A 144,179-nucleotide genomic window follows, 5' to 3' on the forward strand; every position below is an offset into this window, starting at 1 on the left:
CCTACAAAAAAGGTAATGATTACAATTATAGTTCCATATATTCCACAACGTGTAATGGACAACGCCTGAAAAAAAATCATAGCTCTGCGATTTATAGGTTTTGAGAAAAGGCTTCAAATTCTACAAAAAATGTATGTTAGAGAAAAATACATCTGCATCATTTGTTCCCATATTAAAATATGAAAAATGGAAATATGCTTTTTAATGAATTTCCATGCCTCCGATAACTAAAATTTACACACAATGTAAATTACACTATGTAGAATACAAATAACACGTTTCAAAAAATTGATTTCTGACACAAAATTCATTACATCCCCACATTTAAGTGTAATGGAGGGCCGTGAGCCCTAACTTCGCCACAAATGTAATTCAGGAATAAATAAAAAATATTCGTGTTTCGACCTCTCCATGCCACCTTCAGCATTCTTCTGTAAAATCACACTTTGAAAGCTTATATTCTATTTCTTTCTGAGCTAGATATTGCCCATATTTCATTTATATACAATGCCACACTCCAGACAGAAGTCTTCAAACACATCTAATTTCTATATAAGTGTTCGAAGAGAGCAAAGTTCTTTTTTTAACACAGGCCTTCCTTGCTTGAACTGGACTGCATTTAATGCCATCCTTACTTCTGTCATTGCTAGTTATTCCACTGCCCTAATAACAATCCACCTACTTCCTTTATGACTCCATTTCCTAATCTAACATTTTCTGCATCATATGACTTCATTCGACTGCGCGCCATTACTCTTTTTACTGGATTAATTTATTTCAATCTTGCATTCCTTCACCACATCGTATCATACAACAACTTATCCAGACCCTCTGACGACTGAGATAGTTATATCATTAGCAAATCTCAGAGTATTTATTTCCCCTCCTAGGATTGTGATTCCCTTTCCAAATTCCTCTTGTGTTCCCTTTACTACCTGCTCTGTATCAACAATGATTTACCTGGTGTGAAAATGGGAAACAACGGAAAACCATCTGCAGGGCTGCTGACAGTGGGGTTCGAACCTACTATATTCCCAGATGCAAGCTCACGGCTGCGCAGCCCTAACCACACAGCAAACTCGCGCGGTACACATTAATGCAACATGCAGTTCGTACTAGTAGTAGTAGTAGTAGTAGTAGTAGTAGTAGTAGTAGTAGTAGTAGTAATATATTGTCATTGGTCAGGAAAGAAAATAATCCTTCAATTTCATGGAAAGAGAGTTTGTCATTTACATTTAAAAACCAGAAGGCAGAAAGGAAATATGAAAAGACATAATTAATTAAATTCCTACTGTACATTCAGGACAGCTGAATTAATAAAACTGTACATGTCCTTTAACATTAATACGTACACACCCGAATACATGGTATTGATTATAAAATGCATCCTCAGTTTCTGACCTAAAATAGAAACATATCGGGAAAAAACATCATTTTAAAGATCTTTTCTTGCTTCTCTCCCATTCTGCTATTTGAAATATTCGTATAATGCAGTCATTTCAAATGGACTTACCTAACGAAGTCACGATCCTCCATTATTGTTCTACCGAGCTCGATAGCTGCAGTCGCTTAAGTGCGGCCAGTATTCAGTATTCGGGAGATAGTAGGTTCGAACCCCACTTTCGGAAGCCCTGAAAATGGTTTTCCGTGGTTTCCCATTTTCACACAAGGCAAATGCTGGGGGCTGTACCTTAATTAAGTCCACGGCCGCTTCCTTCCCACTCCTAGCCCTTTCCTGTCCTATCGTTGCCATAAGACTTATCTGTATCGTTGCTACGTAAAGCAACTAGCAAAAATGAAATAGCATTGTTGGTCTCATTTTCAACGGGTAATCCTCAGCGTTATTTCCTGGAATGTTTTGTATTTAGCGCGAAGGCTGCTTTAATCTTCAACATCTATGCCTTCAGTTGTCATAGAAAACCTAGGCATCACTGAAGAGGCATGCTAGGAAAATGAGGTGTGTGGTATGGTAGTTTCCTCACTGAGCCAGACGTTGACTTTGCTATTACATATCCGACTTGGAAGCCCACTGAAATGCACGCACCAACCGACCCATACTTAACAGGGACTGGCTGCATTTGGAACTGCATTACAAGCATCACTCACACCTCAGTCACTTTCATACCGTCAAATCCAAAAGTAAGACTAATACAGGCTAATCAAAATAATACATTTGATCTAGTCCATACGAGAAGACATAGTGCGTTATAAACAGTACGTCTTACCAGCAAAGGCAAATGTCCAACGCATATCATCAAATACAAGAATAATGCATCAGCTATACTAATGAATTTATTTCCATGATATTAATTCGTTTCATTTAATATTCCAATGACTGCTAAAATTATCGGGGGAAAATATATTTGTAAATATTCTTAGAGGGTTTCTCATACTTCAACACGCTAAATGCCGATCGACTAACCAGATTCGAATTCTGTTAGCAAGGTCACGGAGCACCAAAACATGCACGTCACTCAGCCAGCTACGTGGTGTTTTTTTAATACTTGCATTTTATCTAATTCACGATACTAGTCTTAAAGTGTAATGACATAAAAAATATCCCCGTACAGTTAATGTAGATCTCGTGCAGAAACGATGTAGAGGAAGCGAAATAAGTTCACAACCATAAGCATATGTTTGCAAACATGTAGGAAACCTCGCGATAAAGTATCCTATATGAAAAATCAAACAACCGGTCCAAACCGCTTTCTCCTGTGTCAACAATTATATTTCGCTGTAATTCACTTTATGTTCATCACAATATTAAAGTACACTTTTCTAATTCTCGGCATTTATTTCAATATCCCACAACAATCGTGTCAAAAGCGTTGAGATGATAGTGAAAAATGGATTAGGTTCCAGATATTTGATCCAGACCCGTTATTTTATAGTTTTCCGTTTGTCCTCAATTTTTCTCCATTTATTCACCCATTTCGACCCAAATAATGTAAAAGTTTTGAAATTCTCAGACGTATTATAAGGCAAAAAACTGTTGAAGTATAAACATGCCGGTGATTAGCAATATCATAGCCTACCATTCATTTTAAAGGGGTTTCTATTCCTTTTTGCCATTGATTTAAAGTCGAACTAATGCATTGAAGGTTTTCGGAGACGCAAGGGCGGAAAAGACCTGAGATTGGGAAGGAAGCAGCCATGGCCTTACTTTTTTTTTTTTTTTTTTTAAAGTTGCTTTACGTCGCACCGACACAAAAAGGTCTTATGGCGACGATGGGACAGGAAATGGTTAGGAGTTGGAAGGAAGCGGCCGTGGCCTTAATTAAGGTACAGCCCCAGTATTTGCCTGGTATGAAAATGGGAAACCACGGAACACCATTTGCAGGGCTGCCAACGGTGGGGTTCGAACCCATCGAACCCACTATATCCCGAATACCGGAAACCGGCCGCACTTAAGCGACTGCAGATATCGAGCTCGGTTGGCCTTAATCAAGGAACAACACGAACATTTGCCTGGTGTAAACATGCGAAACCACGAAAAATCTTCATCATGGCGGCAGACAGTGGGATACGAACCCACCATCTCCCGATTGCAAGCTCATAGCTATGCAATCCCAAATGGCCTATCAAAGCACCGTGTGAGAGAACGGTTGGTTCGACGTAATATACACTGTTTTAAGTTGCTTTCGTCTATTTAGGAGATAATTTCCATAAATGTGTGAAAGGAGTAGATATTCCTTGCGGACCGGTTGAAGGAGCTGTTTGCTTCTTTCCATCCCATATGGCCACTCAGTGAAGGGAGTATTATGGACGAGAAGTGACGTAATAGCATGTATGCGCCGCAGAATGCTCCAACGGGCTATAAACTTAATGGAATCTCTCGAGCCAAGATCGAAACACTTGCGAACCAGCTTTCTGTTCTGGGTATGATGAGAGAGTCACTAGGAAATATTAACTTCTCGCCACGTATAAAAAATTTTATGCCCTGAAGTTATAGTCTTCTGGATGTTCTTCGTCTAATCTCCTCTTTATCCTTGAACGCTTTTGAACAACGCCTTTTACTGGGCGTAGAATTAAAAGCTTCACCTTCAGACGAAGTGAAACTATTTACGGATTTTCTAGACATTCTGATATAATTTTTAACATTACTGGCACGAAGTATAATGGTGCTTGAGATGGATAATCCGTATTTTATGGCAATATTCTCTTCCCTTGAGTAGTTGTTACGTCAGAGCAATCCAGGGTAGTCTCCTCTGACGCACTATACCGTGACAAAAGCAGCAAGAGAACTAAAAGCATTCCTCGCCCACGTGAAGTCTCATAGTCGGGAACATCACAATAACGTCTCAGTATTCTCTCTGTAGCGTTATTTAAATACAAATAAATGAGTATTATTTTGAGTAGACTTAGTATGTCATGGGTATGAAATGTCATTACAAAGTATATAAATATATATAAGTTATGAGCATAAATTGTAGTCATCATCATTCCTTTGAAGGCACACGTATTACGCTAGATCTTCTCACATCGAAATGAAATCAAATGTTAAAGTAGAATCCAATTCACAAGTTTTTCTGGCCTATTTACTGCATCCAGTAACAATGATAATAATACTTACCGTCCGTTAAACAACCGAATTTCTTTAACAGGTAATTCTTTAGGTAATGTGTACAATTTCGTTCGGTCAACGATTTCTGAATTACATAATTTTAAAGTCAGTAAATGGTGTAGTCGGACCAGAAATCAAGTACAGTGGGTCACTTTAATATTCGGACTACACAGATAATGGAATGTTTCCTGACATAATTTGTTCGCAAACAAATGTGTATACAACAAACATACGTCCAACACATCGTGAGTATTTAGCGCACGTATCACAACAAGAATTGGTGAAGTGTTCTGATGGTGATAGAAAAGGAAATAATGAGATACTACACATCATTTCAATATTCGGACACGTCATCGTTACTCCATTTGCACGTGACTACCTGACCCAATTGCGGCAAGGAAGAAACGTAAGGAGTTGGATACGTATCCCTGAACTTCACTGCAGTGAGCAGCGCTGTACAGAACGACGGGGATTAGTTTGTACGTACTGTGGGTTGCAAAGGCAGAAACACAACGTTTGAACAGCGCCAACTGGTTATTTTCCACAATGCAAAGGTACGCAGTTGCAGAGATATTGTGCGAATGTTGTGTATGAGTAAGAGTACTGTCAATGACATTGTACGGCAACTTGAAGAAGAGGACAGGATTGAGTCTATACCGCAAACGGGTCAACCGAAAAAGCTAACTGGTCGTGAAGGAAGACTTCTCTTAAGACAAATAGGAAACGATCCTAAACTGAGTGCGCCACAACTAGCACAGGAGTTAGAAAAGGAAGCTGGCAAATCAGTGCACCCTGAAACTGTGCGCAGGACTCTTCGAAAGGCCGGATTTAACTGGAGGGTGTCAAGGGAAAAGCCAATTATCAGTGAAGTGAACCGAAGGAAAAGATTGAAGTTTGCCTTGCAATATGTACACAAGGACACAGAATGGTGGAAACACGTGTTAATTTGTGATGAGAGCAAATTTAATATTTATGGATCGGATGGGAGGAGAATGGTTTGGCGCAAACCAAATGACGAATTAAAACCGAAACATTTGCAACCAACTGTCAAACATGGAGGTGGGAATGCAATGGTATGGGCGTGCTTTTCGTCTGCTGGAGTGGGTGAAATGTCGTTTATTGAACATACAATGGACCATAAACCGTATCTAGCCATCCTGAAGCAGAATTTACACCAATGTGCTACAAAGCTTGGGATCAGGGACACATTTCATTTCTATCAAGATAATGATCCTAAGCATAAAGCGTGGAATGTCCGAATGTGGCTATTGTTCAACTGCCCAAAGGTGCTTGAAACTACACGCCAGAGCCCAGATCTTAATCCCATTGAGAATTTATGGAGTGTACTTGACAAGAAAGTGAGAAAGTTCAAAATAACGTCAAAGAAGGAACTGCAACGAAGACTGATACGAGAATGGGCTAATATTAGCCCTAAGGACACGGAAAAGTTAGTTTGTTCTATGCCACAACGACTGAAAGCCGCCATAAAACAACGTGGCAATGCCACCAAGTACTAGATTGGTTTGAGTTCCATGTTACGCTTAAAACAGTAATCACAACCACCACCACCTATACTCTGACGTGATAAGGCCATTATAATATTTGATAGGAAGTGGACGTTTTGTTCCCCATCATTCTTAAAATTATTACTCCACCAGACCATCCCCCTTGAGCATCATTTCGAGTTACAGTCTTAGTACATCTGAACTTGTATCTCTGAATGTTTATCCATCAATTTCAGGTCTATACACTTATAACTATAGAACAAAGTTAAAAATGAATACGTCATGATATAGGATATGCACTTAGACGAAAACCAATAGAACAAAACCTCTAATGTCCAGTATGACGTACCTTTGGTGTATACGGTGGTTTAACGTCACACTAATATATACAAGGTTTTCGGCGAAAAATGGGGAAGGCATGGCTTAGGAGGTAGCAGCCGTGGCTTTAATTAAGTTACAGCCATAGAAATTCCCTGGTGAGAAAACGGGCAACTATAGAAAATCATCTTTTGGGCTGCTTTGCTGGGATGCGAACCCACAATTTCCCAGGTACGCGACCTGGAATGCGCAATCATCTCGCTCGGTCTCTACATAATAAAATATAATTCGTTCCAGAAACAGACCAAAATGTACTTTCCAAAATCATTCGTTGTAATATTTATCCAAGACAAACATCTCTTCGGGATACGAACAGTGAATGATATACACACATATACGAGGTATTCATTTGCATTATGAGAAAGGCAAGAGATAAAATTTCTAGTCGTTCTATAACCTTCTTACCATTTCTTGACGTAGAATTGTTTACGGAACCCTGTTCTTCCACGGGTTATATACACTGATATTAATTCAATCTGAGATCTCTTAATTTAACACTGTGTATCTCACAGGAACACTTTTAATACAATTATTTAAATTTTAATTTTTTCAGTTCGTTCGTTGGTAATTGGTTTTCCCTCCAGCGTCGGTTTTTCCCTCCGACTCAGCGAGGGATCCCACCTCTACCACCTCAAGGGCAGTGTCCTCGAGCTTCAGACTCTGGGTATAGGGATACAACTGGGGAGGATGACCAGTACCTAGCCCAGACGGCCTCATCTGCTATGCTGAACAGAGGCCTTGTGGGGGGGATGGGAAGTTTGGAAAGGATAGACAAGGAAGAGGGAAGGAAGCGGCCGTGGCCTTAAGTTAGGTACCATCCCGGCATTTGCCTGGAGGAGAAGTGGGAAACCACTGAAAACCACTTCCAGGATGGCTGAGGAGGGAATCGAACCCCCCTCTACTCAGTTGACCTCCCGAGGCTGAGTGGACCCCGTTCCAGCCCACGTACCACTTTTCAAATTTGGTGGCAGAGCCGGGAATCGAACCCGGGGCTCTGGGGGTGGCAGCTAATCACACTAACCACTACACCACAGAGGCGGACTTTTCAGTGCATTCAAATTTAAATGGTACATCATTTCGATGACGAAATCAGGCAATTTCTCATTCTCTTATTGTATTTTTACATGTGTTAATACATCAATACCTTACGAAGGTAGGTGCACATTACGGTAATAATAAGAAGGGGATAACTCGCCAAATGCTTCCAACTTCAAAGAAAAGTAGAGTAAATCTGAGTTTCCATGTAAAATGTATCAAAGTTCTGTTGAAAGCATGTCATGGTAAATGAATTGATGATGTAGCGAATCTTGCAACATTCATTAGATGCACCCCACTCAAACAAGCAACCTTATTAAAACTTCTGCAAATAAAACGCCGTGAGATTCCTTTTTATTATGGCATTTGATTTAATTCCCGTCCGGCCCTGCGGTGTAGGGGCAAAGCGACCGCCTGTCACCCGGCGGCCCCGGATTCGATTCGCGGCCTGATCTGGGGTTTTTAATTGTACATGATTAATCTTCCTAGCCTGGGGATTGGGTGTTTGTGTCGTCCTTAATGTTCCTTTCCTTACATTCAACACTTTACAGTACATTTCCACAATTTCCAAATACACGCAGGTTCATAACGGCAAAGATCTTCTTAGCTCGACGCCTCGAATAAATAGCATTTATTGTTAATTCACATTAGCAAAACAAGAGTATTTCTTTTATTAAGTCATCGTCAAACGTGAATCGTTCTAAGATGGATATTCTCATTTGCTGAAATTATCTATGAGTACTTAATGCGTTGTAAATACGTAAGATTTATCTTATTTTTATATTGGGCATGTTTTGTATTCTCTTGTCGTAAAAATAATTCCTTGCATTCAATATCGCATTTTAGAAATGCAGAATATTTTAATTTGTAACTTATATTTGCCCCGTAACAAAGGCCAAACGATACGGCTGAGTACTTCACCACGCTGACCACTCAACACCAGTTTTTACAATTTGCTTTACGTCGCACCGACACAGACAGGTCTTATGGCAACGACGGCCGTGGGAAGGGCTAAAAGTAGGAAGGAAGTGACAGTGGCCTTAATTAAGGTACATTCACAGCATTTGCCTGGTGTGGAAATGGGAAACCACGGAAAACCATCTTCAGGGCCGCCGATAGTGGCGTTCCAAACCCTGCTATCTCCTGAATGCAAGTTTATAACTACATGACCCAAATCGCGCAGTCACTTGCGTTTTTGACTCTAATATTTGCATGGCATCTTGCTGTAATGCAGTCGTATTGGAAGGCTGGGTTGTGTGGGCTGTATGTGCCATGGAGTAAATAGTTCACTGTGCGAAAATCCTATTATGACTTTTAAACATTTATTATTACAAACTTAGAATAATATCAAAATGGTGATGATAAAACATTCAACATAAGTTTCCTTTCGTATATTATTTTATATTAAATAATCGCCTATTACAGTTCACGCACTCAGATTGCCAACAAACATTTATGAGATTTCCACGTATTCCTTCGAGAGATATGTAATATAATTATGTTCACCGAGTGAGTTAGTCGTGCGGTTACGGTCACGCAGCTGTGAGCTTGCAATCGGGAGATAGTGAGATCGAACCCCACTGTCAGCAGGTTTGAAGATGGTTGTCTTTGGTTTCCCATTTTCACACAAAGCACATGCTGGGACAGTATATTATTTAAGACCACGGCCGTTTCCTTCCCACTCCTAGCCCTTTCATATCCCATCGTCGTCATAAAACGTATCGCTGTCGGTGTGACATAAAATCAAACTTTAAAAAATTCACTGAAACTGATATTAATTTGGGTTAGAAATTCCAAAGTGTTAGTAAAATTAATTGAGGGGATGATTATATCACTGTCCAGATCCATGAATAATTTCAGAGAATTTGTAAATTTATCGAACATTTCCCTCGCCAAATTATTCCAATCCCTAACACCTTTTTCAATAAACTAATATTTGCCTCAATTTGTCGTGTTGAATACACGGTTCGCGTGCTGACCTTCGGTGTAGGAAGTCCCAGGGTTGACTCCTGGCCAGGGCGGGTATTTTAACCTTCACTGGTTAATTCTAACGGCTCGGGATATGGGTAGGATCATAGTTAGAATTCATCCTTGGTAGTGCCCCATTCTCACAGATGCGCAGGTCGTCTATAATGGAAAGCACTGCACTAGACTTTTTCGAAGTCCTTACGCTATTATATTATATTATATTATATTATATTATATTATATTATATTATATTATATATTATATTATATTATATTATATTATATTATATTATATTATATTATATTATATTATATTATATTATATTGCTGTTTCCTCTTAAAAGAATAATCACCACCACCACTAAAGCGATTATCATTATCATTACCTCCCCCCCGGCCGCGATATTCCTAATTCTCGTACGTATCTCTCCGTGTGACAGTACTGCATACAGCAACAAGTGGCCCATCTTATAGTTTCTACTATCAAAGGAAGCGACATAAGTAAAACAGGAGATGAAAAGAACTCTTTTGTCACAACAAATTAAATTTTAAATTAATATTTATCCATATCAAAAGGTGTGCGAATATCCCTCTCTGTGACTTAGCTATCGTTGCCTAAGGTGGCAGTTACCTGTTTAATATTGGTTAACAGCCTGCTTTTCTTTAACACTATTGAAAAATGCCATTTAGTTTGACTGTAAATAATTTGTTTATTTTTTCTATAACTAATATATCTTAATGAATATGTTATTCCATTTATTAGAAAAAGTCGGATGTAACCAGTAACAATGACATTTCTTTTAGAAAGGTGATCGTAAACATCCGTATAAATCAGGGCCTCTCAAACGCCCAAAATCTCACGCGTGCAAATCGAAGCGCAAGAGCTCCGTGCACTGTGCATCGGTCGCGCTCGGCTTGTCTCGGACCAACGCTTCGTCCTTGGGCTGCTCGGCTAAGCTCGCCTCTGCTCGGCTCTACTCGGCGCAACTTAGCTCGGATTTAGAGCGCTACGGGGCAAGTGTGGAAGAGGGAGACAGGGGGAGCGAGCAAGACAGGCGTGGGGAAAGAGAGAGAGACAGCGCTATTGCTCCAAATCGAGGAGTGGGGGTCTGCACTCTGGTCAACCAAGCGAAGTCGTCTTTTGCACCGTGCACAGTGCATGCACCAAGCGCATGCACCCTGAGAGGCCCTGGTAGAAATTATCTCTGTGGATATACAAGGAGCACAATCAAAGAGAATATTTCCTGGAAAGATCGGTACAAATATTTTGATAATATTGTCAAAGAGCACATGTGAGTATCTTCAAGTATATGTTTTTCAGTTATTACGTTTTTTAGCTATATTAACTTGCCTTATGTCCGTAGGTAACTCTGAAACTTGGCATTGTCATATACTGTTAGCCCTGTTGGAATGTTACGTTTATGCGGCATTTTCTGCACTTCTTCATTACCAACACGTTTGGTTCTTGTAGAGATGGTTTTTACAGATTAACTTGGATCAGGTAGTTTAATAGAAACTATAGAAAGTCGATAATTACCTCTCCAAAATATATTTTGAAAGGAACGATATTTTGTTCTAAAAATGGCTTTCACGGCCGAAGATTTTGCGATCACAGGAATAGAACCAGATTGAGGGTGGTTAGGCCGTGTGCGTTTGCAGAGTTTCGCCCAGACGTGCTATTCGGGCTCATCAGTTGGATTGGCACGCCCCTCCAAGACTCTGCTTAGCAGTGGCAGACCAACCGCGTGGTCCCGCCATGTTAGCAAATAGGGATTGCCAACCTGCTAGAGGAGAAGTGAGTTCTCCGTTTTCAAAGTTCTACTTCAGTCCTGTGTGCAAAGGCTCAAGCCGTGGATACCTTTCTAGTAACACTACTGGCACGTACCGTTAGATATGCAGAAGCGCTTTTTGCTCCTATTGAGGATATCTTAACAATGGCACTACAATATGTCATTGCCGTGCAACGTACGTATCAGTTATGGGCAAACGTCTTCACCAGTGCCTTAGGGTCGTACGGTTACGTGCCAGAAGCCACCGTGCCGTTACCGACCGTGTGGATTAAGCAGTCAGTTAGTAATAATAATAATAATAATAATAATAATAATAATAATAATAATAATAATAATAATAATAATAATAATGTTATTTGCTTTACGTCCCACTAACTACTTTTACGGTCTTCGGAGACGCCGAGGTGCCGGAATTTAGTCCCGCGGGAGTTCTTTTACGTGCCAGTAATTCTACCGACACAAGACTGTCGTATTTGAGCACCTTCAAATACCACCGGACTGAGCCAGGATCGAACCTGCCAAGTTGGGGTTAAAAGGCCAGCGCCTTAACCGTCTGAGCCACTCAGCCCGGCAGTCAGTCAGTCATCACTGGTCTGCGTTTAGGGAAACGCTGAAGTGGCAGTTTGCCTATCGGTTATTCATCTACCCTTTTCTTAAATAATTTCAGAAAATGTGTAAATTTATAGAACATTTCCCTCGGTAAATTATTCCAGTGCCTAACTGTTTTCCTATGAACGAATATTTGTCTCAGTTTGGAACTCCAACTTCACATTGTGATCATTCCTACTTTTAAAAGCACCACTCGAATGTATTCGTCTACTAATGTCATTCCACGCCATCTATCCACTGACAGCTGGGAACATACCACTTAGTCGAGCAGCTCGTCCCCTTACCTCCAAGTCTTAGCGTACCGGTGCAAGCTACAGGCCTGAAAATTACGGCATTATGGTCTTCTCTCCAAAATCTACTGTTAGTGCTAGGAATGTCCAAGGATATGTCCAGGTACACCCCATGGGAGTGAACTACATGTACTAGTGTGTGATGGTGTTCAGTGAGAGTGTTGTCTGTGGGTGTAAGTATAACTGTACGGGCTAGGAAGTGGCCATTGCGATGCGAAAGGCACTATCCTGGCATTTGACTGGAAATGAAAATGGTAAACCTTGAAAAATCATTTTCGAAGATGGCCGACGAGGGATTCGAACCCAGCCATCTCCCGAAATAACCGCAACAGGCAGTGCCGTAACGCACTGAGATAACCTATTTTCCCAGACATGGAAACGCAGCACCATATGGGCATGTTGTAGGATAAAACGTACACTCATCACCATATTTCGTGTTATAAAAAAGTACCATTTTCCCGCAGTAAATTTTTCAAAAACAACTTACGTGGATGCTGCTTTGTCATTTTGGTTTCCCAAAAATCCAGGGCCTAAACCCCATGATCCCTCAAATATGTCAACCTCGTGTCAGTAGATTTACCGACACGTAAAATAACTCCTGCGGGACTAAATGACAGTGTCTCAGCGTCTCCAAAAACGGTTAAAGTAGTTAATGGGACGTAAAGTCAATATCTTTATTATTATTATTATTATTATTATTATTATTATTATTATTATTATTATTTACAAACATAATCTTAATTAAAATATAACTGAACTTATGTTATTCTTATATCATCATCATCATCATCATCTGTTTACCCTCCAGGTTCGGCTTTTCCCTCGGACTCAGCGAGGGATCCCACCTCTACCGCCTCAAGGGCAGTGTCCTGGAGCTTCAGACTCTTGGTCGGGGGATACAACTGGGGAGTATGACCAGTACTTCGCCCAGGCGGCCTCACCTGGTGAACAGGGGCCTTGTAGGGGGATGGGAAGATTGGAAGGGATAGGCAAGGATGAGGGAAGGAAGCGGCCGTGGCCTTAAGTTAGGTACCATCCCGGCATTCGCCTGGAGGTGAAGTGGGAAACCACGGAAAACCACTTCGAGGATGGCTGAGGTGGGAATTGAACCCAGCTCTACTCAGTTGACCTCCCGAGGCTGAGTGGACCCCGTTCCAGCCCTCGTACCACTTTTCAAATTTCGTGGCAGAGCCGGGAATCGAACCCGGACCTCCGGGGGTGGCAGCTAATCACGCTAACCACTACACCACAGAGGCGGCATTCTTATATTCAGCATATAATTACCTGATTGTAGATTCCCCCCCCCCCACATTTTTTGAGTTTTGAGCTTAAAATATCCCTTGCATTATTTATGACCCATCTTACCTTTGTGTGCGATGTAATGTATGCAATTTTATTTGAACTTCCGTCATAGAACTGTAAATAATTATTTATAAACCTTTCACACAATCGTTGGGGGTGTTCTCCGTCAAGATTTATATTGGTTTTATTTACTGACGACTGCGGCTCCGTGGCTAAATGGTTAACGTTGCTGGCCTTTGTTTACGGGGTTTCGGGTTCGATTCCCGGCAGGGTCAGGAATTTTAACCATCCTTGTATTAAATCCACTGGCATGGGGGCTAGATGTATCTGTCGTCTTCATTATCATTTCATCCTCATTTGGCCCCAGGGGCTCTGAACTTTGGAGCGTGGGTTGGCGACCACGGGGCCCTCAGCTGAGTCCTGGCATTGCTTCCACTTACTTGTGCCAGGCTCCTCACTGTCATCTATCCTATCCGACCTCTCTTGGTCAACTCTTGTTCTTTTCCGACCCCGATGCTATTAGGTTTGCGAGGGCTAGGGAGTCTTTCATTTTCACGCCCTTCGTGGCCCTTGTCTTTCTTTGGCCGACATCTTCATTTTTCGAAGTGTCGGACCCCTTCCATATTTTCCCTCTGATTAGTGTTATATAGAGGATGGTTGCCTAGTTGTACTTCCTCTTAAAACAATAATCACCACCACCACCTTTCATCCTCATCACAACGCTCAGGTCGCCTACGGGAATCAAATCAAAAGTCCTGCACGTGGCGATGAAAATGTCCTCGGACATTCGGGCACTAAAAGCCATACTTCATTTCATTTATTTTATTACCGGCGGCTAATTCGGTGTACATAATTAAAAGTTTTGCACGGTTTGTGGTTATAGTAGTTCACTATTTGAACTGAATAGAACAGAATAATTTCATTCCAAACCCCGTAAGCAGTGCTATGAATGTTTGGCCTATGTTTTAACCTTTCCTTGTTCTTATTTAGCTTACCTTATCTTGATAAATGAAATGGCGTATGGCTTTTAGTGCCGGGAGTGGTCGAGGACAAGTTCGGCTCGCCAGAGGCAGGTCTTTTGATTTGACTCCCGTAGGCGACCTGCGCGTCGTGATGAGGATGAAATGATGATGAAGACGACACATACACCCAGCCCCCGTGCCAGCGAAATTAACCAATTAAGGTTAAAATTCCCGACCCTGCCGGGAATCGAACCCGGAACCCCTGTGGCCAAAAGCCAGCACGCTAACCATTTAGCTATGGAGCCGGACCTTATCTTGATGATGACAGCTTTTAAAAATAAAATTGGTTTGTCAACACTGGTCGCATGCGGCACTGTCGCATCTGGCACGACATCAGCTGTACATACTTCCGACATGATCAAGACAATACTATTTTTCCTTTTTTCTTATACAGTGGAGAGTATTTGAACGGTGTCCGGGCATTTCGTACCACGGAATTTTTGAGGACATTTCGTACCACCTAAGTCGTTATGTACCTGCGAGCGGTTTTCGTGTATTCCTCAAATATTTACACCAGGACAATCCGTACCACTTGATGTGAAATTGGAATTTCATTTTCACGCCAGCGGGCGTATTCAGTCTGGCAGGCACACTTTAGAAATTAGGAACAGAAATAATTTACAACATTTGCTGAAGAAAACTTCTACTGTATGCTATTTTAATAAATGACCTTTAAACTACACCTATCACTTATGTTTATGTTAATATTATCATAATAAAGTCGACTTTTTGAAGTATGAGTCCTGAAACAAAAATATACAATAGAAATGCACATCGCGTTCCGGAGCAATGTGCCTGACGAGCACATGGTTGGATAATATTACCGTTATTGTGAATATTAACTATAAAATAAAATATTCTGATGAACTGGACGATATGAGCTTGAAGGTCACGTGGAAACAGGAAGCTACTTAATGGTGGACGTCGCTAGGTCCCGTCGAATGACGAATACGAGATAGGAATTAACACGTGTGCCAATCAGATCAGATACGCCCGACGGAAAGTTAACACCAGTAGTGGTTACGCCGTGCGGAAGCTTCTGCGGCAGTAGTGGACAATGGATATACAAATGAATACATGCAGTAGGATATCGTTTTTACTTCGCAATATTCCCCAATCTTTCAAGTGGTACGGAATGTCCTCTCCTAAATATTTTATTCATTAACTGGCGCTTAGCAGGTAATCAGCCGGACAAGTGGTACGAAATGTCCGGTGGTATGAAATGTCCCAGAACCATATGAGCTGTAGCCAGTGCCGTGTATCGGCAGATCTCAGTGGCAGTGATGGAATAATTGAACAGTATCATGAAATATTTATGTTGCTATTAATCAACGTTATGCACAGCAGGGCTAAAACTTCATTGTCCACTCATTTTAGCACCTTATTGAGAAACTCACGTTGAGTAATGGCAATTACCTGGAAAACATTTTTTTAGTTCTTCTACACTACCGGTTGGGTTCCGTATGCCGAAGAATTCGAGAAGATGAAAGTTATTTAAACAAGCATGGGTTTTTGTAAGGCGAGAAACATTTACACCCAGGAATCTTTCTTAAAGTCATATTTGGACTTGACAGGCTAATCCCCCTGTGGGTGGGGGCGGTAGAATAACACCCACAGTATCCCCTGCCTGTCGTAGGAGGTGACTAAAAGGGGTCCCACGGGTCTTAACTTAGGAGTGTGGGTTGGCGACCATGGGGCCCTTAGCTCAATCTTCGCATTGCTTCCACTTACTAGTGCCAGGCTCCTCACTTTCATCTATCCTATCCAACCTCTATTAGTAAACTATTGTCCTCTTCCGACCCCGACGGTATTACAGCATTCGAGGCCTACGGAGTCTTCATTTTCAAGCTCTTCGTGGCCTTGTCTCTCTTTGGCCGATACCTTCAATTCTTGGAATTGTCGATTTTTTTCATTTTTTTTTCTCTCTAATTAATGTTATTTAGAGGAAGGTTGCCTAGTTGTACTTTCTCTTAAAAATGATCACTACGACCACCTTGACAGGCTAAATAATATAACAGACATAAATCACTAATAAACACAGGTTGTACAGTAGGAAACGTATTCTCAGTCATAATACACTTCGGGATGTCGTTCTCAAATAGCACAATACACGAATCATAAAAACCCCTTTCGTTAGGCACTCCCTCACTAACAACCTTGCCTTATATTCCGACGTTATTAGTTAGCGAGGCCTGGGGAGTATTTAATGTTCATGCCCTTCGTGGCCCTTGTCTTTCTTTGGCCGATATCTTCATTTTTCGAAGTATCCGATTCCTTTCGGTTTTTTCTGTGTTTTATAGAGGACGGTTGCCTAGTTGTGTTTCCTCTTAAAAATAATCACCACATTAACCACCACCAACAAAGTCAGGCAAGATGCACGTGCTCCTCCCGCGCATTGAATTCTGCAACAACTGTTGCCCTCCCCGGCGTGAAAAACGTCATGCAGGTAGTTTTTAGTTCAGCGATAATTTCGTCTCGTAAGGATACAGAATAGGATTCAATTTTCTAGGGACGCTATGCTTGGCGTGATGTACTGTGGTGCAATCATTCCGATTGAAGATCACTGGACCGATTTCTTCCAGACTCGCTCCAGAGATTCCATCTAATTTTCCAGTCATGATGACGTTGCTTAATTATTTTTCCGTTACATTAATGGGCGTAACTTAATTAATTAATTAATTAATTAATTTCGTGCACTAGGTTAGCCGCGCGTTTTTACTGCATGCCCTTGACACTTGTCACTACTCTACCAGTATGGATGCCAACTTCTCTCCAAAAAGCAAAGCAAAGTCACCTCCGTACAGGCCATGAAGGCCCTTGGAGGAGTGGAAGGTAAAGGCTTCCACCATTGTTTACCTCGGCACGTGATGGGGTAGAGTGGTTAGCTCTACGCCCGGCCACCTTTTCCCCCAGGAATTAACTTGGTGCTCATTTTTGGTGTAGGTTGAGTGAACCTCAGGGTCATATGCACCTCCGGAAGTGGAAATCTCGTTTCTTAAATTTTACGACTTCCTGACGGGGATTCGAACCCACGTCCTTCCGGGCGAACCGAGCACGCCTTTACTGCTTCGGCCAGGCAGCCCCTAACTTCTCTCCAGGCCTAATTAAATACATTTACACCGTGTGGACTTTAGCTTCTTCAAATATTTTGTAAAATTCTTAATTACTTATTTCTTTGTTAATGATAGTGCCGAAATCTCTCGCAATGTGGTTTATTATCCAGAATTTCTCTATTAATTTTCCGAGATCTGCCGTAATGTTCCGACCACGTTCGAATGTTTGATGACACGCCTCCCGCTGTGAGTTGCCATCTCACGGAGCGCGAGATTAGCTTGCAATAAAAAAATATAGTTGCAGTCCATCTTGGAGTTGCAATATTTTTAGAAAGGTAGAATTATGGGGTGAATGTAACGGATGATTGCCAAAGCATTTCCTCCTAGGTTATCTTTGCTCTGGTCTTCGGACAATGATGGGTTTAAAAGAAAAGATGGAGACGTTTGTCTACGAGATTACTTTCATCTCGTTCAAATGGTTCTATAAAAAGATTCAAACTTTATCTTGTATGGCTCTCTTAATTTAGAGTCAATGAATATGACTACTTAGTGCCAATGAATATGACTTCTCCAATCTCAAGGTATTTATCCTACTTATCCTTTTTTGGCTTGCCATAGTTATGCTAGTTTGTTTTCTGAGTGAGTCTTGTTTTGTGTATTATTCTTTTATAATTTTACTGCAGACTTATTTCACTGTCGTTTTCTTTTCATGTCTGATTGTTATGTATTCGTTCCTACATAGAGCGTAAAGTAGCACCGATCGGATCATACGTGTGTGTGATGAGTTTGTTCGTAGTTCTTGATTGGAGACCTTTTATATCTCTACGTCTCCAACGTTTGGCTCGAGCTTATGTTCTGCATTATGGTTTAACGCTGATATTGTACGGTTCATGTTCGCCTTGTTGTGCGATATGAATACGTGGCATGCGGCGTGTATGTTATTTACATCATGCGTTTTGACTGAGTTATCCAGGCATGTTTGCAGTGATCCCAGGTATCTGACCTGTGCACTCAGGTCAAGCTCATGAGCCGTTGACTGATTCATGTCATGCTGTCACTATTCTTGTCGTAACGTGTCTTGATATATTTTTTATTCACTCTGCTTCACACGTTTGGTCTCTGAGTGTGTGTGGGTGTGGAATGGTTATCGAACCTGTGTTTCTTTTCAGTATCTCGTGGATATTTGCTTTAGTCATTACTCTTACTTTATCTGGTTATTGTTTCCGGCTTCCTCAGCCGATTAATATGTATATTTCGGGATTTTGCTCCCATTTTACTTGCATTATGACTCATGTTTTTATGTTTCCGTAACTGTGGCAACTCCTTTTCTTACCTCCTTGTGTTCCGTATTTGTTCACTTCTCTGCCAGCCTTTGTTCACTGGCGTCTTTGATTTCTGACGATGTCTGGTAATAAATACAAATAATTGTATCACAGTTATTGATACCTCTGTTGCGACGGTGTAAGATTATGTAAGTTTCAGATTGATAAGTCAAGCGATTCCATTGTGATTGGAGTATATTTACAAAACATGTATGTGAGTTTTTGTCTACCTGTATTCCCCATATATTTGATTTATGCCTATATTCACACCTTTTCTCTCTAGATTATGTTAATAAACCTAATTCATTTAAATTGACCTCTGCTCTAAGTTATTGTCTCTCTAATTTTGGGACATGCATTTTATACTTTGGTTTTCTAGTCTAAGAGGCCCGGAATCAGCTCCTGGCAGTTTTTAGCCAGTTTCGACCTGTCCAGAATAGCTAGGTGGTGTATTCGTAAGATACCAGTGGCCAATACCATTACCATTTTCACATATTTGCACGGTACAAGGCAGTGTTCTGGTTCATTCTGTCAACGCCACTCATATATAGATTGTAATGACCTACAAAGTGTGGTTGATTAACTTGAATAATTATTTTCTCGGAAATGCTCCAGCGCGTCACCTTTCCTACGCGCTTAACTCCACAGCATGTTGAGGCAATCGTGACAACATTGTTGTAATTGAACCGTACGAGGGTGATGATCGATTTCTTATCTGTTACTTGATGGTGAGAACCCCGTGGTAGCTTTTCCAGTAGGGTCGAGTCCTTCAACGGTGCTTTGTCAACTCTGTTGGCACGAATAGTGCATGTCGCACCGTGACCTTTATTTTGTAGATATTTCAGCAGCTGGATCGAAGTGCAAAAATGGTCGAAATATAAATTATATGTCCAGGGTAGGACGATAACTAGATTCATAACAACCGATCCACCCACACCAGGCTCTGGTATAGAGTTCCCTGACGTTGCTCCTCGGTAAGGCTCACCCTGAATTGGATATCACAAAAGAGTGCATAGACACTAAATCCTGTACTCGAAACTGATTGGTTTTCCCTGGTTATTCTGCTCGCACCCATGACGTCCAAAGTATGGGCATATGGATTCGCCAATGCTCAGGTTAGGATCACCATCTCTGGTTTAGCTGAGTTCAGAGTAGCCGAATTTTGGCATACCTGTCATTGCGATCTAAGGCGGTGTTGTCACATACATGAAAATACCGCATTATCTCTTCAAATCGGTACCTTTGTGGTAACCATCCTCTGCATTCATCCAGTACACGCGTGTACGTGCCACGATAAAACATCCAATTAGAAAAAAAATCCCAACAAAAGTTTTCATTTCATCTGCAGTCATCCTGAAATCAGCGTTTCCACTTTGCAAAGCGTATTTTACCGTACTATCAACGAGAAGTGTGATGACTTCGTTATCAGGGAATAGTTCAAACATATCAATCGGCTCCTTGTCCTCCTCAGTCCACTGAGGTAGTTCTGCGTTTCCATATTCCTTCGTTGTATAAATTACTTTGTTTTATTTTATTTTAAAATCCTCCTCCACTAATTTTCTCGAGAGGATGATTACCTAGTTGTACTTCCTCTTAAAACAAAAATCACTACCACCACCTCTGATGATGATGATGATGATGATGATGCTTGTCGTTTTAAGGGGCCTAACATCAAAGGTCATCGGCCCCTAATGGTACAAAATGAAAGAACAACAATTGCAAAGGCATCCACTGACCAAAATAAAAATAAAATATGGCATGAAGAATGAATGGATGGACAGGAACTCAACAAAACACAAAACAAACAAACAAACAAAAACCAGTGGATCGGATTCAATACAGATCGAAAATAACATTATTACCGACCAAGGAACCACTTATAAAGCACAATGATGCTTGGTGTCTAAAGGGGGTGCAAAATCCACGTCTAAGGCCCCACAGAATGGTACATGTCGCGAGTAAAATAGAACCATGGTATGTGTCATGTTGGGGTATTAATCAGAAGTAGCGAAGACGCACGGTGTTCCACAAAAGATGGTACTACTCACAAGTATTGCAATACGTACAAGTAACGCAGACCTATGGTGTGTCTCACACAATGGCCCAACTCAGAGTCAACGCAAACCGAGAAGGTTCCCCACCGAGGTGTACTAAACACGGGCGCCGGTATTCCCGTGGTGTTCCTCACATAGTGGGTACTAATCACAGGCAACGCAGACCCACGGTGCTGCTCATATAGTGGTACAACTCACAGGCTACGCCCAGACCAGCGGTGTTGCACACATGGGTACAACGCACGGGTACTGGAATCCACCAGGCCAGGCTTTTACTGCTACTAATCACAAACCTATTTCGTACCGAATTTAGTGGTACTACTCGCAAGTACAGGCAACCTATGGTGTTCCCCGCGTGATGGTACGATTCAAAATTAGTTTCATGGTTCTAATTCAGTCAGCCCTCGGTCGCCCCTTTTAGTCGCCTCTTACGACAGGCAGGGGATACCGCGGGTGTATTCTACATGTGCGTCCCCCACCCGCAGGGGGTAGTGTGTTTGGTCCGCGAGAGGTATTTTATTTCCCTCAAGTCCGCCGGCAAGCCGGTTAGGACCCCCCTATCCGCCACCTGGGACGCGCCACGTGGGAGTATCACCTCTCCCCCTGCTACGCCTGCGTAGCAGGTTCGTGGACCACCACCTCTACCACCACCCATGTACTCACTCATTTATTTACTATGTCACATTATTCCCACCTCCTCGCACACGCATTTAAAAAAATCTTCTTCGTTCGTTTCTTCGAAATTGGAAACACACCTACTCCATGTGACGTCCCCGTAGGATTACCTGAAACCTCCAGGTTGAGTGCTCCAAGAGCTTCACACGAACATCCGGCTACTGCGGGAATGCTGCTACTATCCAGGTGGTATGTGCTCTTGTCACTTGGCTCCTTGAAACTTCCAGCGCAGGTTCTACGATGTGGAGTTGAGCTGTAATCTGCACAACACGGCTTCGTAGCTTGTTGTGGTGGAACGGGTGAAATATCGGCTGCAAGTGCAGAAGCACCAAGATTATTCGATGACATTATATTGACTGTAAACAGGAGATTTGACATATAAACTGAGATAAGATTTTTCAATCAGTCATCGGGTGCCAAATGCGTTGACTAAATTGGCAACACTAACTATTTATTAACAACTTGTACATGAAAGCATTGAGGAATGGCATTGGTCATATGACTTTCTATAATAATTATGAGATATAAAGTGAAATTTCCCCAAAATGCAAATAAAATGCGGACAGCCCCCATTCATTCAAATTTGGGAATTTTACATGGAATGGCAAAATTCTTTGGTGATTCTTTAGTTATTTATTTAACATCGCACTAATGATGCCAGTGCATTCCTTTTTCAAGTGTCGCCCGATTTTGGGTTGTTGAGGAATGCTGGTATTATAGAAGGCAATGTGTACTTCTTAATAAAAAACCCACAAGGGTTTCATGACATTCAAACTGAAGATATGCTGTCACTATTTTCATCCTCTTATTTAGAGTGTTCTACATTCGGTTTTTGTCTTACATCCGGCTGAAAAATAAATACTACATGCACAACTATGTTGTGTGTTTGTAATACATCATTTATTGTACAAGTCTAACACAACTTTTTACAACATTTACAAACATCCTGCAAAACGAATTTTTGCGTGCTTGTTTTAGTTTATTTTATTTTGATTTGGTTTGATTTAGACCTCATTTTCCATAACAACCTATGCCCTAGTAAATCACAAAGTATCAGCAAAAATAATAACCTGCGTAAACTCTCTTTACCGGATGGGAGACACAAATTAACACGCTTAAAAAAAAACGGCACTGGCCCTCTGCTACTCCACTGAAGAATATGCATGCTCTGTCTGGTATACTTCTAGTGATTCAAAGCAAGTAAATCGCTCTGAATGAGACCTGCCAATGTATCACTTGTTGCCTAAGACCTACGCCTGTTGAAGAAATGTACTGCTAAGCCAGAATTTCTCCACCAGATATGACGTGAAGTGGAGGCCAGAATTTAGAGAATATTGGCAGACAACTCAGGAAATCGTCCTCAATATCGGTACTGACCATTAATTGAAGGGTCAACTGAAGGAAATGTTTTCCTCAATCTACTAGTACAAAGAGCCTTTCGGAACCGCCAGGGAAAAGCATCGTGGAAAACGAGAGGTAAAGATCTTGAAGATGGATTATTCGTTGGGGATGTTTACGTTTAGAACAGACAAAGGAATTGCTTGGTGCAAAACGCCGAACAGATTGCCACGGGGAGTAGGTAGATCAAGGTGAACTTGAAGAAATAAGGATATTCTTCTTGCACCACCATGGACAACTGCGGAGAAGAGTAAACCATGTATCACCTTCTTGTTTGAAGATTATGCCCAAGTAAGTGTGCAAGATGATGGGCACACCTGAAGCATATGACGTGGCATAAATAATAGTCACAGAATAGTACTAATTCAAGTTCTATGTGTAGTGTGTTCATAAACTATCATTGACGGTTATGATGTGTCTGTTTATAGTACCAGTTAAATATTTACCTTTTATATTGTATTAATTTTAAGACAGATGTGGTTTCTCACACTTTATATAAGTCGGGTAATGATTATTGTAAATTCACGAAATGCCTTTTCGATTTCTAGTAATGATAGTGAGAAAGGATGAGCTGAAAATTTAATGTCTCTGTTTGTCAACAATTGTTTGGAAATATTTATCTGTATAAATAAAACCGTAACGACCGTGTGTCTGTACATTGAATACATTGGCGAAGTTTCCGTACAGTTATCCGTTTCAGGTGAATTAATGACCATCTGTATACTTTTTAGATTTGCTGTTTGTTTGTTTGTCTGTTTGCTTGTTTGTTGGTTTATTCATCTGTTTGTCTATAACTTGAGAACTACGTGATATATTTATACCAAACTTTATATTTACCGTAGAATCCACCTCTCCTTGGGTAGGATTTAGGGCCAATATTTTTTCTAAATCCTTGAACTGACTGGGGGTACATTCGAAACCGAAACCGTGATTTTGCCCTCCCACAAAATATACACAACCAAATTTAATGGAAACATACCTGCCTTAATGGAAATTAATTTATAATCCATTTTTCTCATATGCATCATTTCTATACGAGGATTAATAAGGGAGGAATCCTTAACGGACCGTTTTTCGGCACAAGTCCCACCGGACTTCAGAACGAATGCGTGTAAAGCGTATTTGTTATAAATTAAAACATACTGTAAATATTTCAACCAAACTTCGTATTATCATCCACCTTTCCAGAGGTAGGTTTTAAGGTCCATACCATGTCTTTTTTTTTTTTTTTTTGCTATTTGCTTTCCGTCGCACCGACAAAGATAGGTCTTATGGCGACGATGGGCAGGGAAGGCCTAGGAATGGGAAGGAAGCGGCCGTAGCCTTAATTAAGGTACAACCCCAGCATTTGCCTTGTGTGAAAATGGGAAACCACGGAAAACCATCTTCAGGGCTGCCGACAGTGGGATTCGAACCCACTATCTCCCGGATGCGAACTCACAGCTGCGCGCCCCTAACCGCACGGCCAACTCGCCCGGTCCATACCATGTCAAACTACCGGGATGGACAAGGGGTTCATAGTGAACGGAAACAGTGATTTTACTCTCCCACAATGTACTGTATATAAGAACAAACTGACTGGAAATCGACCAACCTTAATGGAAATCCACTTCTAAAACTTTTTTCTCATGTGAAGTTTTCGATAGGAGGATTAATAGGGAGATATAATTAACGGACTGTTTTTCAGTACATGTCCCACCGACCTTAACTCAAAAGCCGGTGCGTGTAAAACGTATTGCTTAAAACTTGAAAACAACTGGAAATATGTCAACCAAACTTCATATCTAGTATCCTCCGGTCGAATGGTAGGTTTTTAGGTCAATACCATTTCAAATTTCCGGAATGGATGGGAGTTTATAGGTTACCTAAATTGTGATTTTACTCTCCCACAATAAATACTGGACTAACCTGACTGGAAAATGACCAACCTTGAGACAAATTCATTTCTAACACTTTTTTCTCATGTGCATTTTTTCGATACGTCGATTAAAAGGGAGATATCATGAACGGTCGGTTTTGCAGGCTACATCCAGCGGACATAACCCAAAAGTTGTTGTACATAGAGCAGATTCCTTATCTATTTAAATAAAATCGTAACGACCGTGTGTCTGTTCATTGACTATTTTGGCGAAATTTTCATACAGTTATCCATTTCAGGTGTAATAATGACCACCTGCATATTTGTTAGTTTTAGTTTCCTGAAATTCCTCATTTTGAGCCCCACCCCCTCCTCCCCAAAAACAAAATTGAGGCACAATCTGACGAGCTAGAAAATTGAATTTGGCAAAATTATATATCTTAGCCTGTAAAGGGCATCCGGCCGTAAAAACAGGGCCAAATCCACATGTGCGACGCAGTTCGCACCCGCGACCCCACAGGTGTGGGAAAAGCGGCAGGAAGAGAAGAAGGTAATATCTTAGCCTGTAATGGATGGAGAGCTTCCAAGATCTTTAAATGTTACTTTTTTATCCCCTAAAAATACCAGAATATTGAGGCAATTTTTATTTCCATTCAGACCTTCGTTTTGAGGTATTTCGTGGCTATACGGTAAGTTGTATCACAAAACGGATGACTCAATTTTAGTTCAATTTGGAGTGATCTACAACTTTGGTCCTATGACGTTTCGTCGTACCATTAATCTTTATATGTTAGATTTGTCTGTATTTCTCGATTATACCCAAATTTTGCTCTTTGTACACGTATAATTCGTAGTTAGAATCACTTATATGAAATGTAGAATCATCTAATTCTACACGAATATTGGCTCACCCAGTATCCATGCGTGAGCCAAATTCTATTTTTGTAGCTGTCACATTAGTACCCAAAAGTAATGCATTGTGAGTTAACCTTGCCCAAGTTTCACCCTCTTTAACGTTTCTAATTCAATTTTTTCCATAAGTAAATGAACCAGGAGATAATATCTTATGAACAGCTATTAGGCCGCTAAATGAGGCATCTTATGGTACAATCCGTTTGTCGATGTGATGTATCCTTTAGCAGTTAATCTGTAAATGATTGTTTGCAATGTTGTAAACATGCATATACTTCGTATGTCGATCTATATGTCTGCTATTGTAATCATTACTCCCCACATCGATTTTGACTGGCAGTAGGAATGGGATACTTCACCAACTCCCTTGTAGGTAGCATTAGTAAGGAGGGTCTAGAATGTAATTAATAATTCCATTCTCGATTTGACTGGCAGAAGTCAAGGGAGCATACAATTTTGTTGAAAACTCCCCTTATCAATTGTGTTTGGGAGTAGGCAAGTGTGCTCGCCATTATAAACAAATCTACCCATCTAAAATGTGACTGGCATTAGGCATAGTGGCCTTGCTGTTATAATGGAAACTCACCAGCTCAGTGTAACTGCCATTAAGAAAAGAGGCCTGCCATTGTAATGATAACAGCGCAAATCAATTTTGACTGGCAGTAGGTAAGGTGCCTGCTATTATAAAATCTTCTCAACTGTAGTCTGTCTGGAAATAGGAAAGGACTCCTGCCTTTGTAACGAAAACTCCTGAAATCGAATTTGACCGTGTTGTAGGTAATGGGTCCTTCCGTGGTAATGAAAATTTACCTACTCGTTTGTGAATGGCAGTAGCCAATTAAGCGTGCCGTTATCATCATAACTACGCAACTCGCACTTTACACTGGAAACAACTTATGGGAACCCCAGACCCCATCTTCCTTTTCTGGATAACGCTAAAGTTCATCCAATCTAAAACAAAATATTCACTGCATGTACAGTAATTTACTTCGATGTACGTATACAATGTACAATACCGTAGCGATGCACGGGTACATTTGCTAGTCTACAATATAGTTAGGTAAATTCCTCCGTGCCTCTGGTGGCAGAGCGCGGATCTCTCATCGCTCGGATCCGTGGTTCAAATCCCGGTCAATCCATGTGAGATTTGTGCTGGACCAAGCGGTGGCTGGACAGGTTTCTCTCTGGATACTCCGGTTTTCTATCATCCTTCATTCCAGGAACACTCCAATATCATTCCATTTCAAATATCATTCATTAATAATTTCCGCAGAGGAGTGCGACAGGCTTCGGCAGCCGGCAAATTTTCTATCCGTACCGAGCTCGAAAGCTGCAGTCGCTTACAAGCGGCCAGTATCCACTATTTGGGAGATAGTTGCTTAGAACCCCACTGTCGGCAGCCCTGATGATGGTTTTCCATGGATTCCTATTCTCACACCACGAAAATGCTGGGGCTTACCTTAATTTAGGCTATGGCCGCTTCCTTCCCTGTCCTAGCCCTTTCCTGTCCCATCGTCGCCGTAAGACCTATCTGTGTCGGTGTGACATACAGCAACATAAAAAAAAACAATCCTATCTCTAACGTCTAGAAAATGACTTTTTTCTTTGTTATTCTAACATTTTTTTCCTTTTATTACAGGCTTCCTTCAACACCTTAAAACTTTTTTTCAAGAATTAACTTCAATTTCGGTCCTTCTTAATGAGTTTCCCCTGGTCATCGTATTTTAAATTGAATTATATCGTCATCCACAAGTTATTTAGAATACATACTAAACGACTATAGCTACTTCTCCAGTATTTCGAAGAAAGAAAATCACGTTCTAGGAAACCTTATGCACACAGATGTTATTACAAATTTGAACATTGGCTTGTTGAGTGTTTTAAATGAATATGAAGGAATATCTTATTTCATCATCATGATAAGTTTTTAATTTCATATATGCCAATTGTTGTATTTTAATACACGTTTTTTAGCTGAAGATGTTTCAAACCAGAGAAATGAAACATGTAAGTTTTAGTCATTTAACTAGACATTAAGCTGGAATATGTTTTTAATTTCATAAACAGTCTATAAAGAAACAGATAAGAACTGGAAGTTGGGATTTTTCCTTCAACCGTAACCTTTGTTGAATTGATGCCAATATGGGATAAAAATGAGATTTATAATTCGCTTCTATTGCATGGCAGTATTATCACATTTCGAAAGAGAAATTGTGAAGTTATCTAAAAGGAATTTAAGGTTTATTTTAATTTCAGTAGAACTCACTTCGATCATTGATTTGGACCCACGACCACATGCTCATTTCCTAAACAGTTTTGTTAAGATACATTCACTTTGTTAAAAAATCAGAAGTGATTTATGAAACCTTCACACAAGAGGAAACCTTACTCCCTAAATATGTAGGCTAAAATCTGCAATAGCGCATGCCGTTTGCTTCTTGCAAATTCCATATTAGTTGTGTATGTATAAAGTTGTGATCTCTCAACTCCAGAGCGCTGTCAGCACTGCTGCTACCACCCGTCAGCAGCTGTTCTGTCTCATTAAGTCAAACTTCACCTCCGCCACTTGCCAAATGCTGCCTCTATGTCTGCTTGCCTGCCAATATTTTGACGCGGAAACAAAATCTTAAGTACTTAAAACACAAACAGAAGTTTGTTACATGCTTGACATTGGAATCTCTTCACAGCTCATTGCATACTTTGAAAAGACAGTTACGTACAGCAGACTTTCAGCGCCTTAGCTACAATAGGAAATACTACGATTTTTTAATATCTATATTCCATTGTTTCTAGTACAGTGGTTAGTTCATTAGCACGGTTGCCAAGGTAGTCGTAAAATATCATAAACATTAAAGTATCAAATCTGGACATAGTAGATAATAATTTAAGATTTATTATTATTATTATTATTATTATTATTTTGCAAGTTGCTTTACGTCGCAGCGACACAGATAGGTCTTATTGCGACGATGGGACAGGGAAGAAGGGCCAGGAGTGGGAAGGAAGCGGCCGTAGCCTTATTTAAGGTACAGCCCCAACATTTGCCTGGTGTGAAAATGGGAAACCACCGAAAACCGTCTTCAGGGCTGCCGACAGTGGGGTTAGAACCCACTATTTCCCGAGTACTGGCTACTGGCAAGGTTATTTTTATGATTCCCTCCATTACATATACTGGCCAGTATAAAAAGCGTATTTATACTAATAATTCTGGCGTCTGATGTGATTTATATTAGTTTAAACGCTAGTAAGTGATTATAATATTTGGTGTGACCGTTACGTAATGAGATGCGGGGCTTGATGACTTACATGGAATCGGAATCATTGGGACATTTCAGAATCTCACTCTACGGACGGAAATCTAACCTAGCTGCTTTGATCGGAAGTTAACGATATTTTTACTCAGTTATTATGCCCATTGATAGTAATTGAAATAACTAATCAATCAGCAATAAAATAACAATTGTATCAATCATCATCATCATCATCATCATCATCATCATCATCATCATCATCATCATCATCATCATCATATTTTAACAAACATTATTATATCTTTACAGACTCTCCTTAACTTCTATCGCCTGAAGAAAGATACGAGTGATGGAATTGCGATCTGAATAGGCATGATCTATCGTACCAGACACGGGACCTTCGCCCTAAAGCCCATTCAAATACTGATCGATTGTGTACGGAATCGATTATTACAACTATATCACAGGGAGTGAATGGCTAGTCAAGTACTTTACTCGTCCTATTAGCTGACTATACTACTAAGGCAGAAAGTTTTATATTTCTTTATGATACTGATCATTTTCGTTTTTGAGATAAGGGTACACTTTATCACGTTTGCATGCTAACGCCGGCCAAGTAGACCGACCGAGTTAGCCGTGTGGTTAGGGTCGCATAACTGTGAGCTTGCATTCTGGCAATGGTGGGTTCAAAAATCACCAACGGCAGCCCTGAAGTTGACTTTCCGTGATTCCCCATATTCACACCAAGGGCTGTACCTTAATGAAGGATACGGCCACTACCTTCCCAGACCCAGCCATTTCTTTTCTTTGCGTCGCCGAAATCTTTCAATGTGTTAGTGCGACGTTAAACCACAGAACATTCTTCCAGGTAGTGCACTATAAATGAAAATCGTAAGAGGAATTAAGACGTGACGCTTTGTTTACCAACATTTTCACTACCCAAACGCTGATGAACTGCATGAAATAAGTGTGACACTATTAAAAATATCCAAGTGATAGTTATCATTGATGATTCCACGGTCCGTACTTATAGACATGACAGAGATTATTTTCCTTTACATACCCTACAATAAGACTATCTTTGACAGAACGTTGCTCTGCTCAGAGCGTACAAGATCTGCATTGAGAAAGAAGGAGTTTCATCGATGTATCTCTTGCGGTGTTAAGTAACATATACTGTATTTCTATTAATGTGCGAAAGTTGTTCATTTGATACTGAATATTTCTAATCATTGATAGGGTTTCACTTATGTTAAATGATTTATCAATAACATCCAATATAAAATTGTAGCGCGTAAGAATTGCCTTCTAAATTACAATTTAAACGTGGGACGTGATGTACACCTTAAACTGAATTATGTGCAATTTCAGTATCTAAAATGTTGAAAACGTAAGCTCTCATAATTATTATTATTATTATTATAGATAAAACACTGTACAATAGGAAACAATCTTTAACTTAATCATAAAGTGAAGAATCCATTGCAGAAATATAATATGTACTTTTGATTACCAACAATCGTACTGTTATACACTGACTGACAGAGCAAATGCAACACCAAGAAGGAGTGGTCAGAACTTTATGCCAATTGCAGGGTAGACTGACGTCACTGAGGTATGCTCATGATGTGAAATGCGCCGCTGTGCTGCGCACGTAGCGAACGATAAATGGGACACGGCGTTGGCGAATGGCCCACTTCGTACCGTGATTTCTCAGCCGACAGTCATTGTAGAACGTGTTGTCGTGTGCCACAGGACACGTGTATCGCTAAGAATGCCAGGCCGCCGTCAACGGAGGCATTTCCAGCAGACAGACGACTTTACGAGGCGTATGGTGATCGGGCTGAGAAGGGCAGGTTGGTCGCTTCGTCAAATCGCAGCCGATACCCATAGGGATGTGTCCACGGTGCAGCGCCTGTGGCGAAGATGGTTGGCGCAGGGACATGTGGCACGTGCGAGGGGACCAGGCGCAGCCCGAGTGACGTCAGCACGCGAGGATCGGCGCATCCGCCGCCAAGCGGTGGCAGCCCCGCACGCCACGTCAACCGCCATTCTTCAGCATGTGCAGGACACCCTGGCTGTTCCAATATCGACCAGAACAATTTCCCGTCGATTGGTTGAAGGAGGCCTGCACTCCCGGCGTCCGCTCAGAAGACTACCATTGACTCCACAGCATAGACGTGCACGCCTGGCATGGTGCCGGGCTAGAGCGACTTGGATGAGGGAATGGCGGAACGTCGTGTTCTCCGATGAGTCACGCTTCTGTTCTGTCAGTGATAGTCACCGCAGACGAGTGTGGCGTCGGCGTGGAGAAAGGTCAAATCCGGCAGTAACTGTGGAGCGCCCTACCGCTAGACAACGCGGCATCATGGTTTGGGGCGCTATTGCGTATGATTCCACGTCACCTCTAGTGCGTATTCAAGGCACGTTAAATGCCCACCGCTACGTGTAGCATGTGCTGCGGCCAGTGGCACTCCCGTACCTTCAGGGGCTGCCCAATGCTCTGTTTCAGCAGGATAATGCCCGCCCACACACTGCTCGCATCTCCCAACAGGCTCTACGAGGTGTACAGATGCTTCCGTGGCCAGCGTACTCTCCGGATCTCTCACCAATCGAACACGTGTGGGATCTCATTGGACGCCGTTTGCAAACTCTGCCCCAGCCTCGTACGGACGACCAACTGTGGCAAATGGTTGACAGAGAATGGAGAACCATCCCTCAGGACACCATCCGCACTCTTATTGACTCTGTACCTCGACGTGTTTCTGCGTGCATCGCCGCTCGCGGTGGTCCTACATCTTACTGAGTCGATGCCGTGCGCATTGTGTAACCTGCATATCGGTTTGAAATAAACATCAATTATTCGTCCGTGCCGTCTCTGTTTTTTCCCCAACTTTCATCCCTTTCGAAGCACTCCTTCTTGGTGTTGCATTTGCTCTGTCAGTCAGTGTAATTTAAACCAATCGTTCCTCCACACAGCTTCTTCCTACTTTTAAGTCTTTATAGTGTCGTGATTCTTTATGAGCTTCTTCCATTCCTCTCTGTCCAGTGCCCACAGGTCACGTAGATTCCTTGCCTTCATGCCGGCAGAGATTTGTTCACTCCACCTTCTACCGCGTCTCCCTTCCGTTTAACACTGATCTCCATCTTCATCACCCCCTTCCCCACATGATTCTACCCTGTTCTAGTGATATGGCTAAACCATCTCAATCATGCCTCTTTGGTTTTTCCTGTTATTTCTGCAGCCTTCACTGCCCCTTTGATGGGTTCGTGCACATCCAAGAACCGTATTAATTTCTGAAACTCTCATTCTATTCACTTGTACTTTATTAAAAAAGGAAAGGCTTCGATTTTATTAATCATTTCTGGCTTCACTGCTCTATTTTACACTTTCTCTTTAAGTCTGTCTTGTACCTTTCTGCCACAGAGTACCGCTATCGTCCCCTTCCAATTCTTTCAGCCTGCCTGAGTTATGCCAGTGAGTTCCAATTGCACATTTCCAGTTTCTTCCAAGACTGACCCCAAGTTCTTGAAGTGGCTCACTCTCTTGATGCCTACCCCACGCAGTTTCAGGTTTTATCCGTCATCTCCGAGATGAAGATGCAAAAATTCTGTTTTCATCTTGCTGATCTTTAACCCTATCCTTTCCCGTGCTGATGTCTACTGCTACAGTATCGTACGTATTCCTTCGTTATTCTCTGAGCACAGCACCACGTCATCATCATATACCATGGTGCTGCTTCCCTCACCGTCTCAGTCATCACATCCAACCATCCATGGATTCAAAAAAGCAAACTCCTGGCGTATCTCGACTTCGAAGTCCCCTGTTTCTCCTCTGTACACCATTACGTCATTATTATACTCTCGATATCCATAGATTTACGAATTCCATTAACACCACGTCTTTCGAAAGACGTTTAATAACCTACTTCCTGAACACATATAGCATCTCGTAGTACACACATCCATTAACTGAGATTTAAGTGTTTTTCAATCTATAACATTAATTCTCGAAGCATTTCTCTCTGCATTGCATTCGGTACAAAGTCGCGCTGTCTATAAGCAAGAAAATATTTTAAAATGCTTTATAGTTTCATTCCTTGAATAAAGATTCCTTTGTCTTGAAAATAGATTCCTTATGTTTGCCGTAGTCAAGAAATCCAGATTTCCTCCTCGGCCATGTTCAACATAGTTTTTTATTTGAAACGAGTTATCCCATTTGAATTTCGGAGATCGTTTTGATTATTATACTTTTATAAATCTATGAATTCAAAATAATCTTCAAACGGAATAGTGTGAAAATTGGATGTACGGTTGCTACATTCCATACCTTGTTGTTTTGGTCTTTTGCAGTAGCTACTATGCGTTACTGGGAGCAAGACATGGATATGAATAATTTCAAGCATGCACTTCGTATTTCATTTATATTTTATCTTGACTAGCCAAGGCTTGTTGCAGTGATTTAACAGAACCGTGGTAAAATGCTTCAGCAGTCTTTGTTGGACTAGAACACCGCACTTTTAACTGCCATGAGCCATTTTCGTTCCTTCTGGTGTTTGTCTTGTTTAGTCCTACAGGGCGTATCCGTGTTGATGATGCAAAGTTACAGGGATGATGGAGGACAGAAAATGGATCAATTTGAGATCAGAAACCGTAGTCCGCAAACGTTTGAGTAAAAAGTTATTAATAATCCAAGTTGTTAAAGCTCCGTCCATTCTTAATAGACGCCGGGGTGTCGGAAATTTGCTCCGCAGTAGTTCTTTAACGTGTGGGAAGCCAAAAAATGGGGTTGTCAACTTTAAACACCCTTAAAAGCCACCGACCTCAGTCGGGTTTGTACCCGCTAACTTGGGATTGATAGACCAACGCCGTCTCCACTACACCACTGCGGCCGCCACTCAAAAGTTAAAGCAAAAATCGATCTGATACCTCCGATTGTAGTGTACACTCCGTGTGCTAAGAGTACAATAGGGGAGACAATCCCGATGAGCGGAAAAGGCTGGGATAATAATTCAACGACTCCAATGCAGATGGCATACTTTGTACTGACGTGATCGGTGTGCGATGTCTGTGTTTAGGGTTACAGTGATACGTTGATCATCCTTATCCAAATGGAGTTGTATCCGATTATGGAACTTGAAGATATGGTGTTCGTGTATCGACAAGCAAACGGAAGCAGCAGAGAAGCCAAACAGTTGTACAGGACCAAATATCCACGTAGAAGACATCCGGCACACACCATGTTTCCGCGACTGCTGCAACGATTAAGTAAAAAAGGGCAATTGTTACCACAATACAATGGCCGAAGAGGACGACGAAATACACGGACTCTCGACTTAGAAGCTGCAGTGTTTGCTCGCGTGGATGAGGCGCGTGTAATCAGCACTCGAGCAGTTGCACGTGAAATTAATGTTTCGCATATGACTGTGTGGCGAGTATTACGTGAAATGCAGCTAAACCTACAAACATTCAGTCAACGTGTGGGCAGGCATATTCAGTGATTACGTAGTAGGTCCGTTCCTTCTTCCTCCCCACCTAAATGCAGCAGTGCACACAGTGGTGCTGAGAGATGCACTACCCAAGTTCCTAGAACACATCCAAGTTACCCTTCGTCTACGGATGTGGTTCCAACATGAATGGAATGAGGGTTTGTGAATACGTGGATCAGATATTCCATGCAGAGTGAATAGGAAGAGGAGGTCCTGATTCGTGGCCCGCTCGTTCACCTGATCTCACGCCACTTGATTTATTCTTGTGGGGCCATGTGGAAATCCCTGTGTATGAGACACCTGTCGAGACTGAAGATGATGTCTTCGCAAGAATTCTCGCTGCCTGCAAACGCTGTTCAGCGACACCGAGGATATTCTAATGGGTACGACAGAACTTTGTGCGACGATGCCATGCCTGCGTTGATGCAGAGGGACGCCATTTCGAAAATTTCTTGTAAACGGAGCAGCTTGTGAAACTTTTTCAGGTAAACGGACATACGTAAATGAGGAGAATTTAGCTTAACGTTTGACTCGGTTGTTTCCGGAACATGGTTCCTTGCCTCAAATTGATCCATTTGCCACTCTCCTTCATCTCTGAAAGCTTGTAACATCAACACGGATACACCATGTATATGGCATTTTACATGAATTTGTTTTCTTCTCACTTTGTTTGTTAAGAAATTTGTTTCTTCTATTCTAAAACGTTTTTATCACTTTACTTCAGATATCTCCGCATTGCCTTGTTTAACGAGATTGAGCACGCGGTTATGAGGTATATTTGTGTGTGGCATGAAGTTGTGAAGTTGTGGTGTTATCGTTAATGCCTGACTATGCATCGCTTTAATTCTGGCTTACCAAATTCCCCAGCATTTTGAGAGCTTTATTGAGGGGGCTTATGAATCTAGGGCAAAGTAGAAGGTACCTGCTATATTCAATAGACAGCAGAAACGTTTGAGAAGCATTGAACAATAAAATGTTTTGATTATAATGAAAGAAATTATTCTGAAATACATGTTCTAAGTATATTTGTCCACAAGTGAGCACATTATCGTATTTAACTTAGAAAACAGTAAAACACGTTTCCAGCCTTGAAGAAGTCGACAAACGTATTTCATATACAAATACTTTACTTGTATTAGGTGAAAGATTTTTAACGAAAGGATGCAACAGCTGAGAGTTCGAATTTAAAGATTCTAAGGCTCAATTTTCGTCTTTTGAGACCTCGAATGGACTATACAAGTAAACTACGACATTACTGCGATAAAGTCGTTCGTTCATATTTCGATCCAGTTGATAGGCATTTAAAATGGCTTACATATGAGGAAGTCTAACCAATATATATTCTAGCACGTTAAAGGACGAATCTTGGAGAGAAACGTCTGCATTCTGGTTACATTTAATGATGATAGTAGTTGAAAGGACGTTAACTACATATTAGTAGTAGTACTTAATATCCGTGAGTTTTCATTTAGAACCACTATATGTAATAGTTTATATTAAAAGTACACATGAGATCATAAGTAGTTGTCTACATATTCATTCTTCATTAGATAACTTGAATATTCGAGTACATTATCAAGAACAACTAAAAGGATATTTTCTACCAAAGGCGATTAGGATCGTTCTGTATTTGGTACTTGGGTTGATCTTGTTAAACTGTATATTTACTTAATTCTTCACTAGAGTCAAACAGTATTCAGTTTGGCTAAATGTAGTAAGATACTGTTGAAATTATTTTAGAAACAGATCATGAAATGTCCTGAGGTAAAAGTGGAGTTTCTTCGACAAAAATTTTGGATCTAATGTTCGACACTAACTCAACATGAAAATAAAATATCAACGAAATATGCCAGAAATCAACAATAGTTCATTTTGCATATTTTTAACTTTAATTATCAAATAGTTATGCGTTATCGTATTTATACTGTAAAGTTGTAGAAAACACATTTTGTAGGAGTACACCAAAAAAGTACACCAACCGTTTGTAAACAAAAAAAAAAAAAAGAATCAGCTGCGCCGTACGCCAAAACGGTATCGAAGCCCACTGTCGGCAGCCCTGAAGATGGTTTTCAGTCGTTTACCAGTTTCATGTAAATACTGGGCCTCTGTCTTAATTAAGATCATGACCACTTCCTTGCCAGTCGTGGCTCGTCCTGAGCCAGTGTAACGTAAACTCGCTAGCAAAATATTTTATAACAAGATCATGTTTTAATTTTTATTTTACAATGCGCTTTACGTCGCACCGACACAGAGAGTCTTATGGCGACGATGGGATAGGAAAAGGGTAGGGGTGGTGACGAAGTTAACGAAGTGGCCGTGTCCTTAATTAAGGTACAGCCCCAGCATTTGCCTAGTGTGAAAATGTGAAACCACGGAAAACCATCTTCAGGGGTGTTGACAGTAGGGTTTTAACCCACTATCTTCCGGATGAATGATCTCAGCTGTGTGCCCCTAACTGCACGGCCAACTCGCTTGGTGAGGATAATTGTATGAAAGACGATATTTCCTACAGCAAATTGCTAACTGAAACATATGCAGAAAATCCAAAGAAATATATATCGGAAGAAGTTCATTTCCTTTTATGAAATTTCAATGGAAAAAGGTGCATTTTCGACATATCCTATTCTATATATCACGAAGGTTTGGCAAATATACTGTATGGAAATGTGTGCATTAAGTTGAAATTTTTAAAATAACATTGTTCAAAATCTAGGTCATATGTATTTAAAACTTAAACAAATCCACTGGAGTAGTTTCAAAATTTGCTCGGTAACAGAAGGCTCTGGTTACAACAGTGGTGTAGTTCCATGTCTCATCTTATCCTACTACTTATGCTCGGGGCTTGGAATCCACTTGACGCGCAGTGGCAACCAGTACTGTGAAGACGCTCGGCGTCTTGCTAGCCTCTAATTAGCTACGGCCCGCGTGCTCAAGTGTCGTTGTAAGCTTGGATAGTCACGAACCCTTTTACCAGACCGCAGATGATACGTATGACTTTCATTCATAACCAGAAAAATGTATCACGGCCGTTGGTGTATGGGTAGAGTAAAGGGGTCATTACAAGATTTGTAGAAAAATCGGATTTAGACATTATTAGTATCATTATATCAGATTCCATGCTCTCGTCTTGTGTCCCAGCGAATGATTAATTCATAGTGACTACCAGAGTTGAGTTTCTATTTCGTCCGACTGCTGGTGGAGTTCTTTCCGTAATCATAGGTTGCGATCAAGGTGATATTTTAACAATACTTTAATACAAGGGACCAAGACTCTGTTCAGATACTACAGTGACTATCAACACCAAAATATTTATTTTTGTTATTATGATTTTTATTTTCTTTTTCCTCAAGGTACACCACGCGATGAACCTTGGTGAACACCGACGGTGATGGCAAAGTCACTGGTTGCACGGGGTCCGCTGTATGGATTCGTTGTTCCCAGTTAGTTCTGTCCAGGGTCATGTCAGAGTTGGAGACTGACGATCTTCAGATCTTTGTGAAGAGTATCTGCCAATCACTATTTTATCGTCCTGTTGGTGTCCTTCCGGCGATTTCTAACATGTAACCCGTCTTCGTGATAGTGGCGGCCCTTATCCTTAGTGACCAAAACATCGCAGACTACTGTCAGGAATTATTTCTTAAATCGCTGCAACGTCAAATTCTCTCCCTGCTGGATTCATTAGAGATTCGATCCAGTTTAGTGGCGCTAGCTATTAGCCTCAACATCTTAGTCTCCATGATGCCAAGAGTCGTAGTTGGCCAACATTCGCAACCATACATTGCAACCGGATGGATGACGGTACGATAGATTTTTGATTTGAGATTGTTCTTCATCCTCCGATCGAACATGACGCCGGTCGTTGTTCACCATTCCATCAAGATTGCGGAAGTCCTTGCATTGACTTCTTCGACAAGTTGGCCATCATCAGAGATCGTGGAGCCACGCTACTTGAATCTTGTCGCTTGAAACAGGTCCTCACCGTTTACCTGAATAATTCCGACTGTTTGTGGATCTGACACCTTACATATTCAGTCTTCTTTTTATTGAGGCGTAGGCCGTATTGCGCCAAATGATAGCTCCATTCTTGGGTTTGTCGTCGCAGATCAACCTGGATCTCAGAGGCCAAAGTGACATCGTCTGCGCGGAAAGTAGTCCGTGGCAAAGTACGGTGCAGGTCTGCTTTTACAGAGTCCATCCCTGGAATGAACAAGAGTGGTGACAGCACTGAACCTTGGTGAACACCGACGGTGATGGCTAAGTCACTAGATGCTACTGCGGCGGCCTGAACGTAACTCCGTGATTTTACTTAAAGCAGCTGAACCCAGTTGGCAAGGTATTCTGGTACGTCACACGCTCGCAGTACTAGTCAATGAGGCCATTGTTACTGGTATTATTATTATTATTATTATTATTATAATTATTCCAAGAATCCCTGAAATTAATAATTAGTAGTTACTAATGCGTGACAAGGCTGATGAATTTCGTCAAACCATGACAGATATTAGAGTTGACGTGAAGCCACTTGAGGAAGACATTTGGAACCATCCGCACAAGTCAATCACTATAGCTTCGAATAAAGTACTACGCCGCACAAGAGTGGCAAAATGGTACCTAGAGAGACGTGGTGGTGGAGCAAAACAGTGCAAAAATCATTGGCTGAAAAGAAAAGTGCCTTTAAATCTCATAATTTACAAAACAGGTGGAAGTAGAAAAGCGTATGTGAGATTATTGCGTGGCAACCTTCTAAATACCTACCAGGGTTAATTTAGAAAAAACATGGCAATTATTCTTTTTTTTTTCAAAAATACCCCAACACAGGAAAAGTACTAAGTAAATTTTAAAGTGTAGGACAAGGTCGTTTTATTTAAAATTGGCATTCCATGGGGTAGGATGCAGGAATCGCTGCTAAAGTAAAAGGACAAACGTGGAATTTTGGAATCATTGTTTCATTTATTTTATAGTCGTGCAACCTGTATAAAATCATTTTTCGGCATCGTAAAAATTGTTTGACATCGTTCAAAGTACTCTTCCAGGTTGTTCATGGTTCGACGCCCTCGATCAGAAAGGCGGAATATACCATCGGCTACATGAGACTGAACAATATGCCGTACCTCATGTCGAAATGCTTATACAATGACTTGTTTGTCTGAAAAGCGTTTCCCACGAATCGCCTACTTCACTTTGGGAATAAGATCGAAGTCGCACGGACTATGATACACGAACGCTACTCGACTTTGTTTACTGCCATTACGCACCGCTGTCACCAGACAACTGACATAGGGAGCGTGATTACGGCCAAAATTTTGCGTCCCTACCCTATCTGCGGGAAATATAACGAAGTTCATGAAACCTACTTTGAAATGCATATATTACATGTTTGGCATAGGCACAATTTCAGGAAATGAAAAGACTCATTGTTTTGACTTTTGAATCAACCCTCGTATTTGAGCAAATTATAACTCCCTGATATATGCAGAAATTTAAGCTTTATATTATTTATGGTTCAAGGAGAAGAGATGGTAGATTTGAAAATAATTTACGATGAAAATGTTGCCGACGATGGCATACCGATCGAATTCGGAAAGTTCAAAGGAGAGCAAACGATGCCTACACTCAGACCTACCGACATTTTCAATCGCATAAAGCCAAAATACTGGAGGTTGAGTACGATAGTCTCTCCTTACAAAGGGAAAGGCAGTGCGTATGAATATAACAAATAGCGTGGAATAAAACTAATGAGCCATACGATGAAGCTGTATGGTTAGTGGTTGACACTTGGATTAGGAATGAATGCTCGCTGTCCAACAACAACAACTGCATCATACCCGGGATTTCAACAATTGATCATGATAGAACACGATTGCTGAAGAACAAATCGATGAAGATGGCCCTCTGTTACACCGCATTTATGGACATGGAAGACGCATTTGATCATATTCCAAGAGCCGTGAACTGATAGATCATTCGAGAAACATCATAGCTGATATGCTTAGGCAATTAATGGCAACCATTAGAAACCCGGTGGGAGTCACACAAACTATTGCCTTAACGGAAGTACTACACCAAGCTTCGGTCTTGAGACCGTTTCAGTTATGTCTGGTTGTAGAAGTACTTGCTGAAGACACTCAGATTAAAGCAAAATAGACTTTTCTCTGTGCAGAGAGTAGTGTATCGCTTGAACAGGCTCCTCTGGAATGGACGCTACTGTATATGTAATGTATATGGCATGTAATATACCGGATGCCCAATGAGGTCCTATTTCCATCCATGGGAAACAAGTCACCAATTGTGACCAGTATAGGTACCTCGGCAACATAGTTCATTGCTTAGGAAAGACTGAGTACAACATATAACACCGCATCGCTGCCACCTGGCTCAAATGGTGAGAAGTAACTGGTGTCAAGTGTGACAATGTGATAAGATTCAAGAATATTGTTTGTGCTGGTTTGGGCATGTTCGAAGATAACCGTGTAATTACATCGAGAATATGGCACTGAACTTATCTGTGCCTGCACTGAGATTCAGAGATTGACCCAGAATGAGGTGGATGAATGTAGACTAGTTGCATGCGGCAGTGCAAACTCTCAGAGGATACTGATATCGATAGGGTGAAGTGGAAGTGAAAGAGGAGAATAAGGAAAGCTGACCCCTCCACCATATGAGAAAGGCAGAGAAAGATTATTATTGTTAAAACACTACAATTGCGCCTTGATATTGTGGTATCATTGATACTGTATAGGTAATGGATTGTCAAGCAGTGAAGTGGGCAGTGCAAGGGAAATAAAAATTTCTGTGCACATAATGCAGGCAACCTGTATTCATTTACTACCAGGAAGACCCTCTGTTTGTAGTAATTGGGCTGTTCGTCCAGTATGAGGTGACGCCGGCGGGTACAGAGTCGGCTTCGGCCGTAAAAGTGGCCACGGCTGTTTCTCGACTCTATAGCTTAGCTTTTCAACCAACCAATCCACCGTGGATCTACAATTTTTCATTCGGGAGACGGAGAGGAGCGGTCCCCACCGTTGGCTGCCCGCAGATTGGTTATCTTTGATTTTCCATTCTCATATACTAAGGTGAATGCCGGCACGGTTCCTACGACGACCACGGCTGCCCCCTCCCCACTTTCTCCGATTAAATTAAATCATGAGTTAGTGAAACACCTTTCAAAGTAAAATACAGGCTCTTTTATATCTCGTAAGACATATGATTGTTAACGGAACGGTAACGCATATGCACACGAAACTCACCAATCTAAACAATAGAATGGCTGCATGCACCTGTTTCTTTGGTAACTTTTAGCACTCTAACAACGTTACTCTTGAAGACAACTTTTGTTCGAATACCACTGTCGCGCATACTATGTTACGGTAATTAATGATTTTAATATTATTGGTTTTGTGTTTCAGTAACTACTGTTACGATTCACATACCAGTAAATCCAATGATACGAGTCTGGTGTATAAGAGCAACTTTTAATATCACCGAACTGACGGTGTTTGAACCCACCAACTAGGATTCTTTCATGTGATCCACATTAGTCCAGTTCTTTACGTTAAATATTTGTCGTGTTGTTATCTAACACAGGGATTCTCACAGAGGGCGCGGGATAAATTAAGGAGGTGCTATGAGCCAAGGAGTTGCAGGTGGCCTTTAGATAGAGCCAATATTTTTTGCTAGTGGCTTTACGTCGCACCAACATTGACAGGTCTCATGGCGATGATGGAATAGGAAAGGCCTAGGAATGGGAAGGAAGCGGCCGTGGCCTTAATTAAGGTACAGCCCCAGCATTTGCCTGGTGTGAAAATGGGAAACCACGGAAAATCATCTTCAGGGCTGCCGACAGTGGGATTCGAACCCACTATATCCCGGATGCGTATAACGAGTTTTGGTTTCATATCGTGATCTCTACCTGCTATATCCCACAGTGCGAAATGGATAAGAATCGCCTCATTATAATTCCTACATCGTATTTGGTGGAAAATGACGTTCGTGTGGTTATGCATCCTCTTTGGAAACTAAAGAATAGAATCCACATAGCTCGACGTGGAGATATATGACTCCTGCTAAGTGATATTAAGCAAGATATTGGAAAACTAGTATCACTTGATGAAGCCCATTTATCAAATAAACGATTTTCTTAACTTTCAAGTCAACAGCTGCAAGTCTATTGTATAGTACTGAACACTTGAACTTACCGTTCCATCGTTGGTCGTCTGCCGCAGCTGCTGCAATAGAGCAATATTTAACTCTTAGATCTTGGGGTCGTAGCGGGTTTATTTCTATCTCTATATTGACCAAATGATGGGGTTCAGAAGAGAGCCTAATTACTTTATATAAGGGACAAAAATGTGCTACTAAATTTTACTCACTTAACAATGCAAAATATATTTATAACAATCATCCATCAAATCACTTAATGATTTATAATAGTTTGACGCAGTCAAAATGCATTGCTTGAATGTTGTCTTCTCATTACAGTTTAAGATTGTTTCAGTGGAACGTAACTAATATCATGAAATTCGTGGACAGCAAATACTAGAAAAGTGAAAATAAAACCTGAAAATCGGGCACAATTAATCCAAACGATAACTGAGAAATAATCCATACGATCCGTGGAAAATCTGACATTCAACAAGTAGAATTCCAGATTCATATTTAATTAAGATTATCTACCAGTCTGATACCCTATCAGATATTAGAACACCCGCCGAATGGACCCTTAATCGGACCAAAATGACTATTAGTTGCTTTGGATAGGTTGCGAAATATTACTAGAAAGCATGGTGTTTACTACAAGTTAACAGAAATGGTCACAATTAAAAATAAAATTCCATCATATATTGTCATCTCGTGACACCCTTAAGTTACGGAATAATTCCGATGCTGAAACATGCATCACACAAACAGCTGTTCAGAAGGAACCAACAACAACACGATCCGAAAAGACCTTACGTTACGTCGTTCTGAAGGAACAAAACTGCGAAATGCAGGAAACATTCATTCATTATGCATTTAGAAGAAATGCCAAACTATGAAGTTAAAGAAAAGTGATAAGTCACTTGAAAATATTCTTATAAAACCAACTTTCAGGTTATAAACGGTTAAGTTTAATAAATTACAAGTCCACACGACAAAATAAATCAATTAAATCTTTCCATTTTCAATAACTACGACTACCATTACAAATCTGTCTATCGACGCTTGTTCCCCTAAACTAAACTACAAGTAACTGGTAGACCAATGTCTCACCTAATATAAAATGAAACAACGAAAATTGAAAATAAAATGCCTTAACAGCTGACGAATCAAAACCGCATTCGTAACTTAAATCCTAAATAAATCAGCTAAATGTCCATACACGGCACTATTACAAGATACCGGACATCCGAACAAGAAATCAAAACTCAAAAAAATAAATAAAAAAACTAAAGCTCATCGAAACTGAACGTGCGTGGCTAGACAGTAATAATCATTTTCCATTAGTTAAGTATCCACGTTGGACAACCCTCACTTTCTTCCCACTATTGGTGCCATACTGTTATGGGAACACCTTCCGGCTAGTAAGAATTATGCCGAAAAATGGCCTTGATAATACTTGCTAACACACTTCGCAGTTTCATTCACTACTGCAGACACTAACATCGTTCAAGTCACTTCGCAAAACAAGTAACCTAAGACTTGACTATATAGAGACGACACCCTAATCTTGTCGTCGAGCCAACATAGTGTCTACACATCCTTACACTAAATTTATATAATGCACGCAGCATCGTAAATCTATCGTTGAGCGGATGTTGGGATGTCTACACATCATCTACAATGTCAGACGAAATCGAAACTTCAAACACATTCGCAGATATTTAAATGTAATCCTTGTAAAAACTTTAACACAACTAAGCGAAGTTCGCCACAGAATGAACTTGAATCTGTAAATATAACTATGTCCATTCCTTCCAATAAAAGAAACGTGAAATTGAAATTAAATAACATGTCTGGCTACTTTAATCCATGACTCATATACAGTCTCAACACAGGCAGTGAAGTTCGGTAAAATTAAAATAAATTCAACACTTGTCTAACTTTAGCTGCCATCACCGAAACAATAATCACCACCATCACGAAACCCACAGTGTAATTCAAGCGTGAGGTTTCCAAATGGCCTGCCATCTCAACGTTCCAAACATATCTATCCATGAACTATCCAGTTAATCAACTTTCCATCGATCTACACAAGCCAGAATATCATTCTAACAACATTTAATATTCTATCCCACAATGTTCCCAATTAAATATTAATTTCGTCGCGTAAGCATACAGAGAATGGAATTTAGTTACAATAATCAAATAACACCTCGACCGTGTGTCAGATTTCACTTTGTTCGTGAGGTCAACTATCGTAAAATGCACTACGCTGGTTTCACATAAAATCATTACTCGGACTTAACTACCAAGAACTACAATCTTCTACAAAATTTGGTTATCGTGGGAGATTCTCGACTTGAAATTACAATAGGCGTTACAACGCGCTCACTTAGATTCTGACCACTATTAAATTAGTCAGCTGTTCCAGATTGCTAACAGGACATCGTTATCTTATACAGCCTGTCACAGAAATATCACATTTTAACATACAGCCTGTCACAAAAATTCTTCTTTATCGACAAACATAGCCTACCATCACGGTTACGCATTCATTATACATCACTCATAATATACAGGCTTACTCTGCCTTCAAACGTCTTCGTTAATATTCTCATAACATTTCATTTCCAACACAATCCATTTCTTCCTGTTCAAAACTTTTCATGTATACCTAATGCCATGATAAGCAACGTTATAAGAATCTCTCAATTTACTTTATTACACATTTCCGACCTCAAGAACAAAAATAACATATCGTGATTTTTCTGTTTCACAAATACACTGTGTCACAAAAATTTAAGCTTCCCAAAAATAAATGTTAACTTTATCAGACTTCATTGGATTTCGATAAAATCGCAAATCTCACTTAACATTACTGTTGAACACATATTTTAACACAGAAAAATTTATCCTGATGTAAATATTATTATTATTATTATTATTATTATTATTATTATTATTATTATTATTATTATTATTGTTACCGTGTTTTGATGGTAGTTATGCATGAAAGAAGGTGCGGGGTGGTGAACGGGTCTCAAGCTACTAAAGTGAAATTAATTTTAAAATTTAACAAGGTTATATTTTCTTTTCAAAATTAGGTAACAACAAATAGAACAGGTACTTAGTAGCCGAAACACGATTGACAAATACATTTACATAGGTACCCCATTTGGGGCTTCAAAAGTCAGAAACATAATTCTTGAGCAATGAGCCCAACCTTACAATGAACACCATACAACAAAGGGGCCGAAAACCCCCAAACATGCCAGAAACATCTGCTTCCAATTACATCCAAAAGCCTCCTTGAGGCAGAAACACAATTTTCAAAAAGGGCAACTTCCCCCTAAAATACAAGCCTATCATAGGCCACTCCGAACTCCACCTTTAAGCCGTCCTCAAAGGACATATACACAGGGGCAAAATACCCAACCTACTGAGGTCTGTTAAATAACAAAAAGATTAATACATGACCTCTAAAATAAAATTTGAGAGGAGGCGAACTTGCCCTCCTAATACACTTTGCTTAAGACCTACTTGGCACTAGGCCGTTAATACAAGGGCTAATCCCATACTACAGAGGTGACTTAATAGCAATTTACATTACATTACGGAAGAATTGGTTGAGAAAAATAAGTTCACCTCAGGACGATGTGAGTGGAAGCTCGAGAGGGTTATGCACTCTCTATCCCGATATGTCGTTTTAAAAGAGAATATCTGAAAAGAGTAGTTACATTTTAGGAAAAGGTTACATGGTTGAACGCTTAGAACCCGCCCCGAAAGTTAAACTGCTGAGCTAGCAAAGAAAGAAGATATTAATCGGCCATTACCTTGTGTTGTACGGCTGGAGAAGAAAGAGGCGCTTCCCGCCCCCTGCTATGTACTTAACACACTGAAAGATGGAACAGAAGTGGCCCGGAGACCCGAAAATCAGCAGTTTATATCCTCTCGTGGAAGGTTCTAGGCGTTAGGGGAAGGAAAACACCCTCCCACAAACTCTTTATTGGGTAGGACCCCGCAACAGATTCAAGTTGGGGGAAGATACACCAGATTGGTCAGAAATTAATAGAAGAAATTCGGGATTGGATACATTCATAACAAGGGGAAGAAAGGGGTAAATATTGCCAACTTAAACAATGACAGAAAGAAATTTAACAAAGAACAAACTCTTGAAATTAAATTTTCTCCAAAAAAATAGTTCTTTGACTCCGCACTAGGTTGCACTATTGTAGATCTTCAGTAGTGTCCTCTAGAAGAGAAAGTTCACACTTCTTACTTCAAGCGAAACAAAAACACATCAAAAGTGACACAGTTCTAAAACTCCAAAATTTACAGGTAGTGACATCTTCTGAGAAGGTAGAAAATTAATAACGTCAATAAAGTTCAGACTTCCTCCAGCAGAGGAGTTTTAACTGGCGCGCATTTAAATTAGCGGCGTGGAGGTGTACCACCCGGTACAATTATTATTATTATTATTATTATGTTTGAACTCATATGATATTTGACTTTTCCCACACACCACGACTATTTTATTATCATAAATTTTATAACTTTCATCAGCCTGAACAATGTTTCATTAATATGTAATACGACATATAAACTTCGCATTTTACCCTTCACGTGATTTCAAACGCATTTAAGAGTTTCGCACCGTGACATGAACAATAGGCACTTCGCCTGAACATTATTAAATACTTATTCGACACACGCCACATAGTAATTTAATGCGACAAGCAATTACAATCTAGCTACAACATTATATACAATTTAGACAGACCTGTTAATTATGTTATCCTAGGGATCCTGGCAATATATTAGCTAGATTGTCTCAGATTCAGCCACACATGACTGGAGAATACATCATCTTCTTGTACATTAATTATTATCGTTACACCGATTCGTCACCTTTGTGATATAAAACACACGATTAGAGAATATTCTGGACGACCAGGGCATATACGCCTTCTTCGTTTGCTCAGAGGAAATCAACTACCTGTGATAACTTCCCTTCCCTTTCAACTATCGCCAGGTGGTTACTGGATAGGGACCCAAAGCTTATCTGGACCTGCTTATATTTTGCTTCACTGAGTGCAAAACACTAAGTATTTTATAGAAAATATCTTTGCCTCCGCGGTTTTCATCTACAGAAGTTCAGGAATTCTATGTAAATTCCACTAAATATTTTAACTCGAACCAACTACATTAATAAATATCACAAGTTATTTTGAGGAGACAATAAAAGAACATCTTCTTGGAGATACGCGGCACGGGTTCTTTCTTCCGCACTTTCAAAGATAGTGTGTGCGATGTCCGTGGGGGGATATATTTATAGGGTCTTAGGTGACGCTACTCTGGTCATGAGGTCCTGTTGTGCAATGCTACAATTTCATAACCGCTGGACCAATTTTCCTGACATTCACTCCGAAAACTCAACCAAAATTCCAATTCACAATGGTGTTGTTTTCATATTTTCCCCACATTTGCAACGGGCGTAATTAATTAATTTCATGCATGTGACTTCGTGGGCTTTATGAGGGCATGACCTTGGCACGCGCTCTTAATCTGCCAATACCGAAGCCAACTTTTCTCCAGGCTTCATTACATTGATTTCCTCCCTGTGGATTCTATCTTCGTTTAATATTTGTTACAAATTTCAATTCTTAATTCCTTGATTAATGATATTACCAAAATCTCTCATTGTGAAGGTTTGTTATAGATTGTTAATTATTTAATACTCGAAATCGGCTGAAGTATCCCGACATTGTACGAACGGATGGCTCGCTACCCACGGTGAGTTCTGCTGGTGACACGTCACTCCCGGAGGGTGAGATAATTTCGCAATAAAGAATATGGTTGCGCTTGTAGTTGTATTTGTAGCTGCAATATTTATCATGGTAGAATTATGGGTTCAGTACTATAATACACTCACCAAACTAATCAATCGAATCGATTTTAATTAAAAGTTTTTTTCAAATGCAATTGTTTTGGACGTCAAATACAATTAAAATATACATGAATTTGCTTTTAGAACGTTATTACTGATCCATATAGGTTGCATGAATTGCTCTTCAAATCATAGAGTGCGGGGAGGATGTCAGATAAGGAAGGGAGGCATTGGCTATGAGTCTCCGGCGTCATCCACGGGGCGGGGCTGAGGGAAAAGTGACCCGAAAAGTTTGAGAACTACTCATCTAACATATAGACCATGGCTGATCTGTTTCCAGTCCGAAATATTCTTGAATTACAGATGTGCATTCCAATAGAGAGACCATCAGCTTGACGTCACACTGACACTGGTAGGTAATCAGTACATAGGTATAAGAAATGAATAGATCTCGAAAGGTATCAGTCGTTGTCTTAACTACGGTGCAGCCAGATGTGAGGCATTAGAAACTACGCAAAACCGCCTTCAGGACTGCCGTAGGTGAGGTTCGAACACAACATGTCCGAATGCAAGCTGACAACTTCTATTCATTTATTTGTTCATCGTATGCAAATACCCCAATTACAATATTTGCTCATAACTTCTAATCTTATTAAACATAATTAGAAAAATATACAAGAAATAAAAAAGACACAAAATAGAATACGAAATAAAGAGTTACGTAACTGCAGTATAACAGCAATTATAAAGATTAAAACACAATAACAAGAAGAATAAAAACAAAAAAACAGGCACCATGGCATCATTCATCTAACTAATTATGTGCAATAAATGCTTACAAGATTTCAAAAAGTCGGATTTATTATTTTTAAATGAATCTATATTCAGAGGATATAATTTATTATACACTGACATAATTCTGTATAGAGGTGAATTTACATGTTTGTTTGTGTTAACTATCGACAAGAAAAACAAATTCGTAAATATACCTGCCAGTTTTCAAGGTGCATACAATAGGAGTTGACAAGTTATATCAATACTGTCTATTTCATTTTTAACTAGCTTATAGAGAAACATCATCGACTGACATTTTCTTCTGATTTCAAGCCTTCCAAATTCAAACATTTTAATCATCTTATGATATGATAAATATTTAGGATATTCTCCACTGTGCCTGAAGTAGAGTAAATATATTTCAAGTCAGTATTCAGAATCCTTTCTTTGAAATATGTGTGTAATTTTGTTGATGGACTTCAAACGGGCATATTCCAGATTGGATCGAACCAGTGAAAATACTAACAAAATAATGACTTCTTATTTAGGCTAAACGAACTTATCTTTATAAACCTTATTCACATTTTCTGTTTGAGTAGTGAAACTTAAATCAGGAATTAATGTTATTCCTAAAACATTAATTTTATTTTCTTGTTCCAATTGTGTATCGTTGAGTACGTAAAATTTATCTTATCTTTCTTCATTGAAAAAGTGATCTTCCCGCATTTATTAATATTGAAGGGTAATTTGTTAAATTGGCTCCATTCAGACAAGACGTGGAGTTCTAAACAATCAAGCACACTCGATACTGATGTATATAATTGAATCCGGTATGCAGCTAATAATACCTTTCAGAACCGAATTTTGGTAGGAATATCGTTTACAAACAATGAAATCTACTAGAGGAGGAGATGTGGGTGTAAGGTTCAATGTTACTATTGCTATAGTGCTATTGTTTGGAAGATATGTTTTTATTATTAAAAATTCTGTGAAGTTTTTCGTAAAATTATAAGAGAAAGATTTAGTTGTTATATGCTTTCTGATTCCTATTGCTACACCTCCATGAGCTTGTCCTGGTGTGTGGAGGTGGTATAACGTAAAATGTGGCCTTTGTTTTGGAGTCAGAAATGTTTCATTTAAGATAAATATATCCGGGTCGTACAGCGAAAGGGAGACGCCAATATATATCCCGTTGTGACAAACCATATCACACACGAGTGTTAAGGTATTAGCCCCCAATAAGAATTGTTGGTATCTCTAAAACTTTGAACGTAAGGTGAACTCTAAAAGTTGAACTTTTCTTCACCAAACGGATTAAAGTATTTGATACTTTTATCGAAAACAATACGTATCAACAGCATTATGTTTGGAATAAGGGTTACTGAAGGGGCGGATCATTGTTAAGTACTGCAATTATTATTATTATTATTATTATTATTATTATTATTATTATTATTATTATTATTATTATTATTATTATTATTATTATTATTTTATTATTATGTACGGTGAGGCTTGCTGGTGACAATTTCAGTTCATTCTTTCCTGTTGTTTCCTCTTCCGTTCTTTCCAGTATTTCTTCTTCTTCTTCTTCTTCTTTATCTGTTTACCCACCAGGATCGGCTTTTCACTCGGAATCAGCAAGGGATCCTACCTCTACCGCCTCAAGGGCAGTGTCCTGGAGCTTCAGACTCTGGATCGGGATTCAACTGGGGAGGATTACCAGTACCTCGCCCAGGCGGCCTCACCTGCTATGCTGAACTGGGACCTTGCGGAGGGATGGGCAGCTTGGAAGAGTTCTACAAGGAAGAGGGAAGGAAGCGGCCGTGGCCTTAAGTTAGGTACTATTCCGGCATTTGCCAGGAGAAGTGGGAAACCACGGAAAACCACTTCCAGGATGGCTGAGGTGGGAATCGAACCCACCTCTACTCAGTTGACCTCCGGAGGCTGAGTGTACCCCGTTCCAGCCCTCGTACCACTTTTAGAATTTCGTGGCAGAGCCACCTCTAGGGGTGGCAGCTAATCACATTGACCACTACGCCACATACTCGGACCCTTCGCCATTGCACTATACCTCATTCTTCTCTCCTCAAGCCACCTTGGACTGGGTTACGTTTTCAATCTTCCTTGGAATTCTTCCACTCTAGAAACCCTGCTTTTTATAACCCCTCTTTCCATAGTTTCATCTTCTCTTATTTTATTTCTTTCTAAAAACGTCCTATGACATTACCATGATTTAAGTGCGCGAAATTACAGTAAAATGCCTAGCATCAGAGGTGCCTTGAGACACTGTATGGTGAAAAAAAACCCTGCTGGCCCTAACTTTTACACCATCCTACACTTGTCTTATAGGAGAAAATCTGACCATAGTCAACATTATAATTTATGACCTACATTTCTCCCCTGTCGTGAGTGGTACCTACAAATAGCTACTTTAAATTTACAGGTGTGCAACAGGTCTGGGATACGTCAGGGCATCACGCAACCTTTATTGCCGACCACTGGATCAACAGGCTGTTGAGTTTCGTGTGTCTGTCTGACCAACGCGATGAATATATCATTGCAAGATTCAGCAGTGCGATGGGAATTGGAGATCCTCTTCCGCAGCTATGACAGAGAAATACTGTAGTATGCAAATTACTATCAGCCCTTACACAACTTTTCCCCATTGACTGACATTCTTGAAATGTATAATAAATTTCTAAATGACGCATCTGAATGAACATGAAGAAGTGGTTTATTTTAAGAAATGAGTTTATCTAGTAACTGATGGTTTCATGAAAGTCACTGGAAGGTTTAAATTGTGCTTTTCTCTGCATGTCTTCTCCCGAAGTAACATACATATACAGCAGGTATAGGTGAGAATAGGAATGCTTGACGCCTGCACATAGGCCTTCATTCTGGTGAACTACGTAAACAGCTAACGTGCACGTTTTCTATGTTATATGCCGGATAACCTCTCTTGAATATGATGAGATACCTTAACAACCTACTTCTTCATCCACCACAGCTCCTACACTCTGCTGCGGTCGTGAGTGCGAACTGTGTCAGAAAAATATACTTTACCCTGTTTCAAGCCCGAATCGACTTCATGACACAAACCCTATATGTAGAGATGAGTTTGCTATTGCGTGGTCCTGTGGTAGTTGGTAGTGTGGTGTGGGTATGAAGAAGTGTGTATTCAGATAGAGTCAGAGGAATATAACGCACTGACAATGTGTAAAAATGGGAAATCACTGAAAATTATCTTCAGGTTGCTGAAAGTTAAATTAGAACACAATATCTCCCTAATGCAAGCTGCCCATTCAACCAAGGAGATGGATTAGTCGTTTCAAAGAAACAATCGATTCAAACCTATTACGGATTTCTGAAAATCCTAACGCGTGGATATTTTTTAAAATGGGTTTCAGTTAGCAAAACATCAAAATATATGATTTGTAATCAAGCTGCCGTTATTACACTCTCTACCAGGTGTGTGGTTCAATTGAGGGTTGCTCGATTGATCTAATAAAGAGTCTTTGGTTCACTTGACTTCACCATTGAACCGAAACATGGAGTTTGAACTCATTCAGCCTACAAAGGAAATTAAGTGTCAGTTAGTATTAATTGAACCTCTCACATGGTGATATATGGTGATTTAAGGGGATAGGAACAAGACAATCAGTCAATCCCATGAGGAAGCATAATAGTGATAATGTCACTGCCTAAATCTCTCCTAATACCAACTATGTGTGGGAACAGTAGAACGTATCCATGACATATCTCGTTCCATCAGTTGGCCGTATTCGGATTCTTTAAATCACACAACGAAAATGAGTACATCGTACTGTATATGCTCCTCGCCGGTACAATTTTCTCACAAAAAATAGAGGGTTTGTATCTACATAGCCAACGGCCGTAGCCGTGTTGAAACACCGGATCCCGTGAGATCTCCGAAGTTAAGCAACATTGGGCGTGGTCAGGAGTTGGATGCGTTGCCACGCGCTGTTGGTGGGGGGTAAGGGAATGGAGGAGCGGAAAGGAACTGGCCACCCTACCGCAAGTAAACTCCGGCTCAAGAATACCTCTGCGGAGGTTCGGACCTGCCTTCGGGCAGAACAAACCTTACCTTACCTGTATCTACATAGGAAGTGAAGTATATTTTGAAAATAATTCTAATTAAGCCGGATAAAATATTTAATGCGAGAAACATAATATAATACTGTGCGCTCATTTCTTGAGCGACTATACATAGGAAAAGACAATTATTTACTTGAAAGGTCTATCGTGTATTGTAATTAGGAATAATTGCACCTTTCTCCTGTCCCAGATGGCCTAGCATAGCGGAGACGCTGCGTGGTTTCGTTCAAAAAACGAAATGTCTAGTAAAATTTATCATGTGAGATTGGGGCAGGAACTAGAATTACATATTCGCGAATGAGAACTCAGTATTATAAAGAAGGTAATTTATTCCGTCAAAAGCATGAAGATTAAACAAAACAAAATCTATACCAAATGAAAACTCCAAATTAATTTACACGTAAATTTACAATGGGAAATTTTACACTAACGGTCGTTCAAAAGCCTACGAGTTTACAACCCAGGCATATCAAGTTCAATAACATCGGAGACGTGAAATCTAGCTATTTGTGACGGGGATCTAAATAGGTTGACTGCTATTAACCCGTAGGCTGCGATTAAAAACCATCTCTCCCATGAATATATAATGATCGATTCAATATTGACCTAATTACACTACTGTAATTCTGAATTTGTCGGATATTTACATATATAAAGTGAACACATTGTTTGGGACTGCCCTAAGTTTAAACCATCGAAAGAACACAGATTCTAAATACACGATATCCGGATCGTGGACAAAAGACAGAGGTTTGGAAACCCCGCAACCCAAATACAGCCAACGGGCTGTGGAACACTAATCAACACAAACAATGGGCAACACTATCACTCGCATAAGGCACATAAAAACAATGAGCACACATAAACCACATCTAAAGAGTAAAGACAAACGATACAAGTTCAACATCGGATCGAGCGGGAATCGCTCTGAAGATCGGCGTAGTTCTCGTGAAATTTCTGGTCACATTATCGGGCTATGGGTATCTGTTTACCTGTTACAAGCAGGTCATCAGCTCGTGGCGAGGAAAGAAAATACCATCAGTGCCTGTATGGCTCAGGCACCCCTCTCTCAAATAACTAACGGGACTATGCGTAAACTTTCACTCAGGCCTTCCATGAATCATACCATCAGCTAGTTGTCTACCTGGGACCACTGATCTCTCCTGGGACAGACTCTCTCCCAGCGGACGGTAATCTCGTCCCTTAATCATTGTAACATCTGGTCTGGGATACACACTCTCACAAATCAGGCAAAACTAATTAATTCAGCCTCTAACGCAATCTGCAATTATAGGCCTCAACACAATAATCATAGCCTTATATTCCATGGCTCCCGGTTCAATTCTGTAAAAGACCCTCGCTAAATACAATGATCGGAATAGACCTCTACACACTGCATCAACTGAAAAAACATGCAATAATACATCATGCATAGTCTGTCTTTAGATTAGTTCTACATATCTTTAAGTTCCCGTTCGAATCTCTAGAGGTTCTATTCCCTCCAATCTGCATAGATGAACATGATATCTCGTATACCTTAGTGTCTGAGTAACACGCTCAAACATATCTAAACACACACCAAAACACTACTCTACCTTCTAACATAGCCCTCGAATCCCAACTCGAAATAACACTAAAATACAACTGGAGTATAGCATGCATTCAGTCCCAAACATTATTTACAACAAAAATGAAAACAAAGCAATGACACTCTAGCTTACTTTACAATTACTGTTTACATTTAACGAAATGGCGACATATGAATCTGATCACTACATATCATGCTTAATAAAAACAGTTCAACTCACCTTTTCTCTACAATCCGCAGTGTCCTTGGGACTGATCGACTTTTGCGAGTTAGCACATGATAGCGGTGCTGTCTACAGGTCTAGAAGTCTTCTGGTTCGGTCCTCTTCGGTCCATACTTTGATGTCTTCGTTCCCGTACTGCTGTTGGTTCCCTGCAACCTGGTAACTGTGGTCACTATCCTCTTCACCTCTTCGTTTGTGTTCGAATACACAGCCGTAACCTTGGTAAGGATACAATTGATAATATCTTCTATCGATACAATTCCGGTCAACGATAGTAACCAAATTAAGGGATATTTTCCCGGTCGCGATCTAGTCACTAACAGCGGTAAGTCTTCATTAGCCCCACTCAATTATTTACACGGCATGAACTCGTACTAAACATTTATAAACGACGCAAATGTTGCTCGGGTGAGCTTAAACAGATACTATGCTTTGTTGACCACGTCTTGAATATCACTTAGCTACCGGAATGAGTCTAAGAAAGTGAGTAAGTGCTTGCCCTGACGCTATCGGACTTTTACAGGCGGAGGGTAGGGCTGCTCCCTCTAGTACATCCCCGAGATACGCCAGCCTTCCCTTAGTGATCGGTCAGCTACCTTACAACGGATCTTTCAGAGAAGTAGGAAATAAACAAAACAGGCAGAGTTACATAATCTTAACGGTTCACGGTACTTCGAAAATAAAACAAGGAGTTGTTCTTATCTTGGATCTGTAGGATATGGCTCTGTGACTAAGGTACGGGATCGAATTCAATTGATTCCAGGCCTGGATATTTCGTGTTAGATGATAACCTGACGTTGTTCAGTACTTCACCGCTTTCAGATCACTCGCTCTGTCTCTAGCATGCTGTGTACTGACTCTCTCTTCTATTCGCGTACCCACGCCATCGACGGGGTTCACGCCAGTAAAATCACGACATCCTGCCTTGCTTCGTTTGAGGGAAAATCGCAGCACCTTGCTTGCTACGGGTTCGACACGTATAAACACACGGCCCCGCAGCGTTCCTAAGCTCGTCCATCAGCGATAAATTCAAAATGCTCCACAGTGTTAAATTAATTCAATTGGACCGTGATCTGATACGGTTCATAATAAACTAATTGAAGTTTTCACGTCATCTTATGTATTCAATCAAATGTTCATTTGCATCTTTTTTAACAATTAATAACTTTTTATGGAACAACTAGCTTATGAACAGCAAGCAGATTGATATATCAGGCAAAGAAGATCACTGGGCAACCACTTCAGATTATATCAACGAAATGTGAAAACCGCTCGGGATGGAGACATCTTGTCAAGGTTGCAACAAGGAAATGATGGAGTTATGAGGTCAAGACGCTCAGTAATGAGCACAACGATGATGATGAGCTTATTTACCCGTGTTTCACTACGGAATTCTACATTGTAAACAGAATTCTAGGTTAGTTAGTGTATACGTTGTCAGTAAGATTGTATTAAATTGCATACCTCTTACCGTTCCCCAGAAACGCCATGGGGAAGTCGCCAAACGTCTTTTCTCATGTTAAGACTGGGTTAGGGAATATTCATTGTAATGGTAGGCCAACTTGCCTACCGTCAGTCACAATCAATTTGGGGAATTTTCATTATAATGGCAGACACACACTCTCCACCCGCCCTTGTTCATCCTCAGATTGTAGTAGTGGTTTTTCCAACTGAAATCAACATAGGTCATTGCAGTGATGTCAGTAGGAATGTCGCGCTTTAAAGCAATGCTATAATATGAAATACTCACTTACAACGAGCAGTACTATGCTGCCTATCTAACAGTCCAAAGTTCCAGAGCTAGAATGACCAAGTCACGGAGAGCTGTAAAAACTCCTCTACCGTATTCCGTAAAGTTTGCATACTGCTCATTCAAATCAGTTCGTCGGTGTAGGGATCGAATTTCTCGAATACCATAATGAACCAGTGTGTTAAGTACCAGTAGTATCAGAAAATGTACGAACGAGAGGAAAGGCATGCTAAAGAAGAAAGTTACATAACTACCAGCTATTTTCCGCCAATATTCAGGCAGGCTGGTATATTCGATACCCAGCAGTAATCCCATCTATCGGAGATGACTGGCAGCATAAACAATGGTCAATGTAATGTTATTGTTGATCAATTTTATGAGTTTTCGACATTGTAGGCCTTCACATTTAGTTTTCTTTCGACTCTGAAATACCACTCTTACCGCAGTTGTTAGGTAAAAGTGAATAAAACATAAACGATCTGAAATTGTATTCTTTATAACTTTTGTTATCTAGTATTTTCCAAAGGACCAATAACATAGGCATTTAAAAATTCAATTTTTGGCGCCTTCCCGAAACTAACACTTTAAACAGGGTGAACAAAATTATAGTTTAGACTGTAGTTCCTTATTCCTCGACTCTACATACCGATTTTCATTAAATTTTGTTTACGCATTTGCTCGGTACAGGAAAAAATGTATAGAACAAAAATGATCGGAAATTTAATTCTATATAACTTTAGTTATGTAGTATTTATCCATAGGGCCACTAATAACATAAATATTTGAGAATTAAATTTTAGGCCTTCCTCTAAACTACTATTTGACTCAGCGTGAATAAAACGATTTATAGCCTAGATTGCAGTGGCTCATTCCCTGACTGTAAATACCGATTTATGTTAAATTCTCTTCAGCCGTTTTGTCATAATTCGCCTACATACAGACAGATTGAAATGACGGAAAATTAATAAGTGTATTTCTTTGTTACTGTGGACTTGTCCGATACAGGAATACAATTCTTTTTAAATTCTGAGCAATGTACAGACAAAACTCTTGTTTTATGTACATAACTGGCAAATGATAGAAAAATTATTTCCCAGAAGGAAAGAATGATTTCATTTCATCGATTGCAAGTTTAAAAAATTTCAAGCTCCTTAGGCCTTGTGAATAGTGAAATTACCAGCCTTTCGCCCCAGTGTAGCAGTGGGCTCTTCATTTGGGTTGCTACACCTTTCCAAGACGCCGGCGGCTAGTGCGCCGTTGAGACACCACTGCAGTGGTGAATGGTGTAGGAAGTAAGAGAAATGTGATTTAGAATGTCGCTTGCTTCGTCATTCATTTTCACAAGAGGCAGGCTCAAGTTTGCGATGCTCCCATACCAGTCTGCAGATTCACTTGCAGTTCCATTCGAAGCTTAAGTCTAGTTTCCTCCTGCATATTTTTACCTATAAGCTTTTACCCACTTGTTGGGTTATATATTTACATGCTCTTCCACATTTGCCTAAGTGCCTCAACTTTCATTAATGAAACCTTCAATATTTTAAAAAGTTAAAGCCATATTTTATTTGTCAGTTTATTCTTATAGATTTCATCGAGGAAAGACGATTACCCTTACTCGTCTCTGCGCGACACCTACATCTACATGCCAAGCACGGTAACTGAGCTTCGGCTTCCAAATATAGTTGGTGATCATCACGAGATGACGTCAGCAACCGTGGTTACATCTCGTACACTCATCCTTCTAACGTAAAATAATGCTTGGAACATTCCCACGTGTACAAGTAATTTTGACCGATATTCACATTTTGCCTCTCACCACTGGATACCGTGCTTCAAATCCCAGTCACTCCACGTGAGATTCGTGCCGGACAAAGCGGAGGCAGAGCAGGTTTCTCGTCCGGTACTCCGGTTTTCCCTGTCATATTTCATTCCAGCAAGACTCTCCAGTATAATTTCATTTCATCTGTCCGTCATTAATCATTGCCCCAGAGGAGTCCGACAGGCTTCGGCAGCCGGAACAATTCCTATACTCGCCGTTAGATAGGGGCTTCAGTCATTCCATTCCTGACCCGGTCGAAAGACTTTGCGTTACAGTAAAAGTGTAACAATGACTTTTCGCTGGAGAATCTCGATCCCAATATGAATGATGTTTCACGTCGAAATTTAAATAAAAATCATCATGAATGTATTTTTCATGAATCTAGTGAATTTGAAGACGTGCTTTTGGTGGGGCGAAACACTGCATTTCGCGTTTTATGAAAATGTTTTACGACAGCGTTTATGTTTTCATATTTATTTATAAATCGTGTTCAATCTTGCACATTCTTGCTGAGAGTGCAGTTACTATAAGGGAAACGAATTTTACTCAGTAGCTTGGTGGAAAGATCTATTATCTAGTGGGTCATGGTAGGGTTTATTTGGTTGTTATACGATATTACTTCGTCTGAACCTACTCTCGTTGCTCCGGGTTATTCCTGTAGACAGGCGGTTGTAATTATATTTTTGGAATACATTTGAATGGAAGCGGCCTTTGATTTGCAGATAACACATGGTATAGAAGGCGAAACAATGCTCCATTATGCTGGCGTCTCGGCGCTGTTTTGTTGTCGCGCTCTAGGGGTGTCGCCTGTCACCACGGATGTCATAGCCAGGCGCCTATCCGCGCTTCTTGCTAGCATCTTGTGAATCTCTCCCTCCTATCTTTGTTTAATACAACACTTTGTCGTGACATTCCGTTATAAGATTATTTTCCCTTAACTTTTCTTAATGTCTAAGGTTTAAGTGCCGAGTATTTTTTGATCTCATTAGATAGCTAGTATACAGTGTATGGGCTGGATACCCTCATTCGGTAATGAAGTAAACGTTACCGAGTGTTGGGTAGAGAAAATGACTTGTCATCCTATATGAGAAAATGGTTTCGGACTAATGATCTCTCTTAAGAGGGTGACGTTCCTTAGTGCAGAAAATATCACTAACATCCGTTGTGCGAAGGAATAAGATGCGTCAGCAACGTTCCCTGAAAGATATATGATTTGAAAAAATATACATCAGCAGATGGTATTATCATCGCGCCGGGCAGAAGATGATATACGTTGGAAAAATGGCTGGCACAAAATATCCTGAGATGGGGTACTCCTGGTCAGGAAGGCAAGAGAAAACCACCTCACTTCACTTCCCAAGGAAATACTATGAAATGCATATATAAACAGAATGATGTATCAGTAATGGAAGCCCAAAAATAACCTAATGATCGGGAAATGTTTTATGGCAACTGATGAGTCCTAAGACTGCGAAACAGTGATTATGATAATCACGTCTTCTGGGTGAAAAGCATGTGTTGAAATTAACAAAAATTTTCAGTCTAGACACCGCATTCTCGATCCACGGTATACCCTGTCAGCGGTAAGATTAGATAGCAAATTGGAACCATTATGGGCTCTCATCGTAGGAGCATCGGATGGCGACAAAGAGACACTCGTTGAGTCCGACATTATTTTCGTCCCTTTAGAAAGGGTTTCTCAGTTTCATCGTTTATATCTGATCTCACTTGGTCAACTCTTATTCTCTTCTTTCATTTCCGACGGTATTAAATTTGCAAAATCTAGGGAGTATTTGTTTTTCACGCAGTCCTTTGCTCCTTCTTTCCTTTTAATCAATAGCTTGCCCTCATTGAGAGTTCAAACCTCTTGAATTCTTCTCTGACTAATATAAAGAGAGACCGAGCTCAATAGCTGCAGTCATTTAAGTGCGGCCAGTATCCGGTAATCGGGAGATAGTGTGTTGGAGCCCCACTGTCGGTAGCCCTGAAAATGGTTTTCGGTGGTTTCCCATTTTCACACCAGGTAAATGCTGGGGCTGTACCTTAATTAAGGCCACGGCCTCTTCGTTCCATTTCCTAGGCCTTTCCTATCACATCGTCGCCAAATATCTATCTGTGTCAGTGCGACGTAAAACAAATAGCAAAAAATTATAAAGAGAGGATGATTGCCGTGTTGTACTTCCTCAAAAAGCAATAATCACCAATAACCACCACTATCTCTTTCTATCTAGAATCTGTAGGGACACAGAAATTTGAATGACATTAGCAAACACGATATTAAAATCAAGCCAAGAAGAACCCAGACGTTGGCGAGCTAGTCAGTGCACCCAGCTTGGCCAAGGACTATTGACCAGGCATTGTGAATCAGAGTTTACCTACGGTAGGATAGTCAGATCGTTTCCACACTTCCTCTAGTCACCGGAAAATTGCTACCTATTCTGTTGCTGACCACATGCTATGGCACTTAAAATGAGAGATCACACGGTATCTGAGGTTTCATCATAACTACGCCGTTAACCTTAATGACATCACAGAATGTTTCATTTGAGAAGATTTTTTTTCCATAGAGTTATTGGTCGGGCTGAGTGGCTCAGATGGTTAAGGCGCTGGCCTTCTAACCCCAACTTGGCAGGTTCGATCCTGGCTCAGTCCGCTGGTATTTGAAGGTGCTCAAATACGACAGCCTCGTGTCGATAGATTTACTTGCACGTAAATGAACTCCTGCGGGACTAAATTCCGGCACCTCGGCCTCTCCGAAGACCGTAAAAGTAGTTAGTGGGACGTAAAACATATAACATTATTATTATTATTATTATTATTATTATCATAGAGTTATGGAAATCACTTTCCACATCACGCCATTATTCAAAGAAATTCAATTGCTTGGCTAAATTATTGGCATAGAGTACCCTTGTCTAGGTAACGGGGTCAGTAGTGGCCTGTGGCCCAGATGGTTACGAATTCGATCCCTGACCGGGTTGGGGATTGACAACTGCATAAGTGTCGGGGACTGGATGTTAGTGTTTGTCTTAACACACTTCTCTTAATCTTCACACAACACACCCTACCACCAACCACCAAACACACATGTGATAGTGAATACTTCACTCTTCATAGTGTTGGAGTCAGGAAGGACATCTGGTCGTGAAACTGGGCCACATCCACATCAATTGCCGACCCCAATAAATTGGGGGAAAAGGCCGGGGAGGATAATATGATTCAGAAAAATGTAATATTGTGTGCTACCCACATATGCATTATTGGGGTCTGTCTGAACGAGGCGGCAAAGACCCGGAGGGAAGTGGGTTCGATTCCCCGTCAGGAAGTCGAAAAATAAAGAACAAAACGAAATTTCCACTTCCGGAGGAGCACATGTTCCTGAGGTTCAATTGGCCTACACCCAAATTGAGTACCAATTTAATTCCTGGGGAATGTGGCGGCCGGGCGGAAAACTAACCATTCTACCCTATGAAGTACCGAGGTTACGGCAGGCCTAGTGGATATCTTTACCTTCCACCCCTCCAAGAGCCTTCATGACTTGTACAGATTGATTCTTGCTTTGCTTTCTTGAAGATTTTTTCGTGGACCGTATACCCATATATAAATAATATGAGTTCTGTCTGTACATTGCTCAGAATTTTTTAAAGAATGGTATTTCTGTATCAGTCATGACCACAGTAACAAGGAAATGCACTTTTTACTTTTCCACAATTTACGTCTGTCTGTCACACTGAGTGAAATGGCAGTTTAGGGGAAGGCCTAAAATTTATTTATCAAATATTTATATTGTTAGAGGTGCTATCGATAACTACTACATAACTAAAGTTATACAGATTTAAATTTCCAATCATTTATGACATATACAATCTAACCGTATCGGCTATGATAACACAAATTTTTTTAATTTTTTTTTTTTTTTTTTGTTGAGTCCGTATCAACGCCGAGTCACGAGAGTGGGTTAACAGAATTTAATGAAAATCGGCATATGGAGTCGGGAAAAGGCTCGATGTGTTATGATGAATAAGTTCACATTGGATTTTTAAAAGTAATCACTTATTAATGAAAGTTTTATAATCGTATTTCAAGTAGTTTTATACCCGTTTGATTCCTGCTTCCTTAATTAGACTTCTTCTAGACGTCTATACATGACCAAGAAGTAAATTTCATTTCATTTCATTTCATTTCATTTCATTTCATTTCAATGACTAGAGAGATAGAGAAATCAACATTTGAATAATGATCGCTTTGAGCATGTTATAAAAAATCATTTCTGAATATTTTTGGGCATTCAAAGTCTCCCTCTACAAATCTAGCGTTTATGGTTTCCATGAATATTTCAAAGCGAGGTAAATGTATTGGTTATGGTATATGTTTCTTTGAATTCCATGCCTGGAGGGGGAATACGGATTTGTCGCATCAAACATACAGGAAGAGATTAAATAGCTTGTCCAGTACAATGCTGTCCACAAAGCTCTGAACCAACATATTAATATTTCGCTAGAACTTCAAAGGTGCGTTATAGTTTATAGATTATCTCTATTTCAGCTGTTGATTGAAGGATAATATGCAAACCTACATATTAAAAAACACCATTTATATATTTTGAGAGCATTGTTCATAATGGATCGCACCACCATCGATTGCCAGAAACTCTACTGTGTTCTGGTGTCTAACAGTGGATACGTTAGAAAAATTCACAAATATTTATAACCGGAATAATTTATTCGTGGTAGGTTGGGGCGCCAATTTTCATTATACTCCAGGGCCGTTTTCAGACGTAATGTGAACGGCTAGTAATATCCCGTTTCTTGGTCCGTTCATGGTAACTTCCGAGTTTTTAGTCACTGCAAGCGTCACATGCACGTGAAATTTCCGTGTAATTATTGTGACATTTTATAGTATCTCTTTTGATTCTTTCTACCAAACTTCGCTCGATAGCTGCAGTCGCTTAAGTGCGGCCAGTATCCAGTATTCGGGAGATAGGAGGTTCGAACCCCACTGTCGGCAGCCCTGAAAATGGTTTTCCATGGTTTCCCATTTTCACACAAGGCAAATGCTGGGGCTGTACCTTAATCAAGGCCACGGTCGCTTCCTTCCCACCCCTAGCCCTTTCCTGTCCCATCGTCGCCGTAAGACCTGTCTGTGTCGGTGCGACGTAAAACAACTAACAAAAAAAAAAAATTCTACCAAACTTAACTGTGGTTTCGTTAAGATATTAATTTGGGATCATGGGACTGTGTGTCTATGAAACATGGTACACTTCAGTTAAAACAGTGAGTGAGTGAATTGTTATTGTTGAACGTGTGCCTTAATACGTGAAAACGTATTATTATTAATTTTTTTTCTTTTTTTTTTTTTGCTATTTGCTTTACGTCGCACCTACACAGATAGGTCTTATGGCGACGATGAAAACGCAATTTCCAGCAGAAAATCAGAGCTCTAGAGAAAATCCATACGAAAGACTTTGTAATTTTATGTGCACGTGCTAGCCATTATTTTGTAATAATTGCCAATGATTGCAGATTTTAGTGGATGAAAAACACGCGAGTTCAGTAACTAACTACATAACTTATTTTTTGCTGAATTTAGCAACAGTTAATAAAAAATAAAAATCTGAAAACACCTGTGTTTGACTTGAACATCTTGAAATATATCCGTACCAAATTTCAGCTCGATTGTTTATACAGTTTTGGCTTAATTGAAAGAGAAGGAAACAGGCAATACAGTTTAACCTATTATGCGATATTTTTGTAAATACCCTCACAGGTAAAATATTTTAAAATCAGTATTTTGAAATGAACCTTCTCCATTTGACTGTTACCTCTGAGAATGTTTGCGCAAGATTGATTGAAATTCCGCCAAGCGATGTAACTTACGCATGATGAAATTTCGAAAGGCAGATAGACAAAATTTAATTTTTATGTTAATTTCATACATATCGTATAGCAACTCACATTATGAACATCATCCCATTAGATTGCGACACTGCAGTTCGATTGACGAGTGACTGGTTGCGTGGTACACTCCCTGCCACTATCTCGTCCTACTCCGTAATATAATATGGAAAAAGTAGAAGGAAAGTTAACTGGGCTGAATTAAATTTACCAGATAAATATTTTACTCAGTTACAGTTACTAATTACATTTCAACAAATAATCAGAAAATTTACAATTACAATTACTTCATAGAACGCCAGTCTATAGGAAATCATTGACTTTCTCTTCATGAGGCTGGAATTGTACCAACGTTTGCAAGCCAATGAATATTACCGTGATCCATTTTGTGCTTTTTTACATTTTTATTTTACCATAGAGACATTAAATGACTATCATCTCAAGTGAGACTAAACGTGATACCTTGGTATTTTCAAAATCATTTCTTCCCATAATTTTTTCTATGTAAGAAACAAAGTAGAACTGGCTGAGTCAGCAAAGATGGATATGCCAGGAGTAAGTGATATTCGGGTAAGGGAGGATAATGGGGAAGATATAGCAGATTATAAATTGTACTTGACGGGTGTTCGAAGGGGAAGGGCAGAATATGGGGTAGGGCTGTTTATCGGGAATACCATTGCACGCAAAATAGTTTCTGTTAGGCACGAAAATGAGCGAATGATGTGGGGTAGACTTGGCAGTTGGAGGAATTAGGACGAGAATTGTCTCAGTGTGAGGTTGCAGATGAGGGTGAAATTCACAAGTTTTATGAAGCATTGAGTAACATCGTGGTCAGGGTCAACAGCAAGGATAATAAAAATAATTTTGTGTGGCTATTTCTAGCCGAGTGCAGCACTTGTGAGGGTGGGCGGCATCTGCCATTTGTAGGTAACTGCGTGTTATCGTGGTGGAGAATAGTGTTATGTGCGGTGTGTGAGTTGCAGGGACGTTGGGGACAGAACAAACACCCATCCCCCGGGCCAGTTGAATTAACTAATGGAGTTTAAAATCGCCGACCCGGCCGGAAATCGAACCCGGGACCCTCTGAACCAAAGGCCAGTACGCTGACCATTCAGCCAACGAGTCGGACAACAGCAAGGAGAAGATAGTGCTAATGAGCGATTTCAATGCGAGAGATGGAAATCGAACTGAAGGATACAAAAGGGTGATTGGTAAATGTGGGGAAGATATGGAAGCTAATGCGAATGGGAAGCGTTTTTGGACTTCTGTGCTAGTATGTGTTTATCAGTTACAAATACATTCTTCAAGCATACGTAGAGAGCCTCAGGTTTTATTATTATTATTATCAGCATCATCATCATCATCTGTTTACCCTCCAGGTTCGGTTTTTCCCTCGGACTTAGCGAGGGATTCCACCTCTACCGCCTCAAGGGCAGTGTCCTGGAGCTTCAGACTCTTGGTCGGGGGATACAACTGGGGAGTATGACCAGTACCTCGCCCAGGCGGCCTCACCTGCTATGCTGAACAGGGGCCTTGTGGAGGGATGGGAAGATTGGAAGGGATAGGCAAGGAAGGGGGAAGGAACCTACTATTTTTTTTGCTACGGGCTTTACGTCGCACCGACACAGATGGGTCTTATGGCGACGATGGGATAGGAAAGGCCTAGGAGTTGGAAGGAAGCGGCCGTGGCCTTAAGTTAGGTACCATCCCGGCATTCGCCTGGAGGAGAAATGGGAAACCACGGAAAACCACTTCCAGGATGGCTGAGGTGGGAATCGAACCCACCTCTACTCAGTTGACCTCCCGAGGCTGAGTGGACCCCGTTCCAGCCCTCGTACCACTTTTCAAATTTCGTGGCAGAGCCGGGAAGAGAACCCGGACCTCCAGGGGTGGCAGCTAATCACGCTAACCACAGAGGCGGACTTTTTATTATTATTATTATTATTATTATTATTATTATTATTATTATTATTATTATGTCCGCCTCCGTAGCGTAACTGTTAGTGTTATTAGCTGCCGTCCTCGGGGGCCCGGGTTCGATTCCCGGTACTGCCAGAAATTTAAGAATGGCAGGAGGGCTGGTATGTGGTTCAAATGGTACATGCAGCTCACCTCCAATGGGGGTGTGCCTGAAAAGAGCTGCACCACCTCGGGATGAGGACACGAGTTTACGTTTTATTATTATTATTATTATTATTATTATTATTATTATTATTGATATCGAAGCTTTTCTGCAACGCAGGGATAGGAAAATGGGAAACTACCAAAAATCATCTTCAGGGCTGCCAACGATGAGAATCGAATCTACCGACCCTAAATGCAAGCTGACAGCAATGCGACCGAACACCTCTGTTGGTTGGGAGAAATCTGATCTCAGTGGAAGAACTGGAGTAGTAGGAAAATACCTCTTCTATAACCGGTAAAGCTGCAGGGAACTGAAAATTTTGTCTTCATCATCACTTAATATTTTCCCGTTTTTCGTTTTGTTACCAACGGCCGTAGCCATGTTGAAACACCGGATCGCGTGAGGTCTGCGAAGTTAAGCAACATTGGGCATGGTCAAGATGTGGATGGGTTGTCACCCGCCTTTGGTGGGGAGAGGGAATGGGGGAGCGGAAAGGAACAGGCCGCCCTACCGTACGTAAAATCCCACTCAGGCACACGTCTGCGGAGGTTCGGACCTGTCTTCGGACAGAATACATCCTGCTACTACTCGACATTTTATACAAATTATTGGAATGTAACAATTACAATTTTATTTCAAGATACAATTTACGGGTAAAAATTAATATTTTGTACGAAGTGACGATGTTCGCCTCTGTGGTGTAGTGGTTAGTGTGATTAGCTGCCACCCTTGGAGGCCCGGGTTCGATTCCCGGCTCTACCACGAAATTTGAAAAGTTGTGCGAGGGCTGGAACGGGGTTCACTCAGCCTCGGGAGGTCAAATGGTAAGAGGTGGGTTCCATTCCCACCTCAGCCATCCTGGAAGTACTTTTCCGTGGTTTTCCCACATCTCCTCCAGGCAAATGCCGGGATGGTACCTAACTTAAGGCCACGGCCGCTTCCTTCCTCTTCCTTGTCTATCCCTTCCAAACTTCCCATCACCCCCCTAAACGGCCCCTGTTCAGCATAACAGGTGAGGCCGCCTGGGCGAGGTACTGGTCATTCTCCCTAGTTGTATCTCCCGACCCAATGTCCCACGCTCCAGGATACTGCCCTTGAGGCGTTCGAGGTGGGAACCCTCGCTGAGTCCGAGGGAAAAGCCAATCCTGGAGGGTAAACAGATAATTAATAATTAATGTTAATTGCTTTACGTCCCACTAACTACTTTTTACGGTCTTCGGAGACGCCGAGGTGCCGGAATTTAGTCCCGCAGGAGTTCTTTTACATGCCAGTAAATTTACCGACACGAGGCTGAACACCTTCAAATACCACCGGACTGAGCCAGGATCGAACCTGCCAAGTTGGGGTTAGAAGGCCAGCGCCTTAACCGTCTGAGCCACTCAGCCCGGCGGTAAACGGATAAAGAAAGAAAGAAAGAAAGAAAGAAAGAAAGAAAGACGAAGTGACGATGACAAGTAAAAGGTACTAAAAATATATTCCTTACGATTAATTCGATTAATTTTACTCACCTTGTTCCTAACTTGAATGGACGCGGTAGTTGTGAAAACGATTCACGAAACATACATCGTCATAGAGAAATTGTGACACGGGATTTATTTTCCAGCACTTTCGACTTAGAAATGACCAAGTGAAACATGTATTAAAAAATTCAGGAATTGTGATAAGAACAGATATAATCCACATCGTAGCGCAGTTAGTTAGGTACTCACCTTTCTGATGGTTACTGGTTCGATTTCATGCGGAGTCGGTTGGCAATTTAGAGTACTTAAATGGAAAACCTTTCGCCATTTGATTTAGTGTTGAATAAAACCCTAACACGGCGAAATACCAGGGCTCATACGCAACTGAAAACATGTAGGAAATGAAGGACTTTAAACATGTATCAATACTCATATATAATCAGTGGTGCAAAACACAAATGTTCCTTAAGGAAACTATTCGAGTGCAAACTGTGGAGAGAGTGTGCTGCTCTTATTTTCACACTAGACTGGTCACAGTCTACAATGAATTTATTAAAATTAAAGAGGCAGATGACGTCGATCATTGGCTTCTTAAAACAACTGTCTTCATCAGCTAATAAATCATATTTTGCCATATTTAAACAGCATTATTCTGGTTTAACACTCCATATAGGGCGTAGGAAAATGACCGTTCAATAATAATACGCAGTGATGAAGGGAATCCGGATAATTGATATGAAGATTCGAACCAACTCTAATGCAAAATTTTCATTCAGATTCAAATAGGTTTCGACGAAATTGGTAGCCCAAATATATCGAAAGGAGCACCACGACGTGATAAATCAAAGTCATGTTGCAAAACCCACCTTTTCGGTGTCTACGGATCCAGAAACGTCAAGATCCTTCAATAATGGGTACCCAATGTCTGCACGAATATAACACGCTCTCCATTCCGTCGTTTGAAAGAGCAGGGTTCAAGCAGAACGACTCACCTGATAAAACATTATGCACAGGCCATACGAAACAAGACGTCCGATAATACCACTGTAGGATATAGGACATTGAAAATGAAAATCCACAGCCTGTTTCCAGTCATTTAATCGGGTCAGGAATGTAAGGATTGAAGCCACGATCTAGCCGAGGATAGGACTCGTGCCGGCTTCCGAACCCTGTCGCACTCCTCTGGGGAAATTATTAATGACTGACAGATGAGATGAAATGAAATGAGTTGCTGGAATGAAAGATGACAGGGAAAACCGGAGTACCCGGAGAAAACCCTGTCCCACCTCCGCTTTGTCCAGCACAAATGTCACATGGAGTGACCAGGATTTGAACCACGGAACCCAGCGGTGAGAGGCCGACGCGCTGCCGCTTGAGCCACAGAGGCTATAGAGGACATTATATTAATTAATTTTAGTATAAGAATCAACGGTCTCCGAGATATAATGACGGAGATATCGGAAATAATTTGTCGGGTGATATGGGGCACATTGCCAAAATCAATTAAACCAGCGAATGCCGGACAACTATCCTTTACACGAACAGCTGTTCAAGTGTCTAATACCATCTTAAGGCACATCCTCGCTCGATCCACAATACCTTGGGTTGTTGGATGGTAGCAACAACCATTTGCAGGCGAGCGACCACTTCAGCCTTGTCTTCTGGAACCTCCCTCTGCACCAGTTTCTTGAAGTGTCCCGATGGGAAGTGTACGTGTTATCGCTTACTGCTGTGCAGAGTGCAGGGCACCAATGCCCACCGTCTTCGTGTCACTTACACACTTATTCACTGTTAACAACATAACTGTGATGCTATATGTCATGGGGCTAGTATGGTGTTGCAGGTGATATTCAGGCTGCAGATAACGTTATTCCTTGCCCCATTCGCCTTCGAATGAAAACTGCAATGAAAATTCCATTTGACTTGAACTCATCCCCTAAACCACACCCTGTAATTATTGGACGCCATTTATCATACAACCTGTATAACTTCATTATTGTTTAGTTAAATCTTTATGAAAATTGGGAGTTAGTGTTTTAATTTCTATCTCATTTTAACTGTGCCAAACCCCTTTACCACCGCCAGTGATCATTGGACGGCTCTTTTCCCACAGTCGTATTATAAGGTCTGTTCAGAGATTGCTAGACTTTCCTGACATTATATTATCCCATCCAAAAATGAGTAGGAATTTCAAATGAAGAGCACCAACTGTGAACTAGAGCCATGGTCGTATTTACGCACAGGCCAACATGGGTCATGGCCCGGGGCAGCAACTTTTGCGCGGGCGGCTATTCTTTTTAAATCAATACTTTTTATTATGCCGTCCGACTCGTTGTCTGAATGGTCAGCGTACTGGCCTTCGGTTCAGAGGGTGCCGGGTTCGATTCCCGGGCGGGTCGGGGATTTTAACCTTAATTGGTTAATTCCAATGGCCCGGGGGCTGGGTGTTTGTGCTGTCTCCAACATCCCTGCAACTCACACACCACACATAACACTATCCTCCACCACATTAACACGCAGTTACTTACACATGGCAAATGCCGCCCACCCTCGTCGGAGGGTCTGCCTTACAAGGGCTGCACTCGGCTAGTAATAGCCACACGATTTTTTTTATTATGCCGTAAATGAGCAGCAATTTATGAACTTATTTGCACTCATGACACGCGCTTTTATTAGAGTTCTTTTAAAAAAGAATGTTGGTCGAGCGGTTAGGGGCGTGCAGTGTTGAGCTTGCATCTGAGAGTCAGTGGGTTCGAGTCCCACTCCCGGTAGCACTGAAGATGGTTTTCCGTGGTTTTCCATTTTTACACCTGTAAATGCTGGAGATGTACCTTAATTAAGGCCACGGCCGCTTCCTTCCAGCTCCTAAGCCATTCCTATCCCATCGTCGCCAGTGTCAGTGCGACGGAAAGCCAAATCCAAAAAGAAAAATGGACAAGTACTTAAACAACACCTTAACTTCAAATACATACCGATGTTTCATGTTAGACAAGCCTATACTGTTTCATCGCTTCCATCACGGAATTTACGCTTATAAACAACATCATTATTACGGTGCAGATCACACGATGCTGTGTATGACTTAGGGACGAAAGTAACTTTCGCATGTTGTAACACTGCCGAGAAACATAGCTCGACGAAACTTGAACCATACGTACCAAGAAATGTTACAACATGATACGGTAGGCAACTGACTGTAATATGTGATGAGACGAACCCTTTTATACAGGGACAATAACTTACACGTTTGTCACTGCGATTCATGATGGTCCCCTGGACATCACTAAAGAAGGGGCATAGGTTATAAAAGCATGTATGATCACCATGGACAGCGATGCATGTCTTGCAACGTGTTCCCATGCTGGCCACAATATTGGCAATTATGTTCTTTTTGTAGGGCTTTCCATTCCTCCATCAGCGTGGTTGACAACTGCTGCGTGGTCGTTGGTACATGTGGACGTGCTGAAAAACGTGTGCCCAACATGCCTCACACGTGATCGATAGGATTTAAGTCGGGGGAACGGGCAGGTAAGTCCATTCGCCAAATATCCGCCCGTTCCAAGACCTCCTGCACCTCCGCTCTTCGACGCGGTCGTGCATTTTCATCCATAAAAATGAAGTCAGGACCGAACGCATGCCTGAAAAGAAGGGCAGGGAAGGACTATACACTGTCACAATAAAGTTCACCGGTGAGCGTGCCCCGTTGAAAGATTTGGAGGTAGGTACGCTCATGCAACATTATGCCTCCCCACACTATAAAACTAGGTCCACCAAAATGATCATGTTCGACATCGCAAACGGTGCCGCTGATGTGCGGATGCCAACGGAACAGAACGTAATAGTCGTCGGGCAAACAGATCACCCGCATACAGTCGCCGTGCCACTGCCTTGCAGTCCTGTTAAATGTGGTTGCAATTGCACCCGCTGTTTGACGTGAGTCTCTTCTTGCCTGTTGAACAATGTAGCGGTCATCTGCTGGTGTACTTGACCGTGGTCGACCCCCTCCTCTCCTTCAGGCAGCAGAGTCGGTTGTTCGGGATGCTCTCTATGCACGTGAAAAAATGATGTGAGCAATACCAAACTCATGCGCTACACTCGTCACATTTCGTCCTTCTTCCAGTTTCTCGATGATTCTTCTCCGTGTGTAGTCATCCAAATGTTGTCTCCGGGCCATGTTGTAATGAATAACACCACCACAGTGCACAGTAACATCTCTCTGGTTGACTAATGCTGTCTTGTCCCGTTCCTTCAAATGTCTCGTTTGGTGGTGCCAGACCCATTTGGCGCTATAGTCGCGCTGACCTCACGCCAGCTTTGTATGCACTTGTGGGAGATATCTGGCAACATGTTACGGCACATTCAATCATTTCCACCGAGTAGTTGATATGTTGTAGTGCTTTGTCTACATCGTCCTTAAGTTTTGTACAGCAGTGTATTACTTCAAAGACACGTAAGGCATGTTTTATGCATTTTGAGGCCAGAAAGGAGGGTTTGGAAAGTGCATGTCCATACATGGACATATTTGAATTTGTACCTAAGTACCATTTTATCCAGCAGTTCAGCCGATCGTTCAGTTTCCTCACAGCGATGGATCGAAACATATATTCGTTTTTCTCTATCTAAAGAGACATTACAGGACTTTTCTATTCTCTGCATTCGCGAGTGAACTCTCAAAATTCATAGACAGTGATGATGTGATGGATATTTTTCCGCAACAGAAAGTGCGGAGAAAAATCTCTTCAGCAATGGCGTCATATTGGTAAGTGAAGCCGACCACATCTTTATTGACTTTTTTAGTGTTAGGCATTTCTGCGTACTTTCCTCTTTAATATTTTTAATTTTGATATTAATTATTATCACCTCTCTGCCTCTTGGCAAAGATCAAAGTGTGTGTTAATTATTCATTACGTTGACTTCCATTTGAACATTTTTCACACATACCAGTAATTTATTTGGGCGTGAGGTGTGGGTGACTTTCCTTGTAGACCCGGTGTGGTAGACCTCTACATATTTTAACCAGGTGAATACGGCCCTGACTGCAGTAACATAATACAGTATTTGATGTTTTGACAGGCTTCGAGTGGTAGTCCGGAGAATCAGCAGAGGACTCCATTGTCGTTAGAAAGGAATACAAAGTAAATGCGTGGCAGGTTTTATGGAAGAGTTGGTTTGGAATACTGTGTGAGGTGAACACGAAGAGATTGAGATGAATATGTATATGCTCGACTTTGAGTTGTAGCCAAGCATGAAGCTATCCGTGCCGGGGACACTTTAACTTCTCAAGTAAGCATTCTCCATGTCACTGTAACAACATAGAACCGAGTAACTACAGCTGAAATGTGAGAACTGAAGCATCTCAACTGTACTCGTCCTCTAAAGTGGGTGTAATACAACGCTTCTCTTAGAGGACGTCTCCTCGTGAGAGTTGCTTTGGAATCGATACTGGAATGTCTATGCCGTGGCTGGTTCAGAAGCTATAACCCTCAGTGCAGCGTAGCTAGAATTAATATGGGATTTTCAGTCAGTCATGTATATGGTATCTTTATGATTTTTTATGAAACTTCTCTCCTCTTTCAGACTAAATGCTTACTTTCCTTTAGTTCTTCATACATATGTCATATTACTGCATACAGGGAGTATTAATGTAATGTGTGAGATACTTTTCTTGGAGTGTTGTTTGATGTCATATGTCTACATTTTTGTTGTAGGGGATAGGAAAGCCTGAACAAATCTACAATAAGGACAAAATGTTCAACTTCGTCGCGGCTGACGATCGTATATTACAATATTTTTAACACTATCTTGTACCCATATTCAAATATTTCTCCGAATTTTTGGTTTGTACGCTCACTATTAATGTCAAATTGTTCCAGAGAACAAGGTCATCAACAGCTCAGTTGCCATGATTATGTATTTAATTAGTTTCCATAACATTAACATTACTCTACCGGTGTTTAGGGAAAGTTATACTTAATTTTCATTTCTGTAGTCTTACTTATGGAACAACCTGTTCTTCAAGATTACGTTTATCACTGGCCATTGTTCTTTCCTTTGACGTAATCTCCGAGGAGTCCACCCGTCTCTCCTGGCAGCTCTTTGCGTTGCTAGAGATCTTTCCAACTACAGTTCTAAAACGCTCCTTTATAACTTCTTCGATACGGTCTTAATACCGTGGAGACGCTAGGTCATGTGAGGATAGGTTGTCGTTTCTAAGAAAATATTGAGGAATGCATCAGGTACCGGTAGGAAAATGTTATTTATTGTATTACTGACGGTGCAATTTTGATATAGCGGATCTGAAAACCAGGACGTCGGCACGATATTTAATAACCTATTTTTTGATTGACTGCTAGTCCCCTTTTCACTCACACACATTATGTGCCTTATCCACTCATCTATTTTGAATAAGAACTCCGCCTGTCAGCTTGCATTCTGGTTGTAGTGGGTTCGAATTCCACAACCCTGAGGATGGTTTTCCGTAATTTCCCATTTTAACACCAGGCAAATGTTGGGACTGTACTTTAATCAAGGCCACGGTAGATTACTTCCCTCGCTTTGCCCTTTCCTGTTTTATCGTCGCCGTAAGACCTATCTGTCTCTGTGCAACATAAGAAGAAAAAGGAACTCTGTTTTGGTAAATAACATCACAGTCATATGAACTAAATAACGATGTATGAATTCGCTGAAATGAACAAGAGAGTATGTGACTATTTTTATGCTTACTAATCAGGAAAGTATTTTCTCACCATATTATTTACACATTAAATTATATCTGATATGTTTCTTTTTGCATTCGTTGAAGCGTACAAGAGAGTAGATCGTTTTTATGTTTACTGCTCAGCTAAGCACATTCTCATCGTAGTATTTACCCATTAAGTTATATCTGATATGAGTCTTGCCTCTGTCATGGACTATTTTTAGGAACACGAACGATGTAAAGAAACTTCAGTAACTCAGGTGAATAATAGTGGGTTGAAATCTCACTCTGGTTTCCATCTCTTAAGACAGCTGTAGGCTAGTACTTTGATGGTAATAAACATCGCCATTTTTAACAAACATACCGACGATTAACCCTCTACTGCATACTGTTGCCTTTTGGCAACAAATAACTTTTCACCTGTCTAAATGGATAAATATTGTAATAATAATAATGTTATTTGTTTTACGTCCCACTAACTACTTTTTAAGGTCTTCGGAGACGCCGAGGTGCCGGAATTTAGTCCCGCAGGAGTTCTTTAACGTGCCAGTAAATCTACCGACACGGGGCTGTCGTATTTGAGCACCTTCAAATACCACCGGACGGAGCCAGGATCGAACCTGCCAAGTTGGGGTTAGAAGGCCAGCGCCTTAACCGTCTGAGCCACTCAACCCGGCGATAAATATTGTAGACAGAGGTAGTTTTACGGCACACCTTCAACTGTACAATCAATTAAACACATATCCCAGTGATGCCTTGTTTTTTTTTTACATAACATAAGTCAAAACAGCCCTACAACCAAAGGTACTCCTTCCACCCCGTCAACATCCACCCGAACCAACCACCATTTATTTTACGTGGGCCCTCCCCATCACATTACCACAGGCTTCAGGAGTACCTCTGGCTCAACCTCAAAGACATTACCGACCTACGGTCGTGCAAGTATACTTGCGCCCTGCAATACGTACCCATGGCCAGTAGGTAGTAATGTTCGGTCTTTGAATGTTAAAAGCTTAGCGTAAAATGGCAATCCACATCACATATGAGTGTTAAGCTATTAGCCCCAGTTAAGAATTGCTGGTACATCTAATACACTGAACGTATGTTGAACATTAAAGCTTGAAATTTTCTTCACCAAACGAAAACGAAAAATAATTCATGCAGTAGAGGGTTAACTAAAAATGCACAAACTAGTGTAGTTAACATAGGGACACGTGCTATCAGGAGAAAGGAGACTTATCACTTCAAGCACAGCACAATTCGCGTTAATGAGTACCGGTACCGAGATGCTCTAGAATCCTTAGGTTTAGTAGCCATGACATCAATTAAGACGTACAACAATAATGCTGTCAAAAATAATGTAGAATGCCGCATTGACTTCAGTGAGAAGTAAATCTCCCGGTTGTGATCGGTGTGGACATAGAGGGTACCTATATAATTCCACAATTCCGTGTCATTGATTTTCAGCACGACAATGAACACTATGGGACAAAATTCACTTAACCTGGCGTCTCTAGAAATCTCCGTTAATTTAACGGACACTTAATACATTATTATTAAATTAGAATACCGGTATATCTATAATTTAGGAACAGTGGGGCTACCTGGGCCGGTGAGTGTTAAAAAACTTGAAAGCTTTAAAACAAATAATATCTCGGTGACAGAGCGACGGCAGTGTTCAATATGCTATTGTTATATCTATCAGCAAGTGTCTGACAGCAGGACATAGTAAAGTGAAGCAATTGCACCGTCATCTTTAAGTACAAAAATCACCGTGCTGCGTGGCTCACAGTTTCTGTAGCTCTGGACCCCGGTGTGGCAACACCTTTATAAGGTGCCATTTTTATTTTTCTCGGTAATTTCTAAGTGTATAAGGTGAAAGACAATGGGTAGGAAGAGCACTGTGAGATATAAATGCGAGAAATATCTTTCTTTCTGAAAATGTCGCAACATATGACAAAAGAAGAGTTCAAAATTCTGTAAAACTGATTTGAGAGGAAGGATTGGCTTGTCAGAATTCCAAAAGTTCAAAATATCCAATACTGAATGACGAAAGGCTTATCGGTAGCGTCTCAGTTGTTACGGCGACGAAGCGTAGTGTGGCAAGTTCCACGCAAATGGAGCCCTAGTCGAGGACATCTACTGTCCCAGTGCAGTGGTGGAAACATTTCAAACCCATACTAAAGGTATTTTAGTTTAGTGGTACGTATTCTAAAAGTTGTGGTCGTGAACCTGGCAGAGCCTCGTGCGAATGTATTGTTACTGAATTATTATTAACACTTTCTTCAGCTATAAATATGAAGAACCTAGAGTCATTCTGGCTTACAATTAGTTCTTGCCAAAGTTTTATGCGCGAATGCCTTTCCTGAACCCTTGTGATTTTTTATGTAAATATACGAGCTTCGGCGTACGGGTGGAAAGACTAGAGGTAACCCACTGCGCCAATCACTTCATTGTTATTATTATTATTATTGTTATTATTAGCAGTAGTAGTAGTTTTTGCTAGTGGCTTTACGTCGCACCGACACAGATAGGTCTTCTGGCGACGATGGAATCGGAAAGGCCTGGGAGTTAGAAGGAAGCGGGCGTGGCCTTAATTAAGGTACAGCCCCAGCATTTTCCTGGTGTGAAAATGGGAAACCGCGGAAAACGATCTTCAGGGCTCCCGACAGTGGGATTCGAACCCACTATCACCCGGATGCCAACTCGCCCGGTAGTAGTAGTAGTAGTAGTAGTATTAGTAGTAGTAGTTGTTGTTATTGTTACAGAAAAGCACACACCATCGTATTTCAGGGGTGTGTTGCCGTCTTCTTATTTGTTTTGCTTCATGATTAAGGCGTCGTGACTATCATAATTCAGCCATCTAGCTGATGAGCAAAACACCACAATTCTTTTCTATCCAAAGCCTCCAGTGTGCCTACTCGGAGAGACCCTGTAAGTGGCCATTCACCATGCCGATCCAACGTGTTGGTATTCGTCCTTGTGGCCGAGTCCTTTGGATTTTGCGCTCATCATTAACATTTTGAGGACTAACTTCTCGGCGCATTATATGACCAAAGTAGCGGGGAACCCGCAGAGAGACCTTGCACGGCAGACGAACTTGTATCGCCGGGCTGAGTGGCTCAGACGGTTAAGGCGCTGGCCTTCTAACACCAACTTGGCAGGTTCGATCCTGGCTCAGGCCGATGGTATTCGAAGGTGCTCAAATACGACAGCCTCGTGTCGGTAGATTTACTGGCACGTAAAATGAACTCCTGCGGGACTAAATTCCGGCACCTCGGCGTCTCCGAAGACCGTAAAAGTAGTTAGTGGGACGTAAAGCAATTATTATTATTATTATTATTATTATTATTATTATTATTATTATTATTATTATTATTATTATTATTATCATTATTATTATTATTATTTGAACTTGTATCTGAAGTTGATTCAGAATAGACACGTCCGTGCGATGAGCTATCCAAAGAATCGTAAGCATGGTCCTCAAGCATCACATTTCGAAACCTTCTATTAGAGCACAATCGTGTCTCACGATGGTCCACGTCTCTGCACCTTACAAGAATGCTAAGAAGACTAGAAATTCAACGTGCTTCTGTTCTTGTATTGATGGTGATATTATAATATTTCCAAATATTCCTCAGACGGATAGTTCCTGCATTTGCTACTTCAATCCTTCGTGAATTTCATTGGTGGAACCATTAGAACTGGACAATAAGGAACCTAGATATTTTAAAATCCTCTGACACCGGAAATGTAATTTCCATTGAGTGTTATCGTAAGTTTAATTTCGTAACGCTATCAGTATAGTATGTTTCTCGTATAGCACTTACCCTTCCAGTGCATCGAATTTAATCTAAATTCATTCCATAATTCGTCGCTGTTCGGGCAAAAGGTCATGTCTCAAAATGCACTTCCTATCCAGTATTTACCTTAAGACTGGTCACGCCTCCTAGCCACTAATGGATATTTAGTCCATCAGAACAATATCCGTTATGTTCATGTCCCTCTGCTTGCAGGTAAAGGAAAATGAGCCTTAGCGTACCACACTCTAGGAATGTATGTTTGCATGAATTGTTTACTTCTACAGTATAATGTACTTAAGGTTCATATTCCTTTACCTACTGGCATACGAAAATGACCACTAAGAAAATTGTTCTGATGGACTGCATATCCATATGCAGCTGGAAGGCGTGACGAGTCTTAAAGAAAATTATGGATAGAGAGAGCATTGTGAGATATAAACCTTTCGCCCGAATAGCGCCGAAATGTTTTGGAGATGACTTTTATGGACTGGACATTGAACATTGGCAAATGCATAAGCACATGTGGGATTCTTTTAATGAAAATTTACGCCTCTGCAGCTCTGATTCCAAAAAAAAAATCTGTATCTCCTGAGGCAATAGACAAACCATTAGCAGTCACGGAAAATTGCAACTCGCTTGCTTTATTCTTTACATGTTCAGATTGTTCAAGGATAAAAGTACAAAGCCAGTTACGAGCCTTTCTTCTGACGTCAGGATTCTTAGTCGGTCACTACACCATCAAGTTTATCTGTATATGACGGACATGAACACGAACGACGAACGTAAGATAGGCTATCCTCTGAACTGTATAGCAGAGTGTCATTGTAGTTGGCTTCTGACCATGGCAGCCATGGTTCGAATCTCGGTCAATTCATGCGTGAGTTTGGAAATTAAAATTCATATCGTTCGGTTTCTCATAAAACTGGAGGTCCTTTAGCTGCAATCTCAATAACGCAATTGCAACTGTCTCGTAAATCTAAAAGCTTACTTTCTGAATATTTTAAAGCAATGTTGATAACATCTTCAGATGATTTCGTGGGAACTTACTACTGCGTCAATCTGCAGTGTGTCTCTTAAAGTTTCCCGCGACTACCCGAAAATTTGTGTGAAAATTCGTGAAAATGTATAGCCGAATTGTTTAAGGACACAAACATGCTAAAGCGGATACACAACGGCAGACAGTTTTTGCCACGAGTTCCACGCAACTTCTGAGAATTGAGTCAGTGTTCATACTGTAGAACTATAACCAAGTCTGACATTGCTTCCACTTTCTTGTGCCACATTCCCCTCCTTCATCATTCTTATGCGTCATGCCGTGTTCAACTCTTAAAGGGTGCGATTATACAAATAGTGCAGTGGCGAAGAGCGAGGAAAGCAGCGAGAACGTGAACAGAGGAATGAAAGTACTGTAATTGCATATGCAGACTTAAAGTGGGAGTGGAGTGGAGAGAAGAGCTGCTAGAAAGGAAATAAAGTTGTTTCACAAACCGGTGACCAGCGCTTTTGAATAAGTTCGGCAACCCTCGATCGTTTTCGCTGGACACGCGGTTTCTTCCTTCGCAGTATAATTAATATTGGCAAGGTATATAGACTACTAGAGTATTGAGTAGAACACGTGAGTGTGTTAACTTCTTTCAAATTTATATTTCATGTGACCAATTAATAAGCGTAGTTTCCTTCTATCTTTTTTTCTTATTCTGCTTACCCTCCAGGGTCGGTTTCTCCCTCCGACTCAACGAGGGATCCCACCTCTACTGCCTCAAGGGCAGTGTCCTGAAGCGTGAGACTTTGGGTCGGGTGGATACCCCCGGGAAGGAGTAACAGTATCTCGCCCAGGTGGCCTCACCTCCTATGCACAACAGGGGCCTCGTGGGGGAATGGGAAGATTGGAAGGCATAGACAAGGAAGAGCGGAAAAAGCGGCCGTGAACTGAAGTTACGTACCATCACGGCTTTTGCTTGGAAGAAAGTGGGAAACCACGGAATGTCTGAGGTGGGAATAGAAACCCCTGTACTCAGATGACCTCCCGGGGCTGAGTGGAACCCGTTCCAACCCTCGTACTACTTTTCAAATATCGCGGCAGAGTCGGGTATCGAACCCCTGACTCTGGGGTTGGCAGCTATTCGCACTAACCACTACACCACAGAAGGGGACGTAGATTTCTTACGGCAGTAGTTATGTGACCAAAGGGACAAGGAACACCACAAGAAGCGCAATTGCAACAAGCGTTTGGCCCAGGTTGCATCATTATTGCAGAGTACATGTGAAACAGAGACGGTTTTACGTATGCGAGACATTGAGTGTTCAGTTCCCGGGCGAGTTGACCGTGCGGTTTGTGGCGCACAGCTGTGATCCTGCACCCGGGAGATAGTGGGTTCGAATCCCACTCTCGGCAGCTCTGAAGGTGGTTTTCAGTGGTTTCTCATTTTTACACCAGGCAAATGTTGTACCTTAATAAAGGCAACGGCCGCTTCCTTCCCACTCCTAGCCCCTTCCTATCCCATCGTTGCCATAAGACCTATCTGTGTCGGTGCGACGTAAAGCCACTAGCGAGTGTTCAGCTTTCATACATTCCATAATTATTGTCCTTGCCTTTCTTGAGAGAATGCTCTCATTATTGTATGTACCTACACTCTCTTACTTCCGTAATAAATACTAAATGAGGCGGGTAACCCCTCATAATAAATAGCAATTACCACCAATAATCCATTTATGGATGTACTCTCATATATGGATTAAATTCAATCTCCTAATCGAACTACTATTACTGAACGTGTATAAGCATGACTGAAAGTAAGGAGATCCCTTTCACGGAGAGTACTTGCCTAATAAGCACGCGGACTTGTCTCTGCACTTTGTCATTAAAAAATACTTCAGTGCTTTTAAGTGTACTTCAAATTATAAAATTCGCAAAAAAAAGTGCTCTAGTCGCTGCTTGTCACTTCTTTAACATAACTACCAGCATTAATAGCAAAATGAATTTTTTCAAAACATTTCTATTAACCCATTTTTATTAAATATACTATACCCTACAGGGCATAAATATCAATGCATAATCGAACTTACCTGCTTACCTGTTACTAGATAAATGCACCAGCCTAACTGCAGTCGGCAGGCGGTCGTTTACTGGGTTCTTGTGACGAGAGTATGGGTTAGGAAACTTATTCTACTATCCTAAATTATGAAATGAGGAACTCAGTAGCATTTAAATATATCTATAATTTTACAAAGCATAAGCTTGTGTTCTTAATCAGTTTTTCCATACAATAGATAGCATACGTAGTGCAAGGAAAAAAAATACCATAAAGGTTTACATCTATACCTTCAAAAGACAACGTGAAATAGCGTGATGACTCGCCGTGGAGAAGTAAATCAGTGAACGTGTCCCCTACATGGAACAGCATCAATAAACCTACAAATAAAAATACATGATGCTAGAATCAGCACTGTCTTGCAGAAATAAAGCCATTGAAAAGGGTCCCCACATATATTGGTGAGTACACACACAAATAGCAGGTTCAAATCTACTACTACAGGCATATATCTCCCTATCCCGCATAGAAATATATATATACGGATGCGAACACAGGTCTATTAAACAGTCATTATATTTACAAGATATACTAATTCAACTGATTCCTTAGTGCCAAGTTCATGCGTAAGACACCTCTACTGACAAGTGAAGAAAAACAAAAGAAAGAATCGCTGTCACACATATGTCTTCGCCTGAAAAAGAAAGAATTCCTCATAACCTAGCCTTTTAAAACTGGCTGCGACCTTCCGCTGTGCAGGGCTGGGGCAATAACCTGCTAGTCTCGCCAGTCAAACCTCCCCACTACAAAAAATAAAAACACGGCCGGCTGTGTCGTCCTGGCCTAATTTCCAAGCGCTCAGAGCTCCTCTACTCATGACAAACCAATAGCCACATAATGAGTGGGGAATCACATCACATTCTATATATCCAACACAAGTAAAAGACCGCCCTGGGCCTCATTTATAACATATAAAGTACTTTGCCCTGTTATTCACATAAAACATCATCGTCATTCCATATGACGTGTTCCTGGTAACCCCCAAGTCTAGGGTTCAAGCCCTTACTTGGCAGAGTAAAACGCGGTCGCAGATATTCATGACACAGCCTACGGTGTAGTTTCATTTCATCCACAGTCGATTAAATGAATGCAAGCGTTTAAAATAAAACCTTAAATTCAGGCAGCATGCATGCGCTACGATACGCAGATCAGACAACCCTTCCCAATAAAGAGAAATGGCACATTATCCTAAGTAACCCACAGTTACAAGCAGATTTTATCCAACGCCAGACACTAAGGAATACTGATCTAAGCTCATAAACAAGCCCCCGTAATACTATGTACACTGCATCCTATCACATAAGCTAACCTAATCCTTGCATCCTACAATAAAAACATATATGACTTACGCTAATATATATTTAAAAAAACATCTCAATGAATGGCCTGATGGGCCATAATCACGTCCCCTTCTATATTTACAAATTTAATCACTGTATTTCTGCGTAACAACACCCCTCTGATCCTAACACATGCATATAAATTATGGTTCGCTTATCTATCATCTTGGAGACCTCTTCCTCTCCTTCCGGGTTGAATCGCCTGCTTAAGCAATCATGGTAGTAGTATGGTCCTGGGTCGATCCTCTAGGTCCAGTCTCCACGTATAACTCGTTCATGACGTCGTCTTCTGGTAGAATGGATCGTTCAAGATGCCGTCTTCTTGAAGTTATGGTCGGAGGCTCTCGTATCACACGTCTCTTGAACACGGCACCAGTCTTCACTCTAGTATCAAAAAACAACAACTGAATCATTCGAGACACTCGTTATTAATTCATGCCCGATTGTTTAGTCTCATATGCCTAAGGTGAACAATGCCGATTACTTTAGTTTATTATTAGCACCTTTTCTGCACTTCACAAACTTCCCCTTACTGCTTCATAACGAAGCCTATAGATACGGCATTCTTTACCAATTATTAGGCACTCGCGACCTCACTGCAAAGCGTCTAAATCTTGTCCTACACTTGAATTACCTCCGGTATATACGGTATTCCTCGCCATCAATTAATTAGGCACTCATGACCTCACTGCAAAGCGTCTAAATGTTATCCTACACTTGAATTACCTCCGGTATAAACGGTATTCCTCACCATCAATTCATTATGCACTCCTGACCTCACTGCAAAGCGTCTAAATATTAGGATATGCTGGAATTACCACCGGAAAGTTTATAAATTACCGATCCACTGAAACAAAGTTAGCGCAACAGCACTCGTTATTCACAGTCTTTGTCCTAAACAAAGGTTTCTGGCGTAAATACAAGCAGACACGCGACACGCATGGACAGCAGTATTATCGTCGAATGAATCCCTCCTTCCACATCTCTCAGCTCTTATAGGAGACAGGAAGCCACGCGACGCCCTGGTAAGCCCCGGGAAACAACTTAAGTTTGGTATGCGGCCTCCAAATATTTTCTCACGGTGGTCGGCTTACTACGTAGTTATTAATCTAATTATTTAACAGCATTAGACGTATCGTTGGCTTCGTAAAATTCTGGAGATAATTTCCATCCTTTTGTTATCCTGGAAGATCTTCTGATAGAGGAGATATCAGTCAATTCCCGTGATGTGGTGAACCTGACTACTCCCGCTAAAAAGTTTTGTTAGGCTGGCATGGCTCTCCCCAAACAAATCAATATTTTTTCTCCCTTCCACATATTCTGTCTCACTCATGCATCGCCTAGGGAAATCACCTTCTGAGTTCCCGCGATCTATATGGCATCACGCCCTTCCAGTTGGCGTCATGTTGCGCAATATTGTTTCTGCGTTAAATATCATTTGTTAATGACTGGACAGAATGGTACAATACGTTCACCTTGACACACGGTTATACCAACATTACACACAAAATATGGTAGTTACACATACATAAGTTGTTACTATACCATGCTTAAAAGGAACGTTCCAGGCAGGATATCTTGTAACACAATATATATTACATTAATATTAATATTAATAGTGTCATAAGGACCAACTCATGCAAAAATATTGTACATAATATCTGTCATATAAAGCCGTAGGGCTGACTCACTGACTACAATAAATGATTGACCACTTCCAGATGAGGTAGAAACTTGAAATTTGGCAGAGTTATAGCTATTAGCATGTAAGCTACGGAAAAGTTCTGAAGAGTACACATTTTTAATTTTTACCCCCCGCCCCAAAAGCAAAAAGCTGACGCTATGTTGCAGAGCGATAGAAAATTAAAATTTGGCACAGTTATAGCTCTTAGCATGTAACCGGCGAAAAAATTCAAAGATTTCCAAATATTTCACATTTTACCCCCGAAAAATATCGAAATTCTGAGGAACATTTAACGACTTATGTTCCGAGATATTTTGTGGCTAAACGGTAATTCCTATCAAAAACGGATAGCACTCTAGTGTCTTAAAATGAAGAGATATACAACTTTGGTCCTGTGACCTTTTATCGTATCTCGAATCTTTCTACATTAGATTGAGTTTCATTTTCCGATTTTCTATCCATTTGCTTTCTTTGCCATATATTATTTCACTGCTTGAAATGCTTATAAGACGGGTAGAAATGTGAAACTCAACAGGCCTATTGCCACGTCCATTGGCCAGACGTAAACCCACTTTCATTATTCTAGCTGCCATGAATGTACGGGAAAATGGAAGGATTTTGTGGAAACACTACTCAAAATTTAGCCTAATCTAAGTTTGTAGCCGATGGCGATACGGTAAAAAGTCTAAGAACCAAAAGTACTGACCGTTTCGTTGTCGATACTCCTGCCAAGTTTCAAGACTATAACTGTCTGCTAAATTGGCGAAATCATTTCTCAAGTTGTGAAAAACGATCAAAATTTGACCTAGATCGAAACACTTACCTCTGCCTATGCCATAAATAGCCGAGATACAATAAAATGCCTCAGGACCAAAAATGTAGGCTACTAAAGGGGCCCTCTGATGTCACAATCGGTTCATCGGTACGTCCAACCGTTCCGCAACAGAAAATTTCCAAATGAAGGTCTGCACTTATAAACGTGCACATCTTCAAAGTTTATCGCTATGAATGACTTACGTTAAAGATTGACCACTTCCAGATGAGGTAAAAACTTGAAATTTGTCAATGTGATAGCTATTAGGATGTAACCTATGGAAAAGTTTCAAATGTTCAATTTTTTGTTTTTTAACTTCACTTTCCCTAAACTAAATCCTGGACCATATGTTGCAGTGTGCCAGAAAATTAAAATTTGGCCGGCAACCGACGGAAAAATTCCGATAACTTCCAATGTTTAACGTTTTACCTCCAAAATATATCGAAAAGTGCAGTTAATTTTCATGACGGTGCAGACCATCGTTTCGAGTTTTTTTGTGGATAAACGGTAAGTCGTATCGCCAAATGGAACAGAAATTCGGAACCTATCATGAAGCGCTCTCCGACATTGGTCCCGTGACTTTTAGTCGTGCCCTTATGCCTTAGATTAAGCTGAATTTTCAGATTTTACGTCAAATTTGTACATTTTCCATAATTACTTTTACTGTTTTACACACTTTTAAGACAGATAGAATCATGAAATTCAGCAGACTCATTGGAACGTCCGTGGGTCAAATGTTAGCAAAATGCATGATTCTAGCGCCGTGTAAGAATGGAAAAACGAAAGCAATATATGGATTCTGCACTCCTTATCCAAGGTTCTAAACCAATCTACGGTGTACCCGATGAAAATATGACAAAACATCAAGGAACGAAAATGTAGAACGTTTCAACCACGATACACCTACCATGTTTCAAGAATATAGCTGGCCATTAGGTTAGGAAAATCACTTTTCATCTTGTTCATGCTGTGAGAATCGTACGTATATCGTGAATATACTGTACGAGAAAATATAGGACCAAATATGAACGCGAATATATGGGCCGTCTGGTGGCCCAATCCGTTTTTCGTAACGACGTAACGTTTCGCCACTGTTTTCCCAAATGACCACTTCTAATGTACAAAAAGTGGGGTTTGGGGGTGGAGCCCCCACCGAGTGGAAGCGACTAATATATATAAAAGGGGCCGATGTCCTTCAATGTTAAACCCCTTTAAACAAGAAGCATCATCATCATCATCATCAATATACACTGACTGACAGAGCAAATGCAACATCAAGAAGGAGTGGTTCGAAAGGGATGAAAGTTGGGGAAAAAACAGAGACGGCACGGACGAATAATTGATGTTTATTTCAAACCGATATGCAGGTTACACAATGCGCACGTCATCGACTCAGTAGGATGTAGGAACACCGCGAGCGGCGATGCACGCAGAAACACGTCGAGGTACAGAGTCAATAAGAGTGCGGATGGTGTCCTGAGGGATGGTTCTCCATTCTCTGTCAACTATTTGCCACAGTTGGTCGTCCGTACGAGGCTGGGACAGAGTTTGTAAACGGCGTCCAATGAGATCCCACACGTGTTCGATTGGTGAGAGATCCGGAGAGTACGCTGGCCACGGAAGCATCTGTACACCTCGTAGAGCCTGTTGGGAGATGCGAGCAGTGTGTGGGCGGGCATTATCCTGCTGAAACAGAGCATTGGGCAGCCCCTGAAGGTACGGGAGTGCCACCGGCCGCAGCACATGCTGCACGTAGCGGTGGGCATTTAACGTGCCTTGAATACGCACTAGAGGTGACGTGGAATCATACGCAATAGCGCCCCAAACCATGATGCCGCGTTGTCTAGCGGTAGGGCGCTCCACAGTTACTGCCGGATTTGACCTTTCTCCACGTCGACGCCACACTCGTCTGCGGTGACTATCACTGACAGAACAGAAGCGTGACTCATCGGAGAACACGACATTCCGCCATTCCCTCATCCAAGTCGCTCTAGCCCGGCACCATGCCAGGCGTGCACATCTATGCTGTGGAGTCAATGGTAGTCTTCTGAGCGGACGCTGGGAGTGCAGGCCTCCTTCAACCAATCGACGGGAAATTGTTCTGGTCGATATTGGAACAGCCGGGGTGTCTAGCACATGCTGAAGAATGGCGGTTGACGTGGCGTGCGGGGCTGCCACCGCTTGGCGGCGGATGCGCCGATCCTCGCGTGCTGACGTCACTCGGGCTGCGCCTGGACCCCTCGCACGTGCCACATGTCCCTGCGCCAACCATCTTCGCCACAGGCGCTGCACCGTGGACACATCCCTATGGGTATCGGCTGCGATTTGACGAAGCGACCAACCTGCCCTTCTCAGCCCGATCACCATACCCCTCGTAAAGTCGTCTGTCTGCTGGAAATGCCTCCGTTGACGGCGGCCTGGCATTCTTAGCTATACACGTGTCCTGTGGCACACGGCAACACGTTCTACAATGACTGTCGGCTGAGAAATCACGGTACGAAGTGGGCCATTCGCCAACGCCGTGTCCCATTTATCGTTCGCTACGTGCGCAGCACAGCGGCGCATTTCACATCATGAGCATACCTCAGTGACGTCAGTCTACCCTGCAATTGGCATAAAGTTCTGACCACTCCTTCTTGGTGTTGCATTTGCTCTGTCACTCAGTGTATATAAACCAGAATGTCTGTCTGTCCGTCTGCAGGTTCGTTATGCAAATCCATACCTATCCACCAGTCTCAACTAAATTTTATATATTTACCTTATAGCACCCTACGGGTAACCCTGACTACAAGAAATTCGAACAGCCCTCTCCATATCCTCGATTTAGGCCCTTTGGAACGTTAATATAGGCTATAATAGCCGAAAAATCAAATAAGGGAGGAGACAATACTCATATTACTCCTCTCGACGCGAAGAACAAAACTTCATAAAGCACTTCGAGCCCGAAAACAATGTTTTCAGGGCCTAGAACCAATCGTTGAATTGATATTGGCATGGCATTACCCCACTCTAGGAATCGGATGAAGAAATGCTATTTGCTTTACGTCGCATCGACACACACAGGTCTTGTGGCGACGTTGGAATAGGAAAGGCCCAGGAAGGGGAAGAAAGCGGCCGTGGCCTTAACTAAGGCACAGCCCCATCATTTGCCTGGTGTGAAAACAGGAAAACACGGAAAACCCTATTCAGGACTGCCGACAGTGGCGTTTGAATCCACTATCTCCGGATTACTGGAAACTGGCCGCACTTAAGCGACTGCAGCTATCGAGATCGGTGATGAAGAAATAACCTGCTGTTACCATGGCAACGTCAGCTCAAATATTCTACAGTGGAATACAGGCCTGGTGTTCAAAGTACGCACGTGCGTGATTGTAGGCTAGGCCAAGGAGGGATTCTGCTACACATATGACTGTCTGGAAAATAATCTCTGTACAGTCTGTATAGTCCAAAATAGCGTCGAATAGATTGGTTTCGGGGTCGCTGAGATGAGCAGTGATACACCGCATGTCGTTTAAGTCCAAGTTCAGCCCACATTGGTATAGGGGTAAGGAGGGGTGAAAAAAGGACAAAATGGACGAGATGTATGTGTGTGCACTTTTCTGGACATGGATAGAAAGTGGTTGAAGCATAAAAATAATGGGAAAAGACCAATATTAAAGTAGAATTCATAGCTTTCGGGATCATTGAGATGTACAGTGCCACTCCAGACATTCTAGTCCTAGTTCAGCCCCATCTGTACGGGAGTGAGAAGGGGTGAAAAACATCCATAATGACCGAGGTTACGGATGAATATGTGTATGTTCCAGCATAGCTCTGAAGCAAACATTGTACATGTACGGCCTACTAACTGGAGAAATTGCTGTGGCACTCTGGATGCTGTTTAAGTCATAGTTCAGCTCCATTCGATATAGAGGTTGAGAAGGGGTGAAAAACAATGTCAAAAATTACCGGAATTATGTATGTATGTGTTATATTCCAGCATAGTTCTCAACTAAACTTGGTGTACATATGACTTACTATCTGGAGAAAAATTATGTGGAATAATACACCCCTAGCACCCCTAGCAGAGGGGGTGATATTAAAAATATTCGTATATGATGAATATTACTGTCGAATCCATAGTTTTCGGGGTCGCTTCGATGAATACTGACACTCCGGACGTCGTTTAAGTAAAAATTCAACTCCATCGGCATGCGAGGTGAGAAAGGTTGAAAAAATAATGTCCGAAATGACCGATATTATGCAATACTCTGGGGTTAAACACCCCTAGCACCACTAGGGAAGGTCATTACATTTAAAAATAATCTAAAACGATCAATATTTCCGTCGAGTCCATAGTTTCCGGGATCACGCAGATGAATTTGGCACTCAGGATGCCTTTCAGTTGAACGTCACCCCCCCATCGGCATGGCAAGGGGAGTGAGAGGTGTGATAAAGAAAATGTTCTAAATGTCTGAGATTATGGATGCATGTACGTATGTTCCAGAACAGCTCTCAAACAAGCTCTGTACGGATATGAATTACTATCTCGAAAAGTTCTGTAGGGGTTAGATATCCCTTCAACCCTGTGGGGAAGGGTAGCACGTGTAATAATCTAAAACAGGAGTTATTATTGTCGAATCCATAGTTTTCGGGGCCACTGAGATGAATAGTGACACTTCTCTTCAGGTAGGTAATGGTTATTCTGCCCAAAGGCATGTCCGAACCTCCGCAGAGGTGTTCCTGAGCCGGAGTTTACGTGCAGTAGGGTGGCTAGTTCCTTTCCGCTCCTCCATTCCCTTACCCCCCACCAACAGTGCGTGGCAACCCATCCAACTCCTGACCACGCGCAATGTTGCTTACCTTCGGAGATCTCACGGGGATCCGGTGTTTGAACACGGCTATGACCGTTGGCACTTCTCTTTAGAAGGGGTTAAAAAGAAAATGTCCTAATTGACCGAGATTACTGTTTATTTCACAGTTTTCGGGGTCCCTCGGCTGATTGGTGACTGTCCCATTAACAGTTTGAATCGCGAACATTATATCTGTAATGCGAAGCGCAAATATATAACATTATAACTTACTTTTGTTAATTTTTTTAAAGGATCAATTACTTCCCAGACACTCTGGGCTGCCATAAGCGAATACTTTAATGGGAAAATTAATAATCTCAAAATAAAACGTAAAGTTATACACATAACCAAACCCCATGGCACTTCAGCCTTGAAGGGCTTGGCCTACCAAGTGACCGCTGCTCAGCCCGAATGCCTGCAGATTACGAGGGGTCGTGTGGTCAGCACGACGAATCCTTTCGGCCGTTATTCTTGGCTTTCCAGACCGGGGCCGCTATCTCACGGCCAGATAGCTCCTCAATTCTAATCACGTAGGCTGAGTGGACCTCGAACCAGCCCTCAGGTGCAGGTAAAAATTCCTGACCTGGCCGGGAATCGAAGCCGGGGCCTCCGGGTCAGAGGCAGGCACGCTACCCCTACATCACGGGGCCGGCTTATACACATGACAATATTTCTAAATCTACGAAAGAGTTGATGTTTTCTTCAATGTCGCAGTAAAGAAAACAAACAGGTAATACAAATTCTAAAATTAAATGGGGTAATAGGGAAAATGATCAAAATAACAGAGATTTTAGATGTGTGTGTGTGTGTGTGTGTGTGTGTGTGTGTGTGTGTGTGTGTGTGTGTGTGTACAATATCTTCCAGAATAGCTGTAAACCAAACTTTGTACGAATAAGTGTTACTATTTCGAAAAGATACTGGAGGGGTAAGGAACCTCTAGCAACCCTAGGGGAGGGAATGACTTAAAGAATAATCGAAAGAACCAATATTAGCGTCGTATTCGTGGTCGCTGAGACAAATTGGTACACTCTGGCTCCCGCTCAAGTACCAGCTCAGCTGCATAGGCATGGCGAGAAGTGATGATGAAGAAAAAATCCAAACTTACCGAATTAAGTTTAATTAACAATAAAGAAAATAATATAAAACATTAAATTAAACACATAAAAACGCATAAACTACAAAATGGTTCTTAATATGTCAGTCAACGTCACAATAAAGAAATCTACAAAAAATCGCTTCACACAATATTAACAGGTAATAAACTACTACAATAAGTAAAGTGCCCGGGTAACGCCGGGTAATATAGCTAGTGATATATAAAAATTCAACAAGCAGTCCCAGTTAATTGCATATTCAAACAGCATTTCAGACACCATAATCACTTTTATAAACACAGAAAACTTAACAATTTAAGCTATTAATAGATAAAGTTATGTAATATAAATAAGGAAACTCGTGTCAAATCAGTCCTCGACAATGTTACCAATACACTTCACACTTCAGTTCATCTGGTAAACCTAGCTTAAATATTCTAACAAAACAATAAACATCACACACGCAGTATGTTGGAACAAGATCATGTTGAGGTGTCTTTCAAAGGCTGCATCGAAACGCTTGGTACACTTCTGATATAATTTTTAAATGTAGTTATATTCAGTTAGCTGTAGTCTTCTCTGTTTTGTAGAATACAGTAGATGACTGCGATCATTATCCAGAGAAATGAATTATTAACCGTAACTGGAATTAAATTATGTTCTAATTTCAGTAATCTATCTTGTAACGTGGAATTTGGGGTCATTTGTAGAATGCTGCATACTCTAGTAAAAGAGAACAGATAATCCGCTGCTCCACTACAAGAAGTGGTGCAATGTTGTAAGAGTGTCACTTTGATGACGAAGATGGCAATTACTGGATTCTGATGGTCCATGTCTGAATAGCTTTTCCTCTATAGGGATCATCTCATTGATAAATAGGTAGGCGTTTATTTATTGTTATAAATGAATAAATATATATTAATGCAAAATAAAATGTTTGTAAAATCATTTCAACCGAGCTCGATAGCTAAAGTCGCTTAAGTGCGGCCAGTATCCAGTAATCGGGAGATAATGGTTTCGAGCCCCACTGTCGGCAGCCCTGAAGATGGTTTTCCGTTGTTTCCCATTTTCACACCAGGCAAATGCTGGGGATGTACCTTAATTAAGGCCACGGCCGCTTCCTTCCCATTCCTAGGCCATTCCTATCCAATCGTCGCCATAATACCTATCTGTCGGTCCGACGCAAAGCAAATAGCAAAAAAAAAAAAAAAAATTCATTTCAACAATGTTAATGGACCTCAGAGTCCGAAAACCGGTTCTGAAATAAAATTTAGTTTGCTGATACGACTGTATATGACTAATAGCAATAACAAGTATCAACATCAGCACTGCTAATAATACGGATTTTTATATTTTATAATAATTATAACATACATACATACATACATACATACATACATACATACATACATACATTATCATTATAGACTGTTATGCCTTTCAGCGTTCAGTCTGCAAGCCTCTGAGAATTCACTAAACGTCGCCACAATCCTCGATTTGCAACTAGTGCTGTGGCCTCATTTAGTTCTATACCTCTTATCTTTAAATCGTTAGAAACCGAGTCTAACCATCGTCGTCTTGGTCTCCCTCTACTTCTCTTACCCTCCATAACAGAGTCCATTATTCTCCTAGGTAACCTATCCTCCTCCATTCGCCTCACATGACCCCACCACCGAAGCCGGTTTATGCGTACAGCTTCATCCATAGAGTTCATTCCTAAATTAGCCTTTATCTCCTCATTCCGAGTACCCTCCTGCCATTGTTCCCACCTGTTTGTACCAGCAATCATTCTCATAATTAGGCGTTTATTTCCACTGCAACGGAAGCCATTTGTCGTCTGCCCGGCTGAGTGTCTGGTCTTCTAACCCCAACTTGGCAGGTTCGATCCTGACTCAGTCCGGTGGTATTTGAAGGTGCTCAAATACGTCAGCCTCGTGTCAGTAGATTTACTGGCACTTAAAAGAAGTCCTGTGGGACTATATTCCAGCCCCTCGGCGTTTCCAGAAAACTTGAAAGTAGTTACTGGGACGTAAAGCAAATATCATTATTGTTATCATTATTTATTGTCTATGTTGTTCCATACTGAAGACCATCGAGTAGAGCGATATTTCTCCTGGTTTCTCGGTGTCCTAGTAATACTGTCCATGAAATGAGAGTACGGCTATTTAGTTTGGATTTGAGATTCTATATCCAGTTTCAGTTGTTGGGATAGCTTTTCCTTTGAGGCCATTATTGGTCGAAAGGGCAAAAGTAAATTACTTGTCTGTCTTCGAGTACCAGTGTTGTATAACGAAGTAATCACCACTTAAAAATAATTTGTATCTTGCGAACATTTTAATCCTTACTAAGAGTTCTGTACATTTATCTTCAACACAGACCAGACGTTACCATCCTTGCTTCAAATAGAGCTGTATTCTTTTTTTTTTCTTTGCTATTTGCTTTACGTCGCACCGACACAGATATGTCTTACGGCGACGATGGGAGAGGAAAGGCCTAGGAATTGGAAGGAAGCGGTCGTGGCCTTAAGTAAGGTACAGCCCCGGCATTTGCCTGGTGTGAAAATGGGAAACCACGGAAAACCATCTTCAGGGCTGCCGACAGTGGGGCTCGAACCCACAATCTCCCGATTACTGGATACTGGCCCCACTTAAGCGACTGCAGCTATCGAGCTCGGTGAGCTGTATTCTTGCTATTATGTATAGTTTGCTTCTCCATAAATAAACACGGATGGCACGATTAAATTTCTTGACTATTAGTTGTGGACTTGTGTTGTTTGCCACGAAAAAAAAAAGTGTTCACCAGCCATACTTTCTGCATTATATTGAGATTTAGAATATTTTGCGCATATATTTTCGTGCGAGCTGCTTTCAAAACGCGGGTCCACTTTTGGTGTACCATGTCGTCAATCTTGGAAAGAAAAATAATGACCAGAATTCTGTAGCTTTGTACCGAAGAAATCCATTCAGGTAGGTCTTTATACGTGAATCGACATTTTAATTTACTCGTTCTGTCCACTGCGGCAGGCTGACTAGCCATTGGAGGGAAGCCCTTGCCATACTGCCCTTGAAATTCTAATATGCTGCTTCCCGAACTTTCACTCAGGTTTCCATCCATAACACGGTTCATATTAGTTGCTTCTGGATCAGAGTATCGGCTGGGAGTTTTAATATGTTCGAGTCACGTCATAGCATTGTAGCGACGTGGACAGTCAATACGGAGATGGTCCGAGGCATTACAAATTGCGCAATTTTTATCTTTCCCGTCATAGCCTACTCGTCCACGATGGTCCTCTATGCTAATAAAGGATGAAATTTGCCGCTTCAGTTGGAGGCCTCTTTGAATTCGCCTAATGCCGTTAAGTATAGGTAATTTGTAATAATTACACCAGTATTCGTTTGTGATACTTTTTAACTATTCCAAATTTAGAAAAATGATTACGCATTTCTGTTGGACAACTTAGGCGTGATATTGAATCACCTTATCGTTGTCTCCATTCCTGCTGTAATTATTTCTACAGGTACACTTTCCCCACTAAACAAATTAAGTCTGTTGAGATCAGAGACCTTGTTGGAAAGCGTGTACAGAATAGTTTGTGATATTACTTTAATATGTATATACAGAGTTATTCACCTAACAGGTTACACCGAAATAACTTCTAAACCATTAAAGATATCGGCATTCTGCTTTCATATTCTTAAATGGTACCCTGGGCCTTGTAAAATTACGTGCTACTTAGTCTCATGGGGTGATTAATAACCGAGATATTGATACTAACTCCATATTTTTAAATAGAACGGCACAAATCCATACAACTGCGTACAAGTTCAAATATGTGAGTATTTTCATAATCGGTCAATTACTTTTTGAGATATCAATAAGAATGCGCGGTTTTCCTGCCGCATCAGATGGCGTGAAGTCGGGCAAGGACATATTGAGGCGCAAGCTGCTTCCTGGCCTTGATTCCAGCCACAGAACGGATACCAGGCATGTACTGTAAACATAATGCGATGTACCGTACATACCCTGGGTGTGCAACGTTATTGTATGTCTGGCGAACACACAACGGGGAAGGGAGATTAAAGTTGTATTGTTTTGTTTTGACATGTAATAAGTTGCGCTCAGTTTAGCGTTCTTTCTCACGGATGGGAATGGGAAAGATTTGGAAATGAAGTCGGGCGTTGCCTATTACAAACGTACCTATCCGGTATTTGCCTGGTGTTAAACATGGGACATCATGAATATCACTTTCAGGTTGGGCGAGGCAGGACTCGAACCTACGCTCTCCCGAATGCACGCTACTACAGTCGCGCTGGAGCTCTGCGGAGATTAATGCGTGTAAGATAAAACATGAATAATAGTGTTGCTGCCATCTCACCACGATCAGCTCTGAACATTTGCTTTTCTAGAAGGAGATCTTCCGGTGTTTTGTGTTATGTTTATTTCTCAACTCATAGAGTAGTATGTACTGTACACTAAAACCAGTGACAATTATACCTTTCGTTATGTTTCTTTAAAGGCATTAGTACTTATTTTATTCCTTTTAAACACATCAACCCTTTCCGTCCTGTCATGTTGTTCGTCTGTCATACACACTTTGCAAACCCATCACATGTGCACGAGGTGCTTACATGCCGGCTATCCATTCTGTGGCTGAAGTCACTCCCAGGAAACTGCTTGCGCCTCAATATGTCCTTGCCCGACTTCACGCCGTCTAATGCGGCATGCAAAACAGCACATGCTTTTCTTACATATACCTGAAGAAGTAATTGTCCGATTTTGAAAATACTTACATATTTTAACTTGTACGCAGATGAGCTTTTAAATCAGCTGTATGCATTTATGCCATTCCATTTAAAAATATGGAGTTAGTATCAATATCTCGGTTGTTAATCACCCCATAAGACTAAGTAGCACGTTATTTTACAAGACCCTGCGTAACATTTACGAATATGAAAACAGAATGCTGATATCATTAATGGTTTAGAAGTTATTTCCATGTAACCTGTTAGGTGAATAACCCTGTATGGTCGAGTCAAATTCCTTAGGAATGAATATTTTAATGTGTTTTCTCTGATAACCTGCATGTTTTCTTCCTAAATTTACTTGCTAAACACTTCACAAACAATGAGGACTAGTAAACAGTTCTCGATGCACTTGACTTTCACTCTCACCAGTATACTGTTTGTTTGGGAAGGCACCGCTGAGCGGAACAGCGCTCTCACGTCTGTTCCGTTCGGAGACTCAACTTGCACTAGCTGTGGACAAATATGTATTAAGGAGTATATTTTGTTACGTAAGACAACAGACCGGGACGAGGTATATGAATAAGGACGACATTTCCATACAAGCAGTTTTTGTGTCAGGAAGTGTACTTTTACTAAACCTATGATAGTCGTAGGGAGGCTTGCGTATCCCAATGAAGCAGATAGCCGAGCCGCAGGTGCAACCATATCGGACGGGTATCTGTTGAGAGACCAGACTAAGGAATGGTTCATCGAAAGGGGGGTAGCAGCCTTTCGGAAGTTTAAAGGGCGGCAGTATGGATGATTGATTGATATGGCCTCGTAATAGTACTCAACATGGTTTAGCTGTCTTGATACTGCTACACGGCTGAAAGCAACGGGAAACTACAGCCTAACTCCCGAGGACATGCAGCTTTCTCTGTATGAATGATGTACTGATGATGGCTTCCTCCCGGGTAAAATATTCCGGAGGTAAACTAGTCCCCCATTCGTATCCCCGGGTGGGGGCTACACGAGAGGAAGCGATCATCAGGAAGATGGATACTGACTTTCTGCGAGTCGGAGCATGGAATGTTAGAAGTTTGAATCGTTGTGGTAGGTTAGAGAATCTGAAAAGGGAGATGGATAAAGTTAGATGTTGTTGGTATAAGTGAAGTACGGTGGAAGGAAGAACAGGATTTTTGATCAGGCGACTACCGAATTATCAACACAGAATCAAACAGGAGAAATGCAGGAGTTGGTTTAATAATGAATAAGAAAAAAAGGGAAGCGGGTAAGCTACAATGACCAGCATAGTGAAAGAATTATTGTCGTCAAGATAGTTACCAAACCAATGCCCACCACAATAGTGCAGGTCTATGTGCCTACTAGCTCAGCGGATGATGAGGAAATCGAAAGTACATATGAAGAGATAGAAGATTTAATACAATATGTAAAAGTTGATGAGAATCTAATTGTGATGGGAGACTGGAATGCAGTGGTAGGCCAAGGAAGAAAAGGCAAAACAGTAGGAAAATTCGGATTGGGACAAAGGAATGAAAGAGGATGTCGGCTGGTTGAATTCTGCACTGATCATAATTTAGTACTTGCCAATACTTGGTTCAAACATCACAAACGACGGCTGTATACGTGGACGAGACCTGGAGACACTGGAAGGTATCAAATAGACTTCATAATGATTAGACTGAGATTCAGAAACCAGGTGTTGGATTGCAAAACTTTCTCAGGAGCAGACGTAGACTCTGACCACAACTTGTTGGTCATGAAATGCCATCTGAAGTTGAAGAAATTGAAGAAAGGAAAGCATGCAAAAAGATGGGATCTAGACAAGGTGATAAAAAAGAATGTGAGGGATTGTTTCAAGGAACATGTTGCAAAAGGACTAAATGAAAAGGCTGAAGGAAAAACGATAGAGGAAAAGTGGATAGTCATGAAAAATGCAGTAGGGCTGATGAAGAAGAAATGCTAGGAAGTAAGAAAAGATCAACTAAGTATCAGTGGATAACTCAGGAGGTACTAGAACTGATTGATTAACGACGAAAATACAAGAATGGTAGAAATGAAGAGGGCAGAAAAGAATACAGGCGATTAAAGAATCCTGACTTTACGTCTCATCCTAGAGGATCGAATCAAGAAGGACAAGCCCACATACATGGCATTCGTAGATCTAGAAAAGGCATTCGATAATGTTGATTGGACCAAGCTATTTAAGATTCTGAAGGTGATTGAGATAAGATACCGAGAACGAAGAATTATCTACAATCTGTATAAAAATCAGTCTGCAGTAATAAGAATCGAGGGCTCTGAAAAAGAAGGAGCAATCCAGAAAGTAGTGAGGCAAGGCTGCAGTTTGACCGCCCCCCCCCCTTCTTTTCAATGTTTACATAGAGCAGGCAGTAAAGGAAATCAAAGAGGAATTTGGAAACGGAATCACAATCCAACGAGGGGAAATTAATCCTTGAGATTTGCCGATGATATTGTTATTTTATCTGAGACTGCACAAGATCTTGAGAAGCTGCTGAATGGTATGGGCTAAGTCTTGGGTAAGGAGTACATGATGAAAATAAATAAATCCAAAACAAAAGTAATGGAGTGCAGTCGAACGAAGGCAGGTAATGCAGGAAATATTAAATTAGGAAATGAAGTATTAAAGGAAGTAAATGAATATTGTTAGTTGGGTAGTAAAATAACTAACGATGGCAGAAGTAAGGAGGACATAAAATGCTGATTAGCACAAGCAAGGAAGAGATTTCTTAAGAAAAGAAATTTGCTCACTTCAAACACTGATATAGGAATTAGGAAGATGTTTTTGAAGACTTTCGTTTGGAGCGTGGCATTGTTTGGAAGTGAAACATGGACGATAACTATCTTAGAAAGAAAGTGAATAGAAGCATTTGGAATGTGGTGTTACAGAAGAATGCTGAAGGTGAGATGGATAGATCGAATCACGAATGAAGAGATGCTGAATCGAATAGGCGAGAGGAGATTGATTTGGCTAAATTTGAAGATATGTCCTATCTTAAGACACCCAGGAATTGTTCAGTTGGTTTTTGAAGGAAGAGTAGCTGGTAAGAACGGTAGGGGTAGACCAAGGTTTGAATATGACAGGCAGATTAGAGCAGATGTAGGATGCAATAGTTACGTCGACATGAAAAATTCAGCACAGGATAGGGTGGCATGGATGCTGCATCAAACCAGTCTATGGACTGGTGACTCAAACAACAACAAACAACAACATGATAATCGAAATCCTAGTTTCAATGAGTTAGTGTGACATTAAACAATTAACTTGCGGCTAAGTCTGTGATACGGAAAAGCACTGTATTCCTGTTATCGAGATCGATCCAGGCTCAGTGCTGTGGTATTCAAAATTGTTGAAGTACACCAGCCTCTCGGCGTCTCGAAAACCGGAAGCACAGTACGTGGTGCGTTTAAACCAATGGCATTACATTTATTTCTTGCTAGTGGTTTAACATCCACTAACACACATGTTATCGGTGACGCAAGGATGGGAAAGATCTAGGATTGTGATGGTAGCGACCGTGGTCTTAATTAAGATACATTTTTCTGTTGCGAGAATTGGAAACAGTGGAAAAACATTACCAGAGTTATCAATCAATCAATCACTACAGATCTTCATTTAGGGCAGTTGCCCAGGTGGCAGATTCCCTATCTGTTGTTTTCCTAGCCGTTTCTTAAATGATCGCAAAGAAATTGGAAAATTATTGAACATTTCCATTGGTAAGTTATTCCAATCCCTAACTCCCCTTCCTATAAAAAATATTTGCCCCAATTTGTCCTCTGGAATTCCAACTTTATCTTCATATTGTGATCTTCCATACTTTTAAAGACACCAATCAAACTTATTCGTCTACTGATCCCCTCCCACGCCATCTCTCCACTGGCAGCTCGGAACATACCACTTAATCGAGCAGCTCATCTCCTTTCTCCCAAATCTACCCAGCCCAAACTGTGTTACATCTTTGTAACGCTACTCCTTTGTCGGTAATCACCCAGAACAAAACGAGCTGCTTTTCTTTGGATTTTTCCAGTTCTTGAATCAGGTAATCCTGGTGAGTGTCCCATACACTGGAACCATACTCTAGTTGGGGTCTTACCAGAGACTTATATGCCCTCTCCTTTACATCCTTACTACAACCCCTAAACACCATCATAACCATGTGCAGAGATCTGTACCCGTTATTTACAATCCCATTTATGTGATTACCCCAATGAAGATCTTTCCTTATATTAGCACCTAGATACTTACAATGATCCCCAAAAGGAACTTTCACCCCATCAACTCAGTAATTAAAACTCAGAGAACTTTTCCTATTTGTGAAACTCACAACCTGACTTTTAACCCCGTTTATCAACATACCATTGCCTGCTGTCCATTTCACAACATTTTCGAGGTCACGTTGTAGTTGCTCACAATCTTGTAACTTATTTATCACTCTATACAGAATAACATCATCCGCAAAAAGCCTTACCTCCGATTCCACTCCTTTACTCATATCATTTATATATATAAGGAAACATAAAGGTCCAATAATACTGTCTTGAGGAATTCCCCTCTTAATTATTACAGGATCAGATAAAGCTTCACCTACTCTAATTCTCTGAGATCTATTTTCTAGAAATATAGCAACCTATTCAGTCACTCTTTTGTCTAGTCCAGTAGCACTCATTTTTGCCAGTAGTCTTCCATGATCTACCCTATCAAATGTCTTAGATAGGTCAATCGCAATTCAGTCCATTTGTCCTCTTGAATCGAGGATATCTGCTACAACTTGCTGAAATCCTACAAGCTGATCTTCAAACAGCCTTCTGTCAAACCAGTTAATTTCGCAAACATGTCTAATATAATTAGAAAGAATGTTTTCCCAAAGCTTACATGCAATGCATGTCAAACTGACTGGCCTGTAATTTTCAGGTTATGTCTATCACCCTTTCCTTTGTACACGGGGGATACTATAGCTACTCTCCATTCGTTTGGTATAGCTCCTTCAACCAAACAATAATCAAATAAGTATTTCAGATATGGTATTATATCCCAACCCATTACCTTTAGTATATCCCGAGAAATCTTATCACTTCCAGCTGCTTTTCTAGTTTTCAACTCTTGTATCTTACTGTAAATGTCATTGTTATCATAGGTAAATTTTAATACTTCTTTAGTATTACTCACATCCCCTTTCTGGACTTTATCCTTGTAACCAACAATCTTTACATACTGCTGGCTGAATACTTCTGCCTTTTAAAGATCCTCGCATACACACTACCCTTGTTCATTAATGATTCCTGGAATGTCCTTCTTTGAACCTGTTTCTGCCTTAAATTACCTATACATGCTCTTCCACATTATACTAAAATTTGTATGACCACCAGTTATGCTTGCCATCATGTTATCCTTAGCTGACTTCTTTGCTAGATTCAATTTCCCAGTTAGTTCCTTCACTTTCTCCTTATTTCCATAACCATTTCTAGCTCTATTTCGTTCTATCTTGCACCTCCTTCTTAGTCTCTTTACGTCTCGTTATAATATAGCGGATCTTTACCATTTCTTACCACCTTTAAAGGTACAAACCTATTTTCACATTCCTCAACAATTACTTTAAACCCATCCCAGAGTCTGTTTACATTTTTATTTACCATTTTCCACCCATCATAGTTACTTTTTTTTTTAAACTCCCTCATGCCTGTTTTATCAGCCATATGATACTGCCTAATAGTCCTAATTTTAATACCTTCCTTTCTTTCACATTTATTTTTAACTACGACAAAAACAGCTTCGTGATCACTAATACCATCCATTACTTCGGTTTCTCTCTAGAGCTCATCTGGTTTTATCAGTACCACATCCAAAATATTCTTCCCTCTAGTTGGTTCCATCACCTTCTGAATCAGGTGCCCTTCCCACATTAACGTATTTGCCATTTGTTGTTCATGCTTCCTGTCGTTCGCATTACATTCCCAACTGACATTTGGTAAATTGAGATCACCCGTTAGAATCACGTTACTTTCCTTACCGTTTCCCACATAGCTGACTATCCTATCAAATAATATCAATATATCAAGTTGCTTATTATCTTTAGAAATGAGCCTTACACCTAGAATTTCATGTGTCTCATCTTTAACTTTTTCGTAGCTTACAAATTCTTCTTTCACCAGAATGAACACTCCCCCTCCCACTATTCCTATCCTATCTCTACGATACACTCCAGTTCCTTGAGAATATTTCCGCATCCATTATATCATTTATCAGCCATGATTCAACTCCTATTAAAATATCTGGTAAGTATATATCTATTAAATTACAGAATTCGATACCTTTGTTTACAATGCTTCTACAATTGAGCACTAACATTTTTATGTCGTTCCTACTTGATTTCCAGTTCTCTTTTCGCTTAACACCGCTCACTAGTCCACCCCGTTTTCCTGAATGTACCTGCCTATAACACTTCTAAACAAGTTTCTTAACTTATATGTACCACTGCGGTTTAAGTGAAAGCCATCTGAGCACAGATCCCGGTCTTCTACCCACCCATTAGGATCTATAAATCTCACTCCCAGTTTCCCACATACACACTCCATAGTCTCATTTAAATCCCCGATCACCTTCCGGTCAGTATCCCTCCTACAGAGTATTCCACTGATAAAAATCTCCGTTTCCTTAAACTCCATCCGTGCTGCATTTACCAGATCCCACACATCCCCAACTATGTCGGTACTTATACCTGCTTGTCTTACGTTGTTAATACCAACGTGAAACTACCACCTTTTCCTTTCCCTCTTCCTTCCCTTCTACTTTCCTCAAAATCTGCCTCAAACTGGTTCCTGGATAACACTATACCCTGGTTCCCTTTCCTCCACACACTTTCCCCACATGTCTCTACGATGGAATCCCCCATGACCAGAGCCTCACCACTACCCACCTCACTTGAACCCCTGCCCTCCTGGTCAGCCTTATCTTCTCTCACTCCTGCAGACGCTACATTCTCCTTCCTTTTCTCTCTCCCATGACCCTGTTCCACCTGTCTTTTTCTTTCCACCACACTACTTTCCCTTTCCTACCTTTTCCCTTCCTCCTACTTCCACACATATCAGCAACAGTTCCCTGTTCCTCATATTCCCTCGGTTGTTCTACCTGCAGTGGCTCGTACAGATTTCCCACAAACACCTGTCCGGAATTCTGATCCTGAACATATCCCTTAGCCTGCAATCTCCTTCCCTTTAAAACATTAGACCACCTGTCTTCTACAATTCCCCCACTTCTTTCCCATCCCTCCTTTACACCTACTGTATCCTGTACATTATTTTAGGGAGGCCTACGGAGAGATTTGAAACCACTCCCTCCTCAATGCAAGCTCACAGCTATGCTGCCCAAATCGTGCAGCCACGTCACTCACTATTATTATTATTATTATTATTATTATTATTATTATTATTATTATTATTATTACTGTTCCGAGGTATCTGTGGAACAACAGACGTGAAAGAAGGTGCGGGCTGGAATAGGTCTCAACTACAAAATTAAAGTTAATTTAAAACTTTAACAAAGGTTATATTTTCTTTTCAAAATCAACAGATAACAACAACCGAGTAACAGGTACCAAGTAGCAGGAAAACAAGTTAAGAAATTACAATTGTTACAAGATTTGGGCTTCGAGCCCCAAGAGTTCTGAGCTCTCAGCTCACCACCACAATTGCTAAAGGGCAGAAAACCCCTAAGTACGGGGAGCACTTGCTCCTAATTACAATGTTAAGAAAAAGAGCAAACCCGCTCTCAATTTTACAAGCCTATCGAAGGCTACAACAAACCTTCACTTCAGACTGCCCTCACGGCACACGAAGAAACAGGGGTATTAGATACCCAACCTACAGGGCCTTTACATGAGGAAAACAAACATCAAGTTAAGTTACTGGCCCATAGTGCAAAATAGAATGGAGGCAATGACTTGCACTCAAACACAACGTTTGTGTCAAAAACCTATGTGGCGCTAGGCCGATAATACAGGGGCTAATCCCAATCTAGGAAGGTGACACGAATGAGAAAACTTACTATACAAAACAAGAGAAGAACGGTTATGAGAACGTAGTCACCTCCTTTTTCAAAAATGAAGGGGAGTTCGAGAGGGTGAAGCACTCTCTATCCCCGCTTTACAGATTTGTAATTTATAGATAGACAGAAAAAAATTTACATTTTAAAAAGGTAGGTTACATACTGAAGGTTTCGAACCCTCCCCGAGAGTTAATCTGCTGAGCTAGCACGAAATGACGATGTTAACAGGCCATTACCTTGTAGATGAACTGCTGCTTGAAGAAAGAGGCGCTTCCCGCCCCCTGCTATATATTCACACACTGAGAAAGATGTTACTGAAGTGGCACCGAGACAAGAAATATTCGAGACCTTTCATGAATGATAACAACCCGCCCACAAACTTTTATTGGCTACGAGCAAAAACTAATACACAAGACGATGAAGAAACACCTTATTGGTGGGAAATTAATTACAGAAATTTATGATATTCTAATTTCAAAACTGGCGGAAGGAAAAGATTTATCTTGCCAACCCACAAACCACAGAATAAAATTTAGTAAAACCAAAACTTAGGAATACAAAATGTATTCAGGAGAGTACATTCCTTTACACCAGAGTACGTTATCACAGTTTTGGTAGAGACATATGTTAGAGAATGTCCAAACTTCTTGATACGGAGCAAACAAACACAAATCGAAATAGACACAGTTCAGAACACTTCAAAATTACCAAATTTACAGTAATGACATATTCCGAGAAACCGTTGAGTTAATACAGTTTGTTAAAGTTCAGGCTTTCTCCTGTAGAGGAGTTTCAACTGGCGCATTATTTGAACTAGCGGCGTGGAGGTGTACCGCCCGGTACAGACCTCCCCCCCATAAGTCCTTCCAAGGGGTGACACAGAAGAAAACAAAAAAATTATTTTTTAAAAAGGCCAAGTTTTTGCTGAGGAGTTGAAGAATTTAGAAGAGAAAAATATAACTTTTCAATAGTCGAAGGTCTCAGAAGTTAGTTTGATATAAGTGGATTAAATAAAATCCAGTTTTGGAATTTCTTTGTAATAGTTTTTGATGAAAGGTCTCTATGGTTGTAGTAGTTGAATTCCAAAGGAAAACTTTAATTCTTGGAAGAAGAAAAAAATTTTTTTCCTATGTCTACCAGATGTTGATGTTGAATCCAAAAACGCCGTAATTGTGGATATGGAATGTTCATGTAGCTGAATAAGTACATTAGTTGTTGATTAAGTTTGACGGCCAGACCAGCCGCCGCTGCTAGTGTCCAGAGGAGGCCGCTCGGACCCGTCAAGTACTCTGAGATACACCTCTCCCGCTACTATGAGAGGGGTAGTGGTGGTGAAGCACGCCGCACACGCGACGATTGTTTACAGTCCGCGGGCAGTTTGCATTTGGTGCGCCGCACATCAGCCTTGGCCGGAAGGAAGACTCCGACTCGCCGTACACTGATTGACCTCACTGGAGTGGAGCGGGCCCGTACCCTCACCTCAGTGGCGGTTCGGCGCCGCACGGCTGCGGGGGCACTGAAACATTAAGATCTCGGCGGCAGAATTTTGTTGGACCATAATGGTTTCAGGGTACAGTCTTTGTGGTGAGGCTGAGGGGCCAGCAGCGTGGAGGTTTTTCTTTCATTTTAATTAGCGACTGGTGTGGTTTAGCAAGAGACGGGAACGTGGTTGGCCGTATGGAGAGGACAGCAGAGTAACCTCAAGGAGGGTTTCACAATTTTTATACAAAGCAGATTCAACCAAATGTAAAACTATAAGAGACAGAAGGCCTAAAAATGAAACTAAAAATATAACCTTCAGGATTTTTACAAAGTTATAAATACAAGGTTAGCACGGAAATTATACAGGTTTTACCTGCGACAGGTGAACACTAAATATCCTCTCGGTGGCTGGATTGCTTAGCAACAACGTCACCGGGGTAAGGAAGTCTAAAATGATACACGGCCCATGAAATCTGGGGGCAAGCTTGCCCGCGGGAACAAAATTCTTAACCATAACTTGGTCTCCTACTTTTAAGATGGTGGGCCTCCGTCCACGATCATATCTTTCCCTAACCTTTTCATGAGAAATTTTCAGATTGGCCTTGGCCTTCTTCCAAAGATCTCTAATATTATCTGGATCTATTGTCTCAGGTAGAATATCGTTAAGAGACCAAAGGTTAGAGAGCGGCGTGTTGGGAACAAACTTAAACATCAAAGAAGCTGGAGTACACTTATGAGATTCATGAACCGCCGAATTCAAAGCAAAAGCTAACCAATGCAGGGACGTGTCCCACCTAGAATGATCGTCGTGATGATAGGCAATAAGAGCCGACCTCAGGTTACGATTGACCCGTTCAGCTAAAGATGGTTGAGGATAATAAGCAGAAGTAGTCACATGAGAGATGAACAAATCAAAACAAAATTTACGAAAGAGATTGGATGTGAAGGCTTTCGCATTATCGGACACAATATATTGACACGGACCAAAAGAAGCAAAAATAGAATTTAAACAAGAAATTGTGGACTGGGCGGTAGCCAGCTTAGTCGGAAATAACCAAGAAAATCTTGTGAAGCTATCTACACACACAAGGATGAACTTGTAGGCATTCCCTTTGACTGGGGGAAGGGTCCTACGTAGTCGATATTAAGACGTTCCATGGGGCGCGACGCTTGATGAGAAGACAAAAGCCCTGGCTTAGTGGACATGGTGGGTTTACTAAGCCAACAAGATTTACTAGTTAAAACATAAAACACCATTCCTCAGCACATAAGGGACAACATGTTCCCCAGAAGAAAGCGTTGCCATGATAGGGGCCAGCGTCGGATCTTCACGTTGATATTTCTCAAGATCCCTAAACAACATAGGAGCATCAGTTAAAATGGCATTAACCTCAGGTCGTATGGACTCGGGAGCTGAAGAACTATCATCCAGTTCATGGGTCTCTACATCATTGGAAAAACATGCGGCTTACTCCGTCTGCCACAACGTTTTCAGTACCTCTGATATGCCTAACGTCAAAATGGAAGGTAGAAATTCGGATACGACCAGTACGACGCGGCCTACCTAAGACCCAAATTAAGGCTTGGTTATCAGTCTCCAAGTCGAACTTGACATGTTCCAGATAGAGACGGAACTTTTCTAAAGCAAATAAGACTCCCAAACCTTCAAGCTCATAGATGGAATACTTGGCTTCTTGAGCCGATAGAGTCCTAGATGCATAGGCAATGGGTCGCCTCCCTAGTTCAGTCTCTTGAAGAAGGACTGCGGCCACAGCCGACGACGACGCGTCGGTTTGTACGATGAATTTCTTCGAGAAATCAGGCATGGCGAGAACAGGGGCATTACACAGAGCTAATTTTTGATCTTCAAAAGCGGCTTGTTGAGAAGGTCACACTCAAATTTGACGCCTTTCCTACGTAGTAAGTTCAAGGGCGCCGCTCTATTGGCGAAATTTGGAATAAATTTCCTGAAGAAATTCACCATACCAATGAACCTGGCAATACCTTTGATGACTTTGGGAGGTTTGAAATCACGGATGGCCTGTGTTCTAGAATGATCTACAGCGCCACCATCGGGCGACACAATATGCCCTAGAAACGACATGGAGGGGTTAGCGAATGCAACCTTGGACAACTTCACCGTTAACCCTGCCTTACGAAGGCGACTTAGGATCTCTTTCAGATGATCAAGGTGTTCTTCAAAGGTCTCAAAAAAACACGACGACATCATCAAGATAATGATACAAGTACTCAAATTTGATGTCGGAGAAGACCCTATCTAGCAGTCTTGTAAGCACAGCTACTCCCGTGAGGAGCCCGAAAGGCACGCGGTTGTATTCGTACAAGTTCCAATCCGTGGCAAACGCTGTCAGGTGTTTGGATTCCTCTGCTAACGGTATCTGGTATTAAGCGTGATTGAGGTGTAATATGGTGAAGAACTTACCTTTACGAAACCATGAAAAACAAGAATGAAGGTCGGGAAGAGGCACAGATTGTAACACCACCTTCCGATTGAGAGCCCTATAATCACTCACAGGCCTGAAGCCACCTTGAGGTTTCGGGACTAGAAAAATAGGGGAAGAATATGCCTACTTAGAGGGGCGAATAATACCATCTTTTAGCATCTGATCAATGATTTCTTTCAGTGCCTTCATTTTCGGTGGAGATAGCCTATAAGGTGGAAACCGTACGGGAATTGAATCCGTAACCTCAATCTTATATTCGATAAGGTCAGTAACACCAAGAGTATCAGAGAAAACCTCTGGAAACGACCGACATAACTTACGAATACTCTCTGCCTGCTCCTCAGGTTGATGTCTAAGGTCTAACAACATCTCATCCTGGGTAGGCGAAATAGATGAACATGTTACAGAACTACATTTTAACAAAGGGATTTTGGAATTACTATCAAATTTGAAAGTGCACGACTTGCTCTGAAGGTCGAGCACTAGAACGGTGTGAGACATGAAATCAGCTCCCAATATAATGGGTCAAGACAAGTGCTTAGCCACAAACAGTTTTATTTTCCAAGTGAATTTCAAAATGCGGATCTTGGCATACAGAGAACCTAAAATTTCTAATGGAGATGAGTTGGCCGAAACATATTGAACCGAAGTCGAACAAAAATCAGGAAGTTTACAAATTGATTTTAATTTGGAATATCACTCATCCGAAATAATTGAACAAACACTGCCTGAATCTAAAAGAGCAGTTACGGGCTCATTATTCAATTCAATTTTGAGAAATGGAACAGGTGTGGGGGTATCCGCCGCGATCCTAAGACATTCTTTAGGACCTTCAAAAGACGAATTAGAGGAACAAAATTTCTCTGAGCTTTCGGCAGATTTACTTGGGGCTGAGCCTCGCAAGGAAGAGTTAGTCGACTCAGCCAAAGCCACTAGTCACTTGTTATTATTGGCATTGGGGGAAGTTGCACCATAAGTTGAGCAGGAGGGGGTGGTATTCGAATTTGGGCAATTCTTGGCGATATGTGAAAACGCGCCGCATTTAAAACAGCCTTGAGATGACCCTGCTCCACTCCTTGTCCCACTAGACTTGATCAATGGACATTTATTGCGAAGATGGTCAGGCGACCCGCAAGCGTAATATTTACGGGGTGTGATGGGTCGGCGAGTTGGAGGCCGAAAACTACTAGAGGATGGAGGGGGTTCTTTTGCGACACGCAAGGTATCGGCGTATCTAACTCCTTCGGCTGAGACAGCCATAGCCTCTAACTCGGCAAAAGTTTGCACAAGTATGATCTGTAAGGTGGTGAAATTCCTTCCACAATGGCTTGAACGATTTGATTTTCGGGAAAATGAAGGGTGAATACCCTAGTATAGAATTTGATGTATTGTATGAAGTCTTCCAGGTTTTCATCAAGTCGCTGCACTCTATAATATTACTTCTGAATTAGAGATGACCTAGCTCGAGCCGGAATAAAATTAGCTAACAGATGGGCTTGGAAGTCTTCTATGGATGACTGCTCAGCAATTGCCCGAACTATCTTGTCGGAGAGAACAACAATTCCATAGGGATAAATGATCTGCAAAATTTGACACGGGGAAAGAGAAAAAACCAGGGCAAGATCCTGAAACTCAACTAAAAACCTTAAGAATGAAATTACGTCACTGGTAGAGTTAACGGAAAACTTAGAAATACCTCTGAGCAACATTGCTAAAGGATGGGGCAAACTGCTGAAACACGGGGACGTAGTAGGAAGGGGCCTAAGTGGCGGAGAAGCAGATTCAGAAGGTGCATTATTTAACACGAAGGGTGGAATGGACGTGCGACGATCGTACTCAGTTTCTAATGGGGCAGATGTTCGTTGGGTAGCCTCCGCAGTACTACCTCCTTCCTCTTTAGAGGAATCCTCCCCACTTACGATATTTACTATCATAGGATGGTCGGTTTTTTGAATAGCAGATCCAGATAACAAATGGCTAACTTTACTAGACATTTTAGATAGGTTTTCGGCAACAGCACTAGCTTCCTTACCCTGAAGGTCATTTAACTTCAAGGACAATAGATCACATACCCTATTATAAAAGAGGTACAATCTGGCCTGTACTCTTTTGAGTTGATTAGGAGATGGATCACTTACTTCAAAAAAACTAACTATCGATGCTACCTCAGTAGTATTGTCAGTGATCGTGGAGAGAGCATCGTCAATCTCTTTCTCTCCCAAAGTTGGGATGGAAATAGGCAAATCAAGGGACTCTTTAAGCTTATTGGAATCTACTGCAACCGTGCCTCCAGATTGCACATTTATAATTGTCAATTCATAGATCAATTCCTCCTTGCGCAAATAGCCTGGAAGGAGGACGTCGCGATGGCCGGACATGACGACAGAAAAATTTTAGAAAAATAAAAAAAAATCCAGCAACTGAGAAAATTGTTAGAGTTCGAATCGAAAACAATGTTCAGCCATCAAAGGGGGCTAAATTGAGACCCATTCAACCACGCTCTGCTACCACTTGTTCCGAGGTATCTGTGGAACAGCAGACGTGAAAGAAGGTGCGGGCTGGAATAGGTCTCAACTACAAAATTAAAGTTAATTTAAAACTTTAACAAAGGTTATATTTTCTTTTCAAAGTCAACAGATAACAACAACCGAGTAACAGGTACCAAGTAGCAGGAAAACAAGTTAAGAAATTACAATTGTTACAAGATTTGGGCTTCGAGCCCCAAGGTTAATTTCTGAGCTCTCAGCTCACCACCACAATTGCTAAAGGGCAGAAAACCCCTAAGTACGAGGAGCACTTGCTCCAAATTACAATGTTAAGAAAAAGAGCAAGCCCGCTCTCAATTTTACAAGACTATCGAAGGCTACAACAAACCTTCACTTCAGACTGCCCTCACGGCACACGAAGAAACAGGGGTATTAGATACCCAACCTACAGGGCCTTTACATGAGGAAAACAAACATCAAGTTAAGTTACTGGCCCATAGTGCAAAATAGAATGGAGGCAATGACTTGCACTCAAACACAACGTTTGCGTCAAAAACCTATGTGGCGCTAGGCCAATAATACAGGGGCTAATCCCAATCTAGGAAGGTGGCACGTATGAGAAAACTTACTATATTAAAGAAGAGAAGAACGGTTATGAAAACGTAGTCACCTCCTTTTTCAAAAATGAAGGGGAGTTCGAGAGGGTGAAGCATTCTCTATCTCCGCTTTACAGATTTGTAATTTATAAATATACAGAAAAGAATTTACATTTTAAAAAGGTAGGTTACATACTGAAGGTTTCGAACCCTCCCCGAGAGTTAATCTGCTGAGCTAGCATGAAATGACGATGTTAACAGGCCATTACCTTGTAGATGAACTGCTGCTTGAAGCAAGAGGCGCTTCCCGCCCCCTGCTATATATTCACACACTGAGAAAGATGTTACTGAAGTGGCACCGAGACAAGAAACATTTGAGACCTTCCATGAATGATAACAACCCGCCCACAAACTTTTATTGGCTACGAGCAAAAACTAATACACAAGACGATGAAGAAACACCTTATTGGTGGGAAATTAATTACAGAAATTTATGATATTCTAATTTCAAAACTGGTGGAAGGAAAAGATTTATATTGCCAACCCACAAACCACAGAATAAAATTTAGTAAAACCAAAACTTAGGAATACAAAATGTATTCAGGAGAGTAGATTCCTTTACACCAGAGTACGTTATCATAGTTTTGGTAGAGACATCTGTTAGAGAATGTCCAAACTTCTTGATACGGAGCAAACAAACACAAATCGAAATAGACACAGTTCAGAACACTTCAAAATTACCAACTTTACAGTAGTGACATCTTCCGAGAAACCGTTGAATTAATACAGTTTGTTAAAGTTCAGGCTTTCTCCTGTAGAGGAGTTTCAACTGGCGCAATATTTGAACTTGCGGCGTGGAGGTGTACCGCCCGGTACAATTACTATCATTATTATTAAAGAAAACAAATAGAAAATGATTTGTTACTTCTACAATAAATAATTTAGGAAAGATAATCAAAAGTGTTCCTTAGGCTAACTCTGGGGTTAATAACGGAAAATGCTCCATTGGTTTACAAAGGGTTTAAATACTATGAACTTTTATCACGTGAGTTCAGTGTTGTTTAATGACAGAATGGAAGTGACTGATGTGTATTCAAATCTTTGTCGACATTTCGGACTGACATACAGTTTATTTCTGGCAGTAGAACCCTAGTCCAAATCCGTAACTCAATAACATGTACATGTAGAGTTTGGCGTGACTATGTCAGCTTTACACTGGGGACGCGTGAACTTCTGACAGCCTGATGATGGAACGTGAAAGAAATGATGTCAGGCTGGTAAATTTATCAATTTGATTACAATGTAAAGGGCTTAAAATACCCCAGAGTATCCTTTCTATTGAACAGTTGATGATGAAAATAGAAAGGCATTCTAACAGGGATAAAATAATGATAATCGTTACTTCATACAAGAAACTAGATATTCGTTTAAAAGCGCTGTGTCCTTCAAATTATTAAGAAACATTCACGCACGGGAGTGTTCGGCCTACAGCAGCAATGGTTTATATGAGGAGATGAGTTAGGAGTGAACTTCTCAAAAGACAACAACATCATTTATGATTGTCCTGTCGTGCGTGATCCTTTGCTTTGATTCATACTCTCCATTTGGATATATCATCAACGAGGTCGACATCCAGCATATCTGTCACTATATTTTCTATCAACCCTCTTCGTTGAACTTCCGTGTTTTCGGCGCCTTTCTAGGTTCAGCTGAAGGGCTGTTCTTGTCATCCGAAGATCGATGATTTTTATGAAATAGCCTTACCTCTGGAGTTGACTCTAGTTATTTTCGGTAACTAGGACTCCATTAGTATTTTAGTGGGCCTATTCATAACTTTTCACGACGAGTTGCAATGGGTCTGTCCGGTTGTCCTCAAAAGCATTTATCTATATCGAATGAAAGATATATGCCTGATTCCTCGTTATCCGGCTATATTCTGCACCGTAGAGGGCTACGGCAACACTGCAATCTTAAAAACCTTTAAGAATTCAGACACCTTCTTACGATAAATATTTACGTTGGTCGTAACATGTCACAAAAATTTGTCAAAGAGTATTCTACTCATTACATTCTACAAAAAGGATGAGGGACTTCCTTCCAAGAAGCACAAGAAAATTATTAGTACAGAGTCTAATATTTCCAATATTTGACTACGGAGATGTAGTTTACAATAGTATGAGCAAAACACTTTCATGTCGACTACAGCGAGCCTACAATGCTTGTGCCCGATTCGTATTAAATATCCCAATCCATACTCATATTAGCCCCTTCCTCTCTCAGCTGTCGTGGCTAAGACTGATTGAACGACGTAAATACCACGCTGTTTCCCTTCTCCACAGTATTCTGCAAACAAACAAACAAACCAGACTATCTTAGAACAGACTTTAAATTCCTCTCCCCTTCCGATAGAGCTCCCTCAAGGTCATACACACGTTCCCACTTGTCCATTCCCATTCGTACAGTAACTCGTACAACAACTCATTCATACCTGCTACCATACGTTCCTGGAACTCAATCCCAGCTGAAATTAGAGGCATAGGCAATCCGAAGTTATTTAAAAGGAAATGTTTAATGTGGTACACAAATATGTAAAAAGTAGATTTTACTAACGTAAGAATTTAATAATTAGCTCTTAATTATCAATAAGGATACAGAATTATAGAGGTTAAGTAAATTAATTTTAGTGATTTTTAGAAATATATGTAAAAATGATTTTATGTACATTATTCTGTAAATTGTATAAAGCTGTTGTATAATATGGTTTGGCATAATAGCAGGCTTCATAGCCTGAGCCCCGCCATATAAGAAAGGCAATAAACTAAACTAAACTATAGAGAACACCGGTGAGCTGCTTTCTCTTCAGCCATGCGGCATTAGCTCTCATCTCAGCATCAGACTTGGTCAGGACAGATCATCCACATAAAGTAAGAGATAGATTGCAGAAAACTATGGTAAATATTTGTCTGCCAATCGGGGAATTTATGACTGGAGTGCATTACATGCAGCTGCCTTAGAGCCTTTTCCCAAAAATGTAAGACTCTTCAAGAATAGACTCCAACATTCTGTAATTAGTGTGTACATTTTTATATGCGATTGTGTCATATTTTAATGCAACGCTTGACCCAATGTACCGTAAATTGTAGTTTTAAGGCATATGAATTATTTTAGCTCTGTGAGAATTTGTACAAGAACGTGCTGTATTTACAGTGCTAAGATAATAGTAATTGGATCGTTCAGACAGGCTTCGGCAGCCGGCACATCTCCTATCCTCGCCGCTAGATAGGGGCTTCATTCATTCCATTTTTGACCCGGTCGAATGACTGGAAACAGGAGTGGATTTTCATTTTTAGTTGGATTGCTCAATATACTGTAGTGTAAACATTTGAAATACTCAAGGTACGAGTAAATTTGTATATGGCTGTGTTGTAATGTTAAGTAAGTAAGCTCAACCTTTAGTATTGCAAGCCGTAGTGTTGTTATTGAGTCATCAGTCCATAGACTGGTATGATACAGCTCTCCATGCCTCCCTATCCTGTGCTAACATTTTCTTTTCTAGATAACTACCACATCCTACATCTACTCTAATCTGTTTGTCATTTTCGTACCTTGGTCTACCCCTACCGTTCTTACCACCTACACCTCCCTCAAACACCAACTGTGCAAGTCTTGGGGGTCTAAAGATGTGCCCTATCATTCTATCTGTTCTTCTGGTCAAATTCAGCCAAATCGATCTCTTCTCTCCAATTCGATTCAGTCTCCCTTCATTCGTGATTCTATCTAGCCATCTCACCTTCCGCATTCGTGTGAACAATTAGTAAGAAGGATTCATAAGTTTCGTAATTAAACCAAAAACTGTTAAACACTTCAGTGATACGTTGAAAGATTGCACAAGACGGCATTTCTTGCAGCAGTGTGTCACACGTACCCGAATGTTGCGTTATGTGTTCCACTCACATGCACGGATAGTGAAGAAGGTTATGACGTAAATTATAAACTACAAATAAAACAGAGCATTATGCTCGTCTGACTGTCAATGTCGGCTTACCACTACTCAGCTACGTTATATGTTGATATTAACTATATTATTTTATGTTATTAATTCGTGTTAGTTTTGTCTTTGTTATTTCATGTGGGGAAACTGCATTTGATAATGTTCTTGCAACAAACCGATGCCTACAAAATTCTATGAGAGTAAAATAATGTGTGAAAAATTATAATCAGTAAACTAACTCTGTATGAAATGTATAATTTCAGAGATGTTATTCAGTCAGTTACATAACGAGGTCAATCATTCACACCCCACATGTTTCCCTAATTCGTCGCCATAAGACCTATCTGTGTCGGTGCGACGTAATGCAACTAGCAGAACTGGGATTTACCTAAAACATCCATATAAATTGAGTTTCAGATATATTATTTTTATGATGGAGCGCCCTAAAACTTTCCCTCCAAACAATATTTTGAAAACGGTATTGGAAATAATCTTTCAGGGAAATATACAAGGAAAAATGTTCATGCGAGTAGAGAGTTGAAATTTTTTATCAATCAGTCATGGAAATTTCGGAACCAAGTATTTAGTATAATTTGTACTTTTAAGCAATGTGTTATATATCATTGTAATTATCCAGTGTTTCTTTCTCCTAACATGTTATTAGAATTTTCAATTTACACCCACCACAACGTTCATTTTCTCGCTGAATTGTATTTTAAATGTCAGTCAGTCACATATGCAATTACCGGGAGAGTTGGCCCTGCGGATAGGGGCGCGCAGCTGTGAACTTGCGTCCGGGAGTGTGGGTTCGAACCCCAATGTCGGCAGCCCCGAAGATAGTTTTGCGTGGTTTCCCGTGGTTTCCCATTTTCACACAAGTATCCAGCTGAAGATAGGAAGATAATCTGTTTAACTATAAGCTGATGTTAATAAAAACGAAATGTTATAAGAATATATAAAGCAATTACATTTTTAATTGACTTTACGTAGCACCGAGACAGATAGGTCTTGTGGTCCTTACAAAGCCATGGCCACTACCTTCCTAACCTAGTCCTCCTCTTTCGTAGAGTTACCGAGGTCCTCTACTGTCGGCATGACGAGAAAACACTAACTGAAACGCTCTCATGCTCACGTTAGCTCGTTTATTGTATTGCAATGTCCCTGTCCATGAGTAAGATTTCGGGCGTTTTAGTCCTGTAAAAATCAGAGTCGGCAAGCATTCAGTTTTGCACGCGATTGTGCAAAACATATATTCCCCGTAAATGAGTCGCTTTTAAAGCATATCCTAAACAATACTGAAAAAAATCCTCCACCCAATAGAATTTTAGAAGGTTTTAGTATATATTTTCTCGTCATTCCCATCTTATTCCATCATTAATTTGTCATCCTAACCGTTTCGTATAATTAAACTGAAATTTTCTTTTCTGCTATTATGAAAGAAAGTCTCTGACGAAATATTCACTTTTGTGTGGAGATATAATGCAGTCCTCTTGAACACGGAACATTGCTGCAAACATAATGGTGGCCGTGTCCTTTGTTTTACTTGGATCGATAGACATTAGTCATGGGAGACGCGCTCTCACTGGTTGAAACAATTCCTTTGATGTCGTCAGGACATCGAAATTTATATAGTTGAGACGTCAGATACTCAAGGCTATGAAAATAAGTATTCGCTTTAAATGTAGTAAACCGCCGTATTTTAAACATTTCGATGATGTAATAGTTGTATTTTTTCTTTTTTCTTCTACTTCTTCTGCTTATAGCTATCTTCTGTACGTCACACCGTCACAGATAGGTCTTAAGGCGACGATGGGATAGGAAAAGCCTAGGAATGGGATTGAAGGGCCGTGGCCTTAGTTAAGGTTCAGCCCCAGCATTTGCCTTGTATGAAAATGGGAAACCACGGAAAGCCATCTCCAGGGCTGCCGACAGTGGGGATTTAACCCACTATCTCCTGGATGCAAGCTCACAGTTGCGCGTCCCTAACCGCACGGCCAACTCACCAAGTATTATTATTATTATTATTATTATTATTATTATTATTATTATTATTATTATTATTATTATTATTATTATTATTATTATTATTGAAACAGTTCTTAATCATACGACAAGATGAAGTCTACCACTTGAACTCGAATTCCTGTGAGAGTAATTCACTGTTCCACCCAACAGAAATTTAGAAGGTTTTAGTATATATTTTCTCGTCATTTCCACCTTATATTACTTTATAAAACTGGCGATGATACTTATATTCGCTCTTCGTATCATGCTGCGTAGAGGTTTCCCCTCGTTACCAACATCCATTATTAATGTTCACTCAAGAAGGAATGAGACAGACCTCCAGCCTGAATACATCCGCAGAGCATGCGCATAGCCTCACACTGCCACAAAAAATTCAGCCTTTTCCTGACCCGGGCAATAGGTGTGTATCCTCCAACGTGGGCAGTGCAACAGAGCGTCTAACGACTTCGGTTTGTATAGAGCGTCTGATAACCAAACTTTAATATTTCCTGCAATAGTGACAACTCGTGTAAGAGCAATTTCCTGCTTTGCTCTAAGTTCTTATCTTAATGCTCGGAAGTGAATTTGTCCCCTTTCCTCGACCTATCTTAAATGTCAGCTTGATGTTATTACAATCTATTTATTTCTGAAAACACTTCCAACGTTCATTGGAATTTCCTGGACTACTATACTGTCATTCTGTGAGCTGCAGTGAATACCTCATAGTCCGGCAATGTGCCATACTCCATCCCACCCTTCACTCCATTCCCTAAGTGAGGACGTCGATAACGCACATTATTACCATACCGGCCGCACATGACGGCTACAACTACTGTGTCAGCGACCTAGACTATTAGACTTCTGGAAATGCCGCTTGGTTGACAGACTTCACAGATGGCTTAACAGCTTTTGATATTCATTTCCAGCTTTACAAAGGACGACGTCTCTTTCCTTTTTAACTAGTTAAATATAGCACACGGACATGATTTAATCAAGGTGTGCAAGTAGCGTAAAATAAAGCTATTTAAATCTACTTCTGGATTTCACTCCGCTGCAATTCCTGCTAGCCTCATTTTAATGTTGTGTTCCAAATACCTCACTTAGGATTATGTAAAGAAAGAAAAATAATTCTGATTCAAAAGCAAATGAATTCTGTAACTACAGCATGATTGTGTCACTCTTACTTTTGTGGTCATGGGGCCAGCAACATTACGTGAAGATTTACCTTGTATTCATGTCCGACTCAAAGGCTAAATGGTCAGCATGTTGGCATTTGGCCGTAGGGGTGCCGGGTTCGATTCCAGGCAGCCATAATTGGTTAATTCCCCTGGCACGGGGACTGATTGTATGTGTCGTCTTCATAATCATTTCATCCTCATCACGACGCTCTGGTCACCTACGGGTATCAAATCAAAAACCTGGACCTGGTGAGGCGAAGTCCTCGGACACATCCCGGTACTAAAAGCCATACGGAATTTCATTTACCTTGTAGTCGTAAATAATGAGGCCTACAAATTACCTGTATGGTATTCCATGGCTGTTAATCTTGTGGTCATAAGCCACGAGATCGCAGAGTTACTTGACTGTTAATTTCGTGATTATTAAGCACGGACACTACAAATTTATGTGACCGCTAATTTGGTGGTTATTGACCATGGAATGTACAGATTTATTTGACTGTTAATTTTGGTGGTTATCATCAGCAATAGGAATTACAGTTTTCGCTGGAATACGAGCCACAATATTATGATTTCTAAGTTCAGCAATTAGAGCTTCCGTGGCTCAGGTGGCAGCGCGCCGGCCTCTCACCGCTGGGTTTTGTGGTTCAAATCCCGGTCACTCCATGTGAGATTTGTTCTGGACAAAGCGGAGGCGAGACAGGTTTTTCTCCGGGTACTCCGGTTTTCCCCTGTCATATTTCAATCCAGCAACATTCTCCAATATCATTTCAGTTCATCTGTCATCCATTAAACATTGCCCCAGAGGTGTGCAACAGGTTTCGGCGGCCGCCACAACTCCTATCCTCGCCGCTAGAAGGAGGCTTCATTCATTCCATTCCTGACCCGGTCGAATGACTGGAAACAGGCTGTGGATTTTCATTTTCAGTTCAGCAATTCTTCATGCATTAGGCGGGATTCGAACCTTGTTGGGAATCCATTGTGTATGTCAGTCAATTATAACGTCCCACCCTCCTGAGTTCCGGTCTCTCAATAACCGGTGGTATCGCTTGAGGGAATAGAAGATTTATGGAAGACTTCGTAGGTCTAGCAAACATTGCGCAAAATAATAAGGAACCTTACACATGCGAAGTGTGTTTCAATTTGAGTTCTATGACGGTCACAGAAGTGTCACATGTTGTGAATTCCTGGGATAAGTAACAATATTTGTTGGAAGGTATATATTAATTTATAGAGCTGGGTAGTACAGTGCGTGGGTATAATATTTCGAAGCATATTTATGAATGAAAAGCAAGCTTCAAAACTTCTGGCACATATCTCTAATTACTTTTCCAATGGGTGATTGTCAAATTAATACGTGAACATTAAGATGATCATTTTCGTGGTCTAGGAGTTATTAACGTGGTTTTCCACCTGGCTGATGCAACGAATTTATAACTGGTTTCAAGATTTGTTGCGTGGTGCACAATACCTTCGAGAACTCAGCTGACATGATAAAGTAGGTCAAAATTCCATTTCTACTGTGTAGGAGGGATACTGACCGGAAGGTGATTGGGGATTTAAATGAGACTATGGAGTGGGTATGTGGGAAACTGGGAGTGAGATTTCTAGATCCTAATGGGTGGGTAGGAGACAGGGATCTGCGCTCAGATGGCCTTCACTTAAACCGCAGTGGTACATATAAGTTAATAAACTTGTTTAGAAGGGTTATAGGCAGGTACATTCAGGAAAACGGGGTGGACTAGTGAGCGATGTTAAGCGAAAAGAGAACTGGAAATCAAGTAGGGACGACATAAAAATGTTAGTGCTCAATTGTAGAAGCATTGTAAACAAAGGTATCGAATTATGTAATTTAATAGATATATACTTACCAGATATTGTAATAGGAGTTGAATCATGGCTGATAAATGATATAATGGATGCAGAAATTTTCTCAAGGAACTGGAGTGTATCGTAGAGATAGGACAGGAATGGTAGGAGGGGGGGTATTCATTCTGGTGAAAGAAGAATTTGTAAGCTACGAAACATTTTAGGATGAAAAACATGAATTTTGGGTGTAAGGCTCATCTCGAGAGATAATAGGCAACTTGATGCCTTTGGAATGTACAGACTGGGAAAGGGTAGCGCTGACGCTGATTCAGAATTATTTGATAAGATAATCAGCTGTGTGGGAAATGATAAGGAAAGTAACGTGATTCTAATGGGTGATCTCAATTTACCAAATGTCAATTGGGAAGGTAATGCGAATGACAGGAAGCATGAACAAGTTAATATGGGAAGGGCACCTGATTCAGAAAGTGATGGAACTAACTAAAGGGAAGAATATTTTGGGTGTGGTACTGATAAAACCAGATGAGCTCTATAGGGAAACCGAAGTAATAGATGGTATTAGTGATCACAAAGCCGTACTTCTATTGAATTGTAATAAATGCATAATACTGTTCCTTTTGTGAAAGTTTTATTGTGTAGTATTGGATCAAAATTCAAAAATGAAGAAAGAGCCAGTATTACCGCACTTAAATAGGTAAACTTCCATCCTTTACCTCTCAGTTGAAACTCACTCAGAGAGCATCAAAAGACTTACCATTCAGTACTTTGTTTCTTCAGTTTTGATGTACACTGACTGACAGAGCAAATGCAACACCAAGAAGGAGTGGTCAGAACTTTATGCCAATTGCAGGGTAGACTGACGTCACTGAGGTATGCTCATGATGTGAAATGCGCCGCTGTGCTGCGCACGTAGCGAACGATAAATGGGACACGGCGTTGGCGAATGGCCCACTTCGTACCGTGATTTCTCAGCCGACAGTCATTGTAGAACGTGTTGTCGTGTGCCACAGGATACGTGTATAGCTAAGAATGCCAGGCCGCCGTCAACGGAGGCATTTCCAGCAGACAGACGACTTTACGAGGGGTATGGTGATCGGGCTGAGAAGGGCAGGTTGGTCGCTTCGTCAAATCGCAGCCGATACCCATAGGGATGTGTCCACGGTGCAGCGCCTGTGGCGAAGATGGTTGGCGCAGGGACATGTGGCACGTGCGAGGGGTCCAGGCGCAGCCCGAGTGACGTCAGCACGCGAGGATCGGCTCATCCGCCGCCAAGCGGTGGCAGCCCCGCACGCCACGACAACCGCCATCCTTCAGCATGTGCAAGACACCCTGGCTGTTCCAATATCGACCAGAACAATTTCCCGTCGATTGGTTGAAGGAGGTCTGCACTCCTGGCGTCCGCTCAGAAGACTACCATTGACTCCACAGCATAGACGTGCACGCCTGGCATGGTGCCGGGCTAGAGCGACTTGGATGAGGGAATGGCGGAACGTCGTGTTCTCCGATGAGTCACGCTTCTGTTCTGTCAGTGATAATCACCGCAGACGAGTGTGGCGTCGGCGTGGAGAAAGGTCAAATCCGGCAGTAACTGTGGAGCGCCCTACCGCTAGACAACGCGGCATCATGGTTTGGGGCGCTATTGCGTATGATTCCACATCACCTCTAGTGCGTATTCAAGGCACGTTAAATGCCCACCGCTACGTGCAGCATGTGCTGCGGCCGGTGGCACTCCCGTACCTTCAGGGGCTGCCCAGTGCTCTGTTTCAGCAGGATAATGCCCGCCCACACACTGCTCGCTTCTCCCAACAGGCTCTACGAGGTGTACAGATGCTTCCGTGGCCAGCGTACTCTCCGGATCTCTCACCAATCGAACACGTGTGGGATCTCATTGGACGCCGTTTGCAAACTCTGCCCCAGCCTCGTACGGACGACCAACTGTGGCAAATGATTGACAGAGAATGGAGAACCATCCCTCAGGACACCATCCGCACTGTTATTGACTCTGTACCTCGACGTGTTTCTGCGTGCATCGCCGCTCGCGGTGGTCCTACATCCTACTGAGTCGATGCCGTGCGCATTGTGTAACCTGCATATCGGTTTGAAATAAACATCAATTATTCGTCCGTGCCGTCTCTGTTTTTTCCCCAACTTTCATCCCTTTCGAACCACTCCTTCTTGGTGTTGCATTTGCTCTGTCAGTCAGTGTATATAATCCCCCAACCCAACCCCCCTCCGCTATATCCCGTAACCCGAGTACTGTTTGTTGTCTGTATATATTTTGCCCCAGCACTTTTAATCCCCTATCGGCGCTATTGGTGGAAAATGGGTAAGTGAGCCGACTGATGCAGTAACTTAAATAAAAAGATGTTAAATCGAGAAACCATAGGGCTACTCTGCATCTCGGGTAGCCTATATAAATATGACGATTTAAAAAATCCTCTACTGATAGAGAGAGATATATTTTCAAGCTGGTGTGTAAAATTTGGGTTATATCAGTTCTTCTTCTTCTTTATTATTATTATTATTATTATTATTATTATTATTATTATTATTAACAACGTAAGTTCTGTACTCTAATATAACGAGCATGTATAATACCGTACAAGTCCCTATTTTTAGCTGCATTTCACTTTTAATTTATTTGTTTTGTATTGTGTACTTACCACGAATACAATGAAACTTCCATGTTCCTTGAAAAAATTTAAGAAAATACTAGGCAAATAATTGATAGGGAATCTCCCACCTGGGCGACAGCTCTAAATGCAGATCACCGTTGATTTTGCGTATTGTTTCATCTAATACTATGTACTAGTTTGTCAGCAAGTACATGTAGGCCTCAAGATTAATTGTCCAAGACAAAGGTCATGCATAACAAGTGGGCAACTTAAGAAAATGTAGTGATATAGGGAATAACTATTGAAAATTCTGGTGAATAAATCTACCTTGGCTAAGTTATTTTCCGAAGAATCAAATTAGGATGGCAGGCTTTTGGACGATATTCAACCGTCTTCAAATCCAACATGTCAGTAAACCTAAAGAAGCAAGTTCATGACCAATGCATTTTCCCTGTCATGACCTATGCCTGTGGGACCTTCACAATGGATGAGTTCACTAAACGAATATTAAGAGCTGTCCATAGAGGAATGGAGAGGTCTATGTTTGGGTTTACCAGAGGAGATAGAAAGAGGCCCCATGACGTAAGAGCAGTCACGAATGTCGTTGACATCATAACGAGAATGTCAACCTTGAAGTGGCAATGGGCAGGACATGTGGCCCGAGGAATGTATGACAGTTTTACCAAGGTTGTTCTCGAATGGAGCCCAAGAGATAAATTGAGACCCAGAGGAAGGCCAACAAATCGCTGGGACAAGGACATCCGTAAAATGGCCGGAGTTAATTGGCAAATGATAGCTCACGATCGCTGGAAGTGGAGGCAACTTCTAAATACTTATCTAAGTTTCAGACTTCAAGGCGCCACATCAGTTATTGGTAGAACTGGCTGATTGTGAATTCTATATACTTATTTAATAGATTTGTCACTTTGGAGGAAATTGTAACATCAATATTTGATGCGAAGACGTGGCTGCCGGGGAGAACCTGAATCTGAAAGCTAGATGACCCATAGGAAATCAGTTCATTGAATGAAGACTAGATGGCAGCAGCAAGCTTTCAATGTCGTTGCTGCTGTCTTATCAGTAGACACTACACAGATGTAATAGGAACGGTGACTCTGATGTGCCGTGAATCGGATCACTGTATCAGTTCAGTAACATGAACGGAATAAAATGAATTGATTCAGTAAAATGAATCGATCACTAGTAAATATTCCGCTACATGGTAAAAGTACCAGTACATCGCCCCTATGCGGCTTGGACTCTTCAGTAGAGCCCTGTGCGGATATACAAAATAAAATGCGCATTCGCTCCGCACCAGCACTTCCTTCATCCGCACCCGCATCCGCAAAATTATTATCCGCGGATAATTTAACTATTTAACTACAGTATATTACACCCAAGGTATTGAAACGGATAACATAATACAATACTCCTGACACTTGGCACCAGAACCCTACAGTCACAGGTTTATGAAGGATTTTCTCTTGCGACAACAACCGACGTATTGACTTTTGTTACTTCCTTCCATTAGTTGCGGGCAGAAACCAGTTAGGCTTAGGTCAGATTTACGGCTTTATAGTCTCTCCAATCTCCCATAACAATGTCAAGGGTCGCCTAACCACAAGAAAAGAACAGGAGTATACCTAAGTGCGAATCAATAAACGTCATTATTTACAAATAATCAGCAGAATTATCCACACTGCCATACAGTTTGAATCCGCCAAGACACTAAATTCGCGGATATCCGTGCAGAGCTCATCAGTTGGGAAACCGCACCTCACCAAGACACCGGCATGGACCATCCCCAGGATTACTTAAAACGTTAACTGAAGAGGATTCAATGGGATGTAGCACGATTTGTTCTAGGTTATTTCCGAAAAATAATGGTGCGAAAATTTTGTGAACTTTGTGCTGGGAAGACACGGAAATTAGGAGACGAACAGCTCGACTAAGCGGGATGTTTCGAGCTTCCAGTGGAGAGATTGCGTGCAATGGCATCATTAGACGAATACGCTTAAGTGGAGTTTTTAAAAGCAGGAAAGATAGAATAAATACAAAGTAGGCAGTCGATGGGAAAACAGGGGAAAATACTTATTTATATGAGGAGAAATTAGGGATTGGAGTAATTTATCAACGGAGATGTTTGATTAATTTCCAACTTCCTTGAAATTATTTAAAAGAGTAGGTAAACAGCTATTAGGGAATATTACACCAGGGCGACAGTCATACATGCAGCTCAGCAGTGATTGAAGAGCTATTAGGAAGCAGAACTTACAAGCTCTTATGATGTAGCTCTCTTCTAATTACCAGAAATTCAACCGTAAAGTCCTGCTATGCACCACATACATTGATTTAAATGTTAAATATCGTTTTGCTTTTCGAGAAATCTCTTTTTCACCGGGGTGTTCCAACATAACTGTAGTACTTATTGTAGAAGGTAAAGCATTCAACACGCACTTCAGCTCATTCAGTATTTTCCTGGTGAAATCCTTCTCTATGTAACATTTCCACAATCATGAGAATATTTCCTTGCATAAGAGACACTTATTCCAGTGAAGCACATTGCAATACTGTTAAATGCCAGTTCAGCTTGAGGAAAATATAGTTTATAAGTAGAAGGAAGTACATTAGACAGCATAAAATACGCTGTAATACTCAAATACTCAAATACCCCGAGGCTGATGAATTGCTCTATATCTTGTATACTTAATCATTTTATGATTGACGTGGTGTAGTGGAAGCGAATCAATTGTTCATAAAATTCTATACGTGAATAAATTTATCTTCTAAGTTACGCATTACTATATTTTGAACATTTCTGGGTCTTGGGGAGTAATTTTTGAGGGCGATTATGTAGTTAGGCCTCAGGAGAAGCCTGATGTACCATAAGCCATTTTAGTTGACCGCTAAGGGCGACCAGTTCATCTGGTTCAAGACGATGGCAATGGGGCAGGAAGAGGACGAAACTCCGAATGGGCACATAGGCTACTCGCGTTGAATAACACCAAAGGGTCTGCTAAAGGCTTAACGTCTCCATCCGACGGCGAAGCACCATCAACAGCTTCATATACCCTCATTCCATTTAAACACTTCGGAGAGGTTTGGAACTTATCTTAGGCTTTTAGTACGAAATCTAGGGATTATAAATAGTATACTACCATCTCTCCAGCCCTACCGGGTAATATATCGTCACTACTGCGCCAAAACCGCGAATGTGACAATGCTCTTCCTATCCATTATTTCCCTTAAGACTGATCACGCCTCCCAACCACCTATTGATAAACAGTTCATCAGACCAATTTTCGTTTTGTTCCTTTTCTTATGCGCATATGTAAAGGGAATTGAACCTTAAATACATCACACTCTACACCAAACCAAACCCCATGGCACTACAGCCCTTGAAGGGCCTTGGCCTACCAAGCGACCGCTGGTCAGCTCGAAGGCCTGCAGATTATGAGGTGTCGTGTGTTCAGCACGACGAATCCCCTCGGCCGTTATTCTTGGCTTTCTAGACCGGGGGCGCTATCTCACCGTCAGATAGCTCCTCAATTGTAATCACGCAGACTGAGTCGAAGCCGGGGCCTCCGGGTAAGAGGCACGCACGCTACCTATACACCACGCGGCCGGCAAATCACACTCTAGGAGGGGATAAATATGTAATGCAAACATTCCTGCAGTACCGTACATTAAGGTTCATTTTCCTTTACACATTAGCATAAGAAAATTAACTCAAGGAAATTTGTTCTGATGGACTGCATATCAATATGTGGCTGGGAGGCGTGAGCAGGCTTTAGGGAAATAATAGACAGGAAGAGAATGTCACATTCGTGGTTTTGGCATAGGAGCGGTGATGGTATCCCCACCCCCAAAACGGGACTGGAATCGGCTAAACACGGTGTCAGATCATAAAGTCTTGACACATTAACTCCGCGTAGAACAAAAAAGAAGTATATACAGTATTTGATTTTATCAGTTTTCATCACCTCGAACACATTTTTGTAGAACTTTACTAGAGGATTCTCAGAGTAATTGAAATTATAGCGAAAGGTAAATGACGCAAATATTACATCGTATTACTTGTAGTAATAATGTTATTTGTTTTACGTCCCACTAACTACTTTTAAGGTCTTCGGAGACGCCGAGGTGCCGGAATTTAGTCCCGCAGGAGTTCTTTAACGTGCCATTAAATCTACCGACACGGGGCTGTCGTATTTGAACACCTTCAAATACCACCGGACTGAGCCAGGATCGAACCTGCCAAGTTGGGGTTAGAAGGCCAGCGCCTTAACCGTCTGAGCCACTCAGCCCGGCGTATTACTTGTAGAAGAGCGACGTGCACATCACGAATGCTAGGAACCCGTCAACCCACTCCTAGAAGTGCACTGACATGCAAAAGATCATTGCACACTATGAAGACGCCATCTGAAGGGCACGTAACTGGGTAAAGGTAACGAACATGAGTACAAAGAAAATCAAATTATTGTACAATGGAATGATCTTTCCTGCTTGTGCTCCGCTTAGGTCAACCGGAGCCTAGTCGACGCGTGTGTGTACCCTCACGTTGCCATTGGTCAAAGACCGACACACAATTTAGTTAGAAAGGTTCAAGTAGCGAGCAATGCGCCGAAAAGTTCAACCTGCCTCTCTTAGCTAGACGATGTGATCTGAAACTCATGTACCTCGTCAAAGGCTTGTCGAATATGCCGTCAGAGCAGGCTGCGTGCTCACTCAACTTAGCAGTGTGGCTCACACTACTCACATTGATAGTAAGGCCTTATTTGGTGGGTTGCGTCTATGATTGAGGGAGGGATATATTCCAGCACTAGCGGCCCTCCCGGGCTAGCAATTGACATTAAACGCAAACGGAACACATCTCAGGCTATGAAGATTACTGCGTGGCAACCTTAGTAGTATCCGCGCGGATCGTTCTGGAATTAAAAATGAGTGGGGTTTAAGTGTAACAGAGGGCCGAGAATCCCAACATCGTCACTCGTAAATAAATAAATAAATAAATAAATAAATAAATAAATAAATAAATAAATAAATAAATAAATAAATAAATAAATAAATAAATAAATAAATAAATATTGTTTTCTATAACCTAATATCATGAATCGTAGCTTCTGGGTGCCTTACGTGGCTACGATGCGCTTATCACATGCCTTCCGCCAAATCTAGTTCCGATGGTATCTAATATTGTATCTGGAACGTAAGCTACTGCAACCTGGCACACCTATTTGGATATTTCGAATCAGCATGTGCTTAGACCAGATACTGCATCCGGGCTGAATGGTTCAGATGGTTGAGGTGTTGGCCGTCTGACCCCAACTTGGCAGGTTTGACCCACGCTCAGTACGGTGACGTTTGAAAGTGCTGAAATACGTCAGCCTCCTGACAGTAGATTTACTGGCACATAAATGAACTCCTGCGGGATAAATTCTGGCACCTCGGCGTCTCCGAAAACCGTAAAAGTAGTTAGTGGGACATAAAGTTAATCAAATTATTATTTTAGATACTAGATGCTAACTATTTATGGAGGAAATTAGTAATTATTATTTATTTTGTGGTGGTTGGTAGTAGGTGTGTTGTGTGTAAATGAACTAACCACACGCGTTTAAAACCCCTGGCTCGGGGGGCGGAGTGCAATCTGCGATACTCAGCTACACTGCCGTTCAATCAAGGAGCTGTACAATACAAGGGGAAAAAGTCCGAATTTTTGTCGTGTGTCTTGTATCTCATTTCATATATAACACCAACTGTAATCATTGTGCACCGACGTTTAATTTTGTACAACAAAGCTTTCACTAGTGGAATAAGTTTAAATTAATATCAGTGTTCTTCTTCTTTACAGGTAAAGAATACAACAGAGAATGTTTCGGAAAGTGTGGTATATCATCATTATACCTGGATTTATCATTCATTGCAAATTGGGATCGCGGTAAGTACACAATATTTGAAATAATTTTGTACGACCAAATTAAGGAAAATAAAAAGAAGATGGTATTTTTCATGACTGAGAATGATATACCAATAATTGGGAGCATTAAGGTTTGAGAAAAGTGTACAATATGCATGACTGAAAGAAGTCCTTTTTAAATTGTAACAGAGTTTAATAAAATATCAATGGCTATACAGTCAACGTAAACATACAATGAACTGAGAGGTCGCTCTTGTAAACTCGCTACGGCTATCGGGCCAAGCTTTCTATTTTGGAGATGCGTTTATTTGAATCCCACCGTCGGCTGTTAATGGTTATCTGTGGATTCCCATTTTCACTTCCAGGTAAACGGTGGGACAGTTCCATTTCAAAATCCGTAGCCGATCCCTTACCCTTCTTTACCCAGCATCATTAAAAAAATTCATTTCATCTTCATTACCTCCTCAAATGAATTTTGCGTCAGGAAGGGCATCCGTCAGTAAAAACATACCACATACATTCATCTCACCTCATCCCCGACCCCTTATCAAGAAATGAGTCTAATGCCTACACAAACAACACACGAACTGGCATATTATTTTGCTTTTCTAAACAGCCTCTTCAAGAAAGGATAGAGAAGCTTTAGCGGTATATGGGCTATATACACAACTAGCAGCTACCCGCGGATTCGCTCGCGTGGATTTCGTTTTTTGTTAAAAGTAAGCGTTCCTTAGTACTGTACTAAGACATTATCTGAAAATCCCTAAAGTATAAAAATTCACCGAAAAATTAAGTTTCATTTGCCCCATAAACTCTTTGTAAACCTCGTTTGGGGTGTTGCCTTTTGGGGCTAAGATGACCATGCAACATAGATCTGTACATGTGTGAAACAGTCTTCTCTTAAGCCGGAAAAGAAGAAAGAAAAATGTTTCTTTATTTGAAAAGAGATTCCAAATACCTATTTACACGTCTGTAACCATTTCAGTTTTTGAGATATACAAATGGCACTAGGAAAGTTTTGCAATACGCAGAAACGGTTGGCTAGACACCCCTGTTATGGTGATGGATGAAAAGAGGGATTAAAACCGGTCTAGAAAACAGCAAGGCGCGACTTTCACACCAGTTGTTACAAATCAGTGGGATTGAAAGCTAGTTACGACGTCAGTGTGGTCTAAAGGTGAATATCGCGCAATTATCCGCTACAAATTTGCGCGTAGATTAACTGTTGACCAGTACCTGGAGGAACTGACTCCTGTGCTGGGGAAAGACTGTCTATCTACATCGGACAACAATTTTCCGCTGGTGGAAAGAGTTCCAGAGGGGAAGTTTTGGGGTTGAAGACGATCCTCGTTCTGGGCGACCGTCTGAATCAGTGACTGAGGAAAACATTGAAGCTGTGAGGAAAATGTTGCGGCAAAAGAGGTGATGACATATCGGCAGGTAGGAGATACCCTCTAGATCCATGCACCAGCTATTAATTCAATTCAACACGACCATCTCCATGTCAGAAAGGTGTGTTCCCTTTAGGTGTCCCATTCACTTTCAGAGGAACAAAGGGCACATCGAGTGAAATGGTGCCGAGAAATGCTAAAACAGTTTGAAAATGGGACTTCGAGTAACGTCAATAGTATCGTTACAGGTGACGAAACTTGGCTTTATTATTGCGATGTCCCAACAAAATCCCAGAACAAGGTGTGGCTGTTTGAAAGTGAGGGTACTCCTGTGACTGTACAAAGTCAAGATGAGTGAAGAAAAGGATGATTGCAGTATTCTTCATTAAACGGGGCATCCTGACTCGGGTTGTGCTAGAAACATAAAGGACAGTTATTGCGAAGTTGAACAGTGAGACTTGTCTGCCTCAGGTCATCCGGGCTCTCAAGCAGCTCCGTCCAAAGTCATGGCTCAACACTTGGCTCTTGCATCACGACAATGCTCCAGCACATCGTGTTAATGTAACAATTGTTTTTCTTGCCAGATCAGGGTTGGCTGTACTTGATCACCCTCCATACAGTCCTGATCTTGCGCCATGTGACTTCGGACTCTTCCCAGAAGTAAAGATGAAACTAAAAGGGCGGCGTTTTGCATCCGATGAGGAGCTTCCCGCAGCATTGGATCAAGAGTGTGAAAATGTAACCGAAAAAAAGTATCAGAGTTGGTTCAGTGATTGGTTTCGACGTATGGAGGAGTGTATTGAATGTGGTGGAAATTATTTTGAAAAAGTCTAAAGCGTTTACTCACATTTCAAAACTTTCCTAGTGCCCTTTATAAGTATCAATATAAAAATAATTCAACCCCTTTATCAGTTCCTCCCCTAACCCCAACTAAGTGGATTCTCCAAAAACAAAGAATACTCATGTTCCTTTATTTTGTAAGGAGATTCGAATTACCAGTTTTCACGTCTGTAAAATTTTCAGTTTTGAGAAGTAAGTATCCTCATAAAAATTCAACTCTTTTTTTCACCCCCGTTAAATGCATTTTCCGGAAAGAGAAAATACGTGTTCCTGCATTTTTAAAGGACTTTCCAAATACCGAGTTTCATGTCTGTAACATACTAAGTTTTTGACATATACGTAGATATACCGATAATTTTAAAAAATTCACTCGCTTTTCCAATTATTTTCAATCCCTAAAGTTGATTGTCTGAAAACAAAAAAAATACGTGTTCTTTTATTTATAAAGGAGCATCGAAATATCAGTTATCACGAGACTGTAACATCTTCAGTTTTTTAGATGTATCCATCCTCATAAAAATAACTCAACTCCTTTTTCAGCCACCCCCCCCCAACACCAAGTTGATCCTCTTTATTTTTAAAGGACGCTCCAGGTACCAGTTCTTACGTCTGAAACCTACAGTTTTTGAGATATAAGTATCCTCGTAAAAAGAATTCAACTTCTTCACTTCTTTCAACCCTTCTCTTCCATTAATTGGACTTTTCGAAAACAATAAATACGTGTGTCTTTATTTTTAGAGGAGATTCAAAATACCAACTTCCTAGTATGTAACATCTTCAGTTTCTGAGGATACTACACAGAATTCAACTCCTTTACTTACTTTCTCCCCACCCCCCTTAAGTCCATTTTCAAAACAAAACAAAAAATAACATGTTTCTTCGTTTATAAAGGAGGTTCCAAATATCAATTAACACGACTGTAACATCTTCCTTCATACAAAGAATTCATCTAAATTTTCAATACATTCATCGCCACCTTAAGAGGATTTTCCGAAAACAAGAAATATGCGTGTCTTTATTTTCAAAGAGGATTTCAAATACCACTTTTCACGACTAAAACATCTTCAGGTTTTGAGATATAAGTATCCTCATAAAAGGAATTCGACTCCTTTCCTCACTCCACGCCACATCAAGTTGATTTCCCCCAAAAATATGCGTGCTTATTTATTCTTAAAGGAGATTCCAAATACCCATTTTTCGTCTGTAACCTTTATTTTTGGAGATATAAGTGTCCCATAGAAAGATTTCAATTGTTTCACTTCCTTTCATCCTCTTCCCTTATATGAAATATGTGTTTCTTTATCTATTAAGGAGCTTCCAAATACCAGTTATCGTGACCTTAACATCTTCAGCTTTTGAGATATACTTATCTCCATAAAAATAATTCAACTCCATTTTCACCCCGCCCCCTCCCCCAAACTTGATTTTCCCCACAAAATGCGCGTTATTTAAAGGAGATTCCAAATACCAACTTTCGCGTCTGTAACATCTTTAGTTTTTAGATATAAATATACTCATACAAATAATTCACATAATTTTTTAATTCTTCATCCCCTTTAAGTGTATTTTCCGATTCAGGTATCTACAAAAAAAATCACTCATTTTTACAGTCCCTTCATTATTTTTCCGAAAACAAATATATGTGTTACTTTATATTTAAAATATATTAATAATTCCAATGTTCGTTTCTTCATTCGTAATCTGTTTACCCTCCAGGGTCGGTTTTTCCCTCGGACTCAGCGAGGGATTCCACCTCTACCACCCCAAGGGCAGTGCCTGGAGACACAGACTTTGGGTGGGGATACAACTGCGGAGAATTACCAGTACCTCGCCCAGGCGGCCTCACCTACTATGCTGAACAGAGAACTTGTGGAGGGATGGGAAGATTGGATGGGACAGGCAAGGAAGAGGGAAGAAAGCGGCCGTGGTCTTAAGTTAGGTACCATCCCGGCATTTGCCTGGAGGAGAAGTGGGAAACCACGTAAAACCACTTCGAGGATGGCTGAGGTGGGAATCGAACCCACCTCTACTCAGTTGACCTCCCGAGGCTGAGTGGACCCCGTTCCAGTCCTCGTACCACATTTCAAATTTCGTGGCAGAGCCGAGAATCGAACTCGGACCTTCGGGTGTGGCATCTAATCACGCTAACCACTACACCACAGAGGCGGACAATACCAATGTTGACGTCTGTAATATGTTAAGTTTTTGAGATATACTGTAGATATGCTCATTTTAAAATGTCTCCCGCTTTAACACTTCCCCTTAAGTGGATTTTCAGAAAGTGTTGTTTATCCTTTACTTTTAGAGGAGGTTCTAAATACCAATTTTCACGTCTGTAACATGTTACGTTTTTGAGGTATATTGTAGGTATACTTATTTCAAAGTTCTACCCCATTTTTCAGTCGTGTTTATCGCCTCTGAAGTAGACTTTTCGAAAACGAAAGATATATTTGCCTTTATTTTTAATGGTAATTCCAAATACCAATTTTCATGACTGCAACATCTTCAGGTTTTGAAATATAAGTATCCTAACAAAGGTATTCAACCAATTTTTCTCCTTTTTCCACCCTCTTAAGAGGACCCCTCGAAAACAAATAGGTACGTGTTTCTATATTTTTTAAGAAAGATTTCAAATAGCAATTTCCAAGTCTTTAAACTGTTCTGTTTTTAAGAGATTCAATCATTTTGATAATTCACCCTCCCCCCTTTTCAACCCCTTAGCGACAGAATTTCCAAAAAACCTCCCTCATGAGCACCTATATTGCAATACAAATGTATCCTCAAAATTTCATTTCTTTATGTCCAGTAGTTCTGGCTCAGTCCGCCTCTATGGTGTAGTGGTTAGTGTGATTAGCAGTAACCCCCGGAGGCCCAGGTTCAATTTCCGGCTCTGCTACGCTATGTAAAACGTGGTACGAGGGCTGGAACGGGGTCCACTCAGTCTCAGGAGGTCAACTGAGTAGAGGTGTGTTCGATTTCCACCTCAGCCATCGTGGAAGTGGTTTTTCCGTCGTTTCCCATTTCTCCTCCAAGCAAATGCCGGCCTGGATGGTACCTAACTTCAGGCCATGGCCGCTTCCTTCCCTCACCATTTTCTATCCCTTCCAATCCTCCCAACCCCTCATAAGGCCCCTGTTCAACATAACAAGGTGAGGCCACCTGGGCGAGGTGCTGATAATCCTTCCCAGTTGTATCCCCGACCCAATCTATCACGCTCCAGGAAACTGCCCTTGTGGTAGTGGAGGTGGGATCCCTCGCTGAGTTCGAAGGAAAAACCAACCCTGGAGAGTAAAACGATTAAGCAGAAAAAGAAGTTCTGGGTCGGCGATGAAGAATCTGTCGGTCAGTCAGTCAGTCAGGACATATTATCTACTGTATATACCGAGTGGTACAGCTGCCCCTATTCACTCGGTTTATGTAACCGCAGATCATAGCCTAACCTAAAATCTTTGACCTTGGATACTCACGGCGATATCTGGTCTTACTAGGCTTTCTATAATTCGTTTATTCGTGCCAATGAAATCAGCATTATCGATAAAATACCGAATGATTGCAAGGAATCGTGAAAATTCTGTATCACAGAAACGTAATGTACGCAGAATATGATGGCTGAATGATTAGAAGTTGTGTTGATATAACGCCGTCAATCGAAAGCTCGTGCTAGCCGAGCGTGCTTGAAGTTAGCGGAGGAAAGCGGTGCTCGTTAGTCGGAGGTTCGAGTCCTACGTAGGACGATGTTTTATTTCCTTGTTATAAAAAGTTTGTTTGAGTCGCATTGTTGAAGACAAATCTAAATCATGATTAGTTCTCATGTAGCTATTTGCAGCAAAATAAGCTATTACCGACAGAGGTGCAATGGCCTTGGGTATGGCGATTCGATTACTGAAGGACATACCGAGCTCGATTGCATCAGTCGCTTATGTGTGGCCAGTATCCAGTATTCGGGAGATAGTGGGTTCGAACCCCACTGTCGCACCCTGAAGCTGGTTTTCGGTGGTTTCCAATTTTCACTCCAGGTAAATGCTAGAGGTGTATCTTAATTAAGGACACGGCTGCTTCCTTTCCTTTCCTAGCCCTTTCCTGTCCATCGTCGCCATAACACCTATCTCTGTCGGTGCGACGTAAGGCAACTTGCAAAGAAAAAATGAAGGAAATGTTCAAAATGACCACCTCCTTCGTTAATACATATTCTATCTGAGTAGGGTAGAGGTGAGTCATTCTTACTTCCTGCAGCGTATGTTGTAGAAACTGCCTGCACTTTGCTGTGAAGATTACTATGTGCTGTTTCAAATGCTCTACGTATGAAGTCCAGTCGTTCTTTGAGTCGAACGTGCGCAGCTGTGTGATGAATGGATGTGTCATAATGCTAACCGCAGGTGCAGTGAACTTCATTCGTTGTAGCCCTTTCCCACATAAAAATCGCATGATATTCTTCTCAGACGTATGCTTTATTTGCAAAGGTGAAAGGCGAATTTTGAGCCTTAAGGAAGGTAAACCTTAACTACGAATGCCTTAAGAGTACAAAAATAAAAATGAAAAGCTCGTAGCTATGATACCGCGAACACCCTCTTCTTATAAAAAAGAAGGCCTCTTGAACCAATCAGATGTGCAGTTCTCTACCAACAGCTAAAAGTATGGCTATAGTTTGTACAGTACAGTAACACTTCGTAAAAAAATTACCAGGAAATTGGACTTCGCCCTACATAAAAGGTACATTGTTTTTGAGATGGGCCTCATTTACTGCCTTTTGTACCGTTCTTGCATTGTGCGGGGAAGTATATATCGGACTAATTGCACAAGAAAATTGCTGTAAGATGTTACGCAAGATAGGACTAACAGACATTCAATTCCTAGCTGGTTACATATGTTAGGGAAAAAATGGGGGCAGCTATACCACCCGGTATATAAAATAACATGTCCTGAATGACTGACTGACTGACTGACTGACTCATCATCGCCGAGCCAAAACTACTGGACATAAAGAAACGAAATTTTTGGGACACATGTATATTAGAGGGTAGGTACTTACAAAGGGAGGACTTTTGGATTTTCCGTCGCTAAACGGGTGAAAAGGGGGTGAATTATATAAATGAGTATAGCCTATCTATATCTCATAAACTCAAAAGTATACAGACGGAAAAATTGGTGTTAGGGATTTCCTTTAAAAATAAAGAAACACGTATTTTTTGTTTAGGGGCTGCCTGACCGAGGCAGTAAAGGCGTGCTCGGTTCGCTCGGAAGGACGTGGGTTCGAATCCTCGTCAGGAAGTCGTAAAGTTTAAGAAACGAGATTTCCAATTCCGGAGGTGCATATGGCCCTGAGGTTCACTCAGCCTACACAAAAAATGAGTACCAGATTAATTCCTGGTGGTAAAGGCAGCCGGGCGTAGAGCTAACTACTCTACCCGGTCATGTGCCGCGGTTAACAATGGTGAAAGCCTTTACCTTGCACTCCTCCAAGGGCCTTGATGGCCTCTACGGAGGTGACTTTGTCTTTGTCTTTGTATTTCTTGTTTTCCGAAAATACCATTAAACGGGGTGGAAAAAGGTGAAAAAACGGCTGAATACCTTTTATGAGGATAATTATTGAGCCCTGACAGCACTCCCTGTGACCATTTTGCACATCTCAATTCTGAATCTCAGTGTTTGGTTACGCCACGGCAAAGCAAAACAGTCGGTGATCCATGAAGCCTCCACTCTAGGGACGTGCAAGTTCGACGAGTCGGGTCACAGGTTTATATAGTGGACTGGTATTAGTATAGTTTAAACGAAGAAAATAATCATCATTTCCTACCCAAAATTAAGCAAAATTATTCCGCAACAGAATGTCAAGAGATTTAAGATATTGGCATATTCATCAAGATACATTGATCATTATTTCATTTCATCCTAAATTAAATAACTATCCTAGTATTCCTACACTACATCAAATGAGAACTCTGAGAAATGTTTCATTTATGGAAGGATTTTCCGTTTAATGAACAAATTAATAGCAACACAAACGGATATAGGAGGAAAAAAAGAATGAATGTTACGTTAATTCGAAATAAATACCTAACTTCTTGCTCTTGTTGCAAAAGGAATTACAGCATCGTCAATCAAGAAAATCGAAAACGAAAGAGACAAAGTGTCTCACTGCTGAAGGCTTACAGTGAAAGATCTATCATCCATCACATATTTTAAAATAAATAACTGGGAATTGCTGAATCATCCACGTCGAAGTGCTGTTCCTACTTAAATATGTCATAGTATTCCGTCATTTCCATTTAAATCATCGCATTATTTATCGGTAAACTGTCTGCCTATCAACTTGAAAACACCATTATTCTAAATTCATAAATCATCGCACGTGCAAGAGAAATGTTCGAAAGACACAGGATTGTAGCATAATATATCATCCATCAATACCATGCACTTAAGAGACAAACTCGATCCTCTCGGACATTCATCGAAGTCTGCACCTAGATAATGGACATCAAGAGTTACTGCAACATCTACAATAACCTTCTCTAACTACGTTGATTCTGCGCCACCGGATTCCACTGCAAAGTTCGGCCTGAAATAACTACATCAGCGCTAGGCACCAACTCAAATGATCTACAAAAAAAATATTCAACTAGCAAAGAAAAGATTTACTTACCGTTGGAGATCGTATTCCCTTTAAGACATGACCCAATATTCTTATGTTACTGTTCATTTTGTGAAGATCCTAACATCCCCTTGATACTGTGCGTTCTAGTCTATATTGTATTTAAATAGGATAAATGTGACGACCATCTATCAGTGTTCACGAGTACGAAATCCTATAACATTATCCCAAATACGGCATCGTGCCTAAATAAATCATTCATCATAACAACATTAAAATTCACGCATGACCAACACAATTCCTAACGTCAAGACCTTCATCAGGACCTTCACATCGCATCATCTCGAAATACGCAATCCCAATGACACGTCTATAACCATCCACATTTCATTATCCGTATACATATTTTCAAAGATCCTACCGTATCAAATACCTTATCACGTCACTCAAAACGTCATGCACGGCGAATTCACAATACCTCGGAAACAATCTATTCAGGCATTTCACATCAAAGACTACTAAATATGTTGCCGCATTAACACCATATCACCACAATAATATCGCAATTTCATTATCAAACACCGTATTCTGTACAAGCACATAATATCTGAAGACCATAGAATCCCACGTCGCGAATACTGAGCTCTTCCGAGGTATTTTGAGCCATGAGTTAGGTTAACGGTCAACACAATAACACTATTACGACAACAGTACCATCGATGCCAAAAATCATTCCGTAAAACCTTGCTGGAAGACGTTAAAAAAAACCTCACACGACCCATCGCATATTATCACAACATAGACTGAATCACCATACTAGACGCAACGATCATATTCAACACAACGCAATGATTAATAAATAACGGTCGCCTTCAAGTTGAAAAATTATACATGTCATAAATCGACATAAAAAAGGAATACTACTCTACATCTAAAAATAAAGCAACTACATGGCGGAATAGGTAGACGATATTTAAGTACTCATCCTGGGTTGTTGCTCCACGACGGTGTCACCTTCCATGTTCAGCTCTCAAATTATTAATATTTATCCATTAGTCTCCATCACATTCCTGGCCAGATCCTTCGAGGTCCCTCTATTTTTAGTTGTTCATGTTAATACATGTTGTCATCTCATATTTATATTCAATGATCATCGGTTCCGTGTCACCTGAAAACTCAGAAATGTCGATTAGGACAGGGTCATACACATTAATACAATTTCACAGTTCAACCAACACACTTGCCTTTACGTTTTGATAACACGATATATTGTTTTACAATATAATATTTATTTATATTATGCCAATATCACGTTATATATATCTTTAAAACACTCTTTCTCTCCACGAATTTTACGATTCCGATCCTTCTAAGACACACAGGTTGAGAGTCAACTTCTTCAGAGAAAAAAAAAAATCTACATCAATATAGTAATCGCAGACGGTTTGCTTTTCAGAATTCTTCTGTACTTCCAGCTCCCATGTGTTCTTGACAATTGAAAACATTTGACACTTAATGCGTAACGATCTCGTATAAATCAGCTGTACCGGCAAAGGAACTTGTTTAACAATTTGCTGCCTCGTATTTAAGTTAGTAATCAACAGTTTTATTCTCCATCTCGATCGTCGAATCGTGCGAGACTAGATGCACAAGGTATGGCCCTCTCATATAAACTTTGCTTATTCCAAATAATTCAACACATTTCATGGCCCTCAGTAACATTCTGTCATTGACATTTTCTGCCGTTCATACGCATTTCGGTAACTTTACTTAAGGAATGTGTAATATTCATTTAGTTCTGCCTTATGTTTCACGATGTCTTATTATTTTACCAATATTTTGCGAGGCACCACGGGGTTTAGAACTTGTTATCAATCCACCGATATCTTCAATTCAGCGATGCTGTTCACATAATTAGACAAGTCATCTGAGTTCAGATTCTCCTGGACGTATGATGATCGGACATAAGATTTCATTGACATTATTTCTTAACATAAACTTCCAATGCATTCACCAACCTCATCCTGACATACATTGGAAGGTTATATTAAATCTCAAAAACTCAAGATGTTACAGACATTAAGATTGGTATTTGGATTTTCCCTTAAAAGTAAAGAACCAAGCTCGATAGCTGCAGTCGCTTAAGTGCGGCCAGTATCCAGTAATTGGGAGATAGTGGGTTCGAGCTCCACTGTTGGCAGCCCTGAGGACGGTTTTCCGTGGTTTCCCATTTTCACACCAGGCAAATGCCGGGGCTGTACCTTAATTAAGGCCACGGCCGCTTCATTCCACTTCCTAGGCCTTTCCTATCCCATCGTCGACATAAGACCTATCTGTGTCGGTGCGACGTAAAGCAAATAGCAAAAAAAGAAAAAATTAAAAATAAAGAAACACGTATTTCTTTGTTTTTTGGAACATCCACTTAATGGGTGGTGAACAGGAGTGAAAAAGGGGGTGATTCTTAAAAATACTGTATGTACAGTATATCTCAACAAGTTTACAAGATACAGACGAAAAAATTGTTATTTGGAACCTCATTTAAAAATAAAAAACACGCATGTTTGTTGGAAAACCAACTTCGGGAGGGGAGAGAAACGGGAGTTGAATTCTTTTTATGAGGATACACATATCTCTAAAACTGAAGATGTTACGGACATGGATTTTTTATTGGGAATCTTCTTTCAAATTAAATAAAACCTATTATTTTGTTTCCGGAATATCCACATAAGGGCGGCATTAATGAATTGAGATTTAGTTGAATTCTTTGTATGAGGATCCCTATATCTCAAAAAATAAAGATGTTACAGGCGTGAAAATTTGTGTTTGGAATCTCCTTTAAAAATAAAGAAACACATTCCTTTTGTTCTCGGAAAATCCACTTAAGGGGGGAAAGAATTGAAAAATTATTTGAATTACTTGTGTGAGAGGATACTTTTATCTAAAAAACTAAGAATTTTACAGGGCGTGAAAATTGTTATTTGGAATCTCATTTAAAAATAAATGAACACGAAAATTTTATTTCCGGAAAATCGACTTGGAGGTGGGGGGGGGGGGGGATAAGTAAGGAAGGAGTTGAATTCTGTTTATTAGAATGCTTATATCTCAAAACCGGAGATGTTACGGACGTGAAAGTTGGTACTTTGAATCTTTCAAAAATAAAGAAATACTTTTTTTTCTTTTTCTAAAGTCCACATAAGGGGAATGGCGATGGAAAGTAGTGAAGAAGAAGTTTAATTATTTTTAAGAACATACTTATATGTCAAAAACTGAAGATTTTACAGATACGAAAACTGGTATTTGGAAATCTTCTTTAAAAATAAACACGTATTGTTTTAGGAAAATCCACTTAAGGGGATAAAAAATTGGAAAAGCGAGTGAATTTTTAAAATTAATACCAGTATAACTACAGTATGTGTCAAAAACATGTTACAGGCATGAAACTTGAAACTTGGTATTTGGAAAGTCTTTTAAAAACACTGGAAGATGTATTTTTTCTTTGTTTTCAGAATAGGGATTTAACGGTGGTGAAGACAAGTGACGAAAGTGTTGAATGATATTCATGGGGATACTTATATCTCAAAAACTGAAGGTTACTGACGTGTAAATTAGTATTTGGAATCTCCTTTAAAAATAAAGAAACATGTATTTTTTTGTTTTCGGAAATTCACTTAAGTGGGGGTGGGATGGGTGGAGGTTAATAAAGGGGTTAAACAACTTTTATGAGGACACTTACATGTCAAAAACCTATAATGTTACCTAAATGAAAATTGGTACTTGGAATTGCCTTTAAAATTCAGGAATCAGGTACATTTTTGTTTTTCGAAAATCCAATTAATGGGGAGTGAACCGGAGTTACAAATGGGGTGAAATTTTAAAAATATATCTAGAGTATTTCTCGGAAAAGTAACACATTGCAGACATGAAAATTGGTATTTGGAATCTCCTGTAAATATAAAGAAACACAGGTAATTTGTGTTCTGAAAATCCACATACCCTAAGGGGAGCTGAAAAAGTGGGTGAATTTTTAAAATGAACATATCTCCAGTATATCTCAAAAACTTAACAAACGTGGAAATTGGTATTTTAATCTATTTAAAAAATAAAGAAACATGCATCTTTTGATTTCGGAAGTAAAACTTGAGGGGAGGTGTAAGAACACTGTAAAGGGGGTTGAATTCATTTTATTAGAGTACTGATATCTCGAAAACTGAGGATATTACATACTTGCAAATTGGTATTTGAAGTCTCTTTTAAAAATAAGAAAGGCATATTTTTGAGGAAAATCCAGTTACGGCGTGTGAATGAATTGAAAAATAAGTTGAATACTTTGTTTCAGAATACATATATCTCGAAAACTAAAGGTGTTGCAGATGTGAAAATTGGTACTTTGATTCTCCTTTAGAAGTAAATAAACATGTATTATTTTGTTCTCGGAAAATCCACTTTAGGGAGAGGGTGAAAGAATTTAAAATTTAGTTGAATTATTTGTAAAAAGATACTGAATTCTAAACGACAGGCTTAGAACCAATTACGACAGATACCTGAGCTTTGTATTTTCAAGTTTACAGTGTGATGATTTTATGAACTCTGTACATTATAATAAAAACTTTAGAAACCAAAAATATAATTTGGCTGTATCATTGATACTGATCTTGTGAGATCTGATTAGGGAACGTATTGATAGAACTATATTAACACTTACCACTTTGTTTACATTGTAACGGAGACTTTAATAAGACATGTTAAGCACTCGAATAGCGTAATGAATAAATTAACAAAAAATAATAGAAATCTTCAACACTGGACATGGAATAGATATAATGACTAATAAAGGTGTCAACAATTTCCGGGAAATTCATCACTTGTGTAATTGACCACGGTGGTGAATTCATGCATATTTAATAAATATAAACTTAAAACCATAGCTTTGTTCTGTACCGAACGTCAAAGCTCCATGAATTGGAAACCACACAAGTGTACAAAGCAGAATGCCATGTTTAATAAATCTAGCAAATTTATTGTTAACACATGCGGCGTGGAAACAATGCTTCGTTCAGGTCAGCTAGTGATATAAAGTGGAACACGGTTTTATAACGCAGAATATCGACAGGTTTCGGAACCAAGCCACGCCTGTAATCATAGATTCTCATTTTATCGATATAGCCTTAATAGAAGGTATCTATATAAAGTGATGTTCTTTGAAGATATATGCAGTGATTTACTTCATTGCAGTACCGCTTTTCGAAATCTACGTTGCTACTAGCTATCGAATTCATTTTGTGAACATCAAGTGTTCAAATGGACCAGGATATATATTTTAATTTACCGGGTCCATAATCTCCATTATGTGAGGTTAGGTTTTCAATGAACTGTCCGAATATTATCCATTAATTATAAAACGGTATTCGTGTATTAAAACACGTACTACCAATTACATCCCACAGAACAAGGCGAGATACTTGCCTACATGAAATGTGCGGAATGATTTCGCAGAAGTATCTAACTCGCTGAACTTGTATACCGTTAACGATAACGAAAAATATTACCTAGAGGCTCATAATGAATTTGAAGTACTTTTTCAGGTTGTCGGTAAGTCACCGGTAGTGACTTCCTTATTTTTAAAGCAAAACAACACAGTTTTCACGTCTAGCAATCTGTAGGCCATCTGTTAGGAATATCTGCGAGCAAACACATATATTCTTATTTCACGCCTAAATACAGGGATGTGATTATTTCTAAAATACAAATACTTTTGGGGAAAAATAAATCTCTTCACACATGGTTCGCTTGCCAACTGTAGGCCAGCATTTTTAAATAAATGTTTCCCCTTAAAACTACTCATTACCCATTTTACGTTTGCCTGCTACTCAGGGTGATTTTAAAAATTAGTAATTATTTAATGTTGCAAGATATAAATTTCATATTTATTTCCGTATTGTCGACCTTAATGGTCTTGTTAAAAGCAGCAAAGTAATCATCGATGACGAATGACGTCAAGTCAATGCTTGTAGAAAACCATAGTTTGTAATAATAATAATAATAATAATAATAATAATAATAATAATAATGGTGTCGCCATCTGTTTAGAATATCCGTGAGCAAACATATATATTTTTATTTTCATTTCATTTTACTCTTGAAATTACTTTTAGTGTTAAACAGAAGATAACGAATTTGTTGATATATTTGTCTTTGTCCATTACAAATTATCAGGTTAATCTTCCTTAATCTAGTGATTTATTTCTGGAAGGAATATATGCTGCTATTGCTCATGGACTTGAAACTGACATGCCTCTCTAGCCTTAAGCATTAAAACTTGCAATAAGCAGTATTACCATTGCTTTGAACATGCATCTTCCAATGGACGAAGGGCGTAATTG

This window comes from Anabrus simplex, chromosome 1, assembly GCF_040414725.1.
Source record: "Anabrus simplex isolate iqAnaSimp1 chromosome 1, ASM4041472v1, whole genome shotgun sequence".
Taxonomy (NCBI): domain Eukaryota; kingdom Metazoa; phylum Arthropoda; class Insecta; order Orthoptera; family Tettigoniidae; genus Anabrus; species Anabrus simplex.